The 140,835-nt window shown below is 50.3% G+C and overlaps 3 protein-coding genes across 6 annotated transcripts; 2 read left to right on the top strand and 1 right to left on the bottom strand.

Moving 5' to 3' along the window:
- The first annotated feature begins 25,944 nt into the window (after nt 1-25,944).
- On the top strand, nt 25,945-72,082 carry AHCYL1 (adenosylhomocysteinase like 1). 3 transcript variants are annotated; one of them, XM_073320235.1, is made up of 18 exons: nt 25,945-26,158; nt 55,059-55,170; nt 55,942-56,085; nt 57,104-57,204; nt 57,609-57,711; nt 58,354-58,448; nt 59,437-59,543; nt 60,073-60,189; nt 60,416-60,479; nt 61,962-62,050; nt 62,630-62,700; nt 63,548-63,642; nt 63,811-63,909; nt 64,740-64,808; nt 66,000-66,078; nt 69,015-69,135; nt 69,529-69,557; nt 72,071-72,082. In XM_073320235.1, exons 1-17 carry the CDS (start codon nt 26,051-26,053, stop codon nt 69,533-69,535), a joined length of 1,581 nt encoding a protein of 526 aa, XP_073176336.1. In that variant the 5' UTR covers nt 25,945-26,050; the 3' UTR covers nt 69,536-69,557; nt 72,071-72,082. The 3 variants fall into 3 exon arrangements, with proteins under 3 accessions (XP_073176336.1, XP_073176337.1, XP_073176335.1); XM_073320234.1 differs by lacking the exon at nt 72,071-72,082 and having other exon boundaries at nt 25,946-26,158; nt 69,529-71,954; XM_073320236.1 differs by lacking the exons at nt 69,529-69,557; nt 72,071-72,082 and having other exon boundaries at nt 69,015-69,139.
- A 3,123-nt stretch (nt 72,083-75,205) lies between these two features.
- Nucleotides 75,206-94,382, top strand: STRIP1 (striatin interacting protein 1). 2 transcript variants are annotated; one of them, XM_073320233.1, is made up of 21 exons: nt 75,206-75,383; nt 76,990-77,059; nt 78,648-78,722; nt 79,387-79,521; nt 80,610-80,730; nt 81,993-82,061; nt 83,173-83,279; nt 83,917-84,044; nt 86,035-86,217; nt 86,453-86,670; nt 87,202-87,267; nt 87,522-87,585; nt 88,104-88,175; nt 88,682-88,756; nt 89,231-89,328; nt 90,261-90,387; nt 90,495-90,595; nt 91,216-91,282; nt 91,716-91,820; nt 92,059-92,263; nt 93,071-94,382. In XM_073320233.1, the coding sequence occupies exons 1-21, from the start codon at nt 75,255-75,257 to the stop codon at nt 93,316-93,318; spliced, it is 2,463 nt and encodes an 820-aa protein (XP_073176334.1). In that variant the 5' UTR covers nt 75,206-75,254; the 3' UTR covers nt 93,319-94,382. The 2 variants fall into 2 exon arrangements, with proteins under 2 accessions (XP_073176334.1, XP_073176333.1); XM_073320232.1 differs by lacking the exon at nt 75,206-75,383 and adding an exon at nt 75,528-75,949.
- A 21,886-nt stretch (nt 94,383-116,268) lies between these two features.
- On the bottom strand, nt 116,269-139,914 carry ALX3 (ALX homeobox 3). The gene is made up of 4 exons (XM_073320418.1): nt 139,611-139,914; nt 125,391-125,704; nt 119,657-119,785; nt 116,269-116,607 (listed from the first exon to the last, which is right to left on the bottom strand). Exons 1-4 carry the CDS (start codon nt 139,912-139,914, stop codon nt 116,290-116,292), a joined length of 1,065 nt encoding a protein of 354 aa, XP_073176519.1. The 3' UTR covers nt 116,269-116,289.
- Between the last annotated feature and the right edge of the window lie 921 nt (nt 139,915-140,835).

The following is a 140,835-nucleotide window of genomic DNA, read 5'->3' as shown; positions in this document are numbered from 1 at the left end:
AATCAATCATTCCAAGATATCTGAAAAGTGCAAGTGCAACCATGTACCATACACCAGGGCACTCTTGTCCTTTCCGCTATAGCCAATGGAAAGTGTATTCGGTAACATAGGCCAGAGCCTGCAGAAATAAAACCAGGTACTATAAAATAGTATCAGAAAAAAATGAATGATGGTAAATACCTGAATTAGGATGGAAGCTGTCAAGGTTCCTTCCCCACTCTGAACTCTAGGGTACAGATGTGGGGACCTGCATGAAAGACCCCCTAAGCTTATTCTTACCAGCTTAGGTTAAAAACTTCCCCAAGGTACAAACTTTGCCTTGGCCTTGAACCGTATGCCGCCACCACCAAGTGTGTTAAACAAAGAACAGGGAAAGAGCCCACTTGGAGACGTCTGCCCCCAAAATATCCCCCCAAGCCCTACACCCCCTTTCCTGGGGAAGGCTTGATAAGAATCCTCACCAATTTGTACAGGTGAACGCAGACCCAAACCCTTGGATCTTAAGAACAATAAAAAATCAATCAGGTTCTTAAAAGAAGAATTTTAATTAAAGAAAAGGTAAAAGAATCACCTCTGTAAAATCAGGATGGTAAATATCTTACAGGGTAATCAGATTCAAAACATAAAGAATCCCTCTAGGCAAAACCTTAAGTTACAAAAAGACACAAAAACAGGAATATACATTCCCTCCAGCACAGCTTATTTTAGCAGCCATTAAACAAAAGGAAATCTAACGCATTTCTAGCTAGATTACTTACTAACTAACAAAAAAAGAAAAGGAGTACTTGTGGCACCTTAGAGACTAACAAATTTATTTGAGCATAAGCTTTCGTGAGCTACAGCTCACTTCTAACTAACAGAAGTTCTGAGATTGCATTCCTGATCTGTTCCTGGCAAAAGCATCACACAGACAGATGAACCCTTTGTTTCCCCCACACCCTCCCTATTTGAAAGTATCTTGTCTCCTCATTGGTCATTTTGGTCAGGTGCCAGCGAGGTTACCTTAGCTTCTTAACCCTTTACAGGTGAAAAGGTTTTGCCTCTGGCCAGGAGGGATTTTATAGCACTGTATACAGAAAGGTGGTTACCCTTCCCTTTATATTTATGACAGAAGCAAATAATAAAAGCCCAATAAAACCAGGTTACCTTGGTTAAAAAAGGAAATTGAAATTTAGAATGAAAAGGAGGTAAACTCACCATAAATTTACAGTGAAAAAATGGTTGGTGGGGATTATATAATTTAAACCAAAATATATGCTGGCATCAAAAGGAAAAGGGTAATGTAACAATAAACAACCAAACCTGGTTCCTGGACCATGGGGTGTGGTGTACTCGTGGAAATATCAATGGCACCCTCAGATGACTAAAACCTTTATGGCTCACCCTAGATTAACATCGCCAAATTTAAGGGCAATAGCGTGGAATGATACAGATTGGAATATGAAGATACAGACGAATCAAGGCACACTAGACCAAATAGAACGGTCAACTAAACTAATAGTATCTGTAAAAAGCTCTGCTTGTTTGAAAGTATAAAATTGTGAAAAAAGCTATAGAAAAAATAAGGTCTCAAATGTGTGCTTGGTACAATGTTGTATGTCAAGTAACAACATGGAAAGGGGTTGAATGGCCAATGTTATTTTGGATTTCTGGAACTGCTGTATTATTCTGTGGATGTTTCTGTTGTGGATATCAGATGTGTAAGCAATATAAAAAAAACCCAAGCTTTGTGAAAAACTTATCAAATGGAGTTGTCGAATTATGTTACTAATAATCGTAAAAGACTGCTTGACATTTTATAGAAACCAGAAAAGGAGATACAAGATCTAATAATTAGCGTACAAATTGTGGGTATGATTGATGCAATATTACAATTAACTTTGGTAATTAAATATTGAATGGGAGACTGTTGGGATGGTGCCAAATTGCTGTGGCCGTACTCAATGAATGGGGTGAACATCACTTGACATGACTTAAACATGGCTGACGGGCTGCAGAGGATCAGGGGAGCAGGTTCCCTTTAAGCAGAAGCAAATTTGATAAAGAATTGGCAAAGTCTGTTCATACAATCGATATTGAACCAATTGGTCAGCAAATATGGGCCCATGCAAAAGTAAATATCACATGTATAAAGTTCCAGCATGGAGCACAGGTCGACCTGGTTGTAGGGAGTCACCATGCAAAGAGCCAGAGTGAATGACTGATGAGTGAGTAAACATGGGGTGATCTTCATTTGGTGCCACCCCCCCCCCACCCCAGCCCCTTCTAAAATGCTAATTAGGTGAAATTAGTAACCACACACCCACTGGGCATGCTTTTAAGACAGGTGACTCCTTTGCGAGGAAAAAAAGTATAAAAATCAAGCAAAGTACATTACTGTGGTTGGCATTCCTTAATTGATGCTTGAAGAAGCAATGCTGCTAGACACAGTAGCCAAAACTCTGCTCTGTGGGCTTGAGTAGGACTGTGACCCAGAGGGGTCTCAAGGCGCAAGACCTTGCCTCGAGGGAACCCAAGACAGACCAGAGGGCTGAGAAGAACAGACCAGGAGGAAAGAAGCCGTCTATAAAATTGGTAACCACCTTCTTTGTTTGCCAAGCAGGAACTGCGTGAGGCTAGCGCAGGGCCTGTTTGTGACAGAGAGACTCGTTAAGAGGAATGTATAGCTCTTAATGTTTAACATAGGAGCTATGTGCTAAATATGACCCCTTACGGCTTGTGTAATTCTTTCTCAATAAACTGCTGTGTATTGAAGATAAGTACTGTGGACCTTTTTCACTGGTATGACAGTAATCTGCTCCACTGGGAGCCAAAAAAGATCCATTTCAGGGGTAGTCGCACTCCCTGTTGTCAACAATCAACATCCATCTTGAACTGTGGACACCAGAACTGGACACAGGATTTCAGCAGTGGTCACACCAGTGCCAAATGGAGAGGTAACCTTGCTGTTCCTACTGGAGATTCCTGGTTATGCATCCCAGGGTCACATTAGCTCTTTTGGCCACCACGACCCCCAAATCTTTCAGACTCATGATGGGGGATGTTGGGAGGTCCGGTTGCTACTACATAGCTCAGCAGTGCCAGTAGAGACCACATGGGCTGGTGCTGCGGCCCCCATGAGACGCCAGCTTGTTGCAGTGGCCCCCACACTCAGAAGAAAGCTGGGGGAAATTCACTCCTATGCCAAGGGCTTGGGAATCATTTAAACCCCGGTTTAGGACTTACTTTGAGGGCTCAAGAGGGACTTGCATGTGGGACTGGTGCCAGACCTCTGCTCGGCTGTGAATTTCACTCTGAGAGCAAGCAAGGTAGAGACGTCACGCGAGGAGTGCTGAGAGACTTGATACAGAATGTCCCCTTAAGGCTAGTTGGGCCTAGGGGTCAACCCTACCCTGTCCTGGGGTGCGGCCCTTTAAGATTTTGGGAGGTCTTGTGAATGCAAAGATCTAGGAAATAAAAGATATGGGAAGAGAGGAAGCAGTCCTGGGAATTAAGTAGTGGGGGGAAGCCCATTACTGTTTCTTTAAGGGCCCAGAACCAAGAGACTTCAGAGTGAGCGGGACAAACTTCCCCTCTATCCCAGCCAATTGGGATGAGCTTTGGGAAGAGGACCACTATATATACTACCTCCTTCTCACATATGAGGAAAGACACCAGCAAGGGAAGGTGCTGATAGGCCCTGCCAAGCCCAAAGTTAAAGGAACTGGTTGGGGGAAAAGAAGCCAGCTGGAGGAGCTGACTGCGGACCCTGCAGCTGGCCTGAAGTGCAACCCAGTGCCAGGAGGAGGGCTGGGGGCTCCTGAGCTGGGGGAAGGCAAGCCATCAGGATTCTTCTGTGGACCTAGAGCAGGGATGAGCTGGAGAGACAAGAAGAAGTGGTGTGCACTCTGTAAAAAAAGGGTTAATACACCAGACCCTCTGAAGGGGGCATTTTGTTTGAAGCAATCTGGTCTGGGTAATTGAATGGAGAGCCCAAGCGGGTGCTGAGGGCAGTGCATCAACAGGACTGTGAAGGGGTGTTCTCAAGGGTGGCCCCCTGTTTCAGAGGCAGATGGGACTAGTCTCCAGTGATCTGGAGATCTTTGATGTGAGATGTCTCTGAAGGCGAGGGCAGATCAGTGCTCGTGATGCTGACATTCTGACATACTCGCCAAGGTTGATGGAGCCCGGAGAACACTTATCTGAAACTGACTAACTGGAATTTGCTCTGTGTGGTACATTGCTAATTGCTTTAATCTTCCTGCCCATCGGTACTGGGGATTCCTGAGCACGGAGGGAAGTCAGTAGCCCCAGGCTATTGTCCCAATAAAACACTTAGTTGTCACTCAAGATCTCTTTCGCCATGTGTTGCCAACTGGCATGATTCTTCGTGAGTCTCAGGATAATTATTGTCTCCTTAAAGCCCCAGCTCCTGGAGGAACAAGTGGATATGTGATGATTGAGGCCTTCATTCTTAAAGAAAAGGTCAGTTTCAACCCTTGTGGCCGCAGAGAAAGCGTCACAATGTGACACCCCCCCTCCCCCCGTGCACCCTAAAGGCTCAAAAAGCAGAAGGCAAATCCAAAGAACATGAAATCTATTGGTTTTACATCATCTCATGGATCTAAAGCCAATCTTGTGGGTTTTGGTGAGCCTGACTCATGATATTTGAACATTTGGGGTTGGCAAGACTGCATGTCCCTTCCCCAATGGTACAGTTGTGAAATCAAGGGGTCTGCTGCCCTGGGGAGGGCTAAGTGCCCCCTCACTCCCTCGGGGTGTAAATCAGGAGTAACTCCATTGAAGTCAATGGATTTATAATGCTATACAGCTGGTATGCTAACTGAATCAGGGCCTGAGCCTAATGCACAGTCAGATCAGGGAAGGAGCCATCTGCGGTCCCTCTTATCATGGGTATTTCATTCCTGTCTCCATCTCGGCTGTGGTGTGTTGTGTTGAAGCGGGACTGTTCTTAATGTTTCCTCTGAATAGTGTGGGGGTGCCTCAGTTTCCCCTATGCAGTTCTTAAGTATCTAGGTGGTGGGACAAGGGTGTATGATCATTGTAAAGGGCAGGTGTGTGCAGGGGTCTGGACACAGAGAATGGCTGACACCCTGTTTCCTGGCAACTGATGGCCTGGCCCTTCCCCCCTGCAAGGTGAGAGCTAAAGGGTTGGAGAACAAAGGAATCTGGTGACCTCCTGGCCCGGGAAAGGGACAAAGCCCAGAGGAGGAGGGGGTGGAGAGTGAGTCAGTTTGGGCTGGCTGGGGACATGTAGCGAAGGGCAGATGTGGTTGTCTGGCTCACTGCCCCCCAAAATGGACCCGGCTGAGGGGCCTGTTCTCTGCATCTGCAAGCTCTGTGTTAGACCATGTTCCTGTCGTCTAATAAACCTCTGTTTTACTGGCTGACTGAGAGTCATGTCTGACCATGGAGTTGAGGGGCAGGACCCTCTGGCTTCCCCAGGACCCCGCCTGGGCAGACTCGCTGTGGGGAGCGCACGGAGGGGCAGAGGATGCTGAATGCTCCGAGGTCAGACCCAGGAAGGTGGAAGCTGTGTGAGCTTTGTGTCCTGCAGACAGTCTGCTCACAGAAAGGAGACTTCCCCAGAGTCCTGACTGGCTTCGTAGGGAGCAGTTCCAGAGCATCGCCCGGGGACTCTGTGACATGTGTGTTTTATTTTAATGCTTTGGAGTTAAAAAAAAAGTTTTTAAAAAAAGCGGAGGGAGGGAACTGGAGAAGAGAGAATGGGTCAGGAGGAGGTAGGAATGGAGGGGAAGAGAAGGGAAGAGAGGAGGAGGAAAGAGCTAAGATGAGGAGGCGAGGATGAAAGAGACTGGAGGAAGAAAGGAAACGTAGAGGAGGAGAGGGGAATGGAGGAGACCTGGAAATGGAGCGGGGTTGGAGAAGGAAGGCGAGGGGACTGCACAGCAGGAAGGTGGGGAGGCCCTAAGGTCAGTGCAATTCTGTTGCAGTGGACCTAACTCCATCCTTCCTTTAAGGAGGGTTCTCATCGCTTTCTGTCCCCTCTCAGCACACCCACAGAGCTGCCTCATCTGCTTTTGTTTATGCTGCCCTGTGACTCACTGGTGGAGCTGTTCTTGGCAGCCATATGGATCAGCCAGGGACAGGCGCATGCAGATCCCTCCCTCGCTGGGCGCACTGGGTCAGTGTCTGGGATGGCTCCTCCGGAGGCTTGCTCTGGCTGTGAGTAAGCCAGGCACCCACCGCTATGCAAAGTCCTCAGGGCAGCTGGGCCTTATTGCTGATGGAGCATCAAACTTAAACCTGCCGGGATGGGGGCCCAGGGCAGTGCAAACAGGACCCCCACCGACTCGCCAGCCTGCAAACACAAGGATGCTTGAAACCCACTGGGAACAGGGCTGTGGAGTCTGTTGTGGGTTCAAGCCCAGCACAGTAGTGACTGGGAACTGTCACCTCTTCTGCCTTACAGGCAATGAGTTGATGTCTTTGTGTAATGCCCAGGGGATGTATCGACCTCACACCAAGCCTGGGGGCTGATCTTCCCACCCCTTTGTGCCAGAGGCGAAGGGAGTATTTCTAGCCCAATTTTACAGATGGGGAGCAGAGACATTAAGTGACCTGCCCAAGGTCACACAGTGTGAGAGGCAGCTAAGTGGTCCCTGGCTGCTTCTTCTGGTCAGTAGGGGGCGCTCTAGCGGGCTTGTGGGTTTCCTGGGCTATAGGAAGAGCAGCACCGGGGAACTGCTGCGGGAGGCCTGGATGAGACGGGGTGGGGGAGCCTTGGCTGCGGTAGGAGGCTAGCTAAGGGGGAGGGGACCGGGCACTATAGCGGCAGATGCAATTGAAGGACCATCGATGACACAGAGAATGGTGTCCAGTTGTAGCCGTCGCAGAAGCGGGTTTGGTATTTGACTATGCAACGAAGGGGAGGAGCTTAGAAACAGGTCCATTTGCTTGGCTGATATTGACCAGTGGCAGTTGGGCGTGTTTTACGATGAGCCGTACAATGCAGCATCTAATAGAGCCCAGACTTCCCAGGGCAAAAGCACCTGCCTGCTGCCATAGGACGGTGAGAGACGCTCAAGTCCTACACCCAACTCCTGATAAAGAACCCTGCTCCGGCTGACTCCAGACAGATACCGAATACCTTGGGCATGGGAAAAAGAGCCCAGATCAGATAGACTCAGCCCATCCTGGGAAATCTTTGCTCCGCGCTCTCCCACAAACACACCACAAGCCCACCAAGAAGGCTGACGGGGCAGAATCCTCCCGGAAAGGAGCTGGAGACAGGATTTCCCTTAGCCAGACTCTTTCACTTTCTCAACGGTGCCAACATCGCTGGTTCGAAACTGGCCAAGATCAGCAGGGGCTTTTGGGAGGCCCGTGTGAAATGATTTGGTGGTTTGGGGCCAGGTCCTGAGCTGGTGCAAACTGGCCCAATAATCCTATTGAAGTCTATGATGCTACCTTGCTTTAGACCAGCTGATGATCTGGCCGTTTAACTCCAGTTCCTAGAGAGCAGCGTTAATGGGGTGTGTGTGGGGGGGTGGGACATGGCTTTTTGAGCAAGCTGGATGTTTTAATTTGGGGCAAAAAATTTTTTAAAAAAGGAAACCACATTTTTGGGGGGAGGGAGAATTTTTCTGTTTGTGAAAAATGATTTTTTATTTTTACAGGGTTTTTTTTTTTTTTCCAAACACAGACATTGTTTCAGAGGAGCAGCCGTGTTAGTCTGTATCCGCAAAAAGAAAAGGAGGACTTGTGGCACCTTAGAGCCTAACATTTATTTGAGCATAAGCTTTCATGAACTGGCCGTAAGCCCCAGGCACTTCCATCTGAGACTCCCCAGAAGACTGCACCTTTGAGCAGCCTTTGATCCAGGCATTGGTGAACTCTTCACCTGATTATTACAACTCATAGCACCTTGCAATGAAGCTACGCACCCTGAAAAAGCAAAATGCAGCAGCAATTCTGCGTAGCAACCCAGGTAAGCATGCATGCATCAACTCAGGGCTCTGCATTCGCTCCCCTATGAACAGTGCAAGGTCTCTGCCCAATGATCTCTGTGAGATCAACCCTTGCTACTCAAGAGATACCTCTCCCTGCCTTACCAGGACAGCTGTGTTCCCTTGGCACCATCAGTGGGATGACATTGACCAAGAGGGGCAGGCTTGTGGGGGTGGGAGACAGAACTGTCCGAGCAGCTGAATCTAGAGACTGTGGAACTCACTGCCACAAGAGATCAGAGCCCACAAGCGTCGTTGCCATCAGAACTAAATGCAAAGCTCGCTGCTTAGATTTCCCTCAGTCCAATTTTCACACACACACATCTAGACAACACACGCTGTCTCACACATTCACTCTCTCTCACAAACACGCACAAATTAACGCCCTCCCTCCCCCAACCAAGCCAGCTGCTTTGCCTCCAGGCTGGGAAGGAAGGAAGGGGGAGAGTGAGATTAGTATTGTTGTTTCTATTTGAATAGTTGGATGGTGCTTAGATGCTGAAGTGCTGGGGGCCATAAAGCAGCTGGAGAGATGCCAGCAGTGCAGACCCTGGCATGGAGAACCCTGCCTGGCTAGAAAGCTCCCAGAGGTGGCAATGTGGCCATGTCAGCAGAGGAGACTGGGGAGAGTCTCAGCATGATTTCCCGGCTTGTGCCCAGTCACACAGCACCTTAGTTGTGACCTGGTTGTCACCTTCCGGTGCACTGTCAGAGCCGGAACTGGAACGGGAATCCTGCAGTGTGGGGTGGGAGGAGACAGCCCTGCCGACACTGTGTCGCGGCCCCCAGCCTGATCAGGGGCAAACCTACAATGCAGCAACTGTCCTCTCACCCTGATCCCAGGTCTGAGGCCTGAGATCTGTCCTGCTTACTCCACTCCTAGGTAGGATGACCACCGGTCGCTAATTGGGTGGGACAGTCCCAAAATGTACATTTCAAGTCCTGCTCCCGGGCTGAATGACTCTAGGGCCGCATTTGTCCCAGATTCCCTGCCGCTCCACACCACACCTGCCCGACACTCACGGGTGGCACCAGCCTCTTCCTGATGGGGGTAGGGGGCACTGAGATGGTAAGCGGCCGACCAGAGGGCCCGGGCTGCTGTGGGGAGCCCCAGAGTCCTGGACCCTCCACCTGCTCTGGGCGGCGTGCTCTGGACGGTGGGGACACAGGCTGGGAGCTGCTCTTGGGCCCCCCGACCCCCTGCCCAGGGCAGGTGGAGGGTTCCGTGGCTCCCCACAGCAGCCTGGGGTCCCCGGGCATCTCTTACCGTTACCCGACTCCAGTTTCTGGCCTGGCCAGGGGGAGGGGCCTCAGGGGAAAGAGGAGGAGCAGGAGGTGGGGCCACAGAGGGGGCGGGACTCCTGCATGTCCCATTTTTGCATTTTGAAGAGGTGGTCACACTACTCCTAGGGAGGACCAGGCCTCCTACCTACAGCCCATCCCTGCATCCAGCCCCTTCCCCCTCGCGCCTGCCCCCCACCACTCTACTCCTTGCCACCTTAATCCCAGTGCTTCATCTGTGCCAGGGCCACGTCAGTTATGAAAGTAAAAAAAATTGCTTGAGCCCTGGCGCCTAATTACTTACAAGTTAAGCACTGCTTCCTTCCACCTGCTCCTCCCAGATCCCTGGCAGATATACATCCCTCAGCTCCGAGGAGGCCAGGCCCCCCCCACGGAGGCTGGGATTTTGCTGAGTCGCCCCACTGATCCAGATGAAGTGTTGCTTGGATCTAGCAGCAATGGGCGGACAGGACCAAGGTGCCAGGCCCAACACAAAGGTCAAGGAGCTTTCTCCTGGCTGTCCGTACGGCTCCGTTGCCTAGCCAGACAGTTTCCTAATCAAAGCCGTTCCCAGGCCCAGTGGCCACTCCCTTCTATGCCTTCAGTCTGTGCAAACCCAGCCCACTACCTCCCTTCCCCGTGTTGCTAAACAGCATTAAGACACGCTCACGCCTTATTGGCTGCTTGGAAAGCAGCCGCGTCCATGCTCCCTGGGCGATTATAAACTGGAATTCCAGGCTGCAAGCACAGCGTGTGTGTGCGCACCACACAACCACCCTCACAAACAGTCACACGCCTAGACAGACACAGGGCGAATGATCTGAAAACCCGACAGGTCTGTTCTGCTCAGCCGGGCTCCGCCTGCCCGGCTTGCCACCTTTGCAGCTGGAGCCAACGGCTCAGACCACGGCGTCAGCCTGTCACGGCGTGGAAGGCCATGACTTTACCCTGAAGCGCCACTGCGATGTGTCCTCGCCACGACGCAGGACACGATATCGTCGGGTCACGAGATGTCACGCCGGAGCCACGTCACAGGGCAGCGGTGTCACGGTGCACCACAGCGTAGGGCCAGCATGCTGCAGAATGCAAATGGCCCACACATACCATAAATAAACTTTAAAATCCCTACTGAAAGGACCCCCCTACAGATGACTCAAGAAATTTCATGATTGTTACTGTGATTTCTGAAAACACCTGAGCGGGGCCACAAAGGTGTCTATATCGAACACTGAAGTGAAGACCAGACTGAATAGTGTCTACAGAGCAATAAACCAACACCCAGGGCTGTGTATCTAATCGCTTATGGCACCCAGGTGTCGGTGACGCAACCCAGCACCCACAAGCAGCCTTGTGCGTCACCAAGCAGGACGCAGTGACTAGGTGTTACTTCCTCCCTTGTGTATGGTAAAAGACGGCCGGTGGTTGTCATGACACAGTGTATCGAAAGGGTCGGTTCTCAGTTGAGTACAGGGGGCTGGATCTTCAATAAAGCTCAGTGCGGAGGGTGCTGAGCAGTTTGGAAAAGCTGGCCCTCATTGAGGGGCCTCACACCTAATCCACCATGTTTGTACAGGCAGAGCCAGGGCAGTGAGAGCTGATTTTTCCCCGAAATGGTTATGCCGATCGGCCCCCTAGTGCGGCTGTATTTATACCAGTACAGAAGTGGTCCAGTCTGTCTGTGATGGGCTCCTTTAAGGAGAATTAGCCCAGCTCGGCCCACCTGTCGTCATTAAAGCCCAGATCCACAACGGTACTTCAGCTCCTAACTCAGCTGGGGCTAACTGCTCAGGTGGCCGCTGGGCAGCTAATTGACTGTGGGGGCACCTGGGCCTGAGAAAAGGCTACCAGAGCCCAGTGCCGGGGGGGGGGCACCTAAGGAGATGATGCTCCCAAACAGCAGGCGGCCACAACTGCTGTTGCCACCACGACCTACTTAGCTTTCCAAGCCGAGGGGGAAAGGCCTGAGCAGGAGAAAGGGATCAGCTGGGAAGAAGCTGGCTGAGGCTGGCCGCCAGCCCTGAGTCACTCCCCAGCCCCAGGAGGAGAGCTGTGGACTCCTGCATGCAAGGAGGGTAAGGCTGCCTGCCCAGGGGTAGATCTGTGGGACTCCTGGCTTTAGGCGAGGAGGCCTGTCAGAATTAGTGCCCAGGCTCCCAAGAGAAAGGTGGATTTAAGGGGCTCCTTAAAAAAAGAGCTAATCAATATCCTCCCCCCCCCACCTTGGGAAGGATCTTGATTTAAATACTTTGTTCTGGGAGTAAATCACTGCAAGACCGGGAGAGGAGCCCAGTGGGCCTGCAGAGCCCTCTTGTGCCACACTGGCTTGCCCCTACCAGTACAGCTTATTCCCCATCCTGGAGCTATCTGAGCACCTAGGATAACAATAGCTTCTTCTCTGGCACTTTTCATCAGTAGGCCTCAAAGCACTTTACAAAGGAGGTCTGTATCATTTCCCCTGTTTTACATGTGGGGAGACTGAGGTCGAGGGAGGTGTGAATTGCCCAAGCCATCCCAGCCGGCCCATAACAGAGCAGGTCTCCTGAATCCTAGTCCAGTGCTTTATGCACTCAGCCACTCTGCCTCTTTATGCTGTTATAACTGTATCCACACCAGGGGAGGCAGGGGGACAGAGCCTGTATGGTTAATTAGTGTAGACAGGGCCTAAAGGGGTGCTGAGCTTTTGAAAATCCAACTCCAATGGTAGGTGCTGAGCCCTCAAAAACCTGACCCTGAGCTTGTTGGACCTGTCACGCAGGTGGTCAGGGCCGATGATCACAACGCAGGGCTGGATGGAAATCTGACCCTCTGTACCTGCGTTTCTCCCTGTTACTCATGCAAAGTAGCACCTTACTCCATGAGGAGCCCTGGAATCCAGGCTTATGAGAAAAGGTCCCATGAACAGAAGGTCTCCTCACAATTAAACAGGGTCATGGGACTTGCTGCTAAAGACCCCTCTCCCACCTAGAGAGAAATAGGGGTGGGGGCGTGGAGTCACCCTGTCCTGAAAGGAAGAAGTTTCCTCCTTTAAACTGACTTCCTTTCTGCTCCTCTGGCATTAAACGGGCTCTGCCAGGGTTAAAAATGTGGATAAATTGGAGAGAGTCCAGCGAAGGGCAACAAAAATGATTAGGGGTCTAGAACACATGACTTATGAGGAGAGGCTGAGGGAGCTGGGATTGTTTAGCCTGCAGAAGAGAAGAATGAGGGGGGATTTGATAGCTGCTTTCAACTACCTGAAAGGGGGTTCCAAAGAGAATGGCTCTAGACTGTTCTCAATGGTAGCAGATGACAGAACGAGGAGTAATGGTCTCAAGTTGCAGTGGGGGAGGTTTAGATTGGATATTAGGAAAAACTTTTTCACTAAGAGGGTGGTGAAACACTGGAATGCGTTACCTAGGGAGGTGGTAGAATCTCCTTCCTTAGAGGTTTTTAAGGTCAGGCTTGACAAAGCCCTGGCTGGGATGATTTAACTGGGAATTGGTCCTGCTTCGAGCAGGGGGTTGGACTAGATGACCTTCTGGGGTCCCTTCCAACCCTGAGATTCTATGATTCTATGATTCTATGTCCACACGCTGCAGGTTAGGATCATCATCTGATGCTGAGCTCTGCCTCTCTGTTGGACTTTGACTGCAGGCTCCGGTCCAGACTGGATCCTTTGCTCAGCCTTCACTTCCTCTTGCTGTTCCCAAGCAGACACCGCACCGGCTCACTGCTGCTCTCTTCTGGCCCAGATGCTCCGTTCGCCCAGCTTGGCCAAAGGTGGCAGGACGCGGACTGTAGGCAGCTCTGCTCGGGGGCCAGAGTTCACCCCTGAGGGGTGTGATGGGGGGCGGTCTGGGGAGGGGCAGTGGGCTGTGCTCTGGGGAGGGATGGCAGTGGGGTGGAGCATGCTCTTGAGGGAATGGGATGGTGTTGGAGAGGGATGTTGCTGGAGCGGGGAATGACAGGGAGTCTTATCCTCAGTGAAGGGGCCAGGAAGGGTAAGGATGGGTGAGAATCTGACCTGCACTTGCTCTCCAGAGGAACACAAGCATCGTGCAGTAGGGCCCATCTTAGCCTGTCTCTGACAGTGGGCTGTGTTCCTGTAATGCTACCCGCAACACCCCTGCTGGGAGAGGCCAGGACTTGGAGCATCTGCAAATTCCCCCAGTGTCAACTCTGGCGCCCCATTTCCTCTAAGCACCTCATGTTGCAGGAGGCTAGCCTGGGCTCCTGGGATATCTATGAGCTCTCGCAAGCAAGCTCTTGCTCAGCCTGTTAATGTTTAGTGAAAGCTAGGGAATATCTAAGGGATCTTGCAACCACTCTGGGCAGAGGGCAAAGCTTCTGTGGTTTGTGCTCCAGCTAGTAATCTGGAAGTTACATAATTCTGCTCCGTGAACTGCCTTGCATGGAGAGGGATCAGCTCAGCAACCCACTTGGCACCAGGGCCTGAGGCCAGGCCCATGCTGAGATCCAAAGCTTAGAGCTGGGGGAGGAGGGCTTGCCACATGCCCCTCCCTGGTGAAACCGATCACAGGGAAAAAGGACTTTGGCGTCTCCCTCTGAAACTCATCCAGTCCCCATGGCCTCCTGCCAGCCAGCCCCAAGGCATTCCGGTTTCCTGCTTAGCTATGCCTGGGTGGAAGGAGATACATTGCCTACCCAATGCTCTAGCCAGGGGGAAGTAGAAGGCCCATTGCTGGACTGAGGTGTTTAGCTGGCAAGGTGCCCCTGGAGGGTACCAGTGTTTGGGGCAAGGGTGGGAAGCACCAGGAGCATCCCATTGGTTAGCAGGGTAGATGCTATCACCCCCATTCAGCCTCTCTTTTCTGCCCACTCAGGCTCCCTCTGCCCCAGCCATAAGAGGATCTAAACAAAACCCAGGACGCAGCTGGCTGCCTGGGTCAGGGCCTCAGGTGGTGTAAACCAGCAGATGCTCAGTGGGGCTTGCACCAGTCTACACCGCACCAATTTACACCAGCTGAGGGTCTGGCCCAGAGGCTGTATTTCTGGTGCCCCAGGCAGGATTCCACTCCCTCCGAATTCTCTGCCATGCAATTGGGTGCTAGGAATATTGGCAGCTGCCTCCCCCAGCTCTCCGCCTGGTCCCTTCCAAGGGGAGGGATTCAGGCAGCTTCATTTGCTCCGCTTTTCTTCTGATACTTCATAAGGGTGTAGCACAAACTGGCCTACTTTTAACCCTTGCTTATCATGACAAGGTCAATACTCATGTGTCATGGCAGGGGTCAGTATATCGGATGTCCTGAATCTGGTGGCTACTGCTTCGGAATCCACTTCCCCCCGTCCGCCCTTACATCCACAGCTCCTCAACATGCATCCCAGCCCCTCTCTGCTTTCCACCTCCCTGTCCTTGCTTTCACTCTCAAAGAAGTCACAGTGGAGACAGGGGGGCATCTAGAGAAGGCAACAGGTTTAGAACTAGATCGCACTTTGTTTTTATGCTACCCATAATTTATCCTCTAGAACTCGCTGCTACAAGATATCAGGCCAGATCCTCAGCCGGTGTAAATTGGTGTAGCGCCATTGACATCCACACAGCAACAATGATGTATGCCAGCTGAGGGTCTGGCCCATTGAATCCAAGGGCTTGGTGAGGCTCACTCAAGGAGATACCCACGTATGGGAGAGATTTTCAAAAAGTGTGTACAGGATTAAGAAGTGCGGGTGTCAGATCTCCCCCTAAATTGGTAATGGAAACATGCACAGTTAATAAAGATCAGATAAAAATGATAAGGGGTTATAAATCCTCATGCTTCAGGGCATAAGCCAACCATTAGCGGACAGGGGAGAGGAAGAAACATCCCCAATTGCTGGTTATTCTATAATTGTCCACTCAGGGGTATGTCGCATCATCCTCTGAAGTAGCTGGCACTGATCCTCGTCAAGGTTAAATGGAACCTTTCCGATGGGCTACGGTGATCCCTGTGCTCTCATGTTTTGATGCATGCTGCTCTCTTCCCCCAAGGGACTCCAGGAAGGATGTCGTTGCTTCATCTGCAAAGGGACTTTCCAGTGTGCAGCCCTGCCAACCACAGACATTCACAAAGGATGAGTCAGGCCTGCAAGCCTCACTGCTTGAAAACTCCCGACATTTTTTTTCTTCAGAGAATAGATGTGAGACTCTTCTGGCTTTGAGCCTTTCGGGGTCTGATTTTTCTAGCACTTCCCTGCAATCACAAGGGAAAACAGGCGATTTTAAAAAGAAAAAAGCAAGCTCAGATTCTCACCGAATCACCTGACTTCAGGAGCTGGGGCTTTAAGGAAAACACCAGAGAGCATACAAATCTTGATGACAACACCAAAGCTGGCGATGCTGAGAGCACCGGGCTCTGGGACCGTACGAGGCCCTGGAGATTGCAACCCCAGGGAACCAGATCAGGCCAGGTACAGAGCCAGACAGAGAGTCTTGCAGCTTGTCTTTGTGCTGATGCTTCTGTGATAACAATCTCCGCGGCTTGCGGGCTGCTGCTGTGGTTCTAAGAACAGAGCTCGGCCACCTTCCTCCAAAGCGCTCCAGTGGCTTTACGCCGACTTATTTGCATAGAGGAGAAAATACAAGTGCTTTTGAATGGAAGCTGTTCAAGAGACACACAGGTTACTTGAGATTGATCCTGCAAAATCCGGGGGTTGCCTGAAACGGAGCCTGGCTCTGGCTCTGGCTTTTTGCAGAATCAAAGCTGAGCGGATGTGAACAAAACCAAGCTCTCACCCAGCTCCTTCGAGCGCCGCTGGGAAGCTGCCAGTGTCAAGAGAGAAGCTGAGGACTGAACAGGCTGAGGGATCCTGAACTGTCCGCTCTGGGTCAGGGTGGAGGGATGCGGAAGAAATGTCCAGCCTGATTCCTCAGAGCCTAAAGTTTGGATGAACTCTGGACGCAGCCTTTGAATTCTCCAGGGGCTTCTCCAAAGAGATGGGACATGCTGCAGGACTGGCGGACAGCCCCTTCTTCTGTGGTATCAGCAGGATGGGATGTAATGGGGTTACCCCTAGCCTGTTTCAAAGCGCTCTCCCCAAGTCAGGTTCTGGGCCTCTTTATCTGGGTCCTAAGGTGGGCCCCAGCCTACTGGCTGGATTTGCATTTCACTCTCCAGGGGTTAATCTGATGCCTCCAGGGGCAGAAATAAATATCGTGGGTGGTATTTCAGCTCCTGGGCGGCGGCCATATTAAACTCCCAAACCAGGGGTGGTAGTAAAACTGGGGTTTTATTAAAGTTAATATCCAACAGCAAACCCAGCTTCCATAACCCCCACCCATCAACTCAGTCTGACCACAACACCCTACCCATTCTACTGGGTCCTCTTCCCACTTCCCCGCTATGTTCTCTCTGACCTTTTCTGCAGAACCTCAACTTCCTAAAGCAGAAGATGCAGATAAATATCACCCAGAGAGTAAATATAACCCTGACTTTTCTCAAGAGTGCTACGCTCCCCACTCATAAATGTAATGTCCTCCCAATGTTTCTGTTAAAATATAAAACATTCAGTCTATCCATTTGACTTATTAACAGTCGTCCCCAAGTTCCAGCTCTTAAACAGTTGTTCTCAGCTGAGTCACCAGTTCTGGTACCTAGAATGGAAACTTCTGCACCTCTCCACATTAAACAGGAAATTTCTATGATAAGTGTAAATTCCCTAAAGATACTCATCTCTTACGAAGGTTTCAGAGTAGCAGCCGTGTTAGTCTGTATTCGCAAAAAGAAAAGGAAGACTTGTGGCACCTTAGAGACTAACCAATTTATTTGAGCATAAGCTTTCGTGAGCTACAGCTCACTTCATCGGATGCATTCAGTGGAAAATACAGTGAGGAGATTTATATACACACAGAACATGAAAAAATGGGTGTTACCATACACACTGTAAGGAGAGTGATCACTTAAGATGAGCTAATACCAGCAGGAGAGCAGGGGGCGGGGAAGAAAACCTTTTGTAGTGATAATCAAGATGGGCCATTTCCAGCAGTTAACAAGAACGTCTGAGGAACAGTGGGAGGAGCGGGAATAAACATGGGGAAATAGTTTTACTTTGTGTAATGACCCATCCACTCCCAGTCTCTCTTTAAGCCTAAATTAATTGTATCCAGTTTGCAAATTAATTCCAATTCAGCAAATTAATTCCAATTAATTCCTACTCTACTTGCAGTCTCTCGTTGGAGTCTGTTTTTGAAGTCTTTTTGTTGTAATATGTGACTTTTAGGTCTGTAATCGAGTGACCAGAGAGGTTGAAGTGTTCTCCAACTGGTTTTTGAATGTTATAATTCTTGACATCTGATTTGTGTCCATTTATTCTTTTACGTAGAGACAGTCCAGTTTGGCCAATGTACATTGCAGAGGGGCACTGCTGGCACATGATGGCATATATCACATTGGTAGATGTGCAGGTGAACGAGCCTCTGATAGTGTGGCTGATGTGATTAGGCCCTAACAGCTCCTATGTGATCCCTGGTATAACCATGTCTCTCCAAGTCACTGGGCAAATGGCAAGCTATTTAGAAAAAAAAATCTACTAAATTAACATCATAAACTGTTCAGAACTATAAAGCATGTTATTTAGAGCAACATCCATACTTTAAATCAATATCACTTCGTTTGCCGATATTCCATCAGGCTTGGATATAATGCAGAATAAGGTGCCGGAATAGGTATTTTGCACGGCCTATGACAAACATGAGGATAACCCCAGGGTTCATTCACCAGTCCAGGAGTTGGATTTAGACACAGATAAGTACATGTCTCTAATGTTCATATGTCAATGTCTTCTCTTGTGAGTCAGATGACCATGCATGTTGGGTCCCTCGCTAGTTTAAACGAGAGTAATTGGTGGATTCTCCATAAGTCTTTAAATGAAGATTTGAGGATTTCAGTAACTCAGCCAGAGGCTATGGGCCTACTGCAGCAGTGGGTGAGTGAGGTCCTGTGTTGCGCGATGTGCGAGAGGTCAGACTATTAGATGATCATGATTGTCCCTTCTGGCCTTAAAGTCTACGAATCAGTGGAAAGCTCTCATGATCTGTCCTCTTGTGTGCTCCTGGTTTCAGGTTCCACGGGCTTGTTTTGGCATTCACGTCTTTCACTAGCGGGTGTGAACGTCACATCAATCTGATCAGCAGTTTCCATGTTTACAGGATCAATGACATCCTCATTTCTCAGACATGGATTGAATGTTTCTGCCTCTGGATGCAGGCAGAGTCACTGTTTCAGGGGTAGTATCTGCTCCATCACACAATGTAGTTCATCTTTGCTCTCGCTATCAGAATCACTGGAGTCCAAATTCCTGTCCTGATTTTGATCTCTTGTGGCGCTAGCTTGTCTTGTTCTCTGTGTCTTCCGCTGGGTAGTTTGGAGGGCAGCATTATACCAAGCGTAAGAAGTCACAGGGAAGTAAAGAGACATCTTTCTTTATGCAAACTTTACTTTTCTGTCGGCAGCTTTTCCTGGCAAAAACCATAGCCTGCTACAGCCGCACTCCCGGGAAACCCAGGCCCAAATGCTTGCAAAAGTAAAACATCTGCTAGGACCTGCCTACACCCCAAAGTCCACAGGCACAGAGGTCACATCCAACCTGCCAGCCAAGCAAAGACGTTATTTCAGAAAAATTGGGGGGGTGGAGAGGAGAGAGCATTGTGTCAGCATATGGAACATATGTAACTATAATTCCGGAGTGGAGGGGTAGTGGAAGATATTATGGTCCCGATAGGCCTATGAAAATCACCTAGTACCAGCTGTGCAGAGAGGTGCAACTGCGCCACCTGGGGGCCTTGCCCAGCAAGTGAGCCCTAAGCCTGCACTGTGTGTGACCACACACAGTGCCAGCTTGCTGCGGGCTGATAGTGCCCGTCCCCATAGCTGGGTGCCTGCGGGGGGCTGGGCATTTGGGTGCCTTGGTGTTTATCTGCAGTTGCATGTTTCACAGGGTTTTTTATGCCGCAAGGAACTGTCCGGGCAGCAATCTGGTCTTCTCAGGCTATTTCGGTTGCTGGACTGTCTGTGAATCTGGGAAATCCTTTCCTTGCCCTTAGATGTTGCTTATTTCTACATAAGAAAGGCCATATTGGGTCAGACCCATGGCCCATCTAGCCCAGTATCCTGTCTTCCGACAGTGGCCAGTGCCAGGTTCCCCAGATGGAATGAACAGAACAGGTAATGATCAAGTGATCCATCCCTTGTCGCCCACTTCCAGCTTATGGTAAACGGAGGCTAGGGACACCATCCCTGTCCATCCTGGCTAAAAGCCATTGATGGGCCTATCCTCCAGGAACTTATCTAGTTCTTTTTTGAACCCTGTTATAGTCTTGGCCTTCACAACATCCTCTGGCAAGGAGTTCCACAGGTTGACCGTGCGTTGTGTAAAGAACTACTTCCTTTTGTTTGTTTTTAAACCTGCTGCCTATTAATTTCATTGGGTGACCCCTAGTTCTTGTGTTACGAGGAGAAAATAACACTTCCTTATTTACTTTCTCCAGACCAGTCATGACTTTATAGACCTCTATCATATCCCCCCTTAGTCATCTCTTTTCCAAGCTAAAGGCACAGTCTTACTAATCCATCCTCATATGGAAGCTGGTCCATAGCCCTAATCATTGTCATTGCCCTTTGCTGTATCTTTTCCAATTCCAACATATCTTTTTTGAGATGGGCGACCACATCTGCACCAAGTATTCAAGATAGGTTTTAGAGTAACAGCTGTGTTAGTCTGTATTCGCAAAAAGAAAAGGAGTACTTGTGGCACCTTAGAGACTAACCAATTTATTTGAGCATAAGCTTTCGTGAGCTACAGCTCACTTCATCGGATGCATACTGTGGAGAATACAGAAGATGTTTTTATACACACAAACCATGAAAAAATGGGTGTTTATCACTACAAAAGGTTTTCTCTCCCCCTACCCCACTCTCCTGCTGGTAATAGCTTATCTAAAGTGATCACTCTCCTTATGTGTATGATAATCAAGGTGGGCCATTTCCAGCACAAATCCAGGGTTTAACAAGAACGTCTGAGGAACGGGCGGAGCGGGGAGGAAAAAACAAGGGGAAATAGGTTATCTTGCATAATGACTTAGCCACTCCCCGTCTCTATTCAAGCCTAAGTTAATTGTATCCAATTTGCAAATGAATTCCAGTTCAGCCGTCTCTCGCTGGAGTCTGGTTTTGAAGTTTTTCTGTTGTAATATCGCAACTTTCTTGTCTGTAATTGCGTGACCAGAGAGATTGAAGTGTTCTCCGACTGGTTTATGGATGTTATAATTCTTGACATCTGATTTGTGTTCATTTATTCTTTTACGTAGAGACTGTCCAGTTTGACCAATGTACATGGCAGAGGGGCATTGCTGGCACATGATGGCATATATCACATTGGTAGATGTGCAGGTGAATGAGTCCCTGATAGTGTGGCTGATGTTATTAGGCCCTGTGATGGAGTCCCCTGAATAGATATGTGGGCATAGTTGGTAACGGATCTTTGTTGCAAAGATAGGTTCCTGGGTTAGTGGTTCTGTTGTGTGGTATGTGGTTGCTGGTGAGTATTCGCTTCAGGTTGGGGGGCTGTCTGTAGGCAAGGACTGGCCTGTCTCCCAAGATTTGTGAGAGTGTTGGGTCATCCTTCAGGATAGGTTGTAGATCCTTGATAATGCGTTGGAGGGGTTTTAGTTGGGGGCTGAAGGTGACGGCTAGTGGCGTTCTGTTATTTTCTTTGTTAGGCCTGTCCTGTAGTAGGTGACTTCTGGAACTCTTCTGGCTCTATCAATCTGTTTCTTCACTTCCACAGGTGGGTATTGTAGTTGTAAGAATGTACTCTTAGCCCTGCAGAAGCAGCTGTCCTATCTCGGGGCCGCTCCTTCTGCCCCTCCACCCCCATGAACATGATACAGTTCTGTGGTGACCTAGAATCCTATTTTCGACGTCTCCGACTCAAGGAATATTTCCAACACACCTCTGAACAACATACTTATCCACAGAGACCTTCCTACCAACACTACATAAAGAAGGATTCTAGGTGGACTCCTCCTGAAGGTCGAGACAGCAGACTGGACTTCTACTTAGAGTGCTTCCGCTGACGTGCATGGGCTGAAATTGTGGAAAAGCAGCATCTCTTGCCCCACAACCTCAGCCGTGCAGAACACAATGCCATCCACAGCCTCAGAAACAACTCTGACATCATAATCAAAAAGGCTGAGAAAGGAGGTGCGGTTGTCATCATGAATAGGTTGGAATATGAACAAGAGGCTGCTCGGCAGCTCTCCAACACCACTTTCTACAAGTCATTACCCTCTGATCCCACTGAGAGTTACCAAAAGAAACTACAGCATTTGCTCAAGAAACTCCCTGAAAAAGCACAAGATCAAATCCGCACAGACACACCCCTGGAACCCCGATGTGGGGTATTCTATCTGCTACCCAAGATCCATAAACCTGGAAATCCTGGGCGCCCCATCATCTCAGACATTGGCACCCTGACAGCAGGATTGTTTGGCTATGTAGACTTTCTCCTCAGGCCCTACGCTACCAACACTCCCAGCTACCTTCGAGACACCACTGACTTCCTGAGGAAACTACAATCCATCGGTGATCTTCCTGATAACACCATCCTGGCCACTATCGATGTAGAAGCCCTCTACACCAACATTCCACACAAAGATGGACTACAAGCCGTCAAGAACACTATCCCCAATAATGTCACGGCTTACCTGGTGGCTGAACTTTGTGACTTTGTCCTTACCCATAACTATTTTACATTTGGGGACAATGTATACCTTCAGATCAGCGGCACTGCTATGGGTACCCGCATGGCCCCACAGTATGCCAACATTTTTATGGCTGACTTAGAACAACGCTTCCTCAGCTCTCGTCCCCTAATGCCCCTACTCTACTTGCGCTATATTGATGACATCTTCATCATCTGGACCCTTGAAAAAGAAGCCCTTGAGGAATTCCACCATGATTTCAACAATTTTCGTCCCACCTTCAACCTCAGCCTGGTCCAGTCCACACAAGAGATCCACTTCCTGGACACTACAGTGCTAATAAACAATGGTCACATAAACACCACCCTATACTGGAAACCTACTGACAGATATTCCTACCTACATGCCTCCAGCTTTCACCCTGACCACACCACACAATCCATTGTCTACAGCCAAGCTCTGCGATACAACCGCATTTGCTCCAACCCCTCAGACAGAGACAAACACCTACAAGATCTCTATCAAGCATTCTTACAACTACAATACCCACCTGCGGAAGTGAAGAAACAGATTGATAGAGCCAGAAGTCACCTACTACAGGACAGGCCTAACAAAGAAAATAACAGAATGCCACTAGCCATCACCTTCAGCCCCCAACTAAAACCCCTCCAACGCATTATCAAGGATCTACAACCTATTCTGAAGGATGACCCAACACTCTCACAAATCTTGGGAGACAGGCCAGTCCTTGCCTACAGACAGCCCCCGAACCTGAAGCGAATACTCACCAGCAACCACATACCACACAACAGAACCACTAACCCAGGAACCTATCCTTGCAACAAAGCCCGTTGCCAACTGTGCCCATGTATCTATTCAGGGGACACCATCACAGGGCCTAATAGCATCAGCCACACTATCAGAGGCTCGTTCACCTGCACATCTACCAATGTGATATGTGCCATCATGTGCCAGCAATGCCCCTCTGCCATGTACATTGGTCAAACTGGACAGTCTTTACGTAAAAGAATGAATAGACACAAATCAGATGTCAAGAAGTATAACATTCATAAACCAGCCGGAGAACACTTCAATCTCTCTGGTCACGCAATTACAGACAAGAAAGTTGCGATATTACAACAGAAAAACTTCAAAACCAGACTCCAGCGAGAGACGGCTGAATTGGAATTCATTTGCAAATTGGATACAATTAACTTAGGCTTGAATAGAGACGGGGAGTGGCTAAGTCATTATGCAAGGTAACCTATTTCCCCTTGTTTTTTCCTCCCCGCTCCGCCCGTTCCTCAGACGTTCTTGTTAAACCCTGGATTTGTGCTGGAAATGGCCCACCTTGATTATCATACACATAAGGAGAGTGATCACTTTAGATAAGCTATTACCAGCAGGAGAGTGGGGTAGGGGGAGAGAAAACCTTTTGTAGTGATAAACACCCATTTTTTCATGGTTTGTGTGTATAAAAACATCTTCTGTATTCTCCACAGTACACATCCGATGAAGTGAGCTGTAGCTCACGAAAGCTTATGCTCAAATAAATTGGTTAGTCTCTAAGGTGCCACAAGTTCTCCTTTTCTTTTTAGTATTCAAGATGTGGGCGTACTATGGATTTGTATAGAGGTAGTATGATATTTTTTGTCTTATTATCTATCCCTTTGCTAATGATTCCCAGCATTCTGTTACCTTTTTGACTGCCACTGCCTGTTGAGCAGATGTTTTCAGAGAACTCTCCACAATGACTCCAAGATCTTTCTTGTGCGGTAACAGCTAATTTGGACCCCATCATTTTATGTGTATAGTTGCGATGATGTTTTCCAGTGTGCATTGCTTTGCATTGATCAACATTGAACTTCATCTGCCATTTTGTTGCCTAGTCACCCGGTTTTGTGAGATCCCTTCGTAGCTCTTCGCAGTCTGCTTTGGACTTAACTATCTTGTGTAGTTTTGTATTATCTGCAAATTTTGCCACCTCACTGTTTACCCCTTTTTCCAGATCATTTATGAATATCTTGAACAGTTCAGGTCCCAGTACAGACCCCTGTGAGACACATCTATTTAATTCTCTCCATTCTGAAAACTGACCATTTATTCCTACCCTCTGTTCCCTGTTTTTTAACCAGTTACTGATCCGTGAGAGGACCTTCCCTGTTATCCCATGACTCTTTACTTTGCTTAAGAGTCTTTGGTGAGGGAACTTGTCAAAGGTTTTCTGAAAATCTAAGTATACTATATCCACTCGATCACTCTTGTTCACGTTTATTGACCAACTCAAAGAATTCTAGTAGATTGGTGAGGCACGGATTTCCCTTTACAAAAACCATGTTGACTCTTCCCCAACAAATCATGTTCATCTATGTGTCTGATCATTCCTTTCTTTACTACAGTTTCAACAATTTGCCTGGTACTGAAGTTAGGCTTACCGGCCTGTAATTGCCAGGATTGCCTCTGGAGCCTTTTACAAAAATTGGCATCACATTAGCTATCCTCCAGTCATCTGGTCCAGAAGCTCATTTAAATAATAGGTTACATATCACAGTTATTCTCAATTTCACATTTGAGTTCCTTCAGAACCCTTGGGTGAATACCCTCTGGTCCTGGTGACTTATTAGTGTTTAATTTATCAATTTGTTCCAAAACCTCCTCTAATGCCATCTCAATCTGAGACAGTGCCTCAGATTTGTCACTGAAAAGAATAGCTCATGTTTGGGAATCTCCCTCACATCCTCAGCCATGAAGATGGACACAAAGAATTCATTTAGTTTCTCCACAATGGTCTTATCTTCCTTGAGTGCTGTTTTAGCATCTCAATTGTTCATACTCCATAAAGCAACCAAAAGACCCTAGGTAAGAGACAAACTCCAAATCCTGAGTCATGTGGGTGCTTCCTGATTCTCCCCAAGGGCTGAGGGATTCAGACCTGTTCCCAGATATCTCCCCCAGCCCAGTGGCAGAACTAATAGGGGGAAAGGAGGGTGACTGCCACCCTTGTGGCCTTTCAGTGTATGGGTAGTGCGTTATACATCATACTATGGAACTGACAAAAGGAGGTGTATGCCACGACTTTTCGCATGGGGCTGGAGAGTAAGCCCATCCTGCACTCACTCAGCAGTGGCGGCTCCTGTCCTGGCTCTGTGACACGGCACACAGGGTCGTGTGATGCTGTGACCCCGTGTTCCAGGTCAGGATGTCACTCAGGTAGATTTGGCCTAGCCACCCCTCCGTCATGACCAAACCAGAGGGATGCTGTAACCCTGTGTGCCAGATTGACGGGGGGCTGTCCATAAATTACATAACACACTATGGGGGTGGCGTATCCTTCCTTTTGCACCTTTGTTTCACTGTTACAAGTGGTGGGGGGAGGCTTGAAAAATCACTCAAAAAATTGTTATGCAATTTATGGACAGTCCCCGACACCCAGAGCAGGAAGCCAGGACCAGCTGAGCAGGGGCCACCCTGCCACTGCCCCGGCACTGAGATCCCACCCACCCTTTGGGCTGGCCCAGATTTCTCTGGGTGCCAAGTTTACCCAGTGTGTCCCCCCCCCAACCCTGCAACCCCCCCCCACCAGCAGCAGGTCCCCCAAGCTGAGCAGCACCACCCCAACCTTGCAACCCCCCCAAACCACGCAGTGCCCCCCCATACGCAGCACCCCAAACCCAGCAGTGCCCCCTAGCAATGGGAAGCCCCCCCCAGCTCAGCCCCCCCCCAGTTGCTCCCCGGCCCCAGTCACACACCCCAGGCCCAAACGAGGGGCCCCTGCAGCCTCAGGTGTGGACAATGGGACCCCCCCATGCCAGACCCACGGCCTGTCCCGAGCTCGCTCGCTTCCGTTCCTTTCCGCCAGGGGGCGCCGCTCGACCTGCCCGCTCTGCGCGCACGGCGTCGCCTGCCCGGTCCCTGCGTACGGAGCGACGCTCGGCACCGCCCCGTGCGTGTGACGTCGGCCGGTGGCGAGCCCCGCCCCCCTGCCGGTGCGCGCGGCGGCCGCAGTCCCCCCCCCCCGCTGCAGAGCGCTCGGAGCCGGAGTCTCCCCGCTGAGCCCCCCCCCGCGCCGGGCCCGCCCGGATCCCCCGGTTCGCGCCCCCGCCCCGCCGCCCCCCTCCCCAGGATGTCGGTGCCGGAGTCCGCCGTCGGGGACGAAATGAAGCAGGCCAAGGAGATCGAGGACGCCGAGAAGTATTCCTTCATGGCCACGGTCACCAAGGCCCCCAAGAAGGTACCGGCGGGGGGCGGGTCCGGTCCGGTCCAGTCCGGTCGGGGGGGGGGTCCGGTCCCGGGGCAGAGGGGGGGTCGGAGTGGGGAGGTGGGAGAGGCCTGTCCCGGGTAGGAGGCTCTGGTTGGGGGGGGGGAGGCCGGTCCGGGGCAGAGGGGGGGTCTGGGAGTGGAGGGGGGGAGGCCGGGCCCAGGTAGGAGGCTCTGGTTGGGGGGGGAGAGGTCCGGTCCCAGTGGGGTCTGGCTGGGGAGGGCCGGTCCCGGGGCAGAGGTCTGGTCTGGGATGGGGGAGAGGCCTGTCCTGCGTAGGAGGCTCTGGTTTGGGGGGGAGAGGCCGGTCCCGGGGCAGAGAGGGGTCTGGGAATGGGGGGGGGGGAGGCCTGTCCCGGGTAGCAGGCTCTGGTTGGGGGGGGGGGGAGGCCGGTCCCGGGGCAGAGAGGGGTCTGGGAATGGGGGGGGGGGAGGCCTGTCCTGGGTAAGAGGCTCTAGTTGCGGGGGAGGCCGGTCCCGGGGCAGAGAGGGGGTCTGGGAGTGGAGGGGGGGAGGCCTGTCCTGGGTAAGAGGCTCTGGTTGGGGGGGGGGGAGGCTGGTCCCGGGGCAGAGAGGGGTCTGGGAATGGAGGGGGGGAGGCCTGTCCTGGGTAAGAGGCTCTGGTTGGGGGGGGGGGAGGCTGGTCCCGGGGCAGAGAGGGGTCTGGGAGTGGAGGGGGGGAAGGCCTGTCCCAGGTAGCAGGCTCTGGTTGGGGGGGGGGGGGGGGAGGCCGGTCCCGGGGCAGAGAGGGGTCTGGGAATGGAGGGGGGGAGGCCTGTCCTGGGTAAGAGGCTCTGGTTGGGGGGGGGGGGGGAGGCTGGTCCCGGGGCAGAGAGGGGTCTGGGAATGGAGGGGGGGAGGCCTGTCCTGGGTAAGAGGCTCTGGTTGGGGGGGGGCCGGTCCCGGGGCAGAGAGGGGTCTGGGAGTGGAGGGGGGGGGATGCCTGTCCTGGGTACGAGGCTCTAGTTGCGGGGGAGGCCGGTCCCGGGGCAGAGAGGGGTCTGGGAGTGGAGGGGGGGAAGGCCTGTCCCGGGTAGCAGGCTCTGGTTGGGGGGGGGAGGCGGGTCCCTGGGCAGAGGGGGCTCTGGTTCGGGGCGGGGGGGTACGGATTGTGGTGAGCACACAGTTCTGCTCTGCAAGAGACCCTGTTGGCAGCTGATCCAAGGCTCGGTTTGGGAGGGCCCAGAGATGGGAGTGGGTAACTGTCAAGGCCTGGGAAGGGGAAGCGTGTGCCCTAGGAGTGGGGACTACAGATCTTGGGGGAGCTGGCCACCTGCTGTGCCTCCCAGGGGTTGCACTAGGGGGTGGGGGGAGCGTGGGAGCCCGCCGGATGTGGATGGGGGAGCCGTTTGCGGGATGGGGTGCCCCGCTGTTGTCGGGAGGATGCCAGGTACAATGCACAAGGCTTTGTGGGGGAGTTGTGCTGCCCTGGTACAGATATCTGTCAGGAGGCAGGTGGGCAGATTTGGGGGTTGGTTCGAACTGGGTAGGTTAGGCTGTGACCCTGAACTCAGGGTCAGTGCAGTGGCTTGGAAGGGTGGAGGCTGAGGAGAAAGTAGCTTATGAACTAGGGCATGATAGCAAGGTGCTGGGTGGCCCAAGAGATGTGATGGAATATTCAAGGGGTATTTAAGAGACTACAGCAAGCCAGGCATTTTGGGGAGCAGGGGTGGTATGTACATTTGTGGGTGCAGTGGACACGTTTGGGCAGCCAATGAGAGGAGGGATTTGATGACAGCTTTGAGAGAGAGACCAATCTGAAGGCAGGTTTGTGGGAATGTAACTCAAGCTTCCTGGAGTGCTTGCTGCACTCAGCATTCCCCTCTTGTCCCTTCACCCTTAAAGTGAGTGAAATTCTCCCATCTGCTCCTCAGTGCTAGCAAAGATGAGAGCCCTAATAGAAACTGGTCACTGTGCTTTTACCGCTCCGTCCTCTAAATTCTGTCTGAGTAGGATTAGACAAGGGGGTGGTCAACTACAGCCACCGTTGGTAGGGTTGCACTAATGGTGACTTAACTTTGCGTGTGTAGATGCAGCTGAGACTCTAGGATTTAGACTTGCTGTGGGCGGTCCCTGCTGTGTTGAATATCATGTTCTCCCCTAAGCTGCTGCGGCTGCCACATGCCTCAGTGTTTGGTGTTTTTCCCATTTACCCTGTTCAAGTCCTGAGACCCTGGAAATGCAGAGCCTTCCTGCTGGGAATTCTTTGATTGTTGACATAGGTGCTGGAATTTTAGAGGGTGGGGGTAACTGGTTTCATCTACATGCCACTTAAAATCATTTGCATTTGAGATATCCCCTCTTGCCTAATCTCCTCAAATAACTAGCATTCAGCGGCCAGTGACAGAGAAACTCAATAGATCTGTTTATGCAGACTGTGGATACAGCCCGGAGGAAGAAGCAGAAGAATGCAGAGGCTAAGAGCTGCTTCTTTCTAGAGGTGGTTCTGCAGCTGTAGCCCGGCTTTAGAGAGAGCTAAAGCAAACTATTTCCTTCTGATTGTTGTTACCTCCTTCCAATCATGCAGGATGGATATGAAAGTAACAATCTGAGGCTTGTGACCACATAAGCCAGACTGGCAGTGATCTGACAGACACATGTACTGTAACACTTAAGCAGCCTGTGGGGCGGGGGGAGCTGCTGTGGTGGTGGTGTGGGAAACCCCTTTAATGTGCGGATGAGGGTACCTAGGGTTTAGCTCAATCCAGTGTTCTTGTGGGAGAGGCTCTGGGAGGGGTGATATACTTGGGTATATGTGAGGTAATAGTCGCCCCTTGAAACTACTGCTGTAGTTCTAGGCCTCTTTCATAGCTTGATGTGCAGTCACCAGGTTGCAATGCTGCCAAGGCCTTGTCGGGAGCACTTCAGGACATGCAATGAATGGCCTTTGGGGCGGATAACTTCCGTAGCCAGTGAAATCTTGGGTGGCATTGCCATCAGTAAGAATGAATGCTTCAAGCCACCGCTTTCCCAGCCCACCCGGTGATTGTGAATAGCACTGATAGCAGAGGCGTTGGCAAAGACTCCAAAGTGTACAGTGCTAAGTGCCTGCAGCTTATCTCAGAGCTCAAGGCATTTTCAAATTGCCTCATAACAAAATCCTAACCATTAACAGGCCTCTTTCCTTCTTGAGACTTGTATTTTTTTCTATTAATGCAAAGCTGATGTGACTTCTATGTCCCTTTTTTGAGCTTTGAAACTCCCTCCTTTCACACAGGCCCCCCCCCCCCCCCAACCTTAGCTCCACATCTCAGGCAAACAGCTGAGAGTGACTCCCTGGAGAGAGAGTCCAACAGCAGGTTTGCTTTGAACATATCATTCTCTAAAGGCTGGTGGGCATGAAGATCAGACGTAGGGGAAGGATGGGAACATCTCCAGGATTTGAGAATGCTGGTACTGGCTCCGTCTCCTTTGTACTAACCATTCTAGAATAGCTTTTCCAAGAGCAGTCTTGTGTCACTTGCTGAGAAGTGCAGTGAAAGTGCTGACAGGAATAAGCATCTCTCAGCGTTCATTTGGATGGGGGCAAATGTGTTCAGTTTCCCAGGCTAAGTGCCGCACTCGAGAAGCTGGAGGGATCGTTAGCGAGAAGCGACTCTGATAGGAACTGGGCTGTGGGAAGATCCCCATCAGTGGATTTTCTGCAGAAGCAGATGTGTTCCTCATGTTTGATCAGCCTGAAAGAGCTGGATGGTGAGATCCCGGTTAGCTACATATCCTGGCCTTGAGGAGCTCCTATTTCTTCTCTTGTCATTGAGTTGGTAAAGGTTAAAAAGTGAAGCAGCAGGAGGTAAGTGATTAAGAGATTAAATGTATCAACTCTGGGTTTAAATTCAAGGCCAAAGAAGGCGAGGTCGACCCTGCATAGAAACATGTGGTCTTTTTCCCCCCGAGTAGGTTGGGGAAGCTAGTTTAGCTGAGGCTCCCTCTTGACTGCAGTCTACTTAATGGAACTCCTCTTGCCTTGTCTTTTCTGTTAGCAAAATAATTCCAGCTTTGTTCTCCAGTGCAGTGGGCAGTTGAAGAAAGGCAGAGAGGTATACTTAGTCTAGGACGTTAACCAGTGTGTTCTGTACTGTAGGGCCTAGATGGTTGTAGGAACTTTAGAAAAAGATGGATTGCCACCAACAGGTTTCCCTCCAGTGGTGAATTGTGTTGAGGGTTTTATAGATTTAAGAATTTTATTAAGATGTTAAAATAAAAAAACGGTACAGAGTTTAAGCGTAGAAGTTTCTGGTTATCTGGGAATAAGGTACAAATTATTAAGGGGTGCGAAGTTTGGTTTAGGTTCGGATGGCATAAGGAATACAATCTGCAATATCTCCAATTGGGGGTAAAAGGTTGACAGGTCAAAGTACAGACATTGAGATATGAGGGTATGTTGTTCTTGTAATGGCTATGTTCAGGTGTGGAGTATAATGGAGTGGATATGATAAGGATGGATTTACCCTCATTTGGTGAGATTTAATGTTCAGTGAGTTTATGGTTCCAGTTCATATGGTCCAATGGAAAAAGTCTCTTGGTCCCTTTCTCGTAGTTGATGCACAATGTCGTTCCAGCTCCCGTCTCCTGGTACTGTTGGTGGCCGGTGGTGTGTTCGATGTAGATGTCCCCGGACCATCGGATGGTGTCCGAGACCGTGAGGCACCGCATGAGCCGTGCATAGTGTCGACCGATCCCACAGGTCCGCAGCACATGCTCGTTGCAGGGGTCCCAGGCACCCAGGGCTCCCACGATCAGGGCTTCCATCTGCACCTCGTAGCTCTTCGCTCTCAGGGTGTCGGCCAGGGGGGCAGAGCTACGCCCAGGATCATATTCTTGTAATGGCTCAGGAATCTTACCCTGTTAGCAAAGAACCGAAATAATCTCTTCCCCACATTTCACTGTCAAACCAGGGGCTGTTCAGTATAGGGTGCGTAATGGTTTGAGCTGTTTTCATTAGGAATACCAGTTTCCTCAAGTCCCTCCTGTTCAGTGAGCAGGGCTTTCTGAGGCTTTGGATCTTATTTCACTGACAAATGATTGTATATTCAGGCGGGAGTGATATCTGCTGTTTGATCTAAGGTGGGACGAATTCTAAGTGGGGAAAACGCGCTGAGATAGTAGTGAATGGTAGAACCTCAGGATCAGGGAGCCCTGACCCTAACTAAGGGCTGACTACAAAGCATAGTATCTACCCAGGGTTTCTATCATGGACTGAAACAGCATCAGCTTAGTGACATATCTCTGCAGCATCCTCTTGCCATGCCACCGATGAATAGGGCCCTACCAAATTCATGGCCCATTGTGGTCAATTTCAGTCATAGGATTTTAAAAATAATAAATTTCATGATTTCAACTCTTTAAATCTGAAATTTCACAGCGTTTGTAGGAATCCTGACCCAAAAAAGGAGCGTGTGGGGGGTGGGGAGGGGATCGCAAGGTTACTGTAGGGCGGGGGTTGCAATACTGCTGCCCTTACTTCTGTGCTGTTGCTGCCGGCGGTGCTGCCTTCAGAGCCGGAGCACGGCGGCTGCTGGCCGGGAGCCCAGCTCTGAAGGCAGAGCCGCCACTGCCAGCAGCTGTGCAGACGTAAGGACGGCCTGGTCTGGTATCGCCACCCTTCTGCGCGGCCGCCTGCAGAGCTGTCAGCAGCCACCGTTCTCCAGCCGCCCAGCTCTGAAGATGGCAGTGCAGAAGTAAGAGTGGTAATACTGCGACTCCCCCGCCCCCCCAAATAACCTTGTGACTCCCCCCCACACACACACAACTCCCTTTTGGGTCAGGACCCCCAGTTTGAGAAACGCTGGCCTCCCCTGTGAAATCTAGATAGTAGAGAGTAGACACAAAAGACCAGCTTTCACAGTCCATGAATTTAGTAGGGCCCTACCTATGAAGCTTAACAGCCCAGCTCGCACCTTGATCTACTTGCCAGGTGTGAGCTACTTTTCATCAGGTTGACCTGTAGTCAATTATGCTTATTCATGCAACAGAACTGAAATGTTTTCACATTTCACAAGGGCCAAAAGCTGTCTCATGCTCCCTGCTCTGTCAGGCAGACTGGAGCTCGCAGCACCTGCCCAAGGCTCTGTCCTCCTTGGCCTGAGAACCAGGTAAGCGTGGTGTATTCCTGCCCCTCCCGCCGCATGAAACCAGCTGCCCTGGCTCTGTGCTTTTTTTGCTTCTGAACCTGTGTATGATGGCATCAGTGGAATCCCGCTGAGGCTGTGTTCTAGAGGTGCCAAGGAGAATGCTAATGTACTGCTGCAGCTTTGCAGTGGTACAGATTCAGAGCTATTCTGTGCGTGGTGGGGGAAGGACAGAGCCAGGGAGGACTGGGGGGTGGGGGGAAGTGAGACCCTGGGAGGACTGAATTTGGGGTGGCGGGGGGTATAGGTGCATATGGGATCCATCAATTAGAGATACGATTTAAATCTCTCCGGATTGCACTCGGTGAATTCCCTAGAGTTTTTGTGTCTGTTGCTAATTTTTTTGAAGTCACTTGCACAAGCTGCTCTGGTGCTGGCTAGCCTTGATAAATGGGGCCTGTTTGCTCCTGGCACATCAATCAGTCCTTCTGTGGATGAGGTTCATAGAATATCAGGGGGTGGAAGGGACCTCAGGAGATCATCTAGTCCAACCCCCTGCTCAAAGCAGGACCAATCCCCAGTTTTTGCCCCAGAGCCCTAAATGGCCCCCTCAAGGATTGAACTCATAACCTTGGGTTTAGCAGGCCAATGCTCAAACCATTGAGCTATCCCTCCCCCCAACAGAGCATTCTAGCAGAGGATGGCTAGTTGTGTCCTTCCCAGGGCAGAATTGCCACATGCTTCACGGCCTCTTTCTGTAAATACAAGATTACTCCCAAGAGGTATGTTGTACTCCATTAAGCCCCTGCTGGATTGCTGGCTGTCTGCAGGATACCAGTGAATGAAGCTGCTCTGACAGTCTGGGAAGGAAATGTGTTCTGGACTGCATTTCTCAGCATCTCTCGATTGAACAAGAAATTAGAGATGGAAAAGACCACTTAGCTCTCCTGTCCCCTGCTAACAATAAGATGTTTCCATCTAGGATCAGTACACTTTGGGGCTTCCTCCATTAATCCCCGGAGGCTGTCACAATCTATCCAATAGATTTCCTTATCAAAGCTTTTCTTAGTCATTCTGAATTTCTTTCTGACATAGATTTGCTGGGATTAAATTATCACCCATAAATCCTTCTCCACCCTTCAGATACTAGGAGATGGTTATATCTCCACCATGTCACTTCCACAGGCTATGTCTACAGTGTACAGTTAACCCGGGTTATTGGCCTCCAGTCTGAGGAGCTGGGTTAGCCTAGCCCGGATGTGAGCATCCCCACTTGCAAAGCCCTATCTGTCCACTGGTTGCACACTTGCCTGTGTGTGAGTGGGAGCATATCCCGTGGTTCTTTGTGCTGAGATGCTCTAGGATTCTTTCCTGATCAGTTGTGTCAATTGCGGGAGAATTTCTGTCCTTCTGGGGGAATTGTGGGAAGCCATTGGAGGACTATCAGCACTTGAGTGATTTAGCCCGTTTTCTCAATGCAAAGTGGGCAAGTTTCAGCCTGACTTAAAGCAGAGCTTGCCTTCTACTCCACGTTTCCAGCTGAGTAAGCAAGCCTGGGTTTAAAGTACTTCCAGACCTGGGTCAGAGGTGTTTCTTTGGATGGTAGGAGAGTTAAGGCTAAAACCCAGGTAAGAGCCCAGGATTAACTCTGCAGTGGAGACGTACCGTTAGACACTGATGAGCCAGACCCCGCACATTTTAACTGTCAGTCTTTCTTAACTGTGTGTGGCTCTGTTGTAGCTGTTGGTCCCAGGATACAAGACTCGCAAGATGGGTGAGGTAATATCTTTTACCAGACCAACTACTTTTGGTCCCATAAAAGATATTACCTCACTCACCTTGTCACTCTTCCTTAAAAAGAAAAGGAGGACTTGTGGCACCTTAGAGACTAACCAATTTATTTGAGCATGAGCTTTCGTGAGCTACAGCTCACTTCATCAGATGTTTACCGTGAACATCTGATGAAGTGAGCTGTAGCTCACGAAAGCTCATGCTCAAATAAATTGGTTAGTCTCTAAGGTGCCACAAGTCCTCCTTTTCTTTTTGCGAATACAGACTAACACGGCTGTTCCTCTGAAACTCTTCCTTAAGTAATTCTTTGCTGCCTCCTGACTTTCTTTCTGATCTTCCTGAAGTTTGTTTGTTTGTTTTTTGTTTGTCTGGTGCCAAGGCGCCCAAGCCTGGATGCAGTATTCCAGGTGCTCTTCCATCAGAGCCACAGAGAGAGGGGTTGTCACCTCCCCAGTTCTGTACTGAGATGCTTTCATATGCACAGCCCGGCGTTAGTGGCCTTTCTTCTAATTGCTGTCTGCTGTAAGTTGCTCTCAGCATTACAGCTTTCTAGGTTATTCCCGTTACTGCGCAGCTGTATTTTTTGTATAATTTTTCTATAAGTATTAACAGCACTCTTCCAAATTGAATTTCATTCTGTTACCTTCCGTATTTCTGATATTGCTAGAACCCTTTATATTTCTGCCAGCACTGGTATTCGCTTCTCCTGCTGGTGTAGTATTGTCCGTCCATTTCATTAGCACACTCTTTACCTCCTTTCCAAATCTGTAATGTAGAATTAAAATTGAACTGGACCTTGCTTTGATCGCCATAGGACCCTACTGTACGTTCCCACAGGGGGGCTGAGCAGATCCTTCTGTGCATCTTTGCTGCAGTTGGACTGGGGTGAGGAGTGTGCACATAGCAACAACCTGTGATTCTTTCCAAGGGGAATTCTCCTTGCGTCTCTCCAATGATACGAGGGGGAAGTGATCTGACTCTTTCGATTCACCAACATAGATTTTAAAATAATTCTGCATAAGTTTAGGGGAGGAGGACCATAGCTGATGTGGAGAACCGGAAGGGGGCCCATTCTTGCACACCAAGATGGGGGTGACCTTTGGGGTCCACTTGAATGGCACATGCATCCTTTCTGCGTTGTCCTTTGGACTGACATTCCAGGGATCAAGTCCATTCATTCTCCATATATTTGCTGCTGTGGCCATTGGAAATAGGCTGAGTTTCCAACTTTATGACACTTTGGACATTAGAAGGGTGATTAAAATCCTCCCTGTATTCCCTGTCCTCCTGTACAGCTGCTCTGGCAGGCTTCTCAAGAGTCTCATTATAAAAATGCCAGTTCTAGATGATTAGGGATCACAGATCATGCAGGTACAACCCTTTTTGAATAGTGCAAATTTCCCTGTCTGCTCCATCAAACTGTTATCTAGTCCTGTTAAGAGGTCCTGAGGCTTTTCCTGATGGGAACCTGGTTCTGGTACAAGCAGTGCCCGTTCTCGAGTATAGGAGATCTAGTGGTGATAGTTTTTTAAAACTCTTCCTGAAATGGAAGGTTGTTTTGCAGTATGGAACAGGCTATAACAATACTTTCTTTGGGATCCTGACAATTCTTTCCACAGTTGGATTCCAGCTTGGACAGTGTTTGCGTCCATTTGTTCCCAATTGTTAAGGGTTTCTCAATCTTGCTACGTGAATCTGTTCTCCAGAGCCAGGTTTGAGCTGACTGTTGGAGATAAACATTTGACATTTTTAGCAGCGCATTGTGTATTCATCTGTTTTTACATACAGAGGATCCTGTTTTTGATGGCTACCCAGTGGAGTGGCAAATTAGTTGCTTAATGGAAGGGATTAGTAAAGGGGGGAACAGAATTGTGCAAATAGAACTATGCTTAGTATGTTTGCCTGGTTTTAAGAACAGGACGTTGTCTAATAAAGGAGGTCCCTTTGTTGTACGGGTTTCAGTGCATTATAATATATTTATATGGTCTCCAGTGCAGGAGATGTTACATTTTGTGGTAAGGTTCTTGAATTTCCTGTTAAGCTCTCTGATCAGTTGAGGTGTTTTGTAATTGAGAGAATCAAACCCTAATGCAAAATGTGCTCCAAAGTGAGGGGGCAACCATATGTAAATAGGACATTGAAAAGGTACTCCCCTCATTTGAGACCAGCAGTGGACTGGAACTTAGCAGGTTTGAACAATGCCATCAGTGTCGACTTAATGGCTTTATCAAGTCCATCAGCCATAAAGCTAAGCAGCCCTTTATGAATGGTTATTTATGGTCCGACTGTGTCTATTTGTCATTAAAAATTATTTGAAATATGCCCCTTTTTCCGAAGGCTAAATGTAGCTCAATGTTCTCCACCCAAGCCAAGAACGGTTGTTGACCTGGACCCCATGGGATGCTGGCAACGTGGCAGCAGACATTGTGGGGCGAATGTGTAAGGCAGAATGTGGAGGCTCCAGGCAGAGAGGTGGTTTTCAGCCTTGCAGAGCATATAGAGTGAATTCTGAGCAGCAGTCGTGGCAAATTTGTTCTTGAAATCGAGGCTGCCTCTGCACTAGGAAAATAGCTTCTGCTGCACCCGGAGTCTTGTGGGAATTGTGCCTTTGAGAAGGCACGACACGGACGTTGCAGCCGTTCATGCCGCTCGTGGGGCTACCCAGCTGCCCTGTCACATCGGGCCAGTTGAACTGTGAATTTTAATTACACTGTCTGATCAATACCGTGACCTTGGTAACGGGCTCATTGCTGCTGTAGAATCTGTTTACTTCAGGTTTGTAGCAGAGAAAGGACTTCGCTGGCCAGAGACACAATGTTCCGATTAGTCAAACAGGCAGCATTGTAATGCAGGGTGGGAAGCCTGCTGCTGTAGGGGAAGTGTGTATTGCCTCAGTCTGCCTACTGTTATCCTGAGAGAACCATCAGATCCTGGTGCCATCCTGGCTCTCACAAGGGGGTGGCTGAGTTCATAAATACCAGAGTGAGGCAGCAGGTGCCTGAACCAATGGGGGATCAGGCTTCTCAGGGTGGGGGCGGTGGCTGGAGCCTGCCTCAGAGCAGCTTCCTCCTGCAAAGATTCTCTTTGCTTTCCTTTCATTGAGTGACTTGGGCCTTGGTGCTTTGGAAGCTCTGCCACTTGTGCCTGCTGTTTTCAGGATGTTGATGTTCTCCCCCTCCCCGTCCTTCATCAAAAGTCAGGATCAGAATATTGCACATTTTTCCCTGGTACCACAGGGAGAAGACTAATTCCAAGCTGGGCATGTGTGGAATGAGAGCATTTTGCCAATTCCTATTGAACTTGGATCAAGAGACTGCATACATATAGTGTGGCCGCAATCTTCCCATGTAAAACAACCTATTTGCCAATAATCTCCTAGATGCAGTTCCATGGGCTATTGTATTTCATCCTGTCATCAGGTGGAGGCAAGATAAAAATTGACTCCTAATGACCCCTTTTACTTAACTGACAGGAAAGTGGGCGGATTCATTCCCCAGCTGGTGGAGGAATTGCAGTGCATGGTTGGTGGTTCTTCAAGTATATGTCCCTATGGGTGCTCCCTTGTAGCATGTACGTGCGCCTGTGAGCTCTTGACTGGAGAATACAAAGCAGTGGCCATGGGCCTTCCCAGAGCAGCATCTTGTGCTCCCAAATGAATCATGAAATCATAGAAGATTAGGGTTGGAAGAGACCTCAGGAGGCCATCTAGTCCCACCCCCTGCTCAAAGCAGGACCAACACCAACTAAATCATCCCAGCCAAGGCTTTGTCAAGCCGGGTCTTAAAAACCTCTAAGGATGGAGATTCCACCACCTCCCTAGGGAACCCATTCCAGTGCTTCACCACCCTCCTAGTGAAATAGTGTTTCCTAATACCCAACCTAGATCTCCCCCATTGCAACTAGAGACCATGGCTCCTTGTTCTGTCATCTACCACCACTGAGAACAGCCGAGCTCCATCCTCTTTGGAAGGCTTCTATCAAATCCCCCCCACTCTTCACTTCTGCAGACTAAATAACCCCAGTTCCCTCAGCCTCTCCTCGTAAATCATGTGCCCCAGCCCTCTAATCATTTCTGTTGCCCTTCGCTGGACTCTCTCCAATTTGTCCACATCCCTTCTGTAATGGGGGGACCAAAACTGGACGCAGTACTCCAGGTGTGGCCTCACCAGTGTTGAATAGAGGGGAATAATCACTTCCCTCTATCTTCTGGCAATGCTCCTATTAATACAGTTCAATATGCCGAGAACACACTGTTGACTCCTGTCCAGCTTCTCATCCACTGTAATCCCCAGGTCCTTTTCTGCAGAACTGCTACTTAGCCAGTCAGTCCCCAGCCTGTAGCAGTGCATGGGATTCTTTCTTCCTATGTGCAGGACTCTGCATATAAGGAAGCATGGATCCACCACCACTCGGGTCCTTCTCAATCGCCTGCTTAAGCGGTTTATTTAGATCACTTAGGTCGGCTGCAGCAAGGAGCTTTGTTGCTGAAATTCTGTCTTGTGTGTAAAAAGAAAAGGAGTACTTGTGGCACCTTAGAGACTAACCAATTTATTTGAGCATAAGCTTTCGTGAGCTACAGCTCACTTCATCGAATGCGTGGTATCCCACTGACCTAAACAGGTACAAGAGCTGGTTCTGGGCGTGAGAGTCACAAACCAGAGGCGATTTGATCTGCTGAATTAAGTAGGTAAAGATGCTGATTTGTTCCTGTAAAGAGTGGATGCAGCCTTAAGAGATGGAAGATCTATTCTTCGTCCCATAGACAGAGGTGAATGGTGGGGAAACCTGCACATTGGATCCCAATGATGGAACTAGCTGGAGACTCTAGCCCTCCTGAGTGAGGAATAGCTGAATGAAGGGTAAGTCTAGTGTTTCAGAGCGGGTGTCTATCACAGTGTGGCCATGGGTTGCAGTCTGTCTGGAATAGTTTTATGACCAGTCAGGCTCATGCTCCTGGAGTTAAATGTAATTTTCCAGTCCCGATGAGTTGCACACAGATTGCACTGGGTATAAATGAGACCTCAGCTCTAGAACATACCCTCACCTTTGCCTGAACTCTGCACTGATGGTCTGCCAGCCAAGATGCAGTTTCAGCTTTCTCACCAGAGCAGTGCTCAAATGGTTAGGCCTGTCTGGATTTTAATCTCAGTGTAACACACACATTGAGGTTACGCTGCTTATCCCGATGCTGACAGGCTGCTGTGGAAGAGCCGCTTGCTTTTAAACTGGCACTTTGCTTGTCAGTGAACTTGTCTTTCTGCTGGTACCAATCACAGCAAATTGGCCAAAATCATGTCAGTTGTATGTTCTTCTTCGTCTTGGTCCCATTTCAGGCTGTTGATGTTGCAGAGTTTTGTTCTCCGTTTTTACGTTTGTTTTACAATTTTTACAGTTTTCGTGAGACAGGAAAAAGTACAAGGATATCATAACGCTCAATGTCCTTTATATCCTATAGGCTAAATAGTCATGTGAGGGCCATTGAAGTCTGCTTGGTATTGAAGCTCATACAGCTTTTTGTTCTGTTTATATACCCCAGGTACCATAGGGTCCTGGTCCATGACCTTATCACAATACATATAAGGCCTGAAAGGTTATGGTAAATAACTTGTACTTGTGTTTACCCTGTAAGACTCTCTGAAGAACTGGAGAACTAATAAGCTTATAACATCATGGATACCAGGGAAGTCCAGTCCCATTACTTAGGAAAGGAAGTGACTTAAATTGCACTGTTTAAAACTTTTTTTGTGTATGGTTCTGCGTATATAACTCAAACACCGAACCCAGCTGGGAGAAAAGTTATTTTGCTAAAGATTCAGCACATCTCCTCCCATCATCTAACTTTCTAGCCCATTCCTGGGTCTTCAAAAGAGAGACCTCCAGTTGATATGTTTGAAATCTCTAAAGAGTAATAAAAAATAATCAAGTGGAAAAGATCTCTTTGCAAATTCAAAGCGGCTTTTCAGCCTCATAACCAAAAAGGGCCCAGACTCTACGTATTTTTTTCCCTTTGCAGGTCACCTTTAAACACACTTCCTGCTCTGCTGCTGATCAGCATTACATTGCAGGTACCTTCCATGCTGCTGTCACCATTCAGCCTGTATAAGAAATATAGCAAACTTGGTGTGCAGCTGGTTTGGCAGCCTGAAGTAAATGATCCCCAAACAGTTCTAAATTAAATACTTAAAATTGCATTAATGCAACACTGATAAGACTTTACTGCCTCAAGGTAAAGATTCAACTATGATTGCTACAGAAAACTCAGCCCAACCCCCTGGGGTAATTGCAGGGCTCTGTATTGAGCCCTGGGGGCTGGGAGTCAGGAGACCAGACTGCTGCTCACCAGCGGTGTGACTTTGGCCTCCTAGCTTAACCTTGTGTTGACTCAGTATGCCCACTTGTGAAGTGTGTCCTGATGCGGTTGTATGCATGTGTGCAGTATTGTGTAAATGCTTTGGGGGAAACTAACACTGTGGTTGGAGAGCAAGTGTGAAATCTTCAGTTCAAAAGGCAGCTTTTATAAAAAGCTCTTAGCCCCTGACAGCTGGAGCTTAGCGTCAGCGCTTCCCTGGACCTCTCTGACAAGGGAGTTGCTACTGGAGTATGACACTAATGTAAGAATTGAGTAAAATTCCCAATTCTACAGTCCTCCTGGCTGTGTGTGTAGTATCCAAATACCATTATTTATTTAAAGTCACTTTGCTGTTAGTTTGTGGCATAATGGGTAACAGTTCCAAATGTGACTGTGTAAAGGTAGACATCTAAGGAGCTTCAGGATACTGAGCTCTCCTCACCCACTGACTTTGGTGGGTGGTGGTCTCTACTTCTGAAAAACGGACCCTTTATTTAGGGTTGGGCTCTTCCAAAGATCCAGAGGGAGGTAAGTGCCAAACTCACAAAATGCACACTTCACTCTCTTGGGTCTTGTTGACATTCAAAATTGCACTGGATTAACTTTAAATTCGTTTTAAAATGGATTTGGTTAGAAGTGGATGCTCTATAGGCCGAGTTTAAGTCAGATTAGGAGCTGGCCTACACAGCTGCACTAATTTAACTAAGGGCATGGCTACACTTGCAGATGTAGAGCGCTGGGCGTTAAACCAGCCTTTGGAGACCACAGCAGGGAAAACGCTGCCGTGTGTTTACACTGTCAGCTGCAAGCGCACTGGCGTGGCCACATTAGCAGCTCTTGCAACGCCACGAAGAGCAGTGCATTGTGGTAGCTATCCCAGTGTGCAAGTGGCTGCAATGTGCTTTTCAAATGGGCGGGAGGGTGGAGTGTGACAGGGAGTGTGTTGTGTATATATTGGGGGAGAGACTGTGTGTTTTGGGGGGTTGAGAGTGTGTCAGCAAGCTCTCTTGTAAGTTCAGACAGCAGCAGACCCTTCTCCCCTCTTCTCCTCCCCCACAACAGCAGCATTCCACAATCATGGTTTGCTTTGTCCCAGAGCAGATAAATAGCTGGCTCTCAGAAACGGAGCTTTGAAAGGGGATATCCTCATGCATGCAGCCGATTTTAAAACAATGAAGAGTGACCACCGGACTTCAGGGGATTATGGGACGTTTCCGGAGTCTGATCAGCACAGTAATGCAACACCTGGTCCACACTGATTCCCGGGCGTTTCAGTCGGGGCGCAGCAAGCTTTATGCTTCTCGTGGAGGTGGATTATCAGGAGCGCTCCAACTGCAGAGTCCGAGCGCTCTCTGTGCCTTGCCAATGTTGACACCTCAGGAATTAGGGCGCCTGGGGCTGCTTTAATACGCTCTAACTTGTAAGTGTAGCCAAACCCTAAATTGCTTTAAACTCTCACCTGCAGTTACAGCCTGTCTTTGAATATAGGCGAGGTCTCAGTCTCCTTTCACAATCCCAGCCTGGGCGTTTAACCTTCAGGCACGCTTTTAAAAATTGATCCCTATATGTATAATCTGTGCAATCTCCTGCTCTGAAATCCTTCCCAGAGTCCAAGGGCTGTATACTTTATCTCTCCTTTTGGTGGCAAAACTTTGCCTATGCTCCTTGAGAAATGAGTTACTTTGACCCTGAGGTTTTTATAAAACAGTAATTGTTATTGTTCCCAGTTACTATTTAACCATCAGACCCTTAAGATCACATTTATTTTATTTAATGTTGTGTTCCATTTATTATTCCCTTAACCACCTCTTCACACGTATCATTATATGATGATTGAAAACCAGAAGCTGTTTTTCACCCAATTAACCTTTGTAACTTGCCTGCTTCTTTCAAGAGCGTCTTAATCTCTGTTGGGTTTCAGATTCTTGTGAAAGCCTTTAACCCTCGTCTTGAAGCAGATGGAGACTTCTCTTTAATGCTCACTAGCACAGAAGCCCTTCCTTTCAATGAGGAACCCAGATAGACTTTAGGGTTTTATTTGCATTATCAGGAGCTTAGTACCCTTTAGTTCCTGGTTGGGTGTGGCTTGGATTCCCAAACTAGAGTCTGGCAGCTGGCCATAGAATCATAGAATATCAGGGTTGGAAGGGACCTCAGGAGGTCATCTAGTCCCACCCCCTGCTCAAAGCAGGACTGATCCCTAATTAAATTATCCCAGCCAGGGCTTTGTCAAGCCTGACCTTAAAAACTTCAAAGGAAGGAAATTCCACCACCTCCCTAGGTAATGCATTCCAGTGTTTCACCACCCTCCTAGTGAAAAAGTTTTTCCTAATATCCAACCTAAATCTCCCCCACTGCAACTTGAGACCATTACGCCTTGTTCTGTCATCTGCTACCACTGAGAACAGTCTAGATCCATCCTCTTTGGAACTCCCTTTCCGGTAGTTGAAAGCAGCTATCAAATCCCCCCTCCTTCTTCTCTTCCGTAGACTAAACATCCCCAGTTCCCTCAGCCTCTCCTCATAAGTCATGTGTTCCAGTACCCTAATCATTTTTGTTGCCCTTCGCTGGACTCGCTCCAATTTTTCCACATCCTTCTTGTAGTGTGGGGCCCAAAACTGGACACAGTACTCCAGATGAGGCCTCACCAGTGTAGAATAGAGGGGAAAGATCACGTCCCTCGATCTGCTGGCAATGCCCCTACTTATACATCCGAAAATGCCATTGGCCTTGGCAACAAGGGCACACTGTTGACTCATATCCAGCTTCTCGTCCACTGTAACCCCTAGGTCCTTTTCCGCAGAACTGCCAAGCTATTTGGTCCCTAGTCTGTAGCGGTGCATGGGATTCTTCCGTCCTAAGTGCAGGACTCTGCACTTGTCCTTGTTGAACCTCATCAGATTTCTATTGGCCCAATCCTCCAATTTGTCTAGGTCCCTCTGTATCCTATCCCTACCCTCCAGCGTATCTACCTCTCCTCCCAGTTTAGTGTCATCTGCAAACTTGCTGAGGGTGCAATCCACACGATCCTCCAGATCATTAATGAAGATATTGAACAAAACCGGCCCCAGGACTGACCCTTGGGGCACTCCGCTTGATACCGGCTGCCAACTAGACATGGAGCCATTGATCACTACCCACTGAGCCCGACAATCTAGCCAGTTTTCTGTCCACCTTATAGTCCATTCATCCAGCCCATACTTCTTTAACTTGCTGGCAAGAATACCATGGGAGACAGTGTCAACAGCTTTGCTAAAGTCAAGGAACAACACGTCCACTGCTTTCCCTTCATCCACAGAACCAGTTATCTTGTCATAGAAAGCAATTAGATTAGTCAGGCATGACTTGCCCTTGGTGAATCCATGCTGACTGTTCCTGATCACTTTCCTCTCCTCAAAGTGCTTCAGAATTGATTCCTTGAGGACCTGCTCCATGATTTTTCCAGGGACTGACGTGAGGCTGACTGGCCTGTAGTTCCCCAGATCCTCCTCCTTCCCTTTTTTAAAGATGGGCACTACATTAACCTTTTTCCAGTCGTCCGGGACTTCCCCCGATCGCCATGAGTTTTCAAAGATAATGGCCAATGGCTCTGCAATCACAGCCGCCAATTCCTTTAGCACTCTCGGATGCAACTCGTCCGGCCCCATGGACTTGTGCACGTCCAGCTTTTCTAAATAGTCCCGAACCACTTCTTTCTCCAGAGGGCTGGTCACCTCCTCCCCATGCTGTGCTGCCCAGTGCAGCAGTCTGGGAGCTGACCTTGGTTCATGAAGACAGAGGCAAAAAAAGCATTGAGTACATTAGCTTTTTCCACATCGTCTGTCACTAGGTTGCCTCCCTCATTCAGTAAGGGGCCCACACTTTCCTTGACTTTCTTCTTGTTGCTAACATACCTGTAGAAACCCTTCTTGTTACTCTTAACATCTCTTGCTAGCTGCAACTCCAGGTGTGATTTGGCCTTCCTGATATCACTCCTGCATGCCCGAGCAATATTTTTATACTCCTCCCTGGTCATTTGTCCAATCTTCCACTTCTTGTAAGCTTCTTTTTTGTATTTAAGATCAGCAAGGATTTCACTGTTAAGCCAAGCTGGTTGCCTGCCATATTTACTCTTCTTTCTACACATTGGGATGGTTTGTCCCTGTAACTTCAATAAGGATTCTTTAAAATACAGCCAGCTCTCCTGGACTCCTTTCCCCCTCATGATTCCTGCTCCTTAACCAATGCCATGTGTGCTACAGAAAGTAAGAAGGTCTCTGAGCAGCTTTTAGCTGCAGTGACACAAAATCAGAGCAAGGAGGCCTTGATGTTAAACACCTAGACCTACCAGTGTCTGAAATGGCAAGTGTGCCTCAGAATTAGCCCTGCTAGGGGTGGATCAGTAGAAGGCCCCAGACTGCAAAACTGCTAGGCAGAGTTGTCCTAGCTTTGGCTGTGATTTGTCTGAGCAGGGCATTCTCAGATACTTTTAAGGACTATCCAGATGAGCCCTTCAGGAGGTTGTGGGAAAACAGAACTGGGTAACCCCTAGCTCCACAACTAGGGCAGAGTGGGCCTAAGGGCACCGGCAAGCAGCTCAGTCTTTTGGCGAGAGAGGGAGAGTGGGTATGGCTCAGTGTGAACTGTCGGGAACGCTGCCCTGGCGCAGCACAAGCAATCTTTCATGTATTTGCCCCTTAACTTAACCAGCTTTGTGGTAGTTGGATGGCAGTGTCATCCATTCAGGGCTCCCGCTGAGACTGACAAAGGAGGGTCAGCTGCAGTTCCTGTTCCCAAGGCCCCAGAAAAGTCTGGAATAGGAAACTTACTAAATATCTGTGCCATGACGAGTTGCTGTTGAGGCTTCTCAGGGTGCTCCAGCCAGGTGAAGCTGCCAGCCCCCTCCATTCAGAGAACAGCAACTCTGAGGACTCTGTGACAAGTTATAGCTCTGTTTTTTCAGGATTGGGGAAGAAAGCAGTTGCTAAATTTTCATTGGTTTAAGCTAGCAATAGATACTTCCCAGCTGGCCCTACTCAGATGGTTTTTAATGAACTGCTTTCTGGAGAGAGAGAGAGAGAGAGAGAGTGTCCCCATTAGGATATGTAAGGGGTATTAGGACATGCCATAGGCAGGAATTACCTGAAGGACTAGACTCACCTGGGCAAGATGGATCAGTGGTAGGTGTGGGTCGTGAACATTACATAAGTAGAAAAGGACAGTAGGTGACTATGCACAGAGTGCCTGACGCATAGTATTTTAAGTGGACTCTCATTCGAAGTGGAGTTCGGATGATCTCAGATCTGCATCCTGAGAATTGGTTACTCTGGTATGCATAACGGTTTCATTGGAGGATGGAAGATGGCCACAAATTAACTTACTAGTCCGCTCCTGTTCTTGACCTAGAAAAAGAAGCTGCATGGCAGCCAAATTTCTGCCTGTCTGAGGATTCACCAGGCGCTTGTATGCCTGACATGAATAGTAACGTTCTTCCTTCGCTTCCTTTTTGTGGCTAGAGTTAATAAACATGATGATTTTCTTCTGAAAATACGTGAATTAAAACCATCACCGTTTAAAAGCTTCTGAACTCACAAGCACAGCGAGAGCCTGCTGCTTACGAGAAAACAATTCCAACCTCCCAGGAGGAAATAATCTTTCTGTAGAATAATTCATAACTGATGGTAGCAGTAGCATTTCAAGACAGTTTTCCAGGCCTCTTAAAATCAGTAACTGTAAATACGAATTACAGAATCAAAGCTGCAGTTTTCTAACCTTGCTGCTGGGCTTTGGGCCATAAAGAGGATGGATGCAGGTTGATACTGAGCTTTTTATTCTGATAAGTTTACAATCCTAGTCTCGGAATGAAAAAATAACCCGTAAAAGAACAGGTAGCATCAGGGCATCATGGACGTGACCTGCAGAGCAAAGCGTGCAACCAATAGTCCCCAGATCCACCAAGCTATTGCTAGGGCAAGTGGATTAAATCAAGGAACACAGTGCTCACAGTTGTGTCCTGATCTCTCTGTTGCTGGGTTTCTGCAGCCCCCTGGGGCAGCAGTTGCATTGTTCTCTCAAGCAAGTGGCGAAGGTGCCTAATTCACTGGCAATGCCAGAGTCCTGGAAGGACATGCACACCCATTTTCTCCTGGGTGGCGATGTCGATCTGCTGCTGCGTGTTGCGAGTCTGTGTGTGTGTACTCTTGGTGTGATTAGTCTGACAAACGATTACAGAGGAAGTTTTTGAGATTTTGAGATTGATGGCATTTTCTCAGCTGGCAAATAGAAAAAACACCCTTTTTTAAAATCTCCCAGCCACACTAAAGCAGCCTGGAATGTGACAGATGAGCAGGGTTCTTTCTGGTTAGCATATTATCACCAGTAATAAACCTACTGATAGCCAAATTTCTTCCATAGGCGTTGGCTTTACCAGGCAAATGCGCTTTTTATCACATGGTAACATCCTAATGTAGCCAAAGCAGTATTAGTTTTCCTGTGTTAGCAAGTCGAGGTTTGCCCTGGGGCCTCTCTAGAGTTTACCTCAGCCAGCCAACAGATGTAAAAACTAAAAACCCTTGTCCAAACACTGAATTCCCCTCTTGTTAAATTGTCATTGGACACTTGCTGGATATTTTCCCCCATTCCAGTCATTGAAATTGCTGTAGATGCACTTTTCCCCCAGTATGGAACTCACTCAAACTTGCTAGATACTAGTAATTGAAGGTACCTTTCCCTGCAATTGGTGCTTTGGGATTGGTTTGTATTTTCCCTTAAGCTCCAGTTCATTCTGGGAGACCGGGCACTGGGTCTGGTTTCTGGGGGCATTTATAAGAACCATATGTATAAAATTAGATTTGTACAGAAGTTACATGCAGCAGCTCAAATGTAGCCCACTGTTCCAGGAAAGGTCATTTAATTGCCTAAACACATTCATAATCTCAGAGAACTGTAGAACCCCCACTATGTTTCAGGGACAAAATCCAGATGGCTTGTCATCCCATGCAGAGTGACTATGTTGCTGGAAGAATTGGCGGGTGTAGGTCTGATGAGTTGCTGGTTGATTTGAGCAGCCAGGTAAAACTGCCAAAGAAACTTACCAGCCAGGTATAGAACCTACTTGCCTGCCTTTTGCCATGCTCATGAAAAACTAAGGACATTTTTACATATCTGTCTGATCAAGATTTGCCATGAGTGAATACAGCACTAGATTAGGCTGTGGCCTACCCGTGAAGACTGTGGGCTATCCATCAGTGAAGAAGCAGTTAACGCAGTAAGACTGTAGTGTGGCATTGAGGTTGGTCTGTAACACAGCTGCACAATGACCGAGAATGGAAGTATCTAATAGCATAGCTGACCTGCGTTTCCAGCATTAGTTTCAAATGGCTAGGTGAGAACGGGGGTCATTTTGACCTTTCAGTCTTTCTCAAGACACAGCACTATATCTGGAGAGGTCAGAATGTCTTTGTCTTCTGTCCTCCTGCCATAGACTGAAGAAAATTAAATACTGTTTGCATTGTTGCACTTAGGCATAGCTGGAAAGTATTGGAACTGCTTGAAATACAGTGGAACTGCACTACGTCTCGCTGATTGCAAGGAATTGTACCTTTCAGTTATTGACAAGTGTAATTAAAATCAAGGCCCCAATCCTGCACTTGAGGTGTACCTATGCTCGTCAGGGCCGATACACTTTGTTCAGTGCTTGATACTAGACTTCTAAATATATTGTGGCAGATTTAAAGGTTGACAGATGAGAATCTTTCTTGTTAGAAGCACCTCCCTGAAAGAACTGAGCTTGGTGCGGTCCAGTGGATCGATCACTGGAGTGGACCTGGGTTCTAATCCTGACTTGTCCAAGGTCACCCAGCAAGATAGTGGCCAAGTTGCTTCCCCTCTCTGTGCCTCAGTTTCTCAATTTGTAAAAAGAAGGCCTTGCTGACCTTCCTTTGTAAAGTCCTTTGAGCTGTAGTCACAGAAAGCTCTGTGTAAAAGCTAAGTATTGCGTTGTTCTGCCTACTTAGTATTGACGTGCTGGGATTAAAAATATTTTCCTTGCTATTAAATGCTGTGCTCCACCCAGTCGGAAAAGCCACTTCCAGCAGAGTGAGAAGTTTGGGTTCCAATAAAAGACATTTTAAAGATTGCTTTTGGCCTTGGGAGCCCAGAGCTGCCTGTATTCACAATGAAAAGGTGGGGAGCCGTACTTTCCAGGCCTCTCTGGGAAGAACCAGACTAGCTGGCTTGTGAGCCTTACCAGCAAACCTAGCCCATCCAAAGGAGACGGCTTGGGTGGCTGCATGCCACAGCAGTGCGGTGCAGGAGATACTCTGCACACTCAGTATGTAATTGGAGTTTGAGAGATTACAAAGAGGATTTTCCCCTTAATGCCAGCTAGAGATCCCGGCACATGAACAAGTAGGATGGCTGGAATTAACTGGAGGACATCACTGAGTGTGCAGTCAGACCTGGCTCTTACCCTGGCTTGGGTAAACTCGCCTCCCCAGCCCCCTTCTCAGCCAGTCAGGAAACTCCCTGTTAGTTTGTTGCAGACGGGGTTTGAAGAGGGTTTAAGGCTGGAATAATTCATTTGATTAGTAAGCTGCTTGCAATGTTTGATAATATTTTTAGACAGGGCAGATTTTGCTAAGCTGCAGAGTTCAGATGAGCTCCGTTAAAGCCGGCCCAGGGATTACTGTGGTTAATTCAGCACTTGGTTTCTTTAGCAACCGATTTCTCTGGATCCAAACTCGCCTTTTTAGAACTGAAAAATCTTGGTGCAAATGCCAAGACAGGAACCCTTTTGAGAATGAAAATGGCATTTGCCTACAACAGGGGTTGGCAACGTTTCAGAAGTGGTGTGCCGAGTCTTCATTTATTCACTCTAATTTAAGGTTTTGCGTGCCAGTAACACATTTTAACGTTTTTAGAAGGTCTCTTTCTATAAGTGTATACTATATAACTAAACTATTGTTGTATGCAAAGTACATAAGGTTTTAAAAATGTTTAAGAAACTTCATTTAAAATTAAATTAAAATGCAGAGTCCCCCGGACCGGTGGCCAGGACCCGGGCAGTGTGAGTGCCACGGAAAATCAGCTTGCATGCCACAGGCTGCCTACTCCTGGCCTACAACATGATGCAAAGGAACTGCCAGTGGAGGCAGCATTAGGATTGGGAAAAGGGGGTTGGGTGTACTGGTGGGGATTATCCATGCAGCATTGGTGACTGCAAAGAAGCTGTGTGGGTTAGTGATAGACCATCATGTAACCCAGGGGTCGGCAACCTATGGCACGTGAGCCAGTTTTTAATGGCACGCTGCTGTCTGCCAGACCTGGCAGACATACACAACATTACTGACATAATGGGCAGACCTGGGCAGACAGCAGCGTGCCACTAAAAATCCTGCCCGGCCCACTCTTTTCCGCCCACTGCTCTCTCCTTGCAGGGCAGGCAAGCTTCCCCCTTCCCCGCCTGTTCCCCCAGCGGGCTGGGTTCCTGCCCCTCCTTCTCTCCCTCCCTGCAGCTGATCAGCTGGTGACCCTTGCTGCAGAGGGGGAGAGGTAAAAGTGGAGCCGCAGCGTGCTCTCTGCTCCGGGGACCTTGGGGAAGGGGCTGGAATCAGGGCATATCCCCTCCAGCCCCCTGCCATGAGCCGCTCAGGTCAGGGGGCTGGGAGACCCCCACGATGCCAGCCCACACCCCCTGCCCTGACCCCTGCACCCCCCCCACACCCCAGGCCCATGCCCTGACCCCTGCACCCCCCCCACAACCCCAGCCCTGACTCCTGCACCCCCCACACATACCCACCCACCCCCGCCCTGACTCCTGCACCCCCCCACATACCCAGCTGCCCCACGCCTCATGCTCTGACTCTTACACCCTCCACATCCCCACCCCCACCCTGAACACCAAACGGGAGCTCCTGCACACACACACAGCCCCACCCATTCCCACCTGCACTCCTCGCACCAAATGGGAGCTGCCCAGGTAAGCGCTCCACACTCAAACCTCCTGCCCCAACCCTGAGCCCCCTCCCTCATTCTAGCTCCTGGCCAGACCCTGCACCCCAACCCCCAGCCCTCTTCTCAGCACACTCCCATCCTCATCTCAGCTCACTGTCGGTCTGGGGTTCTGGCTGCCTGCCCCTTGCCAGCCGGGGTCCTAGCCTCAGGCCCCGCTCAGCCCGCTGCCGGCCTAGGTGAATGGAACCCCGGGCCGGCAGTGGGCTGAGCGGGCCAGCGGCGTAAGATCAGCATTCTAATTTAATTTTAAATGAAGCTTCTTAAACATTTTGAAAACCTTGTTTACATACGACAATAGTTTAGTTATATAATGTATAGACTTACAGAGAGAGACTTTCTAAAAAACGTTAAAATGTATGACTGGCACGCAAAACCTTAAATTAAAGTGAATAAATGAAGACTCGGCACACCACTTCTGAAAGGTTGCCGACCCCTGATGTAACCTCTCCTGCTTCTGGTCAAATACTGAACAAGCTTTTTTCAAGAGAATATTCCTACAGAGGGGGGTTTAATTTGAAATCACCCTTGGATGAGAAAGAGGCTTTTCCCATGACTCTCTTGATGACCATGCCATAGTTACAGTGAACTTGGATGATTCTGGGGATAAGAGCTTTAGAAGCAATGGTCCAAGCATATGCCAGGCACTGACTGACAAAATTAAGCAGTTACCTCCTCTTCTCACAAAGTACATGTATATGCTTTTCTCCTCCCATGTTCCCAGCCCTGAAAGCCTCTCCTGCCTTTAACTCGGTCTAAGAAAATTCTCAAACTAACATTTTAAGCTGTTTTAATGTCTGCAGCTGCTTTGGGGGCACTCCCCTCCCATCTTGGTTTTAAATTCTTGGAGGAAGTGGGAGCTTGCATTTTTAAAGCTGCTAATCTTTCTCCGTAAAGTTATGTCAGTAATGTTGTGTATGAGTTTCCCCTCCAATCAGCTTGAAAAACCCCACACCTTCTTTGAGGAAGATTGTTGCAGGCAACAGGCCATGAACAGAGTCCAACAAACTGTTCCTGGATTGAAAATTTAGTGCATTCTTTAACATCTGATTGTCAGCCTGCCAACTCCTGATCTGCACACAGAGTACACTAATTCTACCTGTTTGTTCTTTATCTGTCAGTAACCAAATATTCTAGGACGTTGTTGTGATGGCCTCTTTATTATTTTCCACCTAAAATAAATCAGTGTAAAATAACTGCAATAGCAAACTGTGTAAACTATATTTAACCACTCCCGTAAACCAAATTCATCCTACTGCACGCAAGTCACATGATGTCTGCTGGGAAATCCAGACTCGAGGACATACCAAACTGCAACAATCCTGATAAGGAAGAGCAAGCTAAAAAGAGTTACTTTCTGCAATCACAGCTTTAAAACATACGGCCTTCTTGGTTGCGTCTAAGATTGTTTTAATCTGCTTTTAGTGCAAGTGGTTGTGCTCTGGTTTCTGGATGCCAGTACGACTGTTTCACTAGCCTGAGGGTTCCTTAAAAGTTAGCACTCATTATGAAGAGCAGTGTCAAGGTAACTTACAAGAACATGGCACAGAAGTTTGAAATGGCTATTATTAGAGCCCTGTATGGATACAAAATTTGTTTCTGCATCTGATCCGCAGATATCCGCAGATTTGCAGGGCTTTAGATATAAAATTTGGTTCCTCGTTCATCCATGATCTGCAAAAGTGGTCCACGGATTTGCAGGGCTCGAGCTATTACTTTGCCTTGAGCCCTTGTCCGTTATGAACAAATGGAGGTGGTACAGACTTCGTGTGGTAAATGTAAGCCCTATCTACTAGCCTGAAAGCCCTGGCTGTGAGAAAAACCACCATGCTGAATAGATGAAGTGAGCTGTAGCTCGCGAAAGCGTATGCTCTAATAAATTGGTTAGTCTCTAAGGTGCCACAAGTCCTCCTGTTCTTTTTACTGTAATGAGAGTGATCACTTAAGGTGAGCTATTACCAGCAGGAGAGCGGGGGGGGAGGGGGGAAACCTTTTTTAGTGATAATCACTCTTGTAACTGTGTATGGTAACGCCCATTGTTTCATGGTGGCACATAAATTGCTCAAGTGTCTCCTATATGACTGTGACAGTGCAGATTGGTCAATCTGAGGTACGTATCTGTCCCCCGTCACTGTACTGCCTCACACTTTTATTTATTTTATATCACTTAACCTCTCTGCCTCAGTTCCCCGTCTGTAAAGTAGTGATAATAGCAGTGCTGTGCTGCACAGAGGGTTGGGAGGGTAAATACATGAATGACTGAGAGGCATTTAGGTACTACTGTGATGGGGGCAGATAAATACATATTAGATATTTATCCTTACAACACCCCTCTGAGGTATGGCTGTGCGGTTATCCCATTTTGTACAGATGGGGGATCTGAGGCATATGGAGAGTGAGTGACTTGCCTAAGCGCACCCAGGAAATATGTGGCAGAGCAGGGAATTGCACACACATCTCCCAAGTTCCAGGGTAGCATCTTTCCCACTGGATCATCCTCCCTCTCTTGGCTGATGGGTTTCAGTCTGCGTTCTAGCTGCTATTAGGGGATTGAGACAGTGTTTGTTACAAATGATCTATAAGGTCGTTTAATTGTTCTGATCACATCTCTTAAGCCGGGAAAACAAAAGCCTTGCAGGTGTTTGTCCTTGTTATGCTCTTCTTGTATTCCCACTTACTGAGAGTGGGATGTTCAGATATATTGAGTCAGATTAAAACCTTTTCCAACCAGCCCTCCCCAGGGGAAGTCCCTTCGTGTTGGCCCTGGTACAAACACTTCAGCTGCAACTCCTCTCCACACAACTTTGCAACAACATGCACCCTTGCTACTATTTATCTTAGCTAATGCTGTTCTGTTCAGATTCTTATACCATGCCCATCACCGGGGTTTCTGAGCACCTAAGATGCTCATCCCCTTGGAATCTGGCTGCGAACAGGCCAAGATTGTTGCTCCGTTTTTAGCCGTGCTTCCTGCAGGACTTCTCTGGTTGCAGCAGTACAGCTGACTGACTGTGATAGTGTTACTCCCATTGTGTATTTGGGCTCAGTGGGTGGACAGGTTCTCCATGGGGTGGGTCACCTTGGATGAAGCATTTGTTCCTCCCCTCCCCTGAGGTCCATCGCAGTTTGTACCTCCCTGTTCTGAAAGCATCCAAGGAAGCTTTTGGTTTTAATGGTTTTGCAGGTCTAGTTTGCTGTGTAGAACCCCCCTGTTACTACCTGTCTCAACTTCTTAATTGTCTCTTCAGGACTGTCTTCTAACTGTGCTGCGCCCTGGCTCAGTGGGGGGCTCTGTTAATCTGCACTCCTCAGGATGATATTTCATCCCTGCTAAGAGGTACAATTAAGTCACATGCCTCATAATCAATGACGGGGTCAAACAGGACCAGGGGATGCTTTGGGGGGTTTATCATCATATATGGGATTCTGCTTTTGCACCCTATAAAAGTGGAGTATAAACCATATTTACTGGCTTTTCAAAGCCAGTTTTATTTCCCGTTTAAAGAGGTTCTGAGGAAGAGGTTTTCAAATACTGTGCCCAAAACTTGCACTTGTTTCCCTTTCACGTCTTTCTTGCTCTGTACCTTGAGGTGATAAAGATTTTCTCACTCTGATCATACAGTATGTTCAAAAAACTGAATTCTGAAGCAGCTTGGGACTAACCCTGGCACTTTCGTTCTCCTCTCAGGCCCTACATACTAGGATTTTGTGAGCTAGCGGGCGATACAGTCCTGAACTGAGTCTCGCTGCTGGATGAAGTGGAAGCAGAGGCCAGCTAAGAGCTCTGATTACAATTGAAACATCTGTAATAATAGCAGAGGAAACTGAACATTCATACGATGTCAACTGCTTTTTGTTGAAATGTTCTTACTTTTCAGCTTTTACCCTAGTGTGCCAGGTCCTCCTTCAATGTCATTTTTGGGATTGCAGTGTTTCTAGTCCACAGGATGCTTCTTCCCTTCTGGGGTCAATGTCTTTTGAGGCCCCGTTCACGCAGATCCAGCTAGTATCTCCCTACTACCCTGACTTTTTTGCCATTGCATCTTCACTTGCTACTCAGTCTAACCAAATCGGTGCTCAGTGTGAAGCTTCAGTTTCAATGCGTAATCTGCTGTAAGAGTGACACCTGTGCATTTGTTGCCGGCAGGTTTGCCGATAAGGGATGATCACCCAGTGTTCTGTGGTTTAAGGGTTACTCTAATCATTCTCGGCTTGTGTCTCAGGGAGCCTGGGAAGGGTTAAAGCAGATGTTTCAAGGTTTGCAGGGAAGTATGCTGGATCCTTGCTTAACCTGTTTCAGAGTGGCAGCCGTGTTAGTCTGTATCCGCAAAAAGAACAGGAGGACTTGTGGCGCCTTAGAGACTAACCAATTTATTTGAGCATCAGCTTTCGTGAGCTACAGCTCACTTCATTGGGTGTAACTTGGGGTGACTAATCTGCATTAACCTGCTGCTGACCGAGATGACTGAAGAGAGAATAGCCATTATTGAGCAAAGTGTAACTTCGGTTCCTAGGGAGGCAGAGCTGTTAGCTCTGGTAAGGGAACATTGTGTAATGCTCGCTTGTTACTGCAGCAGTAGGGACAGAGAAGGGAGCCCAGGGGCAGAGCAGAATGAGTCACTAGAGCGTTTCCTGCGAATTTCTGCTGTTAACTCTTACTCCTTTGCACTTCTCAGCAAATCCAGTTTGCGGATGACATGCAGGAGTTCAGCAAGTTCCCAACCAAGACTGGCCGCAGGTCCTTGTCTCGCTCCATCTCGCAATCTTCCACTGACAGCTACAGCTCTGGTAAGTGTGGGCCTAGCCCCACTCTGGTTTCCATGCTACAGTCCCTCCCATCTGGAATTGGAAGCACTCAGCAGAGCTGGGGATGTGGTGCAGTATGTGAATAATTGTGGGGATTGCCTCCAGCTTGCATACTGGTCAAATTCCTTCACTAAGCCAGAGAGGCTTTTGTCTTGCCGAGGCTCCTCTTCCCCAGGTGACTGCTGACTGCTGGTGCTCTAAAGCCTGTGCTAACGCCTGAAACTGACAGGTCTGTCCTTATTTTGTTACATCCTGAACACTTTGAGTGGCCCGTACCTTCGCTGTTGGAGTGGGCTTTGCAATGAAACCAGACATCCTGAAAACAAGAACATTTCTCTCGTCTAACATGCAATTAAAGCCAATCTGTTGCTGGGTGAGACACTTTATGGGCTTCCTTCTCACAACTCAGAACAACCCCTTTACAATTGTTTTGACCATTTTCAAGTAGTTTTGAAATTCTTAACAAAGCAGCTCCCCTTATAGAACATTTCATGTTCTGCTAAATCATAAAACCACCTTGTCCCCTTTGGCATTTACACTCCTGAATGATTAACTTCTTAACAGAGATGCCATTAAGAAATTACAGAATTTAAATGCAAAGTTCTTGTGAGACGTTTGTTTTCCCTTGCAGCTGATGATAGTTGTGCTAGCTCATGACAGACAGGAAGTGAAACTGATTAGAAACGCGGCTGGTAGAAGGTAATCGGGTTGCTGAGCCTCTGAGATTCTCATGTTGTTTCTTTCCTGGTTTAGCTGCATCCTACACAGACAGTTCTGATGATGAGGTCTCCCCACGAGAGAAACAGCAAACCAACTCCAAGGGCAGCAGCAACTTCTGTGTGAAGAACATCAAGCAGGCAGAGTTCGGGCGCCGGGAGATTGAGATCGCTGAACAAGGTAACGGGATGTCTTCTGAGCCAACTGGGCTGTATGCCTCCTTGGTACCATAAATCAAACCAGGGTATATCCTGATACCTTCAGTTATGGTCAGCAAATATCCTGATGTTCTCCTTGAGGCATCAGCAAGCCATGTAGGAAAGAATTGAACTCCTCCAACAGGTGGTGCATTAATGACAAGACATGCAGGGTTTTAAGTACCCAGTCTTGTGAGCAGCAGGAATGTTGATAGACTTGGATGGGGAAGTTCGACATGTGAAGAGCTCAAAGCACTTTCCAGAAAGTAAAACTGGTAGCACCAGGAGGCCCATTTCTTTAGATCTCATGAAAAGTGGTGATTCGTATTTTCAACTGGGATTTGATGGAGCTTGGCTGGTTCAGGGAATGATGGACATGCCTTCAAACTCCATCCACCCACACATTGTCCAAGCCATGGAAGGTGGAAAAATTCCCATTGTAAAGGTGCTTGCAGGATGACCGTCTTGGGAGGAAGTAATGCATTATAATCTCTTACCTTGAATGCTTCCTTTAAAATACCCCGCTCTGTTCCTGGGCTCTAAGTTACTACAGAGAATTCTTTCCTGGGTATCTGGCTGGTGAATCTTGCCCACATGCACAGGGTTCAGCTGATTGCCATATTTGGGGTCGGGAAGGAATTTTCCTCCAGGGCAGATTGGAAGAGGCCCTGGGGGTTTTTCGCCTTCCTCTGTAGCATGGGGCATAGGTCGCTTGCTGGAGGATTCTCTGCACCTTGAAGTCTTTAAACCATGATTTGACGACTTCAATAGCTCAGACATAGGTGAGCAGTTTATCGCAGGAGTGGGTGGGTGAGATTCTGTGGCCTGCATTGTGCAGGAGGTCAGACTAGATGATCATAATGGTCCCTTCTGACCTTAATATCTATGAGTGTAGTCTGACTAGATGGAGAGGTAGGGTGCAGGAGCTGGCCAGGTGTCCTGGCAAAGAGGCCTGTGTGGTGGACAGAGACCTCGTTAAAAACCCTCTGTTCCTTTCACAGACATGTCTGCTCTGATTTCACTCAGGAAACGGGCCCAGGGAGAGAAACCTTTGGCTGGAGCTAAAATAGTGGGCTGTACACACATTACAGCACAGACTGCGGTGAGTACTCCTTGGGCTCACGGCTTTGTGGGTGGAGGGGAGGAGGAAGAACAGAGACTGGCTTTTCCTGTGCTCTGTTATCTGTGCGGATAATCTTGGGAACTTTCGCAGCCCTGGGGAGGAAGTGCTTCAATATTTCAGAAACACACATGAGCAAATTGTCCCCATTTTCACACTTCCTAGGGGTGGGTGGGTGGATGTGGATGTGTGTGTGTGTAAGTGCTCTGCAGCTGCATTTTCCAATATGGCTGCTCCAGGATCCCAATCAGCAGATGTTTCCACTCTGCAAATAGTCTATGGTTGAATAACACTGTCCCCTTCCTGCTCTGTGCTGGAGTTCCCTGAATCCAGACGGGCATTACAGCTTCCTCTTGGGCTGACTGTCGGTTTGCTTCTGTCTCCAGGTGTTAATTGAGACACTGTGCGCGCTGGGGGCTCAGTGCCGCTGGTCTGCTTGCAACATCTATTCCACTCAGAACGAGGTGGCTGCTGCCTTAGCGGAGGCTGGTGAGTAGTGTGTGAGCAGCAGGAGGGGAGAGATGTAAAGCCAACTTTCCCTGGTTTTGAATTGCGCTGCGGTGTTTTTGGAAATACTATGCTTACCCAGACTCCTGACTGCCACTTTGCCCCCATGTCTGGAGAAACATTCCAGGGAGTCCACAGAGCTCCAGGACTAGATTACCCCTAAACAAAGGGAGAGTTTGGATACTCTGGACATCTTAGCCAGTGCCATTTCTGCTCCTGCGTATTCCAAATCAGTTGGCAAGCCAGAGGCGCTTGCTTTTACTTCATCATACATTTCTCCGGTGCCTTTCAAGGAATCCCAAGCCACTTTACAGACTGTGTGTAGGAATTGCTTCTTCCACCACGTCAGTGCAGTCATTTCTGGGGTGGGATACAACAGTTATTCAACAGCGCACTGCAACATGGTCCAAGAGGTCAGGGCAAGTTTATAACACTGGCTTGCCCTTGACTGAGCTTGCTGTTCACCTCTGTTCAGCTGCACTTGTTCTCAGCAATGTTAGTGTAGACTTGGGGAGCTGGGGGAAGTTCAGCACCACAGGGACAACCTCGCATGTGTTAGGCCCTGGCCGTGGTGTCTGTTGCCTCCCAGCAGAGCAGCAGCAAATGACTTTGTCTCCTCCCTAGGTGTTGCTGTGTTTGCCTGGAAGGGGGAGTCAGAGGATGATTTCTGGTGGTGCATTGACCGTTGTGTTAACATGGATGGTTGGCAGGCCAACATGGTAATGGGAGCATTTCACAGCCTTTTCTCTACTCCTCCCCCGCAGAGTATTCCACGTCCTGTCCTCCCCCCCCCCCCCCAGCACTACTTTGCTTTCCAAGAGCTGCTGGAAAATAGATTAGATTACCTGGTGGTTTTCATTGTCCAGTCGTCCTCTTGTACGACCGGTCCCTGGGTGTATCGGTGGAACGTTTTTCTCCCTCTGCATTGAATAGGGCTGAATGCTGGTCAGAAAGGGGAGTTCCCAGAGATTGTGTGCTTTTCATGCTGTGTTTTAGAGCCTGTGACTAGATAGCCAAGGTGAACTGGCTGTGGGGAGGAGAGGAGACTTTTGCCTAGTCATACATTCCTGCAAGTCTCAAGAGGCCTATAGATATTGTATGTATTGGGGTCTAAGCCATGCCCAAAATAGTCTGATTGAACTCAGTGACTGGAGTACAAAGCAGTCCCTATGCTCCCCGGCTCAGCAGTATGTCCTGGCAGAGCCCTGCTTGTGGGTCCTATAAAACTCGCATGCAGTTCATGGGGTGGCTTGTTCCCCCCCAGTCCAGTTTCTTGGGATCTGCTCCCTGACTGATATCAATCTTCCTCCCCCACCTAGGAAACAAGCCCTTTAGCAAAGCTGTGTCTAAGCCTGTCCCCGGGACGGTTACCTTTTGAGTGGGGCATAGATTTCTTGGCCCCTTTGTGAGCACGTGCAATGTTTAGGTACTAGTAATGCCTCTCAACCTAAAGATTGGAAGTGGTATACAAGCAACCCTTCCAGTCCCCCTGTGAGTCAGTAGTTATCCCATTTTACAGAGGGGAAACTGAGTCAAGTTATACGCCCAGAACCACACGACAAGTCTTTCACCTGGGAATAGAACCCAGGAGCAGAAATCCTCCTATCACCTCGTGTTTTAATGGGGCTTTTCTGTAGCTGACAGTGACCTGGCTTGCTGGCAGTGGAAGGACTGAATGTCCTTTGTGTTTCTCTGCATGTTCCCTAGATCCTGGATGATGGTGGAGATCTGACCCACTGGGTTTATAAGAAATATCCCAATGTTTTTAAGAAGATCCGTGGCATCGTAGAGGAGAGCGTGACTGGTGTGCACAGGTATTGGACCCAGGGGCAGCCAGAATTTAGGCCTTTCACTGCTCTTTTGCTCATGGCAGGCAGCTGCTGTTTCTATTCTCCATGGTATCTGCTCTTGCATGGTAGCTAGAAGAGACTAGCAGTCAATGTACTTTTTCTGGTCATGTGAGGTAAGGTCTGCAGGTTTCCCTGATCCTTGCTGTTTACACATGCACTATGATTGCCTCCAGGAAGTGACAGAAATTGTAAAGGGCCTTAGGCTCTGAGGGTCAAGGTGCATGCTTTAGCTCTGCATTCACTTCCTCTGCTGAAAATGTTTGGCCTTGGATTGCATCTGTCCTGAGAGCCTGAGCAGCTGGGGATCTACGTGTTCTGTGGCAGTTTGCATCCGGGACTGCCAGCTCCCCATTGCTAGTGCTAGGCTAGGAGGTTACAGTGGTCCTGTCTTTCTCTGGGGCATGGTGTTAATTTGGATTCCGTTTGCTTTGCTGTGTGCAGAGCTCTAGTGTGTCTAATGGAGCGGTATCTGAAGTGTCCTTTCTCCCCGCAGGCTGTACCAGCTGTCCAAGGCTGGGAAACTGTGTGTCCCAGCCATGAATGTCAATGACTCTGTCACCAAACAGAAATTCGATAACCTGTACTGTTGCAGAGAGTCCATCTTGGACGGGTGAGTCTAATCCTTCAGGATACACAGCCATTCCCTTCCTTTAACTCATGCCGATAGATTGGTCTTTCTCTGGCTTCTGTGGCATTTCAATCAGACTCCGTCGTGTCCAAGTTGAATGTTGCAGTGTCTGGTCACATGATCAGCTGTCGCTTCGGAGTATCACCCCATGCAGACTGCTCTGTCTGGAACTGACTAATCCCAACACAGGTCTGTTTCTGTCTTGTAGCCTAAAGAGGACCACAGATGTGATGTTTGGAGGGAAACAAGTGGTGGTGTGTGGCTATGGTGAGGTGAGTTCCATGAACGAACGTGAGGCAGCATCTCTCCGCGATGCATAGTCAAGATCCATCCTTTCCCCAGTGTTCCTTATCTGCCTTTGACGAGCAATGACCTCTTACCCTTGCTAAGAGTAGGAGCGTTACGAAGAGTTCATACGTAATAGAAGGAAACAGTGTCTCTCTAGACAGTTTTCCCTATGTCAGTGCATGGCTGACTGCTGATCCTGGAGAGAATTCTTTTCAAATCATGGGAAGATGGACGCCCACTCTGTCATGCTTGTGCAGGAAAGCCTTGCTAGAAGCTGCTGAGACATTATATACAAAGTCTCTGTTTCCCTGCTTGCTTGGAGATTTGTCTGAATTGCCATATTTCAGCGCAGTTGTTGCTGGTAACACTCTGAATTGCCACACCGTGCCTGCCACGGTGTCAGAGCCGTGGGGGTAATGGTGATTGGATTGGTGTGGAATGGAGCTCTGGACTGACTGCATCCCGCACTGCTGTATCCTTGGCTTTATAAAGCAGGCCTGTAATAATAAAATGATCCTCTTGTTGAGTGGTTTGAAACTCCCTGGTGTCTACAGAACTCCTGGATTTACGTTTATGGGGCGGGGGGGTCGTGCTTGTAAATCCTTCTAGAAGAGACGGCGCAAAGCAGGGATCTGACACCTAGCCCCATTCGCATGCTGTCTGTATGCGTGTTTACCTTACAAGCTGAGTCCACTGCAGTGGAGGGCCTGGCGGTAGCAGTAAATGCTCTTCTCCCCAGGAATATGCGTACTAATTTGTTTATACACCAAAGGAGCCCAAACTTTGCCCAACCGAAAGGCTGTGTTGGCAATCTGCCGGGGACTCGAGGGTTGCATGTAATTTGCCTGTCTGCTCGGAGCAAGCTGCAACATTGCATGCTGGGGGCTGTAGTCCCTCAGGGCTGCTTTGCCATATTAAATATGAGATGCCAGAAGCTGAACTATGGGGCCATACTGACTACCCCATGCACGTGCTAAATAAAATAGGGGGTCTGTTACAAAGCTATAAACATACCCATGTTCTCTTTTTTTAAAAAAAAGGCAGTTGGAGGTTAGTCCTGGCCCAGATCTGCATTTATTTATTTTAAAAAGAAAAGTTTAGCTGTGATCTCTCCTCTGTGCGGCGTTGATGGCTGTTTCGACAGCTTAGGACATTCATCTTAGAACCCTTGTACCTGCTGGATGCTATGCCCAGGCCGTGAATGCCAGCAGGTGATCTTGGAATGACACTTCTGGGAGGGGAAGACTGGGCTGAGAGGGGCCAAGTGCCTGTAGCCATGCCTACTGTAAAGCTGATGCAGCACATTCCTGCTCCTGAGCCAGGCTTTGAACTGAACCTTGGCATTAAGCAGGTGTCTGCGATGAGAATCTCGCTCCTAGCGCTGCCACCTGTATAAACAAACGGGTGCAGTTTGTCCATGGGGACCTCCTGGGTCCTGTGTCTGGAGGCTCTTCATTGCATTGCAGGTTGGGAAGGGATGTTGCGCAGCTCTGAAAGCCCTTGGAGCCATAGTCAACATCACCGAGATTGACCCCATCTGTGCTCTCCAAGCCTGGTAAGAGATGAAGAGTTAAATGCTGCTGAGTGAGCACCTGTTCCTTTACTGTCTGTCTGGTCTTTGAGCTTCATCAGAGGGCTGACTTGAAGTCAGGCTGCTCAGGAAGAGCCTTCATCCACCCGGAACCTCATAACCCATGGCTAGTCTCATGAGAAAGTATACGTCTCTTGGGGACCTTCCATCATTTGTGCACCCATTTGAGCTCCTGTGTCCTTGGCCCAGGGCAGCCAACTGGACTTAGAAACCTAGGTGCCTGAAAATTAACTAAAATAGAAGAATGGTGTGGGACTCCATAATGCTCTCCATGCCGTGTTGGGTGCACACTCCCAGGTCTCTCTCACTAGCCATGGCATTCACAACCACAAGCTCACACAGGTTCCTTTGCACATGGTCCACCTTGCACTTACTGCACTCAGGGTGTGGGTGGGAAGCCTGCTCCTCTGATGTTACTGATCAGAGTAGATTTTTAGCTATTCTGTTGCATTCCCTCCTGGCTTCACCTTTCCAGGTTGTGTTGTGCAGGCAGGCAGGGGTGTTACGGTTCATCTTCTCACTCTGCCCTTTTCCTTTCACCAGCATGGATGGCTTCCGGGTGGTGAAACTCAATGAAGTGATCCGCCAGGTGGATGTGGTCATAACCTGCACAGGTACGGAGATTTGGGGGGAAAGGTGGTGGGTGATGCTTGCTTCAAGCTCTGTGGAACCGTTCCTGGGCCCGTGTACTTGGAACAGGAATCTCTATAGGACTTCCCTGCTTCACGCACGTCAGAAAGTAGGTGATGGGCTCCAGTGACTATGCATGGAGGATGTACTGATTCCTGTGCTTAGATATCTCAGTCAACATATTGCACATGCAGCGTGGGGGGTAGAACTGTGAGCTTGGGCTCCCAAAACTCTGTGGAGGGGGCTAGAGCAGCTCCTCTGCTAGTTTAGCCTGTGGAGGGAGCTGACCATGCCCGAGCAGGTCCCCTCTGGCACTAAACGTAGCTAGGGGAGTAGTGAGCATACAAGGGAAGACACTGGAGGGCAGGGTGAGGGGAAAACCCAATCCACTTCTGTGCTGATGTCAAAATCTGAGCTCCACTTGCTGTCCTCAGTGCATCCAGATGAGTCAAAGGGACTCCCCCTTACCTTGGGAAGGGTGAGATTGTGACGTAGGGAGTGCACTTTTTTCTTGCCATTTTGGGCTCTCGTTGCTGCCTCGGTGACCTCCCCCTCCACAGCCACCAATGGGAGCTCACCCTGAGGAGAGGCACTAGGAACTGATCTTCCCAAGACCACAGCCAGCTCATGTGCAGAGACCACACCCATGGCCCTCTGGTCAGCAGAAAGTACAAGCGCTCCAGTACACCAGCCAGTCGTGTTCTGGCAGAGACTGAACCTTGCGCCTGGCTTTGGGGCAGAAATCTTCAGCACCAGCCATAGAGAGAGGGATCGGGAGGCACAAGTTACAGTTGTTTGGGCTCATATTAGCAGCATCCTCTTTCTCTATAGGAAATAAGAACGTGGTGACCAGGGAACACTTGGACCGAATGAAGAACAGCTGCATTGTGTGTAACATGGGCCATTCCAACACTGAAATTGATGTGGTGAGTCTCTGCCGCTTATCTGCCCCATCAACCTTTCCAGCAGCGAGCCCATGAGTGCCTATCAGTCTGCTCCTGACAGTCCCATGCTCCTGGGTTACCTCCTTCCCACTGGGATCCACTTGCCTTGGATGACAGGTAACTGACTCCTGCTTGTTTCTCTCCTCACAGACCAGTCTCCGTACCCCGGAGCTGACCTGGGAGCGTGTCCGCTCACAGGTGGACCATGTCATCTGGCCAGATGGCAAACGGGTGGTCCTGCTGGCTGAGGTATGTCCTGGAAGTCAGGCCAGAGAAGCTGCAGCAGAGCATCTGGGCTAAAGCATCACATTGCAGGGGGTCCTGTGTCTCTTCCTAGAGTTTCTGCATGCAGGAGATATTGTGGGCACTGGTTTGAGATTGGGATGTAACTCAGTACAAAGACTACAGAGTAACCTGTGTGGCTGGGAAGGTCTTTGAGCCTGTGGGGGACCCTGTAACCATGGACTACTGCAGCCAGAACTTTCTTGGTTTGATTATTCTCAAAGGGGTGCAGGGTTACCTATCATACACACGGGTCTCTCAGCAACACAGTTACTAGCTGGCTTGCTCTTGCCCATCCATGCAAGCCAGACCCAATATCTGTCTTGATTTGGGAAGGACCCAATGGCTACAAAACACTGCATTTCTCTTTCCTTCCAGCTGGTCACTCCAACCTTCCGGGCACCCCACAGGCCTTGCAGTTGGAGTGATTCTGTCTCTCCCTTTGTCAGGACCACACAGCTTCTCTGACCTTTAGCTAAGGACAGGAACTGCTCTCACCCATTTGGGTGGGAAGTTAGGGCCTCCAGAATAGCAGGATACTGCACCTTCTCAAATAGCTGGGCTGAGAGCATGACTTACCTCTGCCCCAGGGAGTGAGACTAGATATGGAGCGTGGACCCCTGGAGGTGGGGCAGTAATGAGGCTGTGCTCTTTGGCTCCATCAACTGGTGACCCGACTAAATGGGTGAATCTGAAGCATCGGGGGGAAAAAATTCCCCCCATTTTCAATACTCTAAGCTGCCCCAGTGTAATGAGTTCACTGTCCTTAACATGTCTTCATCCTGTTGACATTTTAGGGTCGTCTTCTCAATCTGAGCTGTTCAACAGTTCCCACCTTTGTTCTGTCCATCACAGCCACCACTCAGGTATGTAACTGGAACCATCAACACTGCCCACCTTGCCTAATGCTGTATTTCGAGGTGTGGGGGTTAGTGTTTCAGGGCCTCATGCGGTCTTGGGATTCGACATAACCACTAAGCAGCAGGAGACGCTTTCTGTAACATACAACATTTCAACCATTTGGGTTTGCATTTTAAGTTGTTAGAGCATTTATTTCTTTGAACTTCTCTTTGGGTAAAATAAATTCTCAAATCTGTTTTTTGGCTCTGAGGTTAAAATGATTTAAATCATTCTCGGTAGCAATATTACCTCGAATGGACAGCCATCACCACCACCCGTTGCGTTTCTTGGCACGAGGCTGTCTCTGTAAACAGGATTATAAATAAATACAGCTGTGTGTTCAGCTCTTTGCCATACACAAAATCAAGGCAGTCCCTGCCCCGATCTAAGAGAAATGAAGGGAATGCAATACACTGGGAAATCCAGAAGTGGCACATGGTTAAACTTGTTTTAAAGGAAACTCTCTACCTATGGGCATTGCAGAAGGGAATTTTGGGGGGATTGTTACAGACCATTAGCTGCACTTCTTTCCCTTGATGCTGAGTTATTTTCATGCCAGGTGGAACATGTACAATGCCAGCATTTTGGTCTAACTGCTGTAAATTGGTGGAGTTTCAGTGACTTCAAGGGAGCTTCTACCAGCTGGAGAGCTGGTCATTTGCCTTTCAAAGGGACACTGTCAGGTTAAAATGAATGTCCATTTAAAACGAATTTCCTTGCCTGTTACTGACAGCCTTAGATTTTTACAAAAGATAATTTTATCACTGATTTACTTTTCCACCACGTCCGAGGGCTGTGCTTTTACCTAGCATTCAGGTGGGGGCACTGCAAACTGGGACTTGCTGGTCAGTTTCTCTCTGGTTCTCCAGCACCAGGGACCCTGCAGTATTTGAGTCACCTGGCAAGGAGGTGAGGTTATCTTCCAAAGGGAAACATTTATCAGGGATGGTATTGTAAAGGGTTTTTACAAAAGCGAGACCTTGGACCCCACTCTCTTGCATTGCATGACATTGCATGCTGTTTTTGTGTGCCTACATGTCGTCAGTATCACAACATCCACACCTGTTATGGTCTGGCCTCTGGTCAGCTCTTCTCTGGCCCCGTGCTGTTGGTGAGCTCTGTACTGGTGACTGACTTGTCCTTTCTGATCTCCGCAGGCTCTAGCTCTGATTGAGCTCTACAATGCTCCCGAGGGACGTTACAAGCAAGACGTGTACTTGCTGCCTAAAAAGATGGGTGAGCAAAGGAAGCTACTTGAGTCCCGAGTTGAAGTTGTCCCCAGCCAACAGGGCTGTGAGGGATCTGATCAGGGCCCAGCAAAGCTGTTAGAGCAGTGGTTCTCAACCCGGGGTACACAGAGGTCTTCCAGTGGGTACATCAACTCATCTAGATATTTGCTTAGTTTTATAACAGGGTACATAACAAGCACTAGCAAAGTCAGTACAAACTAAAATTTCATACAGACAGTGACTTGTTTATACTGCTCTGTATACTGTACACTGAAATGTAAGTACAATATTTAGATTCCAACTGATTTATTTTATAATCATATGGTAAAAATAAGAAAGGAAGCAATTTTTCAGTAATCACGTGTTGTGACACTTCTGTTGTTTTTTGTCTGATTTTTGTAAGCAAGTAGATTTTAAGTGAGGTGTAACTTGTGGGTACACAAGACAAATCAGACTCCTGAAAGGGGTACAGTAGTCTGGAAAGGCTGATAGCCACTTTGTTAGAGAAGCCACAGTCTCACCAGACTCTACCGAGATCTCTGATCTATGTTTCCTGCTCCTATAAGGAGCAACTTATGTAAGCTAACTGTGCACGATTGTTCGGCAGAGATTGCAGGAGGCAAGAAGTTTGGGGTGATGCGTATGTACTGTAAGCGAATTGGCTGTTTTGTGCAACAGGCTGGATTGGACCTGTTGCCATTCACTCCCAAACCTTTTCCTGAAACCCTAAGAGCTAGTCACTGCTTGTCCTACCCAGCAGTGTTTTAAGCTAGATGCCCTGTCTGATTGTTCTTCTGACTGAAAGTGAGAGTCAACAAGATGCTTTTAAATATTGAGGCCGAGACACTTAGCAGGAAACTGTAGGCCAGTGGTCCCCAACGCGGTGCCTGCGGGTGCCATGGCAAGGAAGCGCTTCCGCCGGACAACCCGCAGCTGCCGGACAACCAGCCGCCGAAACGCTGCCCAGAAGTGACAACGCCAAGAAGCCGCTTCTTGGCGGCATTTCAGCGGCAACGCTTGTTGATGACGCCACTTCTCAGCGGCTGGTTGTCCAGCGCCCGCCACATTCTTCTGGAAACATGAATATGCTATAGCAAGAGAGAGGTTGGGGACCACTGCTGTAGGCGATTCCAAGGTCAGGCTGTCTTTCACATCAGCTCAAGGTGTGGTGGTGGAAGTGAGTGAGCTGCACAAGTGGGAAGTGCAAGAGAGGACTACTGAAGAAACATTTGCCAGTAAGTGGCCTTTCTTGGCACGCTTGAGGCTTGGCTAAATACATAATTTCCCCAGTGGCCTGTAACTGCCCTGATCAGTCATTTAAATACCCACTTATTCCTCTAATGCATTGTAATGGGGTCGGCACCCACCTCTCGTGAGCGCCCCCCTCTGGTTGGGTTTGTCCGTGGTCTTTAAATCAGTCCTAGCCCTGCTTTCGGGCTGTCCCCCCCACCCCTCCCGGGCTTCCTCGCTGGAGGCAATGGTTTTGCCCTTTAGTCTGTTTTGGCCCCAGTCAGTCAGGAGGCCCAGCTGAAGTTCAGTCCCCTTCTGGGGGTTTAGTGCTGTCCAATTGTAGGCCCTTCTCCAGTGGCCTATGGGGGGACCTGGGCCCGCCCACTACTCGGGGCCCTGGCCTTCACCAGCGTCTTAGCCTTAGCTCAGGGCTCTTCTAAGCTCAGGCCCAGTAGCCAGCCAGGAGCTCTCCCGTGCTCCCCCTGTCCCAACTAGCACTGGGCTGTCTGTCGTGTTGCAGTTCCTTCAGCCAGCAATATCATCTACGCTCCTCCAGCTCTAGTGAAGAACTGCCCTGTGTTTGGTTCTGGCCTCTGTAGCTGCTTTTTATATGGTCCTCCTGGCCGCTGACGGGCCATTCCAGCAGCCCCTCTGATTGATTGCTTCCTTGCAACCACTCTAGGCTGCTTGGAGGACCTGTCCACTGCTCCTTTCCTGGGATGAGTGTGGCAGGAACCTGAGACCTCCAGCAGGGGCTTTTGGGCCTAGTCCACCCCATCACATGCATATTAACTCTCTGAGTGGTGATACGGCTTTTCAGGGCTCTTAGTTTATTGTTACTTAGAGCACAGGGTCTGCCATGCTGGATTGATCAATCTAATCTGGCAGTGTCCATTGCCAGCCTTGTCAGAGGAAGGCATAAAACTCCTGTAGTTGAAGCACCACTCCATGGAGCAGTTACTTCCTGACCTTACAATGGTGATGCTTTTATCCTGAAAGATGAGGATCGAGAGCCCTTGTAGTTTTCAGAGCTCATTCTGCTTGTCTGCTTCTATCCCTCTCCTCTGCCTCTCCATCTATCATGTCTAGATAGTAAGCTCTGCAGGCAGGGATGGATTGTCTATTACTCTGTTTAGTGTCTAATACATTGGACAAGTACTACCATAATGAACATGGTTAATAATAATATAGTTGCAGATGCTTTCCGTATGACATGTGCAATCCTTTTTTCAATTCAAGTCTGCACTGTTTACCCCATTGCGTTAATATTAGATATTTTTGCAGGTGGGGTAGAGTTTGCTCCATGCTAACACTGAAGATCCTGAAAAGTTAGATTCTAAAACGACTTGAGTTCTGGACACAATCTCTTGAATATGCTATTTTTTTACTGAACTCGTTACACTGGGAATCAGTGAACAAGTTGTTAAAATCTGTGCAGTTTTCTCCTAGCCTAAGATGTGCCCTGCTAAGATGTACCTTGGCCTGAAATTTGATCGCACCTCTGAACTCCTCATTAGATTTTACATTGGCCTTATCCTGAAGTCTCTAGAGTCTTATACCTTGCCCATCATTGTAGTATTTGAGTGCCTTCCAGTCGTGCATTAAGTGACATGACTTAACATCTGTTGTGTGTTTGTTGGTACTGTTGAATGTGTTCCCGTGTGCCTGGCCATCAAACTCAATTGCCCATGGCTTCATATTTACTCTTCTCAGATGAATACGTTGCCAGCTTGCACCTGCCTTCATTTGATGCCCATCTGACAGAACTAACAGATGATCAAGCGAAATACCTGGGACTCAACAAAAACGGGCCTTTCAAACCCAACTATTACAGGTAAGACCTGTGTGAGGGGGATAAAGAATCTATCCTCTGGTACCTTCTGAGGCCTCTTCCAGCAGTAGCGGCATGGATTGTGCCTCTTTATTGCAGTGGCATGTGGGTGTGGAGATATCCTGCTGCTTGTTGGGGCAGGGTAATGCCATCTGGGGGTTGGGATATGGACCAGCTGTCTGCTTAGCTAGTTCTGCGTTGGATGATAGTCACCCAGACTGTGAGTACAGCTGGTGTTTGGCAGGGTTGGGGAAGAACTGCACTGGAGAGGAACAAGTACTTCCGGATACATGGAGGTGATGGCTGCTCTCTGAAGGTGCCAGATGTCGCACCGATGGTGTGGCTTCTAATATGGTACCTGTTGCCTGACTCTGGTCTCCTTTCCTTGTGTTTCAGATACTGATGGACCATAACATCTAAGGACCGGACCAGACCACACAAGACAACTTTAGAGAAATTATTTTTAAAGATCATTTTATTTTGTTTTACTCTTTTCTTTTTTTAAAAGCTGTTGGTTTTTTTCTTTTATCTGTCTGATTTTAATGTCACTTTGTTTTACATTTTCACATGATCGCGTCTCTCTGTACGTCTGATCTTGGCAGACAACCTGGGATTTGCTTACTGCTTTATGACTGAAACCTGGCTGTGTGGTTTCAGACTTTCACTCATGGGAAGGGTTTCCTTTCCTGAGTATGAAGGGCAATTCATTCCCACAGTGGGTTTTTATCTTTCCAGTGCACCTTAGTCAGGATATTTGCAAACACTGAGATACTGTACTGTTTGTTTTTTTTTTCCTGTGTGGAGTTATCTGCAACTTCTAAATTGCCTTAATGAGCCCAGTTTTTAGCTGCTAGAGCAATGCTCCTATCCCTGTGTTGGAGCAGAGTGGCACCTAGTGGCCAGTTAGGGTAAAGGTGTGTGACCCCAGACCGGGTTTCCTATGTGAACTTGGGAAGGTGGTATGGTGCCTGGTACGGATAAGCCCAGGTGGGTGTTAACTTGTCTATTTCAGGGTGCTAGTCTGAATCTGAATGGGGATCACCTACCCATCAGACTCCTTGTCTCTCCTAGGTTTTAAACTGCATCTTATTTGACTTCAGACCATTTTTCTTTTCTTTTCCAAGTCTAAAATGTTGTTTCAAAGGAGAAAGTGTTTCCAAGTGGGAACTCTGTGGAATAGTCGGGCAGCTGAGAGCATGCAGCAGCCCGTTCAGCCATGGGCAGGCCTGGCCAGAGAGGGGCCAGCATATGACACCTCCCGTGAACTCCTCCGTGTGTTGAACACAGATGACCCTTTCTGCTCCTGTCCCCTTAACGTGCAGAGTGCAGGGGATGTTCTGATGACATAGCAACTTTTCCATCAGCTTTACCGGCGAGCTGTCATGTTGAAATCAAAATCCTCCAGTCAGTGGACCATTCTGTAAAGCACTTGGCCCCACTCAGAGCCAATGACTGTGGGAGGTGGAATCCCTGGCCAGCTGCACTGCTGTCTTCTAAAGCGGTCAGCCAATCACCTCTTCCTTCCCCAGCCCAGAAGGTGGCAGGTTGTCTTATTTCATCTGGTTCACCACGTTACGGTCCCACTCTGGAAGGGCCTGATGCCCCGTGGTTTTCAGGCCTGTGTTCCAGGCTTAGCTCAACAAAGATCACAGCACAACAATCCAGATTCCAATTCTTTGCTCAGTGACATGTAAAAGGGAAGGAGTTTCAGCTGCAGTGGCCTAAAGGCCCAGCTCCAGCTAACGAGGGTGTTTCTGCTGAGTATATGGCGTCAGTCTAGCACTTCACGAATGTACAGGTACAAAGACAATCGAGACACTGCAGCTGGGTGTAGCAAACACCCTTGACCCAACCCTGTGCTCCCTTGTCACCCTCGCCCAAGTACACAAGATCCATTCCTAGCACCACCTCTGAGGAACCTCCCTGTGTGTGTTTATGGGCGACCCCGGCTGCTTTCCCTCTCTGGGAGCAAATAGCTCCTTTCTGATAACGGGCGGGATTAAGATTTCATCCTCCAAAACCTTCCAGCACTTCCAATAATTCCCCCTTATTCCTCCAGACTCTTCTTCACAAGCTTGCCCAGCTCCTTGATCATGTTCTTTCTTGCCCCCGCCCCCCTTGATAGATTCTTGGTTTCTCATTGACTCACTGCTGCATTGAGCTGACTCAGACTGCCAGGGCTGGTTCCCAATGACCTTACCGAGTCCGCCCATGTACTCCCCCCCTCTGCCCCCCATAACCTGAATTTCCATCAAGATGCAGCTGGGTTTGGAGTGTTGAGCCCAGGATCCTTTGGGGGCCCTGCTCTCCTTTCCTTGCTCAGGGAAGAGGACATGACCAGGAGCATAGGGAAGCTCCCGCTCAATCATTGCTCCAGTCCAGGGGGTTTGCCCCCATGCCACAACTCCCGGCTTTCTTTCTCCCTCTGCACTTCCTGCTCGCATAGAAGTTCTAGTATCCCAGAGCAGGCTTGGTTTTCCCACTCTAAGCCAAACAGAGGTTTATGTACCATCCTAAGTGTTCTCTGTCATGACTGTTGGGAGGGGCCCCTCTGTTCCATTTGTCTGTCTCAGTGTTACAGTGTCAATAGGAATCGTAGCTTAAGGGCTCCATCTCTGTATAAGCCATGTAACGAAAAAGACACAGGGGAACAATTGGTCTTATGCCTAGAGAAGCCTTGATTCTGTCAGAGGGAGCATGTTAGCACCAATCCGGGTGAGATAGGTTTATTTTGTATATGAATGATTTTTAATGGATGCAATATTAATCCTTGCAGATGAGCAATAAATCATTAAAGTCTAATTTAAAAATGATCAGAAAAACACTTCTCTTTCCTTGAGGTTTTGTTTCAAGGTCTAACATGGTAGCCTTCAGATCCGTGAATCAGTTGCTATTACTGAAGGCACAAGAACAGAGCTACTTGTCCACTTAAAATCACAGACCACACAAACAAATTGTGGTGTACCTCACTTATGACACCTTAGATGGTGGCATGTGACTGCAGTAATTAACTGGTCATGTCCTTGTAGATGCCAGCTCGTCACCCATAGACCTAAAAATCTCTCCCTCTACAGTTGCTAGAGTCATGAAAACACCATGGAACTCTTCTGTGTATGTAGATTAGCACCAGTGAGAGAGGATCTGTCATTGGGCTTTGTTATAATACCATATAAGAATTTTTAACATCCTGTGTATTGGGCTCATTACCATGGCTAGCAAATTAAAACCGGCCTCCTTTTGAGGTTATCATCTTCTCCTTCTCCCCCGGCCCCCAAGGGAATCTGCTGTTTAGCTCTGCCTTTGACCCACTGCCATCTAGTTTTGTATTTAACCTGAGTGTCCCTTTAAGATCTTTCTTGAGATGCCTAAAAGCCCTGTGCTTTGCAGTACTGTCACATGGGTGAGGATTGAGCTGTCACTTTCTATGAAACCATCGCTGATGACCAGCCTCCCTGAACTTCCCTGGGGTCCTTTCTGCTTGGCTGCTTTCAGTGGGTGCTGTATGGATTTGAGATGCCGAGGTGCTAATCAGTCCCTCATTTTGTTGTTCCCTGAAGACAATGGGTTCAAAATCTCAAAACTTTCTTTCTCCCTGGTCTTGTCTTACACAGAACGGTTCAAATTAATCTACAAATCTAACCAACTCCCTGGACCTCTTTTGCCTAAGAGCAATGTACAAAGGGGCAATGTGCTAGGGGAGAAAAAGTGGGATGGGTGATCTGGTTTGTATTCTTAGGTCTGGTACTTAATGTGCCTCAGTTTACCTGCTGTACAGCAGGGATAACTTTTACCCTCTGTAAAGCACTGAGATCTGTGCATAGACAATGCTAAAGTGTTAACAGGTTAAGACTGTACTGTCTCAAAGTATATACCTCACAATCTCTAATGAGATAATTCACTGCAGTCCTGTTTGAAATCTAAGGAGCCCCTCATGAACCTCTGTTGTGGTCACATGTCTGCACTGCCAGGCCTCCTCTCTGTCTGCTCTGTTCTTGTGAGGTTGTAGGGTATTGAAACTGACAAGAATCCTGTTCTGGTGATTTGGGAGAATAGCAATTTTGTCAGTTTCACCATCATGCCTCCTGCAGTGAATTTTGCTGTGTGGGGTCAGAGTGGGACGCTGAGAACCGTAGGGTCCTGCGTTAGTCTGGCTTGCTGGTACTAATAGCTCATTTTCCATGACGAAAACATGGGCACCCTAATGCAACCTTTTAAAAAGGGTAGGAGTTTAGGCGTTAAAATGTTAACTTCAGCAATGCGTGTGCCCTCTAAAGCTATATTGAACTACACCAGGGCTGCTTATAGATGGAGCACGTAAGGCAACTACTTAAAGCCCTGTCTGCACCTGAACCTTTTGCTGTTGCAACTGCTTGTTACGCTTGGAAACTGCCTTGCATTCGTGTGCAAAGCTGCTTGCTGTGGTGAGTAGACATTCCTACTCCCACGGCCACTGCTCCAAACCAGTGCGGTGCAATTGGAGTTCCCCTCTCCTAGGACTAAGTCACTGAGTTAATCAGACAGATGGTTGGCAGGAGTTAAAGGTTACACAGGAAATTACTTCCACAGGATGGGACTCGGGAGACCTTCTTTTTAATCTCAGCTCTGCCACTGGCCTGCTGGTGACCCTGGGCAAGTCACTTTCTGTATTTCAGTTGCCCCATCTGTAAAACAGGAATAATGATACGGACGGGTAGGAGTGAAGTAGCTGGGCTATATGGAGAGGCCCAGAGGAACATCCTTACTCTGAGCCTGGCTCAGGCCCCTTGCAGGAGCCTAGAGTGATCTCGAGCCAGAGGGGCACTTAATTCAACTACAGTCCATTAAATGAAATGGAGCTTATAGAAATGATTAAATAAATAAAGGGAAAAAAACTCCCTTCCCTTGAGTTCCCAACCCACCACTCCTCATAGCAGAGTCTCAGCCAAGCAGGCAACAGAGCACCTGACTGCCTGGACTTGTGCAGGCTAGTGTCAGTGTAGAGGCTGTTTGGTATGAAAGCCACCTCCAACTTCACTAGCATGAACAAATGTAGCTGATGTCTGGGAAAAGGGAGAGGGAGAGAAAATCGTGGTCATGTCAACCTTTTGGAGGGTGATCAAAGCTGTTTAAAAGCTAGGAGGGAAGGGTAGAACTGGTGTCAAGGAAGACAAATCCCACCGCAGCCACCTCCACCCTTAAGCTGTGTCTGTGAGATCCCTCAAAGGCAAGGGGTGTCAGCACCGACCAAGAGGAGGCTGTGGTCTGAAGTCAGTGGGTTTGATTCTCCCCTTGTGTACCTGGGTAGCTGTTGCTCTCTTGAGTGGACTCCAGGTCCCTCACGTGAAAGCACCCTTGTTCGAGTCTGCAGGGGCCTGGTGAAAGATACGAGCCGGCTGTAGGACTGAGTAGGTGGGTGGCCATCCCAGAGGATAAAAGATGCATTTCTCGCACCAGCTAAGGGCGTGTGATTTTTAGAGCTCGAGAAGTAGGATGCTGGGCCTGGCCTGGCTGGGGGTTGCGGCATTTATCCAGGACCTGGCTTGAGGCTGCCTCGTGGTTGCTCGGTGCCAGGGCGGGGCCGGCGGGCCCTGCGGCTGGGTGAGACGCCCAGGAGGCTGTGGCGGGCCGCGCGGAAGTGCGGGGTTGGCACAGCTCTGGTTTGAAGATCGGGCGGAGGGCACCCCAGCCGGAAGGGTGCTGGGCTGGAGGGCCCTGTCCCCCGTGGGCCTCGGCCTGGGAGCAGGACCCAGGCGGCCGGGGTTGATTTGCGGCTTTTGGAGGGGGAGGGGTTGGCTCTGCTGGATGCTGATGTGATGGCAGCTCTAGCCCCAGAGGTGCCCTAGGGCAAGACCATGGGGGGACAAGCACGCAGCCCCCCCCAGCAGCCAGCACAGGCCCTGAAAAGGCGGATTGATGCAGCTCCCGCCACTCCTAACATGGCTGCCTCAAGCGACCCACGCGTCGGCCGCCTCTTAGCTGAATGACACACCCGCCATGGCCGCCATGGCCGCCCCCCCCCCCCACTGCACGCCACACCGCACATGGCCGCCTCGACCCCTCGCCCTCCCGGGCCGCCGATCTCGCGAGAAGGGAGCGCGCGCGCGCCTCTCGCGAGAGAGCGGCGGGGCCCGGGGCGGGCGGCGATGGAGCCGGGCGGCGTCGGCGGGCCGGGGCCGCTGATCGTGAACAACAAGCAGCGGGGCGGGCTGCTGCTGCCGCCGCCGGCGGGGAAGGGCCGCGAGTTCAACCGCAACCAGCGCAAGGACTCGGAGGTGAGAGCGCGGCCGCGGCCCTGCTCCCACCTCGGTCCGCCGGGGTCGCTCCGGTTCCGGCTCCGAGTGGGCGGGGCCTTGTGGGCGGGGCCGTTGGGTACCGGGTCCAAATGGAGCAGACCCCTCCCCCTTCTGGGTGTCGGGGGGTGGGGGTCCCGGGGCCGGGTCCAGCCCCCTTCCCCTGCTATGCGGGTCCCTGGGGCCCCGGTCCCGCGGGGGGAGTCGGGTCCCTGCCTGGGGCCCGGCCGGGCTGGCTGTGGACGCACAGGCAAAGCGCCCCTCGGCGCGGTGTCTGGGCGCCGGGCCGGGCCGGGCCGGGCCGGGGGGGGGTTCCGTGTCGGCCCGCGCCTCGGCGCCCCTGCTCCCCGGCCAGAGCCGCTCCCCCGCCCGCGGGCGGCCCCGTCAGCACACCGGCCCCCCCCAGGTCACGTCCTCGGGGCCCCACGGGCAGGAGGCGCATTGCGTGGATGGTGACCCGGGCAGCCCGCCGCGGTAAACGGGTTGAGACTCTCGGCCTTAAGATGAGTACATGGATGCTGCTGTTTCATTTGATCCCAGTCCCGAAGGTGAATCCGAAGAAGTGTGTCGTCCCCGTCCCCGTCCCCCGCGAAAGCTTATGCCCAAATACATCTGTTGGTCTCTAAGGTGCCACCGGACTCCTGGTTGCTTTTCCAAAGGTGGTGCATCCTGTCCTCTGATAGCAGATGGCCCAAGATTCGCCTAAAGCTTAGCCAAGGGAGCCTGTTGATGACTTATGTTCATTTCTTTAAAAGCGACTGCATCTTGTTGCAGTCTTGATCTTTTTCCAGTGTCAGTAATATTGCCTCTACTCTGTATTTACTTACTTACCTACTTAGTTATTCTTTGTATTCTGTTAGTACTTAAAGGTGAGGGTGAGGATTTGGACTGTGGTAGCATCCCAGACTTCAGAGTGGTTCACATTTATTCTAAATTGACTAGATCTGAGAGCTCCCTGGTCCAGACTAGTCTGCTCCAGTTTTAGGATTAAATAAGCCTGTGGATAGATAAAATTTTACACAGTGCCTTTCCCTTCAAAGGCTCCCAGAATGCTTTATAGGCTGTATACAAACAGGGGTCACTCACTGCTGAAATACAACTTAATGGAACATGATTTTTCAACAGCACAGAGCAACATTACACAATTGGGTAGGAATAAGAAATGTTGAATATTACACCCATTTAAAATACAGAAGGCATTTTAGTAGGTTACCTTGATACTGTTGATGCACTGGTAAATATCATATCTGTTAGACTGAAAATACTGTACCGAACTTGCAACTGGATGAATTTTGAAAGCTACAGAGAGTGAATTTGTTTTACTGACTAGGTTTCAGAGTAACAGCCGTGTTAGTCTGTATTCGCAAAAAGAAAAGGAGGACTTGTGGCACCTTAGAGACTAACACATTTATTTGCGCATAAGCTTTCGTGAGCTACAGCTCACTTCATCGGATGCATCCAGTGAAGTGAGCTGTAGCTCACGAAAGCTTATGCGCAAATAAATTTGTTAGTCTCTAAGGTGCCACAAGTCCTCCTTTTCTTTTTACTGAATAGTGACTCATTAAAACTGTTTTTCTTCTGCCATCAGGGCTATTCCGAATCCCCAGACTTGGAGTTTGAATATGCAGACACAGATAGATGGTCTGCAGAGCTGTCGGGTAAGGAAATAATTTAACCATTAGGTTTAAATGTATTGTTTTTTGCTCACTGGTCAGTAAAAGAACACTATTGACTCAAAAAATAATATATTTTTCATATAGCTGTTTTTAGCTTAATAACACTTTGTTAAAATTCTGTTCGTTTTAATTAACTAATTTTTGCCATATACCCTGCTTTTTTTTTTTTTTTTTATTTCCCATGTTGGACAACCACGCTAATCAGTTTCACTTGACTTTCTTGTCAGTTTCAGCTTTCAGTTTTCAGGCTAGTGGATGCAGTGTTTGGATCCCAAATACTTGAGAAATTTACATCCAGATAAACTCTTTTCACTAGTAATAATATTTTAAATACCAAAAATAATTTCTATTTAATTTCACTTATGTAAAACATTGTTCTGAGATCTTTTATGTTTTGAGCGTTTGAGTATACATAAGCCACTTCGTTTTCAGTTTAAACCGATTTTTATTGAAAAATGTCCAGGTTTTACAAAAAGTATTATTCATTTTTTTCTGATTTTCACCCTACTTTTGTATCGTTCAAATATCTAAAAAATAACTTTTTATTCGGCAAATACAATACATTGCATGAGATATATGTATTATGATAATACATTAGTTTGTGTGTATATGCAAAACTGCCTGTTGAAGTAAGACTATGTATTAGTCTAGAAGATGCACACAATAAACAAACAGGCAGGCATGCATGCAAACTCTGAAGTGTATGCGCATCGGTATGTACTGAGGAATCTCACACCCGCCACGTACACATTTCAAGTTGTTAGCAGATAGCAGTTTAAAGTTTTGACACGCTAAAATAGGAAGAAAATGAAAATCTGTATCAGGATACGTTTCAGAACCCAAGGAAGTATTCGAAAGTTTAAAAAAAAAAAAAAAACAGGGAAAGGATGAAGTTGAGTGTAGGCACTGCAAATAGTGTGGCCCAAGTATTAAATGTAAATATTTATAGGCGAATAGTTCTAAGTCTACAACAGTAAACCATTTATTCAAATGAAAAGTTTTATTTCGGGATTAGAGGTGTATTGTTTTCTTACTCAGCGGTGGCACTGTGTTTTGAGTTCTGTTTTAGTTTTACAGCAAACTACATTGATGAACGGAATTCAAAGCATTAATCTAGTGAATAGCTTTCCCCCGTCTTTCTGTCCGCCAAAATATACCCCGATATTTACCCAGAAAAATTACTAATATTTTTTGCACTGATTTTTCACCTGTTTTTGTTGCTGTGGTAATAAACACTGATAAATTGCCTGGAAAAATTAAATAAAATAAAAACTGAAAACAATGGGCCCTAAGTGTAGAAAACTTCAGTGATGAGAGATCTTTTTAAAAAAAATTAATATAATTAGTATGTGTAGAAATAACCCATAGCAGCAATTCCCAGGTGACAAGTAAAACCATGCAGATTCTAATGACCACAGATTCCAATAAACATTAAGTGTGATATGACTGAAGTGAAGTCCGTGCTCCTTAGTTTCACAGCTGAGAACTGTGTAGTTTTTGGTAGGTGTTTTCTGGTTGGATGCAGAAATGAAATTGGCAACCAGCAGACACCAGTGTGCTCTCTTGGCAGAACTATACAGCTACACGGAGGGTCCGGAGTTCCAGCTGAATCGAAAATGCTTTGAGGAAGATTTTAGGGTCCACGGTAAGAGATGTTGTCACCTGTAGAACATAGACAATAGGAGACAGAAGTATTGATGTGCGCCTATCCCTGTGTCAGAAGGAAGGAACCAGCCATGTACATTGATTCCTTGTTTACCTTTGCTAACAGATGTTGTCAGTGTTCACAGGACACCTAATGTGTCTCACTGTGAACTGAAGGGGAAAGAGTAGATTAGTGTCCATGGCCCAATCAGCACTTAGTCTATCAAAATGTGCTAGGTGGTTAATTGGTGCCAACTGTGACTGTGCTGTAAGATGTGGAAGTCTGTCCATTAAGAACAACCATCTCGTTTTATGAAGGTCATTGACAGTACTGGCTTCTGATCACTGCTGATGTGGAATCAGACCGATGAGTCTGATTAATTCTGTGCTGTACTAGAAGGCAGACAGTTCCTGCCACCTGGCCCCTTGATGATCAGACATACCTATGCCTTGTCCCATGGCTGTGATGAACACCCCGTCCAAATTGATGCTCCATTTAGGCTGAATGCTCTGAATTTTCCTCTATTTGTTTTACATCCTATGAAAGAATTGCAGCTGTAACTGCTTCATAGTTTCCTGGCTTTTGGAGAGGGGAAGAAATATACATCCCCTTCCAGCTGCGGGGAGCAACCTCTGACAAAACTAGCTGTGTTTTGGCTTTTCAGTGCTGGATAAAAAATGGACCGAGCTGGACAGCAGCCAGCATCGAACCCATGCCATGCGGCTCCTCGATGGGCTGGAGGTCACTGCCAGGGAGAAGAGGCTCAAGGTGGCCCGAGCCATCCTCTACGTTGCACAAGGTACATTGCAATGTCGGCAGAAGAATTGGTCCTGTTCTGAAATCCCTGTTAACTTTTCTATGTAGAATTTTTATTACACGGGCACGCAGGTTAGAAACCAGCTTCCCTCCTCATGTCCCTGGTCACACCTGCAGCTGTTCGATCTGAATTAACTTGGTACGATTGTTGCCATCTTACCTGTTGTGCGTTTCACTCGGCTCAGGCAGCGAAATCGATGAGTCATTTTCACCTTTATTTCTAGTTGGGTTCCTGTTTAGGGGCTCGATTCTTAAGTACAGCACATAAGGGGTAGCCCAGGAGGGTCTGGGGTGAAGGTTGATTTAAGCTGCAGAGTTGCATTTTCCAAAGGTGCCTCTAATAATAATAATAATTAATAAATAAAAAATTATGTTGTTTAAACCGCCTTTGCAATACCCACGTTCTTCCTGCACTGAGGGCTGATGTGGCCCCAGTCAAATTAACAGCAGCTAGGGGGCCTGGAGCAGTCTCCCTTTGTCTGCCAGTGGAATGCTCCACAGGCCAGAATGGCCATGGTGCTGAGCACTATCCCTACTCCCTCTCCTACCCCCAGGCCTGTCCCCTATGCTGTGGGCATCATGGGGCCATGCACCTGAGCCTTACAGAGCTGCCACAGCAAGGGGAATCCTCCCTCTGGCGGTTGTGTCCATTTTACAGTCCCTATATCAGATCAGCGCATATGGGCTGGGGCCAGAATCTGGCCCCTGCTTCCCCTGCACTAGCTCAATGTGGCAACGTTTGGGTTGCAAATGCTTCAGGGGAAATCTTTAAATCCAAGTGGATCATTTCAACGGAAAAATATTTCTCTTAAATGCTTTTGTCCAACTTCTAACCCAGTAGATGGGGCACTGGAACGGGAGTTGGGTGATCTGGATTCTTCGCCCAGCTCAGCCACTAATTTTTCTTTTTATCCTGAGACCTGGAGCAAGTCTCTTCCCCTCTCAGTGCCTGTCTTCCTGTCTGTAATCCATGGATCAGATTTGCCTGGGCTCTCTGAGGCTTGCTTCGATGTCTGTGAAGTGCGCTGAGATTCTTGGTGGAAAGGTGACCCAATAATACCGTTCTTACAGGCACCTTTGGAGAGTGCGGCTCCGAGGCTGAAGTTCAAGCCTGGATGCGATATAACATTTTCTTGCTACTGGAAGTTGGGACCTTCAACGCTTTGGTGGAGCTTCTGAACATGGAGATTGAGTAAGTACCATGGGGCTGGGGATATGAAAAGCTCTGCCAAAGGAGTTTTGATAACATGAGTGTGAACTGCTCCCCCTGGATCTTTTTCCAGTTTATGAAAGATGTGCACTTCCCAGCAGCTCTCTGCTCCCAATCCAGTTTCCGTCAGAGTCAGCGGGAAGGCTCCTGTTGACGCCAGCGGGAGTCGGATTGGGCTTTGGCTCCAAGGACCGGGGCAATGTAGGCAGTAGTGAGTTTTGCAAGTTTCAGAGTGCTTCACGCGTGTCCTGGAGATACTGCCTCTAGCTCAGTCCGGTCAATCCTCGGTCTCTGTATTCAGGCTGCCAACAGTGGGGGTGGGTTTTGGCTACTAGGAACGGAATTCCCCCCCGCTTCCAACCAGTGGTTGGTTGGTGGCAGCTGGGCTGGATTTGAACTGGAGATCTGTAGTGGAAAGGCTCTTTGTCCCATTTCCAGTCCCTTGAGCTGTACTTCCCTTGCCATCCTAAGGAAGCGTGCTCACGCAATGATGAAAGGCATGTTTGCAAAGAGTCATCTCTTCCTGCATGCTCTCCAGAACACTTTTATTCTGCAATGGGAAGAGGGGCAGGGAGGTATACGCATGGTCAGACACCCGTTCTGGAGAGAATGGTTCTTCCCGGGGGTTAGTCCATTTACCCAGCGAGCATGTTAGATGTGGTGCAGCCTTAGGTCTGCCCTGAGCATAGACTGTGAGTCCATTGTTGATGGGCACCTGTGGGGGAGAATCCGCTAAGGACCAAGCCCTTTCACGTCAGCAGCGGGCTCCGGAGTGGAGAGCTTTGCACTTGAGGGAGGGGTTTCTGAGAGCAGGCCTGGGAGCCAGGAATTCCTGAATGCCAGTCCTGGCTCTGATGCTGACTCCCTTTGAGGCCTAGGGTAGATCACTGCATTGCTGTGTCTGTTTCCCCATCTGAGAAATGGGGCTAAGTTCTGGGGGAGGTTTAGTGAGATGTTTAAGAAGCACAGCTGCAGCAAGTACTAAATGTGATTTAGTTTTCCCCTAGGAGAGAGTCATATTCTTTCCCAGGGACTCTGAGCTTGCTCCCTGCGTCGCCAGTTTGATTTGAAGGCTTCCAGTCTTTGGCATCCGTAGATGCTAGTCATGTGTGAGAGTCCAGCAGCAGCGACCCTGTGTGGTTTAATGGGTTGTTTACGGCGGTGTTAAACCATCCAAACTGTGTTTTCCCAGGGGGAGGTGTGGGCAGCCTGATCTGAGGGTCTGAGTCTCTTTCCTCCCTCAGTAACAGCGCCGCCTGCAGCAGTGCCGTGAGGAAGCCCGCCATCTCCCTGGCCGACAGCACAGATTTGAGGTGAGTAAATGATGGGGACAGGCTGGTGAGGGTCTAAGCTGAGGGCCTGGAGGTTCAGAAAGGAGCTTTGGCAGGTGCATTATGGGATTTGTTTCCCTCTTTGAGAGATGTGCAGTCCCGCAGAGAGGGCTAGAGATCGGGCGCCATTTCCAGAGTGTTGACTCCCTGTGGTCTCTTTGTGCCTCATTTACTCCACCTATAAAATGGGTCTAATGGCACCCACCTTTGTTAAAGTGTGTTGAGCTCTGGGCTCGAAAAGCACTGTAGACATGCTAAGCTCGGTAGCATCTCTGCAGGATCAAGTACAGGCTGCTGCCGGAGGCTGGATACTGGACTGATGGACCAGTAGGGCTTGCCATACAGGGTCAGACCATCTCCTAATCCATGTACACAGCGAATTACTGCTACGGGGTCAAAAGACGGGGGGGCAAAGGGATGAGGAGTGGAGCACACTTTCTCAGTCTTTTCAGGTTGGTGACCCGTTATCTGAAGTTAAAAATGTTCACGACCCACTTTTATTTACGAAGAGTAAAAAGTGTATCAGTGATGCCGATGCAGAGCCTAGATAATTGGTTAGTTTGTGTGTCACCAGAGAGGGGATCCTTGACCTGTTCTCTGCCTGTGCCACATGATAGTTTCGTCTTCTGAGGGCTGTAACGCTTTGGTCTAAATCTGGTTGTTGGCTTGGTGCGGGGCTGACTGGGGGATGTTCCGTGGCCTGTAATATACAGTTGGTCAGACTGATCATCATGGCGACCCTTCTGGCCTTAAACTCTATGACCTTGAAGGACCTGGGTTGGGGGAGGTGTGGGGGAGGGTTTCTTTGCTTTAGATTATAATAAGATGTTCAACATCTCGTGATTTCCGCCTCACCCCCACCCCCCCCGAGTTGGGTAACACTCCTCCAGAGGGTTTCTTACCCCCAACTCCGATATCTAACTCTAGTCCCCTTGAGTCTGATCTGTTCCTCCTGTGGGATGTTGACAAATGGGAGCAGAACATGACTGCCTTTCTAAGTGTTGTTGGAGCCAGCAGGTCATAGGCAGCTCCTCTGAGACCTGCTCCCCCCTTGGTCATCCCATGGTACTGTCTGACTCTCTATGATTTGCAGGGTGTTGCTGAACATCATGTACCTGATCGTAGAGACTGTCCGGCAGGAGGCTGAGGGAGACAAGATTGAGTGGAAGACCATTAGGCAGACTTTCCGAGCAGAGCTAGGTAGGATCCTCCCCTGGAATGTCCCGGGTGTGTAATGGTGGGGTGGGTAGATTACAGCAGTGTTCCCTGCAAGGTGATGAGCCAGGGCCTGGAATCTCTGTAGTGGTTCGAATCTGGCCCATTTGGTAGTGACCAGCAGTTCAGTGGCCTGTGTGAAGTGAATTACTGGGTCCCATTCCAATTCCCAGGCAACATGGGCCCACTCTGCAGAATCCATTCCCAATGCTCTTCTTGTCTGTCTTGGCAAATCAGCCAAAGCCTGAATGGGCCATGGAGACAGGATTCTTTTGCTGTTATTGGAGGATTCCTCTGGGGCACGGCTAAGCCACACTGGAGGTGGCAGAGCAAAGGAAGCCAGCATTCTCATTGCCTGTACTGTATCTCTGCTGTGGAGTCTGGTCTCTGGGGCCATCCTTGCCCAACATCAGAATTATTTATAAGCAGATAGGGTAGGTCCTGGGCTTCAGAAGGGAGGAGACGAGCTGGCTGGAGAGAGGATGAGGGTGGGGGTGAGCATGTAGGGGATTTAATGGTGAGGTTAGGAACATGCTGGAGCTCTGCCCTGAGAGTGAGGTGGTGATGGGAGGGTGGGCGCTCTTCAGGCGAGCCGGGCTGTCATGGGTGTGTTTGCTTCTAGGGGCCCCGCTGTATAACAACGAGCCATTTTCCGTCATGCTCTTCGGAATGGTGACCAAATTCTGCAGCGGCCATGCCCCGCACTTCCCTATGAAGAAGGTGCTGCTACTGCTCTGGAAAACGGCGCTGGTAAGAATCCCCTGGCCTGAGCCGGGGAGTTGGGACAAGGTTTCTAAAGCCATCATCCAAGTGATTCGTTCCTTGACATCTCATCTGGGGCCGACTTGGCTGGAAGCAAGTGATAGGGGCCCTGACTGTCTTGTCCTGTGATAAACTTGGTACATCCGCCCTGAGATGCAGCTGAGTAATTGTAAACAGGGGATCGTTGTGGAGTGGGTGTGTTTCCAGTGGGTCCTGCAGGGGTTGGTTCTGGCCCTACGCTATTTCACACTTCTATCCCTGGCCGGGAAGAAAACATAAAATCATCACTGATAAAGTTTGCAAGTGACACACAAATTGGGGGAGTGGTAAAGAGTGAAGAGAACGGGTCACCTGATTCAGAGCGATCTAGATATGCGTTTTAATACAGCTAAATGTAACTGTATTCCTCTAGAAACAAAGAACGTAGGTTATACTGACAGTATGGGGGACTCTGTCCCGGGAAGCAATGACCCTGAGAGAGACTGGGGGTTGAGATAGACAGTGAGGTAAACATGCAATGCTGTGGCCCAAAGGGCTAACATATCGTTGGATGCATAAACAGACTGGGAGCAGAGAAGTTATTTTACCTCTCTTTGTGATTTCTGGGATCTGGGTATTTGACACTGGTGCGACCGCTGCTGAAATACTGCATCCAGTTCTGGTGCCCATAATTCAGTCAGGATGTGGATAAATTGCAGAGGGTGCAGAGAAGAACCACGAGAATGATGAAAGCATTAGAAAACCTGTCCTCTAGTGATAGACTCAAGGACCTCAATCTGTTTAGCTTAACAAAGAGAAGGTTAATTGGTGACTTAATGACAGTCCGTAAGAACCCCGGGGAACAAATATTTAATAATGGGGTCTTTGATCTACCAGAGAAAGGTCTAATAGGATCCAATGGCTGGAAATTGAAGCTAGACAAATTCAGACTGAAAATAAGGCATACATTTTTAACAGTGAGAGTAATTAACCATTGGAACAAGTGTGTGACAGCTCTGCTCACGGTCAGGGTCATGTCCCTGTACCATCCTGGCAATGAGTAACTGCTTGATAACTGGCTAGACACAAACAGTATGTGAGATCAACACAGTGTCAGTCTGTAATGTAGACAGTCCCCAGTGAAAGTTGTGGCTTGGAGCAGGTGAAATTCCATAATCTGTTTACAGGGAGCTATTGACAGGGTCGATTTTCTGTTAAATTCCCCCTCCTTGTGTTGCTAAACACATTGCCAGCTGTCGAAGCTGAAAGCTCCTTCCGTGTATGAATAACAAGGGTTATGCTGACTTCCTGGAGCCTTTAACTCCCAGCTGCCCTTGTGCTGAATACTGCTGGGTTCCTGTAGCAGATCCTCCATTCCTTCAGAGGAGGTAGAATGGTAGGGCCCCCGGGGCAGAATCCCATTGCGCTTTTCACAGTCAGAGCGCACCATAGAGATCCTCTCACGGTGTGGTTAGGCCTGTCGCCAGTGTTATAGATGTTACAGATGGGAGACCTGAGGTGCCAAGTGTTTTGGATGCTCATGGTCATAGAGGGAAGATGGTGTGAGAAGTGGGATTAGAGCTTCTTATTATCAGCGCTGTGCTCCCACCTCTAGACCATACTCCTCTTTCCTGAATGGCCTCTTGACCAAAGGAAAGTGCGCCCTTCACTTCACTAGATCTGTGACGTCCTGTAGCTAGAACCCCAGCGGTGCCTTCTGTCCATTGGCTTCTGGGCTGTCTTCAGACTGAGCAGTCCAGTGTCTGACGTTCTAGGATCTAGCCTAGATAGACCCTAAATAACAGACCCCATACGTAAGGTTTATGGGCAGAGCTCTTTGCCTTGGGGATCTGTTCGCGTGGACTTTCTGCCAGGCAGCGTTGGGTGCTTGGACCTCTGACGCGTGAGCGAACCCTGTACGCTGTGGGTCCGGCGGGAGCTTGTCCATGCAGTCGCCTCAGTCACAATCCCGGGTGTGTGGGGGGCGTCTGTGTTGCAGTGCACTCTGGGAGGCTTCGAGGAGCTCCAAGCCATGAAAGCCGAGAAACGGGAGATACTGGGCCTCCCGTCACTTCCAGAGGACAGCATCAAAGTGATCCGCAACATGAGGGCTGCGTCCCCACCGGCGTCGGCCTCCGACCTGATCGAACAGCAGCAGAAACGGGGCCGGCGGGAACACAAGGTGAGGCTGAATCTGGGCAAGATCAGGGGCAGTCGTGGAGGGAACGTCACCTTTTCCTCAAGGGGACAGTGAAATTAACAAGGGTGACACAGGGCAGCCAGCTTCTTGCCCTTGGCATGCTGGGGAGTCAGGTGTGATCTTGGGGTGCCTTGCACCCCAGAGTTATTGTCTCCCCATGTCTCTCGATCTGACGTTCACCCGCTCCCCATTCAGCTGCCTTCTCCCTTGGTTCCAGGCTCTGATTAAGCAAGACAACCTCGATGCCTTCAATGAGCGGGACCCTTACAAAGCTGACGACTCCCGTGAGGAAGAGGAGGAGAATGACGATGACAGCAGCCTCGAGGGGGAGACATTCCCCCTGGAACGAGACGAGGTGATGCCTCCACCCATCCAGCACCCTCCCACTGACCGATTCGCCTGCCCAAAGGGGCTGCCCTGGGCTCCCAAGGTCAGGTGAGTTGTCACCTCAGGACCACTAGGACTGACCTTGTGTCAGGCCCCTGGCAGTGTTCTGCCATCGGCTTGTCTAATGAACACTGAGGGGTGATGGTTAAAGTGCGAGACAGATTTCCGCTCCCCAGATGGAGACCACTATCCTTCAGGATACAGACAGGACCCTCGCAGAACTGTCCAGCAGTGAGGCTGTCGAGATCAACCACCCCAGTGTTATGAGCCTCCAGGGTGGTGGCATTGTCTTGGAGCAACAATGGGTTATCGTGTTCCACACTGGAGCCCAGCTTGGCTGTTGTCTTAGAGACAAGATGGGCTGCAGTGCTGTTCTTTGGAGCTCACCTAGGGGTGGGAACCCTCCTGGGGTGGGACTTTGGAGTGGAGGCAGGAGGTCTGCTGTCTCTGAATCTCACTTGACCCAGGAGAGCTCTGTTGGGCTGATTCGTTTTTTCTGCTTGTAATTAGCTCTCCACCACGGTAGTGGTGGAAGGCCTGGGCCTGACTGCGTGGTAAGTGGTCTCCTCCTTCCCGCAGAGAGAAGGACATCGAGATGTTCCTGGAATCCAGCCGCAGCAAGTTCATTGGCTACACGCTGGGGAAGTGAGTTAAAGCAGAGCCAGGCTGTGGGGGTATAAACTTTGGGTCCTGGGCAGAGCCAGTTCGTGGTTCGTCCGACTTTGGCCTCATGCTGATGCACTGGCAAGGCGACAGCTGATGGACAAGACCCCACTGGGCTCTTTCCCCAGCTCGATGGCTGCTCTCTGCCCTCTAGGAGAAATGGATCCTCTCCTTTCTGACCAGGAGGAGAGGGTGTTTTCAGCCTCCATGTCAGTCTGGCTCTTTCCTCTCTCTAGTGACACGAACACGGTGGTGGGGCTGCCCAGGCCCATCCACGAGAGCATCCGAACCCTGAAACTGGTGAGTGCCCCCCTCACGGGCTCCCCTCGACGCTGCCTGTGTGTGCGGGTGCCTCTAACCCCTCCTGCCAGTTGAGGGCCAGCTGTACCTTTGATCCTCCCAGACTGTGCAACCCATCCAGGTGCCAGGCCTCCAGCCTGCCCTCTCTCCTGTTCTCCCAGGACTGCCCTCTTCTCCCCTGCAAAGTTCCCTAGTCTGCCCTGGGTCTCCTGAACCAGGTCAGCCCCTTCCCCTGCTGTGACAACCATCCAGTGGTGGTCAGTGGAGGGTTACCAGAAAGGTCCATTCGCTTTCCTGTTGGAATGAACCCCTTGAGAGCAGGTAGCAAACATCATAACAGTCAGGTGGACAGAACATGTAATAGTCATAAAATGTTACAGGCACCTGCCTTCACAAGCATGGCTGTGGCTTCCCTTCTGGGTGGGCTGCAGCTGGTGGCATGTATGCTGTCAGCGAAGGGACTGCGGGAGTCTCCCCGCGCCGGTGGCATTAACCTCCCCTGCTCTGTCTCTGCGCAGCACAAGTACACGTCGATCGCGGAGGTTCAGGTTCAGATGGAAGAGGAGTACGTGCGCTCCCCGCTCTCCGGGGTGAGTGCCACAGGGGTGCTCCCCTCTCTGGAGAGTCCACATGTTGCAGGGAGGCAGATCCGTAAAGTGGCTCTTCGGGGAGGGTGAGGAGGAGGCCAGGGGGCTGGTTGTGGGGCCTGCAGAGCTGCCGATTGGGGTTCCTTTGGGTGGCTGGATGTCCTCGGGGACCCTGCCAATCCTGTATCCCCTGAGGAGGTGACTGCATGCAGGAGCCTGTCACTGCTGTGTCTTCAGTTAGCCAGAGAGGTTTGCTCAAGGGTAACCTGCGGGGGGAGGTTCCTCCCCCCTCACGAGCTCTGATCCCTATGTGGCAGCATGCTGTGTGACTGCTAGGCTGTCCTTTGGGGGAGGGGAGGGCTGGGCCCGTGTCCTGGGAGGCTGCGTTGTGCTCACGTCTGGTTCTGCAGAGCCACGAGCCAGGCAGGCCCCGGCACCCCAGTCCAAATCGGCCACCTGCCGAGGGCTGGAGACATTCTCAGGGTGAGGTTCTCTCATCTCTGTACTAGGGGGAAGAGGAAGTGGAGCAAGTTCCTACGGAAGCCCTGTACCAGGGCCTCCTTCCCAGCCTGCCCCAGTACATGGTGAGTTGTGGCCACACTACTGATCCTAGCCCGAGCCCCGTCCCTTCCCGCTCTCCCGTCTTGACCAGTACAGCTGGGCTCTCCTCACCAAACTTACACTGGGGTGGGCCCGATCCCATGATCTCAACCCCTTTCCACTGGTAGGTGCCAAGTCATACCGGATCACTCCTCCTTTCCCTGTCCATTGGCGTGTGCTTGATTGTGCCCTCTGCTGCTTCAGAACCGTCTCCTGACAAGTGCCTGATTGCCCCTGCTTGTGCGTATGTTCCCAGTCACATGACTTCAGCCCCCCCCGCCCGTTGGTATGTGCCCCCTCTGTGTTCACTGGCACACGCCTGGTGGCATCTTCTCGCCTTTCCCCACCGCATGCCGAATTGAGGGCCATTAAGCACCTTTGCGTCAGCACCCCCAGCCCTGTTCTCTGCCCTCGGAGGCCCTTCCTGCCCTCACCCAGCTCTTGGATGCCCTCCACAGATTGCCTTGCTGAAGATCCTGCTGGCCGCAGCCCCCACTTCCAAAGCCAAGACGGATTCCATTAACATCCTCGCGGACGTCTTGCCGGAGGAGATGCCGTGAGTGCCCTTCTCTGGTGGCCTGGAGAAGCCCACAACGGGGTGAACGGGGGGTGAGATAATGGGGGTGACTAGGTCTCCGGTAGGCAGAAGGCCCCTCCTGGCTTTGCATGGCAGCGCTTTAAGGCCTGGCTGGTTGTGCTGGAGCTGGGGAGTCTAAGCCAGCACCTGGGCTGTGGCCGGTGACTCAGTTTCCTGTGCTGAGGGCGAGTCTTAACTCTGAGCTAGGAAATGGCCTGGAGCTAGACTCCCTGGATCCTGTCAGTTCTCTCACGCTAAGCAGGGTTAGGCCTGACCCTCGCTTGGAGGGGGAGCTCTTTGGCTCATGCCCAAGATGGTGTAGGTTGCGGTGCTGGTGACTGGTGAGGCACCTTCCCTCTGAGTCACGACTTGCAGCACTGGGTGCATTGTGCTTGCAGAGGAGCTGTCTTTCTGCTGAGATGTTGGTACAGATTCCAGGGTGGGTTAGCCCAGCGTCCTGGCCTGATTCCAACTGGTGTGCCAGTCTGAATTGTGGTTTCAATCCGAGACGGGATTTGTCCTCCCCTGAACTGTTGCGGAACATTCCCATGTTCTGTTAGTCACTGCTGCCATCCGCCCCGGAGATGGCTGCATTTCAGCAGTGGGCTGGAGTGGCTCCAAACTAGGCACAGAGATGAGTTTGTTGGCTGGACACCTTGGGATCTTTGGGGTAAAACGTACCATGGAAACCTTATTCATTAATTGAAGGTAGCATGAGAGTTGGAGATGCAGGAAAGGCCTTCAGGGGACAACGGAGTGGTGGCTGTGGAGAGGGAGAGCAGGGGGAATTGGCGGTGGGCTGTATTCCCTTGGCGGGGTTATGGTCTGGCTGTCTCTGGCCATCCCCTCTCCTGGGGATTGGGTACCCCCTCCCTGAGACAGGGGGCTGAGGTTGGGGCTTTGTCCTCCAGGACCACGGTGCTGCAGAGCATGAAGCTGGGCGTGGACGTGAACCGGCACAAAGAGATCATCGTCAAGGCCATTTCCGCCGTGCTGCTCCTGCTGCTCAAACACTTCAAGCTGAATCACGTTTATCAGGTAAACCTGGGCGGGGGACCCCCCCACACACTGGGGGAGCATGCAGCACTGCGGGGGAGGGGGCTCAGATCTGCTCGCTTACCTGCCTCCCTTATCTTTGCTCTTAGTTTGAGTACATGGCCCAGCACCTGGTGTTTGCCAACTGCATCCCACTCATCCTGAAATTCTTCAATCAGAACATCATGTCCTACATCACTGCCAAGAACAGGTAACGGGGGGCCAGGGCCCTTCGCTGACCCTGCAGCTGCCATGGGGTGGGATCGCTGCACAGTGGGGTGCCCCCTAGCATCACTAACCCTGCAGTGAGCTACTCGAGTGGGTTGTGGGGCACCTTGAGGGCCCCCATCCCTGGCCCTGCAGTGGGGTACCCAAGTACCTTTTGGGGTACCTGATGAGGGTCCCTCACCATTACTGCCATGCGGTACCTGGTTTCCCCCCCCCATCAGCAGCCCAGCATGAGGTACTGAGTGGGTTGTGGGGTGCTTTGAGGGCTCCCAACACTGCACCCACAATGGGATACCCAGCACCTGCTCTCCCTCCCCAAACGCTGCTCCTGCTGTGGGGCCCATGGGAAGGGAGCTGTTCTCTAATCTCTCCTGTCAGGCTCCCTTCCATGCTGCCTGAATCCCCAGCAACGCCCCCCCTCGGTTGTGGCACAGGCAGCGGGACCCATTCTCAGTAAATGGATGTTGTCAGCTGTCCCCACCATGGGATTCTTTAGGAAGCTGCCCCAAGGGGTGCAGGGGACTCCACAGATATCCCCCCACGCAAGGCTGGGGCTGTGCATCAGCAAGTAGGAGAGGCTGAGGCCCTCTCTTCTCCTTCTAGCATCTCGGTCTTGGATTACCCTTACTGCGTGGTACACGAGCTTCCGGAGCTGACGGCAGAGAGTCTGGTGAGTGCCCTGCAGGGTACCCATGGGCCTGCCTCCCTCCTGGTTGTCAAGTCCTTTCCCTGCTGGGGCCAGAGCAGAGGGGGGCTGTAGAGCAAACCAGGAGAGCTCTCTGCAGCACTGGGAGGCCTAGCAGACGGGAGCAGGTGTGTAAGCACCCAGCAGGATCCGCTCCTCCCCCAGGGCAGGCTGCTGCTCAGAGGACTGGGGCAGTGCTGGGCTCCTTGCCTTGCTGTGACAACCCAGGCTTTCCGGAGATCAGCTCCCCGCACATGTGACTGGGCTCCAGTTAGCACTAGGGGAGGGTTGGGTGGAAAGGGAATCCTGTCCTTCAGGTTGGCCCTGTTCAGCGTGAGCCTCCTCCCACAGGCAGCCCTGTGCGGCACACCCCCAAGCTGGCTGCTCACCCTCCCACCCGGCTCTCCTCTCCCTGTAGGAAGCCGGGGACAACAATCAGTTTTGCTGGCGGAACCTGTTCTCCTGTATAAACCTCTTGAGGATATTGAACAAGCTGACAAAGTGGAAGCACTCCAGGACCATGGTGAGTGGGAGTCCACTGGGCGCCACGAGGTGCAGAGACCTGTGTGGGTGGGGGCTGTGTAAGGCTCTTAAAAACCTCCGCAAGTGGAGTGTGGGGTGAGTCGTTGATCCAGGCCTTGTCCCGGTGCCGGGGATGTGTGTGGATGGGCTCGGTGGACATGTGCCTGGCACAGCGTTAGCCACGTGCGTGCTGAGGGAGCAGGTGCCCCCTGGCGCGGTGTGACCGGTGTGCCTCCTAGATGCTGGTGGTGTTCAAGTCGGCTCCCATCCTGAAACGAGCCCTGAAGGTGAAGCAAGCCATGATGCAGCTCTACGTCCTGAAGCTGCTCAAGGTGCAGACCAAGTACCTGGGACGGCAGTGGAGGAAAAGCAACATGAAGACCATGTCCGCGATCTACCAGAAAGTGCGGCACCGGCTCAACGATGACTGGGCCTATGGAAATGGTACCCCTCGCCCCGTGGCCTCTCATGTGCCTGCTGCCTCAGGGTTGGGTCGAGCCCAGTGGGAGTGCTTATCCCAGGGGGCATCTGCTCACTTTGCCCAATAGCAGGCCAGGCTGGCACCTGGCCAGGAGCCCAAAGGGCATCGCTAATTGGCATAAAACAGAATAGGTCTTTAATACACCAGGGGGAGGCGAAGCATTGCATGCTGGGACCTGCAGTCTCCAGGAGGCTGTCCCTCCATATTACAGATGAGGGCAGCTGCCTGGACAAAGATGGAGCGTTGTATGCTGGGAGAATGGCGTGGGTGGGTGAAGATGGAGCACTGCAGGCTTCATCTCCACCCTGAAGATGTGGGCAGGGGCATTGGACCTAGCAGCTGTGGTTGAGCCGCTCCTGTTTCTGTCCCTCAGCTATCAGGAACCGGCAGCTGTAGAAACTCGCTCCCCAGGGCAGCTGTACCAACCTCCCCTTATGGGGAAGTGCCATCCCAACTGCAATATGGCAGCAGCTCAGTGGTGCGCTTAGCCCGGTATCCCCTCTTGGCAAAAGCCATAAAGCACCTAACTGCCCAGTTCCCTCCCTGACTCCCACTGGTGACAGCTCAAGCCCTGAAGCCTGGGCATTGGGAGCCCTGATCCTAGGGTTCCCAGTGAAAGGGGCTTTTCCTCTTTTGATACTCCTGACTCGCAGGTATGGACTGGGCAGGGGCATCTGCCTGTCCAAGGGAGGAGAGGGTAGGCAAGGTCTGACCAGGAGGCCACCTCTCCCTGGCTATCTAGGCCTAATGTCCTCTCCCTTCTGCCCTAGATCTGGATGCACGGCCCTGGGACTTCCAGGCGGAGGAGTGCGCCCTGCGAGCCAGCATCGAGCGCTTCAACTCCCGGCGCTACGACCGGGCGCACAGCAACCCTGACTTCCTGCCCGTGGATAACTGTTTACAGAGCGTGCTGGGCCAGAGGGTGGAGCTGCCGGAGGATTTCCAGATGAACTATGACCTGTGGCTAGAAAGGGAAGTCTTCTCCAGACCTATCTCCTGGGAAGAACTGCTACAATAATGCCTGTGTGACACTAGGGGGCCCGGCAGAGACTCAGAGCTGGGGCTAACTTGCCAAAGGGGTGGTGCCGGGAATGGCCGAGCTCCTCTTCCTCATCTGCTGAAGGCATGTTCCAGGTGTGGCTTAGGCTGCTTGGAACAGGTGTTCCTCCATCCTCCTCCAGCTGGCCACCTGGCTTCATCCCACCTGCCCAAGGACACAGCAGCACCAGCCACGGGCCTTTGTGGGGACCCGACAGTCGCTGCCGTTCCTGGGTCGCTTGGCTTCCATGCTGTTCAGTGAGAGGTCTGGGGGGAGGACAGAGCCCCTCCATCATCCCCAAGACACTAGAGTCCAATCCCATCCGAAGGAAGCACGTTCCTTGGCCCCTCTGCTTGGTTCAGACAGGGCTCTGGGCTCTATGCTCTGTCTCAGTGCCGGGGGTTGGATGTGGCTGCCCGTTATGGTCCCAAACCAGTCACTCCTGCCCACGCAATGTGGTGCTCTATCCCCCCTCTAGTGGTGGTTGAGCCTGCTACAGCTTTGGCCAACTGACCGGGGGTCTCTGCTCTGGCTGCAGAGGCTCCTGCTTTTAGAACCACAAGTCCCGGGTTCAGTCCCCACCGAGGATGATTCACCCAGGGGCCTGGCATCACTCTAGCCACCTGCCTTTTCTCACTGCCATTTCCTGCCCTCCTTCCCTGGACGGAGGAGGGGAAAGCAGCTCCAGTTAAGGCAGAGGTGTGGGGGGCAGAGGGGCTTGGGAAGAGGGTGTGGGGAGCAGCAGGCTCGGTGCTGCCACCTAGTGTGTAGAGGAGGTAGGTGGAGAGAGGGGTAGCAGCAGCCTGTGCTCTCGCCAGGGCTGGGCATAGCAGAAAAGACCCCTAGCAGCGAGGCGGCTGATGCTAGGACGCAGGGGACATGGTGGAAGTGGAGCTGGGCTGCTCTCCCGCCTCACCCCGCTGGGTGGCGCAGGGGAGCTGTACATATCTATAAATAGCCCTGTAACCATTTCTCCTGTGTAACTCCAAATGCCAGGTTTTTAATGTCTTTGTGACTCTGCATTAAACAATCTGTTGCGCTTGGACTTGACTTGAGCTAGGTTTGGGGCTCCTCCCTGTAGATATCCAGCAGGTCCCGATCCACCTTCCCCAACTGGGCCTTTTCTTCTCTTGAGGCCCAGTCTCCCCTTCTTCCATCGGGCCTTGTCCCAAGGTTCTGTTGGCCAGCCTATATTGGTAGCTGTGCCCGCAGTGGATGTCTGGCTGTTCAGCCAGCTGGACCAACCTGCTCCTTCCTAGCTTGCAGCTATGGCTGCTCCAGCCTTAGCCCCTCTTAGACACACAAGGTTTTTCTCCTTTGCCAATTACCCTGAGCCGGGCAGAGTTTCCAGTGTACTCGGCTCGCCCCTGGGTCTGTTCATACAGCCGATCCCCATGCACGCCAGCCACAGCCAGGTACTAGCAGAGCGGGTGAAGTGGGGACAAGGGCAGACGTTAGACGGTTCGGGTCACACAGAGTGGGGATGAGTTATTGATCCCTCTCTACATGGCTCTGGTGGGATGTGCCCTGTCTTGCTGGGTCCATGGCTGGATAAAATGGTAGTTCTGACCAGCATGGGTGATCAGGGGGCTGCAGAGATTGACAGACAAGGGAGGCAAGGAGCATCGCTGGGCTAAGTGACCACTGAAGCTGGGGTGGGGACTACATATCCCCAGTGATGAGGAGGGTGAGGTGACCAGTGGGCTGGTGTCTTAAAGGTGCTTAGCTAATGTCAAGGATCAGGGCCTGCAGCAGAGCCGGCTCTGGGGAACCTGCCGAACACAGCTGGCCTGCATTGGCTGCCCTGCCTGACTGGTGGCAAGAGTCAGCAGACCAGCTCTTAAACCCAGCAGCGTTCGCCCACAGCTGTGATAGCTTCTGGGCGCACTTGTGACCAGCCCTGCTCCTGCCTTGGACCCAGCCCTGCCCCTGCTTTGCCTTTTCCAGTTCTGACCCTGGGCTCCTATTCCTGGCTCCCAACTCCTGTACTAACAACTAGGTGTGACTCTCACTCCAGCCAGTAGGCATGACCGCCCACATCTGACAACGAAGAGGAATAGGGTGAAAGCAAGCGTGGGAAATCTGCTTACATGGGAAACCTATAAGCCCGTGGAGGGGCCTCCTAAGGGAAGCCGGGGAAGGCTTGTGTGGGCCATTTGTGGGCATGAGGGCCTGAGAGTGGCTAGACTGTGGGGCCCTCTCCCACCTTGTCAGGACCCACGGGCTAGCTCCCCTTGCAGGCCCGTGGTGCTGTGGCTGCCATTGACGCAAGTTTGCTGTTAGCCAGCAGTTTACGGTGTGAAACTCGTCTTCTGCTGTCAGTGCTGTGGGGGCTGGCAGGGCTGCCAATTGCCTGCCTCTGCCTCCTTGGTGTGCTTCCTGTACCAGCCGCATGACTGAGGTAGGCTAGAGCAAGGAACGAAACAGGGATTAAAAAGATGGGGAGGAGGGAAGCCGCGGTGCTCGTGAATGTGGCTGCTGGTGCTTTGAGGTTGGGGTTACACCTGAACCAGGCTCTGTCTTCAGAGCCCCTCTGATGCAGTCCCACTCCCTTTCCTGGCTCTTCCAGCATATGGCTGCTGCGGTCACGGACCAGCCCCTTCCTGCTCCCACTATCTCTGCTGCGGTTGGGGGCCGTGCGGGGAGACGTCGTTTCTGGCTCGAGCAGCGGCCGGGGAGGTGCCGGCCAGCGCAGGCTTCCCGAATGTTTTGCTGTTGGCGAAATGGACGGAATCAGTTTCGCAGCCCGGCTTGAGCTGCCAGTGAAAACGGAATTCTGCTTTGCCCTTGGGCCAGAGCCCTCTTGATGGGAGGGAGGAATGGATGTGGAAAGGTAGGGTTTTAAAGCAGGTGGGTAGTCTCTATACGGCATGATGGACCATGTCGGGTATCCTCTACACCCCCTGGCCAGAGAAATCACTGCAGACCCCACAGCTCCTCCCATGCTCAGCCTGCATGTCCCATGTGGTACAGTGGCACCTCCTGAGATCGGAGCCCCCCGTGTGCTAGGTGATGCACAAACATGTGCCAAGAGCTGGCCCGTGCCCCAAGCAGCTGATGGTCTGTGCAGACAAAGGGAGGGGTTCCTGTCCTTGACAGATGGGAACAGAAAGATGAAGGGACTTGCCCAAAGTCACTGGGGGAGTCAGACATGGTTACAGTTTGAACCCAGATCTCCTGGGAGCAGGAGATCTCATGGTTCAGGGTTTCAGCTGGCCACCAGCAAGGGAATTTCCCCCCCCCAATGCATTGTGGGAGGGCTTTTTTTAATCCTTCCTTGGCCACGGCTGGAGAAGGGACACTGGGTGGGGTGGGCCAGGGCTCTGTGGTGGCACTGAGCGGTCACTCTCCCAGGCACTTGGCTGGCTGCTTCTCGTCCACAGGCTCAGTGTCTAGCCGATCGCCCAGGTCAGAATGGCAGGGACCGTGGTGGTTTTTGCCTTGCTCTGCTGCTTGGGGTGCGGGTCGCTTGCTGAGATCATCTGGGTCTTTCTCACTCAATTCCTTGTCATTGCAGGGGTCTGGGGCACTGGTGCATCTCGGTTTTTCCTGTTCTGTCCCTGTGACGCAGCCTGTGGTCTCCAGCTGGTTGGTGGGGGTGGTGTGGGGATGCTGGTGGCCTTTGATGTACAGGGGGCCAGACTGGATGAGCTCATGGTGGCTTCGGGCCTTGAACTCTATGACTCTGACTCCTGCGGCCTGCTAGCCCTTCCTATCTGTACAAACAGTGCTAGTCCTCTTGGCCCATCCCGTACAATGCTGTGTGATAACCTCCCGCTACGCCTTCTCGTGGGATATGCTGGTTCACTGAGTGATCTTTGACCTACCACTCAGCCCTGCTACTGGGCCTTCAAGCCAAAGCTTGATTCCTGCCGCAGCCCTCAAACATTATCCCCATATTACAAAGGGGGGGGGGCAGAGACAGCTGGGGGCCGTGACCCCAGGCGAGTGTCTTTGGCACAGCTAAGAAGAAAGCCCAGTTGTAGACACGTGAATGCTAAGTGCATTAGATACACAGTGAGATCTGGCTCCCCTGCTAGGAATCTAACAACAAGATCAGGTCCCCTCCTTTTCCACCCCATCGATCTTATAGTCTGCAGTCTTGGTATGGTGCTGCCAAGATGGGGCCCTTTGCAACCCCCACCCCTTTGCCCCCCAACTCTGATCAAACTTCTAGTTCCAGCCTCTCCCTCCCTATGCCCCTGCATCTCCTGTCCCCTCTAACTCTCACTCTCCCAGTCCTCAGCCCACCTCAATGGCGCAGGCTGGCGGAGCAGAGGGGCATGGCCAGGCCTTGGCAACGGCTCTCTGGAATAAGTCAGCGGGCTGGCTCGGGTAGGGGCAGGGATGCCCTCTGTCCCCTTAGCACAGGGGTGTCCAACTGGTGGCTTGGGAGCCACATGCGGCTCTTCAGCAGTTACTGTGCGGCTCCTTGTCTAGGCACTGACTCCGGGGCTGGAGCTCCAGGCGCCAACTTTCCCATGTGCCGGGGGGGCTCGCTGCTCACTGCCCCCCACTCCACTCCACCCCTTCCCGCCCCTCCCCTGATCGATCGGGAGGTGCGGGGAGGGAGGGGGCGGGGCTGCCGGTGGGTGGGAGGCGCTGGAGGAGGGGGAGCGGATGGGGGGCTGCTGACGTATTCCTGTGGCTCTTTGGCAATGAACATTGGTAAATTCTGGCTCCTTCTCCAGCTGGGGTGGGCCACCCCTGCCTTGGCAGGTGAGGGAGGGGTTAGGAAAACAAGCCCTTAAATCTGCAGCTCGTGGCTGTGTTCAAAGCAAGGCTAGGCCAGGCTGGCATGAGCTCCTCGCACTCCAGCGCTGCTGGATCAGCGTGGGGGTTAGTTTGGGAGCTTTCCCCGTGGGCCGGCAGCTCCCAGCCTGACTCTCTGGGGCTGGCTTCCAGGAGCGGCTGCGTGCATGCTGCAGACACGCACCTGTTTTTCTTGTGGAGTTCAGGGCTCAGAAGAGGGGGATGCAGCGGTGCCTAGGATAAGGGCTGTGTGAGCAGGTTCTTCCCACAATGCCCCTCAATCCTGACCCCCCAGCTCTGCCAGCGCCCCTCAGGCCCAAGCGGCAGGCCCAGTGCCGGGCTCCTCGCAGGCTGCTGTGGATGCTCCTCAGTCATAACCTGCAGCTCCTCCGCTTCTGTTCCAGAACTGCTCCCTCCTCCTGCTCTGCTCATATGCCTCACTCCCATGTGCAGCACCTTGTGCTGATCCTGCCCGGCCCACTCGTGCTTTGCCAATGCACCTGAAGTCTGCACCGAGCGCCCATTCCGGGCCCGCCACAGCACCCGGGCGAGGGGCTACACGCCTGGCCTTCAGCTCTCTGCAATTCTGGCCGCGGTTTTCTCTGCTGAGATCACCAGTGGTGCCAAACTTGGGTTTGGGCAAGTGCCCAGCGGGGGACTTTTGTCTCTTGGGATCATGCTCCATGGCCCAAGGCAGGGCTATGAGCGCAGTGTCTGGCTCTCAGGCCTGGGATTTGTTTCTCACTGATGCTCTTCCAGCAGCTGGCTCCACTCTGTTAGTTGCCAAGATCCACGTGTGTCTAACAAGATCTCTGCACCCCCTTGCTGCCTCTTTCAAACTGCTGGCCGAACACGGAGCCTGGCACTTCATAAACTAAACAGAAGGATCGATGGTCTTTGCAACTCTCTGGACTAGGTATTTTCCAGCTCTGTCGTCGCTCGAGCTCTAATCCAGCCGGGCGATGGAAGAAATGGGAGTGGCTGGACGGGGAGCCACGGGCAGGCTTGCTGGAGAGAAATTGGCATTTTGGGGCAGCTGGAATGGAATTTCCCTCTCTCCCTGCCAAAGCGATACCCGGAGATGCTTGTTTTTCTCTTCTTTCCATTCAGCTTAATCTGATGCAGCAGGAGGGAAGCTGCCCCAGCCTCCACATGCCCTACGGGGTGTGTCCGTCTCATGCATGGCATTACCACTGTCCTAGCCTGCAGCACCCTGCAGGGGTGTATCCCCATCCCAGCTGCATCTTGCCTGGTCAGTGGCTGTCACTCCTGCCTGGGCCACCTCTTGCTTTGATCCCCTTCTTGTCTGGACCTGCTGCCAGGATCATGATCTCCCCCTTCTCCTTGGTGCACCCCTCACTGGCGCCACGGGGAGCTGCACCTTCAGGGCCAGCATTTCCACCCACTCCCTCCGGACCTGTCACCGTGACGCTGTCTGCTGCAAGGTGGGGCTCCCGGCATGGTACCCCCACGCCGTGCTCGTTGTGTGTCCATCATCGCCACGTCCCGTGTGCACTAGCGAAGGGCCCTGCCCTGGCTGCGGAGCTGCTGCACAATGATGGATGGTGACCAGTTTCTCGGGATCGGGACTCTGTAAATGTTGGTTTCGTTCAGCAGTTGCCTGTAGAGAAAATTAGCTGGAGGAGTAAAGAACGGCTCAAGACAGGCCCACCCCAAAACAAATGCTTGAAGGTTGAAGGCAGGGACATTGATTGCCAAGGGACAAGGGGGGCAGTTGCCCTCGGACCTTTGTTTGCCCCTTCCCCCGGTTTTCACCCAATTTTGCAGGATATAATCTAATCCCATGTAACATTCTATGTGCTGACATAACTTTGCCCCCCATTGCATTTTTCTGAGACCACGCCAGGGCAGGAGAGGCCTGGGACCCAGAGCTCAGAAGGATGCTAGCCATGTATAAAGGGGGGCGGAATTGGTGAGGACCTGTTGGAGGAGGAATCTGGCTGAGACACAGGTATCTGCGGGGGTGTCTGAAGAAGCTAGGCCTGCCTAGGGCACCACTGTGGGATGGTTACGCCTTGGGGAAGACAGATGTTTGTGGACTGTCTGTCGTTTTCTCTAAATGTCCCGTTCCTACTGATAAAATAGCCGAGACTGTTGCTTTCACAAGCTGGGGGTGCGGACGCTGCTCACCACTGGCCACAGACGCCGTCAGGGGGTTTATTCCAGCTGGGTAAGCGGGGTGCTGTGGCCCAGGCTGCGAGTGGGAGACTCTGGGGTTCTACCCCAGGGAAAGTCCCAGCACGAGGAGTGCACTCAGAGAGACTCGCTAGGGGACCGGGGGTGTGGGTGCAACAAGCCCTGTGGCCGGCACAGGCCCCACGCGCTTCCTCTGTTTACGTTCCTGGCTGGCTCGGCTCGGCTCGGCTCGGCTTCCTCCAGCTGCCGGGACAGGAAAGATCCTCTCGCTGGGTTCTGCCCCAGGCCGTGCCAGCCCAGACCCCCATCTGGGAGCTGCTGCCAGCCCCGGGGTATGCACCTTAGATGCCATGACAGAGCCTTGTGAATCCCTGGCTACGCTTGCCCGTCGGCCGGGCGTGCACCAGGGCAGGCTCCAGAGGAGGCCAAGGAGTTGTAATGGCTCTGAGCTGGTAATTCGACGAGGGCTCCAGTTCTCTAACAAGCAGCAGTTGGCTGCCTGGTGACGCCGCATGCGACTGGCCAGAGCGTGCCACGGCTCCTGGGATGCTGGGGACGTGACTATCCCTGCGCTGGAGGGAACTGGGGTCCAGAGTGCCTGGAAGAAACATCTGAGCTGAGCATTAAGCAGGGCTAGGCCAGGGAGTCAGAGGAGGCTCCTAGGGGAAGATCAGGGCTGCTTTGTTTTCCCCAAGGGGTGCTCCTAGATCAGCTGGGCCGGGGACCTTAGGACTAGGCATGGATGCTCAGGATAGGGTCGGAAGCAGGTTCCCAATGGATTTGGGTCCCGAAGAGGCTGGGTTGTGGTTGTGAAGTGCTTTGGATCCAGGTCTTGTTATATCAACGCTCTGAGGATTCCGGGTTTGGAGCCAACTCCAGTTTCCCAGCCACCAGAGCTGTGGGAAGCCAGGTGAGCTCTGTTGGTCTCTTGAAACCTGAGCAGCCTGATTCCCTGGCTCCAGGCAAATCCCCTGGGGCAATGCCTTCCTGGAGCTGTTTCCAGCCCCCAGATGGTAGGATGGCCTAGCTGAAGGTTTGAGGACCGGTCAGGTTCAGCAGCTGATCTGGGAGTAGGATTCTGAGCTGCCTCCGAAAGGGTCTGCACAGATGAACCTCCCCAGCCACAGACCCCACACCTTCCCTTTCCCCTCCCCTGGGCCTTGGAGGGAAAAGCAAGTGCGCCCAATTCCATCCCCATCTCCAGCTTCACAGCTGCTGCGGCGGGTATCCTGCTGCTTCCAGGGGCGCCATGAAAGACAATGCGGCTGTGAAGTACCGAGGGATGTCGGCCTCCAGGACGCACAGTGCTGTGGGTTGGAGACACCTTTGTGTGGGTTGGGGGTCTCTGGAGTTTGGGGGGGACACAGCCTGTCCCCTTTGTGTGGGTTGGGGGTCTCTGGAGTTTGGGGGGTACACAGCCTGTCCCTTTTGTGTGGGATGGGAGTCTCTGGAGTTTGGGGGTACACAGCCCCTCTCCTCTCAGTCTGGGTGGAGTGCTGCAGTCTTGGGGTGAGCTGTGCGGGGGGGCGGGCTGGGAGGAAGTCTAATGGGAAGCAGGTGGAGTCTGTGCAGCTAGCCAGCCCCTCCTAGGCTGGTTAGTGGGGGACAGTTCCAAGTGATGGGCATGCCCTGACGCGGGGGCGTCCTGTCAGGTTCCAGATAAGGCCGAGAAGCAGGTTCTGAGATTACCATTAATATTCATTAAGTGTGAACCGGGCGGTTGTAAAGTGAGCTCTCTGTTCATTTAGCTGTCACTGCGCAAAGAAATATGAGCTGTTCCAGAGCCTGGCTGGAGCTTGGCCAGGAGCAAGGCCTGGCCCCTCTCCTCCCTTCCATCACGGAGCCGGTGCCATGGAGATTCTGCTTAGCTGGAGACACGCGAGCTGCCTCGATTTCTTCTTCGCTGTCTTGTCATCTCTGCTCGCTAGAGACAGGGCCTGGCCTCCAGATTCACCCCACCACCCCCACAGTGCGGTGGTCCAGGTTAACAGCCGTCACGTCTCAGCTACTGTATGTGCATGCAGTGAGAGCGCACCCCTGCTCCCAAGAGCTTAGCTGAAATAGACCAGGCTGCGTCGTCATCCCCCTCTTCCAAAGGGGGAAACCGAGGCACAGAGTGATTCGGTGAGTTGCCCGAGGTCCCAGAGGGAGTCTGGGAGAGCTGGGAACTGAACCCCGGTTTCCTGAGCCCTTGCCTTAACCATGAGGCTACCCTCCTTCTCAGCCTAGATCCGTGGCCTGAGCTCATCTCTGCTGCCCGCCCAACACAATGACGCCCTCGCTTTCTGGCGGCTCCCGGACGATTCCCTGCGCCGAGGCTGCGGTCACCGATGGGCCCAGGGTGGCACCCGGCTGCCTGATGAGAGGGGGAGGGGAGGAGGTGGATGACTTTTCACGGACATTTGCACTCCTGTTCGCTGCGCTCGCACCTTCCCGACGGGGCGGCTGCGTGCGATTCCCACCGGGCCCGATAGCATTTGCATGTAGGTGGGCTCACCCGGTTCTGTGCTGCTGCCCGGCCCGAGGGGGCCGCTCTTCTATGCCCTGCGCATGGCCGGGTCAGGATGGGCGCACGTGCGAGGGGAAAAACTCCCCTCTAAGGATGGCAAGGGGCCGATGGGTCGCTGCTCTGCCTAAAACAGGAGGCGAAACTCCAAAAGCAGCTCTGCCCAAAGGGGCTGCCGCCTGCCAACTCTTGCGTGGCTCCGGACGGGGTCTGATCTCCCACCACGAGCTTGTGATGAGATGTGTTAAGCTGAAGTGCAGAAGGAGATTTCCTCCTTGGATTGAGAGTCCCCCAGCTCCGTTAGAGACACCCCCACCCCGAGGGCTGGCTTAGCCCATGGGCCTGGAAGCTGCGGCTTCTCTTCCACCCCCCCGGGTTGGAGCTAAGCTGCTGGTGCCGCCTGTCCACAGCTGCTTTGAGTTTCTGCAGCGTTCCAGTCAGAGCTTGTGTGTGCTGGCGGCTGGGATGTATAAACGGCTTTCTGGGAGATTGGAGATGATTCAGCCAGTTATTAATTCTTGGAGTCGGGCCTAAGGCACTCGGCCCGCTTCTCCCTGCTGAATTCCCTCGCCCGGCCGAGATGAAATATCCCCGCTCTCCAAATTATCCAGCTCTCGGCTGGTCAGGGAAGGTTAGGTGCTGTCCATCTGGTACAGATCATGAATCCATCCGGGCCTCCGGTAATGGGGAGGAGAGGGCCCCTTTGTCTTCCACGGGATGTGCAACCGGGATCCCAGGGAGTGTTTAACCCAGCGGTTCTCAAACTGTGGGTCGGGGCCTCAGAGTGGGTCGCGATATTTTAATGGGGTCGCCAGGGCTGGCGTTAGACTTCCTGGGGCTGAAATCGAAGCCTGAGGGCTTCAACTCTGGGCAGCGGGGCTTGGGCTTGGGCTTCAGCCCCGGGCAACAGAGCCCAGGTTACAGGGCCCCAGCCCGGGGCTGTAGTCCTTGGGCTTTGGCCCCTCCAGCCCGGGGCAGCAGGGCTCTGCCAGGCTCAGGCTTCAGTCCCTCCCCTGGGGTTGTGTAGTTACTTTTGTTGTCAGAAGAGGGTCACGGTGCAATAAAGTTTGAGAACCCGCGCTGCCCATACGTGACACCAAGGGCCAGGGTTAGCACACTGGAGAGGCTCCACCTATGACCACCGTGTACATCAAAGGCCTGATCCAAAGCCCCCTCATAGATTGTCACCTGGGGTTTTACCACCATCTTGTCTGTCCCTGGAGGTTAAAAGGCCCATCGACACCAGCATTTGCACCATGGCTAATACGCCAGGCCACTGGCTGAGTTGTTGGCAGAGGGGATTGAACCTGCGCCCTCCAGATCTAAAGCTACGAGCGCCTTCCGCCGGCTCTAAAACACTCCCCTCCGTCAACCAATGCTGTGGCAGCCAAAGCTGGGAGAATAGCTGGTTTCTCTCTTCGCTAGCTGAACAGCAAATGTTGAAACCATGTTTGGAGGAACAAATGTTTTGTTGCATGTAGTGGTTATTTTAAACCTTTTAAAATAATCGAATAAAGCTGAAGGAAAATTTGAAATGACGGGGCGTTTTGAACCAAAAAGTGTGTGTGTGTGTTTTCAACCAGGAAAAACCAGCACAAATTCACGGAACATTTCAGTCGACCTCAATCTGGATTTTTTTTTTTATGAAAAACATTTTAGCTGAAACATATTGCCCAGCCCTATTCAGGGGGTCTAGGTGGGCGTGTTCACACTGCATTGTAAACCTGGGTGTGTGGGACCTGGGCTTGCGGACTCTGTGTTTCCAAGTCGGCCCTTGAGCATCCACACTGCACTGTAAACCTGGGTGTACCATTGTGCACCCAGGTCTCGCAGCCATGCTAACCTGTCCGTACTGTGTTACACAGACCGACTGGCTTGGCCTGTGCCCACACTGCAAAAGGACAGGGCTTGGACCCAAGGCACAGCCAGACTTGAGATCTGACCCACCCCACTAGCAGGGTCCTCAAGCCCTCGTCTTGAGTGCTTGCTGACCCAAGTCAGACTGATTGCTGTGTGGAGGGAAGCTGGGGGTTTGGGCTCAAACCCGAGTCTGGGCTTAGTGTGCAGTGTAGACGTAACCTGTGTGGCCCCAGCTGCCTCTGCCGGGGACAGAGCGCTGCACTGAGTGGATGTGGATTACGCTGCCACCAATGAAGCTGCACCAGGAGTGAATTAAGCATCTGAATTTCCCTAGTGCAGATGTATGATAGTGTGTATTACCTGATCCATAAAGGAAGTGAGTCGGTTTACTGCTGCCATCAACAGCTTCTGGTCCTTTAGCTCCAGCTGGAGAGGCTCTGGTCCTTAATTTCTTAAAAGGCGCCAGTTTAATCCCTCTGCTGTGCAAGGGGGTGGTTGTCTCAGAAAAACAGTCCAGAAGTGGAGTGACAGTCCCATTGAAATGCAAGGACTTTCACTTGACTTCATGGTAGTCTGGGCTCCTCAGGACTGGAGTTCCCCACGAGTGGGTGCTTCTGTCTCTGGGTGGCATTTTTCTTTCTGAATTTATCTTTAGCTTTTAATCCAGCCAAGGTCCCTGCTCTGAAATGACGGCCCTCTCGCCAAGCCAAGGTATGGAACAGAATCTTCTTGACTTGAGCTCTGTTCTCCTGGCCTGGAAACCCAGACCAGCTTACAGAGTGAAGCAGAACATTTTGGGGTAGGAGGGTGGATTTCGGGTTAAGGGTCTGGCCTGGGACTCAGGGGATCTGAGTATAATTCCCAGTTCTGCCACAGACACACTGTGTGACCATAGGCAAATCACTGAATCTCTCTGGGCCTCGGTCCCCACTGATAAAGTTGTTGTTGTTTCGGGTGTGTTGCTGCCTTCTTTTTGTGCCTCAGTTTCCCCCATCTCCATGCTACAGATGGGCAGAGGTTAGGGATTTACTGCCTGTGTTTCTCCTTGCCACACAAAGTGATTGGCCAGGCCTTGGCCAGTGGTGCCGGAAGAGTTTCAGTTTCTTTAGTGATCTTGTATTTCCCCCAAAAGGGAGAGTTTGCGGGGTGGGGGGGCTGCTGATCTTGGAGCAATGTGGTTGTGTTTATTGGGAACTGGAGCCCTGTGCAGCTTGAATTTATTCCCCTTGTAAAGCCTGCCGGGGTCCTGGCGAGATAAGGTAGGATTGAGTAGTTAATGCTGCAGAAACCACAAGAAAGAGCTCTGGCTTTCATCTCAGCCCAGAGGCTCAGGTAGCGGCAAAGGGAAGCAGACAGGCTACTGGGAGCATTTCTGACACCCACATCCGTCAGGGGGCTATGTGCTTGGGAACTGCAGCTGCAGATGGCCAACCCCAGCCCAGGCCCACTGCACTTCCTTGCGGCATTTCAGTCAGTGGGCCGGGGTCCTTCCCCGTCTCCTCCCCTTTCCTGTCCGGCTCCCGCCAAATTTCCTTTGTCAGTCGAACTCCTGGCCTGGCTCTGCTGACTCTGGATCCCGAGGTCCTTTGGAGAGGCGAGCAAAATGGAAGGGGTGGCTGTATGCCTCTCGCCTCGCTGGCCTGACTCCCAGGCCTCTGTTCTGTCCACTGCTTTCCAGGTCCTGAAATAGCTCCCAGGAGTCCTAGGGTTAGAGCAGGGGGCTGGGAGCTCAGATTCCTGGACTCCACAGAAGCCAGCAGTCCTCAACCCAGTGCTGACCCCTGGACCACAGTCAGGACTCCTGGGGTCTGTTCCTAAGGTGGTTGCAGATTTTGGTGTGTGATGCTGAGCAAGTCACGTTCCCCCTCTCTGAGTCAGTTTCCCTGTCAATAAAATGGGGACAGTGATATTGTCCTACCTCCTAAGGGGCTGTGAGTCATTAATTAATATTTGCTAAGTGCTTTGAGAGCCTCAATTCCTCATCTGTATGTGGATAGCAGCAATGCCTTTGTCTGTTTAGATTGCAAGCAGGGACAGGGACTGTCACTGTGTGTGCTATGACAGCATATGTATGTACAGCGCCTAGCGCAATGGAGCCCTGATTGCACTCGAGTACTCTAGGTGCTACCGTAATACAGGTAACGGCCGGGTAAAAAGCAGCAGGGGATGGAGCTGTATTTTATCGGGGTTGCCATGGATTGAAAGGGTTGGATGTGCCCCACTGGGCAGGGACGGGGCGGAGCTGTTTTATGGTGGGATTTGGTTCTGTGGAGAGGTGCTGGATGGGAACAGGGACACTCTAACGAGCATGAAGTTTAAAGGGAAAGGCTCCTCTGGTGTGTGTCCTGAGGGGCAGGATGATGGGGGAGCCTGGTGCAGCGTGAGGTGTTATCCGCCTTCCAAATAATATTCTGGGAGCTAGATCAGAGTTCACCAGTTCCTCTCCGCTGTAACTGATCCCCCTGGTGCTTTGCGTGGCAACTCCATTCAACACAACCTGTGCGCCTCTCTCTAGCTAAGGGTCAGGCTGCCCTGTGGGATGCGGTCAGAGGACCCCTGATGAGCTGGGCTGCCATAGATGGGGACCCTAAAGCAGGGAAAGGGACTGAAGGCCAGACCCTCAGCTGGTGGGACTCAATGGAGCCCCACTGTAGCCCCGTGGGTTTCATGAGACAGTGCCCCCTCCCCATCTCTGCTCCTACAGTCTCTTCTAGATCCAAAGCGGATCCAGCATTTGTGTGGAGCACACGATGCTCTGAAACAAGTCAGCCAGGATCAGAGCTGGGTGGGTGGCTCAGAGCAGCCCCCAGGAACATTCCCTCAGTTAAAACAGCCTCGTTTGCGTCAGTTCCTTTGCTTTACTTTCCCTGCGTGTGTTCACAGATGGCTGCCCCAGGGGGGACGCTGGGGGGGGGGGGGCGCGACATAAATTGGAGCCGTATGCAGGGCGGGGAAGGAATTTTCAGATTGGCGGTGACCTTGGGCTGGGGAGAGGTCTCGCCTTCCTCTGCAGCATGTGGCAGCGGGTCACACACTGGGATTATCTGGGTGTCTCTCACTTCATCAATTCCCTGCCATTGCCGGGGGGGGGGGGCACTGGTGCACCTTGGGCCCTCCTATGCTCTCCCTGCGGCACGGAACAGGTTAGTCTCCTGCGGGCTGTGACATTTCTGGTCTAGTTTCGGTTGTTGGGTTTAGTGTGTGGGCACTGGGCGGTGATGGTGGCTGCGATTTACAGGAGATCAGACTAGGTGATCTGGTGGGCCCTTTGGCCTGCAACGCTATGACGGGGTGATCCACGAAGGGCTATACGCAATGGGACAGACGCTCTCAAGCTGCGTCTAGGCAGACAGGGCTGTGGCAGAAACCCCACGTCCTCTACAAACGCCTGCCCCGTCGACACCTCCGCCACCGTCTGCAGAGCTGCGCGGCTGGAGACTCGCGGGGCCCGTTTTTCACCGGCGACGACAAGGCCGGCCTGGCTGAGCGTGCGCCCGCAAAGGGAGCCGGGCGCCGGGAGTGGCTGAGTGTGAACGCAGAGGCCTCCTCTAGATGAGGTGTCAGGAGAAGCCGAGCACTTCATCATGCCCTGGAAACCCTGCACCCTGATCTCTGTCTCGCTCAGAAACGTTCCCCAGCTGTGGGGCGATCGAGCGCTGCTGGCTGCCTTTATAGCACCGCGGGAGCCATAAAGATCTCATTGGAAATGTGTTTTATCGTTTACAAATGAATCGCAAAATCTTTGCAGATGTATCGGTCCAAAACGGGCATGCAGTGGACCAGCCAGTGCCGGGGGGGGGATTTGGATTCCAGGCCCCACCTCTGGGGGGGTGGGGTTGCTGCCATCGATTGTCTAAAACTTTGGGCAAGTGCTAGGATGCACCAGCCTTGAGGTTACCAGAGGCTTTTAATACCCTTGCTGTGGGGAGAGGGGATTTCTGTGCTTGCTTTGGTGCTGCTAGGCCTGTTTCCATGGTGAGAGACTTCCAGTTTGCAAAGTAGGGGATCTCCTGTAAGGAGAACACAGCCATCTCCAGTTTGGGTCTCCGATATGGGAGAGTGTCTAGAGTGCATGGCAGTCTCCCTCATACAAAGCATGGCTGTAGCCGCACTGGGGTGCCCTATGGGGGAGGTGTTCTGTTGTAGGGTGCAGGAATAGGGCAGCGTTTCTCGGAATAATTTGTATGCCTGGTTAGTGGTGCTCACCATGTTCTGTGTTGAGAAGCCTGCAGAAGCCAGCCAGAGCAGTGGTGTGGCCGGAGCCAGGCCTTGCCTATGTGCATACAATTAGTAAACCTGGTTATTTGGGACCCAGCTGGGCTTGTGCTCTGTCTTCGTATTATGTTTGTTGTCTGAAGAGTAAAAGACACAGACCTGTATAGACGGTAAAGCCAGCAGCTCCCATCTGAGGTTTCCTTTATGGGATCTGTTGTATTTACCAAACTGAATCTCCAGTATTGAGATTTTTGGCTGTCTTCTTTGCAGAATATGACCATCTCCAGCATAGTCTTTCTTATGTGGGCTCTCCGACATGGATGTCCAGCACAGACAGTATGCCTATCCATAGTTGGGGGACTCCTGTATTGGTCTCCCCTATAGAAACTGGAACTGTCATAGAATATCAGGGTCGGAAGGGACCTCAGGAGGTCATCTAGTCCAACCCTCTGCTCAAAATAGGATCAATCCCCAATTTCCCCCCCCCCCATCCCTAAATGGCCTCCTCAAGGATTGAACTCACAACCTTGGGTTTAGCAGGCCAATGCTCAAACCACTGAGCTATCCCCCAATATAGGACACATACAGTTTCTATAAGAGGGCTCCTGTTTAGAGAATTTTGCTGCCTTCTGTAAGGAGCGTTCTATAGACCAGTATATAGGAGGACTCTGTGTCGTTGAGAGCTCTCCTTCTGGCTTGTGTCCTGAGATTCCTCAGAGGCCTGGTCTACACCTAAAACTTAAGTTGACCTAACTACATTGCTCAGGGGTGTGAAAAATCCACACATATCCTGAGAGATGCAGTTAAGCCAATGTACGCCCCCACTCAGACTGCGCTAGGTGAATGGAAGAATCTGGCGTCTGCCTCTGAGAGAGGTGGATTTACTACAGCGGCAGGAGACCTCTTCCGTTCCTGTAGCGTCTGCACTCCCGCAGCGCTGCTGTAGCATTTCTAGTGTCGACACGCTTCCGGCATGGCACGCCCACATATGATATAATCTCACAGAGACCGCTCTGTCGAGCTGGAAGGGTCTCTCTTTGGTCAGTACCCTGGTGCTCCCAGGTGGAGGTGAACTCCCACCAAACATCTGGGCCCGAGCACCCCCAAACTTCTGGGGTTGGAAATCGGGAGCTGGAATCCAGGGCCATGTGTCATGGCCTGGATCCTTCTCAGTTTCTGGATCTGACAACCAGCAGGGAATGGGAAATCAATAAATCCAGAAGACCAAGGGTTTTTTTCAGAGCAAGAATGGGCTCAGAAGGTTCCCAAGCTCAGCATGATTCAGGCAGGTTACACAGAGGGGCTGGCAAACTGATTTGGATGCAATGATAATATTAGACACTTATTGGCAAAATAACCCTCCCAGCTCCCCAGTGGAGGTAGGACATTGTCATGATCCCCCTGGCCAAGTGGGGAAAACGAGGCACAGAGCAGTGACCAGGCCACACAACAAGACAGTGGCAGAACCCAGGAGTCCTGATTCCCATTCCTGAACACTGGTCTGCGCTTTCCCGCCGAAGATCTGCCGGAACCTTTGCCCCAAATCCAAACCAAATCTCTCCAGAAGTTCCAAAGAGTTTGACTGACTATCTCCTCCACTGCTTTTTGTCAGTTTCATGCAGCCTGGAAGAGCGGGGCTGGACTGTGGCCACAAAGGCTGTTCATGCTGTGATTCCTGATCTGACCGGAAGCAGAGGAAGCAGTAAAAATGGCGTAAGGATGCCTCCTCTGAGGAGACTCCCAGACCGAGACTCCAGTCTTGCAATGAGATGCTCCCAGGCAGCAGGTCCTTGCACCTACGCAGGGTCTGCCTGCGTGCATCTCCGTGCAGGGTCTGTGCCGCCTTCTGCCGCCTCAAGGATTTGGAGGGGACAGAATTGGTTGAGATGCTTTTCTTCGTCTTCTGCTGCTTGGGAGCTCGAGCTCCCACATCCATGAGGCAGGCCTGAGCCAGCTCTGAATTTTCCAGCACAGGTAATAAGCCTCTGAGAGTTCAGCTGTTCCTCCCAGCTCCCCAGATGTCTCTGCGCTCAGAATCTATTAGCGTCGGGTGTTCTCACAAGTTCTTTAGTGCTCTCTGGTTTGGGATGGGCTGGAAGTGCCACGAGAATGGCTTCCCAGGGGATGTTTCAATCCTGTCAAGAACACACAGGCACCAACAATTACAAAACCCACCGCAGGATAATAGTGTGACTTGCACCAGCCTGTTCCATCGGAGGATCTCAAAGCACTTTCTGGAAAGGCAGCTTGGGTTTGTGGATAGTGCCCGGGGTCTGTACGCAAGAGGGCTGGGTTTACATCCCAGACTCCCTAAGTGGCCTTGGGTAAGTCATTTAGGATGGGCTTTTCAAAGGGATTTAAAGAAAAAAAGCAGTCCCACTCCCACTGAAAATCAATGGTGTTTAGGTCCCTAACTCCCTTAGGTCCCACTGAAAATTCCCCAACCATAAGGTCTCGGTACCACAACATGGCAACAATAAAACTTCCTTTAGGGGGCAAGAGGGTGTCTCTCACTATGGGCAGTGCCTAGCACAATTGGGCCTTGATCTTATCCTGAGCCTTGAGGTGCTACTGTAATATAAACCATTATTATTAATGATAACTTTACCAATATTTATTAACCCTTGTGACAGCTTTGTTTTACCTATTTTATAGATTGGGGAACTGAGGTATGTTGAGGTTAAAGGAGAAATACATTAGGTTTGTGCCTGCTTTTTGCTTCTTTATAAAGAAGCCTGGAAGGCTCCCTAAAAAGGGGAGAGCGGTTGCTTTGTTTACATTTCCCTGTTTTTCCTGGAAGTCTCCCTGGATGATTAGAGAACTGGTGGTGACATGTCATCACGGGTAACAAGGGAGAGAAATCTGATTATCAGAAAAGACAGAAGTGTTTAATAAATATTTCTGTTCTGTATTTGAGGGAAAAAAAGAGATGATAACACTTTTTCCATTCCACTCGTATCTCATAAGGCTGCTAAACAACAGCTATTAAAATTAGATATTTTTAAATCCGCAGGCCCAGATAACTTGCATCCAAGAATTTTAAAAGAGCTGGCTGAGGAGCTTGCAGGACTGTTAGTGTTGATTTTCAATAAGTTTTGGGGAAGTTCCAGAAGATGGGACGAAAGCTTTAATGTTGTGCCAATTTTTTTAAAGGGTAAACGGGATGACCTGGATAATTATAGGCATATTAGCATGACATAGATCCTGGGCAAAATAATGAAGTCACTGAAATGGGACTTGATTAATAAAAAATTAAAGCAGGGTAATATAATTAATGCAAATATCTCCTTTGGATGAGATTACAAGTTTGGTTGATAAAGGTAATAGTGTTGATCTCATATATGAGAATTCTGTAAGGCATTTTGACTTGGTACCACAAAACAACTAAAAAGATATAAAATTAATATGAGACAAGGTGGTTGAGGTAATATCTCTTATTGGACCAACTTCAGTTGGTCTCACCAATAAAAGATATAATCTCACCCACCTTGTCTTTCTAATATCCTGGGACCAACATGACAACAACAACACAGCATGCATAAAATTAACATGGCACACTTTAAACAGGTTAAAAACTGGCTAACTGATAGGTCTCAAAATGTAACCCCAAACGGTGAATGATTGTTGAACAGATGTGTTTGTAGTGGGGCCCCGCAGGGATCAATTGTTTTCCCGATGCGATTTAACACTTCTTATGTTTTCTTCCAGGTCATCGATAAATCATCACTGATCGTGTTTGCAGATGACACAAAAATTGGGGGAGTGGTAAATAAGGAAGTGGAAAGGTCACTGATACAGAGAGACCTGGATCATTTGGTAAGCTGGTAACAAACAAGCAAACAATATGAGTTTTAATGTGGCTAATGTCATGTAAATGTATCCATCTAGGAACAAAGAATGTAGGCCATAGATATAGGATGTGAGGGGGGGGGGGTCTACCCTCGGAAGCAGTGACTCTGAAAAAGATTTGGGGGTCGTGGTGAACATGAGCGCCCAGTGTGATGCTGTGGCCAAAACGGTGAATGCCATCCTGGGATGCATAAAGAGGGGAATCTTGAGCAGGAGCAGAGAGGTGATTTTACTTCCGTATTTGGCACTGATGTGACCACTGCTGGAATCCTGTGTCCAGTTCTGGTGCCCACAATTCAAGAAGGATGTTGATAAATTGGAGACGGTTCAGAGAAGAGCCATGAGAATTATTAAAGGATTAGAAAACCTGCCTAACAGTGATAGACTCAAAGATCTCCATCTGTTTAGCTTAACGAAGAGAAGGTTAAGGGCTGACTTGATGACAGTTTATAAGCACCTACATGGAGGTGGGGGGAGGGGGCGGATATTTAATAATGGGCTCTTCAATCAAGCAGAGAAAGGTCTAACATGATCCAATGCCTGGAAGTTGAAGGTAGACAAATTCAGGCTGGAGATAAGGCATTCCTTTCTCTCAGTGTTAAAAATGTATCATTGGAATAACTTACCAAGGGTCATGGTGGATTCTTCATCAGACAATTTTTAAATAAAGACTGGATATTTTTCTAGAAGATCTGCTCTGGGCATTATTCTGAGGAAGTTCTCTAGCCTCTAGTTATATAGGAGGTCAAACTAGATTATCTGTCCTTGGAACCTATGAATTCTAAGTGAGCGAAGGAGTGATGAACATTGTTTGTGTTTTTAGTGATACATGTTTACCCCAAACATCTAAGAAACAATTGGGAGAAAACTCTTGTGAAAGATTCAGAATTAAGGGCTGAGAGAGCTTCCAGCCTAATCTCTGAGTATTCCAAGGAGACCCCCAGTAAAACTTGGCATTTCTGATACTTCTCATGTAAAGAATTGGGCTGGAAATGAATTTTTTCCCCATGAAAATTTTTGACTAAAACATTTGTTGTCACATATTTTTGGAATTGTTTTCAGTTTCAATAAAAAAGCCATTTTCCTGTGAAACAATTGTTGTAAACTAATTTTTTTTTTATGAGCTCTAGTAAACCAAAAAAAAGTAGAGACTGAGGGGGGGGGATAATTTAAACCCCTCACAAAAAGCATAAAAGGCTGAAACTCATTTTGCCTTTTTGAAGGTTACCTTTAAGTGACTTACTCAAGATCACATAGTGAGTCACTGGCTGTGCCAGGAGTCGATGACTGCGTTATTCAGGAGGTCAAACCAAATGATCTAGAATAGATAATGGACCCTTCTGGGCTTGTAATCTAGAACTAAACCTTGCCCTGTCCCCATCACTGTGCTAGAACCTCGAACCCAGTTCTTCTCTCTGTAAAGGAACCAGACTTTTGTGAACTTCTGGAGTTCGGGTCTGTGCTTTGACAGGCTGTCTCTGCAGTTGTTCCTCTGGGCCTGCTTCAAAGCTGTTGGCTCCCCCTGCGGACGGATGATTAGCTGGGGATGGTTTCTGGGAAGTCCCTTCCGAGGGTGGTGGCTGCAAACGGCTCCAGCCATGAAAACGGCTCCTGCTCTGATAACACAGTGAAGTGTCCCCAGCGGGGTGAATCTTACTGGCATTGCAGGAACCGCCTAGAAGGCACTTGCAGTAACCAATGCACCATGCTAGCATTTCCCCTCCCGGTGGGTTGTTTTAGGCCTTGGCTACACATAAAACTTAGGTCGACCTAGCTGCGTCTCTCAGGGTAGCGACACGGTTCATGCCCTGATGTCGTGAAGTTCCCCTAAACCCCCAGTGTCGACACAGCTAGGTCGAGGGAAGGATTCTGCTGTCAACCTAGCTACTGCCTCGCAGGCCGGTAGATTGACTACATCAGCCGGATGGAGGAAGTGTCTACGTTCTGGTGCTACCATATCTCTGCCATCGGAGCGGCTGTGTAGTGTCGGCATTTTTATTATTGTTGCGTCGGTGGCTGCCTCCTCGAAGCCGAGGGGCGTGCAGCTACCTTTTGTTCAGACTAACAGAGGGAGCAATTAAATACCCTTTGTTTAGTGGGAGTTGAAGCAATAGAAGCCACTGCTTAAGGCACTGACCAGCGTGGCGAGGCCTGAGCTAAGTCACACGGCAGAGGGGTGTTCCTGAAGCCTGGTTGCAAGCACGGGGGCTGGGACATTGATGTTGGTGATCGCTGTACGTGAGTGAAAGGAATGAGAAAGCAGGGAGCAGGTGAGCAGACCGCGAGAGGCGCCATAGGAGTGTGGCCCTGGGAGGAAGCCAAGAGAGAGGACAGCTTTTGGGCAGAGTGCTGGCTGGAGGGGCAGGTGTGGAAATTCTGAGCCAGGAACATTGCTTGTTCCTGCAGTGTTCAGGAGAAGAGGGCTCTGTGCATTCTTAGTAAACCACCAGGATTGCACCAAAGAATATACCTGGCTCGTAGCATCAATTTTTCCTCCTACTGGAAACGACCCTTACCCAGCAAGGCCTCAGGTGCTGGCTAATGGCTCAGACCAAAGGGAAACCATTCTACTAAGAAATCTCCATCTAAAGCAGCTGCAGTTTGGGAGCAAATCCCCCATCCAGCCCCTGCACACAGGACGAGGCTCGGCTCCCCTCCTCTCCTTCCTGGGCTGGATGTATTTTTGTGGGGGCTTTCGGTGAGGTTATACTTGGGACCCCCCCCCTCCCCTCTCGCTAAGACCAGGGGCAGGTAGCAGAGCACAGCTCAGTAAAAGTGAATAGCAGCAGACTCCAGCGTTCCATGGTAAATGGGGGATCATCACCACCCCCACCCCATCAGCTCCTGCCTCTTTCCTTCCCCACCCTGTCCCTGCCCATGGAAGTGCTTGCCGGAGGGGAGTCAGGGCTTTGAAGAAGCGTCTTGGTGCAGTGGATTATGGGAGGAGAATCTCCAGTGGCTTCTCCCACTCAGGAGAAGGGGACATTGGGTTGGGTGGGAACTAAGGGGACAGCTGACTGTGCCATTCCTGGTCCCTTTTCCCTGAAGAAGCGTGTGTGGGTCTGCACTGGATGTTTCCACCCCCTACAATGTCTCAACCCCACCAGTGATGGCCACAGCACAGGTAGGACTCTCCGGCCCACTGGCATTTTACCCTAACAGAGACTGTCTACACAACACGGTGATAAGGTCTTGTCTACACTAGGGTTCCTGCAGTTGCTACCACTGCTTTTGGCTCCCCCTGGAGGCAGCCTGAGTGGGAAGCGTGGGGCAAAAAGGTCCCATTGCAGAGCAAGCCTGAGGGATTCTGGAAGGAGGGAATCAGAGTTGGAATAAGAGCTTTCCAGCCTCTGTAGAAATCTCCTGGGGGCTGACTCCAACACCTCAACGCCAAGACAAGGAGAAAGATGGCCGCTGCGCTCCTCAGTTCGCATTAGCCCTGGGATCCTGTCTGAGGTGCCAGCTGCTTGGCCTGGAGTGCAGGGAGGCTGAAGGGAAGGGAAGAGCACAGACTGGGAGCTCTCTCTACCCCGTGTGGAAAGTTGGCTTCAAAGAGCTGCCTACCACCTGCTGGGTGGGTTGTGTCCTCAGCCGAGCTCCTTCCAGGGTGATCACGTGGTCCAGTTAAGCAGGCTGGCGGGCTCTTTGGATTTCACTCTCAGCGTGACCAGGCCCGGGGACTTGTAGTCGTTGTCCGGCGGGGGCTGAAAGCCGTGGCTGCCGAGGGAAGGGGGGAAGCCGTGGATGGAGTACAGGTTGTTGATCCCGGGGTGTTGGTTGGGAGAACCAGGGATGCCCGTGAATCCGGCAATGTTCCCATGGGCATGCGGGTATGGAGACACGCAGGGGGAAGGGATGCTCTCGGGGGGCATGAGGCAGGGTCCTGCAGGGCTCCCCGATCCGGCGCTCGGCCACAGGTTATTCTGCAGCTGAAACAAGGGAAAACAGACAGACAAGGCTGGGTTAGCTGCTGACTGGTCTGGAGGGCGTGCTGTCCCTCCTGCATGCCTGCTGCGGGGGATGGAGTGCAGCTGAGTGCAAGTCAGAATTTCCATCCCAGGGGGAATTCCACTGGTTCAACATCCCAGTTTAATCTTGAACTGACCCCAAACGAAATGTTCTGTTTCCGTTTTCCTAACAACCATCGAAATTTCGAGTCACAAGTGTTAAAATGAGTCCATTCAACATTAAACTATATTCCCATGTGGGGCACGCTGCCTCTTGGGCGTTGCCGTTTGGGTCTGAGAAGGACCTCGGTCTCTCCTGGACGCCTTGGATGGACTACATTTCACATGATACCCCTCCACCAGTGGGGAGATAGTGTGGTATCATGGGAGATTGTGCAGGGGTGTGTACCCCCTCAGAGGCCAATTAACCCATCTGGCTGCACCTGCAGGGTGGGCCAGGCATTATTTAAGATGAAGCCCAGCTGGGGATGGAGCTAAGTGGTAACTAAAGAGAGGAAGCCCAGATCAGAAGGGGCTGCATTGTGAGAGGGAAGAACTGTGCGGTCACTCCCTGGGATTCGAGCGTGGAGAGACTGGAGAGTCAAGAAGGAAGCCCAGAGCGGAAGAGTTGGCCCTGGGATCCCCTCCTGAGTAGAGAAGTCTACTAGGAGGCCGAGAGAGATATGGAGCAGGCACAGGGGTGTAACAGGCTCTGGTGATGAGCCCTGATAAAGGGGCAGAAAATCTGGACTTCCAGGGGTCGAGCCCAGGGAGGAGTTCCTCTGAGGAACTGAGCAAGAGAAACTTAGGAGGGATGAAAGGTCAAGCCCGAGAAGTTGGTTTAAGTTTGGGATATGTTGGGGGATTCCCGAGGAGAATCCTGCCCTGAACGAAGGGTGAATTTAGAGAGGCTGTGGGAGAGGCTACAGTAGGATGAAAGTCCAGGAGACAGCAGTTTGAAGGAGCAGACCTTGGCTGCAGGGATAGGGTCCCTGGACTGGAACCCAGCATAGAAAGTGGGTCTGGGCTTCCCCCACCAGTCACTGGGGAAGGTGGGGAAGCCCCTGAGAAGGGGATATAGACTGCTGGAAGCCCTGAGAAAAGGGTGTATACACCATGTCACCCAGAGCTGGGGGCCAAAGGCCTTTTGTAATGACACTGGACTGTTCTGTGTTGAACTTTCTGTTCCCCTGGAAAGGGTGGAATTAAAACATGATCTGGCTGGAGGCCAGCGTCACGAGAAGACAGACCCTGCAGGACCAAAGCGAATGTCGGCAGCGGTGCTAGAGGGAAAAGCATTACTACACCATGCCCAGCCACGAGGGGGCGCTCCAGCAGTGAGTTGACCCTTCTACAAAGATGTCATCTAGCCAGGAAAACTGGCCCATAGGAGAGCATGGGGGCATCAGGCCTTCTACCTACAACTCCCGTGAGGCAATGCCCCACAATAGGGAAATGCTGTTTCAAGTTGAATTGGCCCCAAATAGTTTGTTTCAGTTTTGCTTAACCAAAAATCAGAAAATTTCAGAAAAAAACAAAATTTCCCCGTCGAAAATGTCAAATGTTGTGGAAACGGTATTCTCCATCGATAAATTGTTGGGAGGGAAAAGGGGCTGTCCATAAATTACATCGCACAGTAAGGAGTGGCTGGGTCCTTAACTCTGCTCGTTTGTTTCAGTTTTGCAAAATGTTTACAAGGGCTGGGCGGGTCTTGAAAATCAGCAAAAAAGGGTGTTACGTAATTTAAGGACGCAATTTAGGTCTGGTGTTCCCAGGGCATAGGAGAGCCCCGGGGATAACACTGCGAGGAGCGGTGGGTTCCTTGCTACATAACTCCCAATGCCGGAGCTGCACGTTCTTCTGCCCTGGAACATTTGACCCGAACCTGTGAGTGCCCTTAAATCCCACCAACTTTGTGTGATCGGGCACCTAATGAGAGGGCAGAGAGCAGAAATCTTAGAGGGGTCCACTAATTACTGGGTGACATTCAATGGTAGAAATGGTCTTAAGTACTCAGTCAACACTGTCTTTCCAGTGCCCCAGAGTTCTGGTGTGTTTGGATACACGCATTTGGCACTCGAAAACTAGGGGGTCACTCATGAAATTGATCATGCCCACGCTGTATGGGGCTCCAGAGAGAAATGATCACGCTCCCAAAGTCCTATTCCAGCATGTGCAGGGGGTGGTGTAAAATCTGGGATGGAGTTTCTGAGAGGGGCCAGACTTGTCTTTAGTTGACTCTGGCCAGGAGCACTGGGGGACAAGAGAAGTGTCTCCAGGGCATTAGAAAATAGAGCTTAGCCAGTAACTATGATTTTTGTTTGTTTGTTCCTGGTGATTTGGCTGAACTGAAGAACAAAAATAAAATAATGTTTTGGGGTCAAATGAACCAGTTTGTTTCATTTTGAAGATGTGGGGGGGGGTTGGTTTTTTACCTGTTAAAATAATTCATAAAAGTAAAATTGGAAACAAAAAGTCATTTTGCATCAAAACGTTTCATTTCAAAAATGTTGAAATGAAATGTTTTGACTTTTTCTGAAGGGTTTGTTTGTTTCTGACTGAAACAATTTGGTGAATTCGATGCGAAATGTTTTGGTCGACCCAAATCTGCATTTTTCAGGGGGAAAAAAATGTTTAATCTGGAAAAATTTCTCCCAGCTGTCTTAGAAATATGAAGGGTGAATGTGAAGGCAGCACCAGTCGGGCTATTCTGCTGTGTTTATCCCTGGTCTGCGGGGCCAAGGGCTTAGGGGGATACTGGGGAAGTGTGAGATTCCCCAGTGAAGCGATTCAAAAGGCTTGGAAATGGGGCGTAATATGGTGTCACTCTGATCTGCTGCATTATTCTCCCTTTATGAGGGAGATTAGGGCCCCCTTGTCTTCTCATTTACATGGTGTCAATCTGAAGTAACTGCATTGATTTGAGTGGAGCTAATCTAGATTTACGCTCATGGACGTGAAATCCTAATTTGGCGCAGCACGTTCTGATGAGGGTGAGGTCTGGCCACTGTTCCTGATTCTGTCTCAGTACCTGAGGGTAGTTTTCAGCCCTGGGCAGGGCAGAGATGTCATAGGTGGCCACGAAGGGATTTCTCGCCTCCTGGATTTTCCCATAACGTTCTCGTTTCCGCCACTTTGCTCTCCGGTTCTGGAACCAAACCTGGGGGAACAGTGCAAATCCCAGGTGAGCTGAGACTGTCAATCAACACAGAGACACTGAAACAGCCAAGGGTCAGACCCAGCAGGGACCCAACTGAAAGTGATCAACTTTAGACCTATCATGACCTTACGGGGGGGCAGGAGACTGGAGACACCCAAGGAATACAGGGTTTATGTTGGTATCTGTCTGGGCCTTAGGGGGCAGTGCAGTGTCCGGGGTTCCACTGGCATATGGGGTATGGTGTAGCGGACTCTGCCACTTTATTAGCACAAAACTTATTTTGTCTGGTAAGTGGGTTTAGGGGACCCTGCAGTGGAATGTGGGGTACTTGCATGCATTGGTTCCTATCTGAGCTATAAATGGGTCCATATGGTGCATGTGATTTTGGCGAGGGGATGGAGGCACTGGCAGGGTGAGCACTGGGCAAGCTTCCATCTTCCAGTGCACCTCGGTCCTCACCTGGCACCGCGACTGCACCATCCCTATTGCTCTCATTTATGGAGACCATTCGGAGCGCTAGATTCCGTGGTGGTCTCCTGGGTTCATTTCTGGTCCCATTCGGGGTTGGTACAAGACCACCAAACACATTTCCACCCATGGCCTGACAAAAGGATTGAGCCCAAGTCTTACCTTAGCCCAGATGAAACCAGCTAGCCCCAGAAAGTTACCTTCCATTGTGATGTTGGTGATGGGCTGTACAAGCCCCACACCAGGCAAGAAGGGGTTGAAGGAACAGCTTTGGGGTCAGGCATGTCAACCATGGAGGAGAGGAGCCTTAAAAGGGAAAAGCCCAGTTGAAGAGGGCCAAGCCTAGGGAGGTGGACAGATCTCTCCCAACTAACTCCCAGCAAGAAGCACCACGGAGCCAAAGCTGGCAGAGGGTTACTGCAAATGCTACCCGGAGGATGCTGAGCAGGGCCATGGCTTATCCAGTGTCCCCCCAGAGGAGGGAGACCAGGGATGTGTCTGGGCTATTTTTGCATTGTGTCTGTCTTATGTTACCATTCCCCGAGGGCTGGGGGAAAAGGCCTAGAGGCGGGCCACAGTAGGAAGAAGACTGGGGAAGAAGGAAGAGGTCAGAAGAAGCAGATCTTAGAAGCAGATCTGCTCCAGGGTCCTGGGCTGGAACCCAGACTAGAGGTAGGGAATCCAGTCTCTATAGGCCACCATGGAAAGGCCTGGTGAAGGTCCTGGGCAAGAGCCATAGTTGGCCTAGAGTCGGGCTGGAGCCCTGGCAGAAGGCTGCTGGACTGTTATTGGACTCGTCTCCCCCTTAACTCAGAAGGGGTGAGATTAGAAATTGACCTGGCTGGAGGGCTGAGTCACGGGACCAAGGGCCACCGGCAGACCTGAGGGCTGGTCAGTGCGGCAATGGAGAGGGAAAAACCAACAGCATCATACCCAGCCACAAGGCAACGCACTGGCTGGTGAGTCACTTCGTCAAACTGATCCTTTAAGAGCATGGGCTGTGAGCGGTGGGTTGATACCGAGGCATGGAGCCCTTCGTCTTGTGGCCAGCAGATCCGATGCTGTGCAGATCGGCAGCGTCTGAAAGCCTTTGCCACGATGTGTCTGGTGGCTGTCGGTCCGGTTCCTAGCTGACAGGCATCTACAGCACACAAGGAGCCCTAGTGATACCATCGCTATCTCGCCCCCTTGTTGGCAGTCTCAGAGGTGCCAAGGGTTGAATGGACCATGGAGAGATGACAGCAGTAGGGCTGGTCCCTCCAGTTCATGGCTGAGGCTCATCTGTCAGATGGAGTTTGGAGCAAGCTTATGCTGCTTTCCCTTGCTGTACCTGCTCTCTGGATAACAAAAGGACTTCAGTCTCCAGGGCTGTCTGCCTTTTAACTGGCACTGAATTCAACAGCAGAAAGGAGGAAGACGTCCTTTCTCTCCCATAACATACAGAGCACAGGTTCCTGGGGTGACTACTTATTTTTATATCCTCGTTATGGCCTTGTCTACGCCCACAAATTAAGTTGGCCTAGCTCCATCACTCAGGGCTGTGAAAAAATTCGCCCCGGTACGACATAGTTAGCTTGATCTTACCCTCACTGTAGGCGCAACGAGGTTGATGGAAGAAGTCTTCCGTCCACCTAGCTACTGCCTTGCAGAGAGGTGAATTAATTACAGTGATGGGGAAACTCTTCCGTTGATGTAGGAAGCACCCACAACGCTGTAGCTGTTCTACTGTAAAATGGACCCACCCTCTGGAAGTAGTCAGATGCTTCCTATGAATAGCTGCAGCCTACAGGCGGTTACCACACACACAACCTCTATTCATGCGTTCCTGGGTCTCAGATTTCCCCAAGCTGCTTCTATTCTGATGTACTCCAGTCCATTAACAGTGAGTATATTCACAGGGGTCTAGCCTCGGCCTGGAGGAACTAGCTGCGGGTTCTCCGTCTGATGGTACAGGCATCACTGTCCTGGGATGCAGTGATGGTGCAAGCCTCGGATGATGACGGCAGTTTGGTGCTATCTAGCAAGATGCTGGTAACGGTGTCTCTGGCAGGCGCTAGAGATGCTGAGGTTTCAGTGGGGCTGTCTCAGGAAGTGCCAGTCTGAGGTTGCTAGCACTTCAGTTACCACCTCAAATAACTGCATTCAGGGGAATTTCCCAAGATAGCATTGCAGGTATCTTCCTATGGGCTTGATGCAGGGAATCACTGGGGGAGGGTCTCTGGCTTTTGCTGTGCAGAAGGTCAGACTAGATGGGCACCTTCTGGGCTTAAAATCTGAGTCTATAGCTAGGAGGGCCTCTCCTTGGCTGACCTCTTTCTGACTCTTCGCTTATTCCACTAGCTGCAGCACTGACTGTTAGAGATGAACCCAAGCCTCAGTCTGAGATCCAGGTGTCCCTGAACCATTCAGATCCAGATTAGAACTTTCTGACCGGCCCCTAACTGTGTAACAGGCCAAACCAAAACCCTGGGACCAAACTCTGGGCCCTTTCAGATCTGGCTCTCCACACCCATCTCACAACGTCCCGTTCCTTTAAACTCTACATCCATTTCTGCCCTGAGCTGGTAAGTCACTTCACCTCCCTGTGCCTCAGTTTACCCACCTGTAAAATGGGAAGAATGCTACTGACCTCCTCTGTAAAGTGCTTTGAGGTCTCTAAATGAAAAGTGCTGTATAAAAACTAGGAATTATTATTATTCTGTCCCCAAAGCAAACAACCGCAGCCTCCTTTCCATCACACTTGCTTCAACTCTCCTTAGTCTCCTCCGACGGCTGCCACCAGGGGACACCACTAGCTTCTCCCCAGAACCCATCCTGCCTCAGAATGTGCTTCCCAGCTAACTCTGTAGCTGTGGCAGGCTGGGTGACAAAGCATATCCTGGTGGAGTCCCCGCATATGAGCGCGGGCTCAGACACACTGGCCTGTTACATCCCCCTCTCCGCTGACGGGACATTCTCCCTCACCCAGCATTACATTTGCAGACTGGCTCGTCCTCTACAGTGATATTTAATAACCAGAGTGGCGAGGCTGCGCGGATTCCTGTCCAGATGTGTGTTTGTAGCTCTGAGCGCCAGTTTCTCCTGTTGCTTTCGATCATCACTCGCACTCACTTCATTTTGCACATTCCTAGAGGCATTCCTGCAAGCCAACTTTTCTGGCTTTCCAGTGTGAGACTGAAACCACATGCCAATGCCTGTGGGGAGAGTTAACCCTGCTGATGTGAAGGGGGTGCCAGAGGAAAAGCTGGGCTGCTCCAAGCTGTATGCCCAGGTCTCCTTGGCGTGGCCTCTCCATTCAGCGAAGGGATAAGTTATCCACTCCAGTCCAGTCCCTATGCATGTCCTGGGGATGCCAGTGGTAGAAACCCTTTAGCTGGGTTGAAAGGTGCTGTATAAATGCAAGATGGTGCTGTTATTAAAAGAAAGACATTGAACAAGAGTTTAAACTTTGTTTGCAGAGTTGTTGTAGCCATGTTGGTCCCAGGATATGAGAGACACAAGGTGGGTGAGGTGTAGTATCCTTTATTGGACGAACTGTTGTTGTTGAAAGAGACAAACTTTGGAGCTACACAGAGCTCCTCTTCAGGTCTGGGAAATTTAAGTATCACAGCTAAATACAAGATGGAACAGCTTGGTAAGCATAAGAATTTAACACATGTTGCAAGAGACCATTCAAGATGAAGAGGGCAATTAACACCTCTACAGTCACAGAACAAAGGAGGGATAGTGAGTTACAGATTTTTGTTATGAGAAGTAAATCCAGTGTCCATGGCTTTTAGCATCTTGCAAAGTTCTGAATTTAAGCTCCCAGGCCTGTCTTTAGAAGGTATTGTGCAGGTGTCCTTTGAGGACTAGGACTGAGAGGTCACCTATAGAGTGGTCGTTTTGTGAAAAGTTTTCACCCGCAGGTGACAGGGAGTGTTTCTTTTATGATTTTTCTATGTGAGTTCATTTGAGAGCATAGGTTTCAGAGTAGCAGCCGTGTTAGTCTGTATTCGCAAAAAGAAAAGGAGGACTTGTGGCACCTTAGAGACTAACAAATTGGTTAGTCTCTAAGGTGCCACAAGTCCTCCTTTTCTTTTTGAGAGCATAGTGATTGTCTGGTTTCAAGTTGTTGAGGCATTTGATGCAATGGATGAGGTATGCCCCATGTTGTGATAGGCATATGTAGGACCCAGGGACCTTGAAAAGTGTGGTGTGTGTGTGTGTGGGGGGGATTTATCATTGTAGCAGTAGAGATATGTCTGCAGGTTTTGCATCTGTTGTTATGACAGGGTCTAGTGCTGCTTTGACTTGGTGTGTCTTGGTCTGTGAGAAGCTTGCTTCGGATAGTGAGCTTGGTGAGTCTGGGGGGTTGTTTGAAGCCAGAGGAGCGGTTTTAGAGAAGGTTCATGGGTTCAGAGTGGGTTCAGGATGTGGTCCCTGTCGATTATGGGCTTGAAGTTGTTTGACGATACCCTGTGTGGGTTCCAGAAATTGGTCCAATAAAAGATATTACGGAGGGTGGAATGTGGCAGAAGTTTAACAGCAGACCCTACAGGAATGCTTCTTGGCCTTTTAGGAAAAGAGGTAAAGATGGCTTTCATAGCCATCTGAGAATACAGGCGGACTTCAGGGAGACAGGCTTGTGCCTAGGTCCAGTACAATGCCGAGCACTTTAGAACATGAGACGATTGCTAGAGAAAGATCGGTTACAATGTAATTATTCCGACTGGAATTTGCCCTGGACGCTGGGATTAACCAGCCTTCTCTAGGCCAAAATACCACAATGGGATATTTAATGGGCCCAAATGGCCGTGGCTCCCTCCATTTTACAAAGCTGGTACTCCAGCAGACAGCGCCCTATAGCACCAGGCTGTGTTCGTTTCAGAGACAGAAGAAGGAACACTGACACTATGTAAGCATCTCTTGGCAATCTTCCAATCCAAGTACCAACCTGGCCTGCCCCTGCTTGGCTTGTACAATCCCAGGTGAAGTGATTAGTAGGGTGGCAAAGGCCACTTTACTTTGTGGAAAGGAGCAGGGGGCCTTGCAGAAATCATAGAAGATCAGGGTTGGAAGGGACCTCAGGAGGTCATCTCGTCCAACCCCCTGCTCAAAGCAGGACCAATCCCCTGCCTGCCCCTCGTTCTCTTACCTGGACCCTGGCTTCTGTTAGGTCTGTCCTCAGTGCCAGCTGCTCCCTGGCATACACATCGGGGTAATGGGTTTTCTGGAAGACCTTCTCCAGCTCTTCCAGTTGGAAGGTGCTGAAGGTCGTCCTGTTCCTTCTCTTCTTGTTCTTGTTCTTGGTTAGCTCCATGGCGTCAGTGAGCTCGGGGGAGATGTGCTCCCTCAAGCTGCCCAGAGAAGCAGCCGGGGAGCAGCTGAGATCAGGGGCTTCTTCCAGCTGGGCTCTGCAGTCTGTGGGCACGGGGTGGTACCCCTGCCCTTTGGCGCTTTTCGTTCCAGCTGCAGTGGGAACACACAGAGCAGTGGGTTAAGGAATCACAGAGCCATGATGTTGCTTGCTTCCCCTACCCCTCAAACGTTGCTCTCTGTGGATGTTCTAAACTATTCCGGACCCAGGAGCTTGGCTGCTGGCTCTGAATAAATTCATGGAGCACACATTCCAAGTTCCCCCTTAAACACTGAAACAGCACCACGGGTCTGGGGCGGGTGCAGAGAGATTAGGGCCTGTATTTCTGGGGGGAAATCTCCTCCGTGCCCCATCAGGCAAGAATTAAGGACTCCTGTAACTGAATGGCTCAGCCTTGGGGTGGGGGAAGGCAGGGCTGGTGGGATTTGTGGATGAAATCATTAAAAGGGGGAAGACACACCAGGACAGATAGTGGGTCCAAATCCATCTTGCCGACGACTGCAATATACCCAGAGGGGAAAGACTACTCCTCTGTTGGGGAATAGGTGAAAGCTCAGAGCCAGCGAGTGAGGCCCAGGTTTTCTCCTGGGGGAAGCCAATGAAGGGCTAGGGTTACAACACCTTTTTGGGTAGTAGACAGCGACTCAGGAGACCAGAGTTCAGTTCTCTGCTCTGCCACTGAGCTCTGTGTGACCTTGGGCAAGTCAAGCAACCCTGTGTCTCAGTTCCCCTTCTGTCAAATAGAGGTAATAGCCCTTCCTAGCTCCTTCCTTAAAGAGTGAGAGTCACTTGGGTACTAATGTGATGGAGGCCACATAGGAATTCCATCATGATTTCAACAATTTCCATCCCACCGTCAACCTCAGCCTGGACCAGTCCACACAAGAGATCCACTTCCTAGACACTACGGTGCTAATAAGCGACTGTCACATAAACACCACCCTATACTGGAAACCTACTGACCGCTATACTTACGTACATGCCTCCAGCTTCCATCCAGGACAAACCACATGATCCATTGTCTATAGCCAAGCTCCACGATACAATTGCATTTGCTCCAACCCCTCAGACAGAGACAAACACCTACAAGATCTCTATCAAGCGTTCTTACAACTACAATACCCACTGGCTGAAGTGAAAAAACAGATTGACAGAGCCAGAAGAGTACCCAGAAGTCACCTACTGCAGGACAGGCCCAACAAAGAAAACAACAGAACGCCACTAGCCATCACCTTCAGCCCCAACTAAAACCTCTCCAACGCATCATCACAGATTTAGAACCTATCCTGAAAAATGATCCCTCACTCTCACAGATCTTGAAAGACAGACCAGTCCTCACTTACAGACAGCCCCCCAACCTGAAGCAAATACTCTCCAGCAACCACACACCACACAACAAAAACACTAACCCAGGAACCTATCCTTGCAACGAAGCCCTATGCCAACTCTGTCCACATATTTATTCAAGTGACACCATCATAGGACCTAATCACATTAGCCACACCAGCAGGGGCTTGTTCACCTGCACATCTACCAATGTGATATATGCCATCATGTGCCAGCAATGCCCCTCTGCCATGTACATTGGCCAAACTGGACAGTCTCTATGCAAAAGAATCAATGGACACAAATCTGAGATCAGGAATCATAACATTCAAAAACCGATAGGAGAACACTTCAACCTCTCTGGCCACTCAGTAAAAGACTTAAGGGTGGCAATTTTGCAACAGAAAAGCTTCAAAAACAGACTCCAAGGAGAAACTGCTGAGCTTGAATTAATATGCAAACTAGATACCATTAACTTGGGTTTGAAGTTAATAAAACTTGGAGTGGCTGGCTCTTTACACATATTCAATCTAATTCCCCATGTTAAGTATCCTCACACCTTCTTGTCAACTGTCTAAATGGACCATCTTGATTATCACTATGAAAGTTTTTTTTCTCCTGCTGATAATAGCTCATCTTAACTAATTAGCCTCTCACAGTTTGTATGGCAACTTCCAACTTATCTGTATGTATATACATCTTCTTACTCTATGTTCCATTCTATGCATCCGATGAAGTGGGCTGTAGCCCGTGAAAGCTTTTGCTCTAATAAATTTATTAGTCTCTAAGGTGTCACAAGTGCTCCTGTTCTTTTATTAAAACAGAGAGAGATTCTGTTATCTGCATTGGCCTAGAGCATGGTACATGTGTGTCTCCTGTCAATTTAACAGATGGGATTAGAATTGGAAAGAGTACAGAGAGAGGCAACAGAAATTATTAGGGGAAGGAAAAAGCTTCCACATGAGGAGAGATTAAAAGGAGTGGCACTGTTCAGCTTAGAAAAGGAACGACTCGGGAGGATATGAGAGAGGTCTATAAAATCAGGAATGGTGTGAAGAGAGTGAATGGGGAAGTGTTATTTACCCCATCACATAACACATGAACCAGGGGTCACCCAATGAAATTAATAGGCAGCAGGTTTAAAAGAAAGTGTACTTCTTCACACAACACACAGCCAGTCTGTGAAAGTTGTTGCCAGGGGACGTTGTAAAGGCCAAAAGTATAACTGGTTTTAAAAAAGAATTAGATCAGTTCATGAAGGATAGGTCCATCAATGGCTATTAGCCAGGATGGGCAGGGATGCAACCCTATGCTCTGAATGGCCCTAGCTTCTTTTTTGCCAGAAGCTGCGAGTGGAGCACAGGGGATGGATCACTATAATTGCCCTGTTCTGTTCGTTTGGGGAGGGATAGCTCAGTGGTTGGAGCACTGGCCTGCTTAAACCCAGGGTTGTGCGTTCAATCCTTGAGGGGTCCTTTTAGGATCTGTGGGGAAAATTGGGGATTGGTCCTGCTTTGAGCAGGGGGGTTGGACTAGATGACCTCCTGAGGTCCCTTCCAACCCTGATATTCTATGATTCCCTCTGAAGCACCTCATGATGGCCACTGTTGGAAGACAGGATACTGGGCTAGATGGACCATTGGACTGACCCAGTGCGGCCATTCTTATGATTATAGGACAATTATTGATGATGTTTTGATCCCCTTGCCTCCAACTGGAATTGAGGGCATGCAGAACCATTCATTCTAGGGCTTGCCCAGCTGCCTGCTGCTTCAGGGATCTCTGAGTCTTTAGCAATGGGATGGGTGAGGTATAATGAAGCAGGAGGCCAGGGGTGTGAAATGAAGAGTAAGGAGGGGAGCAGCTGAGCAGTGGAGGTTGGTGAGATGAATGGAGGCTAGTGAGCGGGATGAGTTAGGCGGAGTGCCCTTGCAGGGGCAGAGCCTCGGCTGGTGTAAATCAGCAACGGCTTCAATGGCGTTGCACTTATTTACACCCATTGAGGATCTGTCCCGAAGCACAGCCAAGATGAGATTGTCCCAGCCTGCCTAATGTGCTTCCCCCCACTCTTTCTCCATCTCCAGACGAGATGGACACAATATCTGTCTCGCCACCGACGGAGCAACATCTTGCCTGGTGTGGCAGCAAACAGACGCAATGCACAACCCTGACGCGTGGAGACGACTCCCTTCTTGCACGCCCTGGGTTTGCAGCCACTCAGCTACCACCTTTGCAAATGTGCAGGAGGCCAGGGGCTCCCCAAAGATCTCAATCTTTCTCCAGAAACTATTTGGAAAGAACTTCCCCATGCAAGCGATCCCAGCGCCTTTGAACGGCACTGCCTAGGGAATCTATTTCCCAGCCCGCATCAATTGTTTGAGGAATTGCTTTATACAAAACAGCCCGTTGGGGTCTGTGGCAATATATTTATGTTGCATTTTTCTCCCCCCGCCCCGTGTCTGGAATTTGTACTGAAATGTGTTGGAGGGAATAAATCAGAGCCACATACTGAAAGAGGAACTCAGGCTGTCTTTTCCAGCCGCAAGCCAGGAGCATTCTCTTTAGCACACGCTTGGCTGCGATGGTGACAAGCAGAACACAAGAGGGAACTGCACCAGTGGGGAAGGTCTTCTGGGGCCAGCCCCTTGGCTGGTGGAAATTGGCATCGTTGTCACCAGTGGAATGTTGTTGATTTTTGCCAGCCAAGGACCTGGCTCTTGGTCAGAAGCCAAAGTCTAAAATACCAGCGTGAGGGAGGCTGCAAAGGGGGCAGCAACCCGGCCTGCCCGTTCCAGGGAACGGCTGGTGTGTTGACGGGTCAGGCCTGGAATGTTCTGGGCCCTGAATCTTGATGACTGTTCCCTGCACTCTTACCAACGTGGGCAGGCAAAACTTTCCCAGGTTATCCGGGGCTCTCGGTGGGGCCCACCCTGAAGCTGCCGTGCCAGCCCCTTTAACCTGCTCGGTGCCCTATTTCTGCATTGCCTGGGACATTTTACCCCCTCAGTCCCTCAGGGGAAAGGGGTTGCTAGGAAACTGCTTTCCTCACACCTGGTTCAACTCACCTGCAGGCTATTACTCTCAGCAGGTGCAAATGGGGCAAAGGGGCCCAGGGGAGGAAGAGGACTTGGTCTCAGCAGATGTGGACACCATGGAAGTTGGGGTTGGGGATGCCCAGAGGAAGCCCTGGGGCTGAAGTTCCGGTCCTGGTTTCAGTCTAGGGAATGCTTTCTTTCCTAATGGCATCCAGCCTTCTGGGGTTTCCTCTCCCCATCACGGTCTCTTTCTCCAGCAGAAAGGGCCCCAGGGCACAGAGCTTTAACTTGCTTTCTTGATATTGGGCCTGATCCTGCATGACTGGGGGCAAATGGGGATTTTGGTCGTGGGCTTCAGTGAGGGCAGGATTGGGCCCAATATTCTTTGCTTATCAGGGTCTCGTATAGGTTGAATGGGATGGACCCTGGCTCCTGTATAGACTGGATCCAGTCTGGATTGAATGGGAGGGGCCCTGGATCCTGTATAGACTCTATGCAGTGACCTGCCAGTCTGTGTAGACTGTGTGGGATGGATCCGATATGGATTAAATGGGACAGGCCCTGGATCCTGTATAGACTGTATGGGATGGATCCGGTACGGGTTGAATGGGAGGGGCCCTGGATCCTGTATAGACTCTATGCAGTGACCTGCCAGTCTGTGTAGACTGTGTGGGATGGATCCAGTATGGATTAAATGGGACAGACCCTGGATCCTGTATGGGATGGATCCGGTACGGATTGAATGGGTGGGGCCCTGGATCCTGTATAGACTGTGTGGGATGGATCCAGTGCGGATTGCATGGGACAGGCCCTGGATCCTGTATAAACTGTCTGGGGTGACCCGCTATCCTGTAGCGACTGTATGGGATGGATCCGGTACGGATTGAATGGGTGGGGCCCTGGATTCTGTATAGACTGTATGGGATGGATCCGGTACGGACTGAATGAGAGGGTCCCTGGATTCTGGACAGACTGTATGGGACGGGTCCTCTACCCGGGGTATGGCCTGGTGCCTTCCTTGTGGGCTATTCCTGTTCCGTCCCAGGGTTTGTTTTGCAGCTGGGCTCACAGAGCAGCCCCAGAGCTTCTGCCCCTCCCTCCCTCCCCCCCAAGAATTTCTGCGTCAGCCAAGGCGAGGTGCCGCAGGGTGGCTGCTGGCGCTGGGGTGAGCCGCAGACCGGCCTGTCTGAAGGTGCTGGAGAGAAAGTTCCTTTCAGATGTCTGCTGGAAAGTGACTGACCCCAGGCCGCCGAGGGCCTGCAGCTAAGCAGAGCGTTTACCTTGAAATATTGCATGAGATTCATTTGAATGGATCCATTGTAGCCTCTTTCTGTCTTGTCTTTCCCCTCCTCCCTCCTTTCTTCTCCTCCCCCCCCCCCCATCGCTTCTCTCTTCCTTTCTTCGCTTGTCAGCCGGCTCGTCTGTCCCTTCCGTTCTCCGCACCCGCCCCGAAGTCCCATTTCATTCCTCCACCTCATTTAACAAAACAAGAACAACCGCGAGGCTCTGGAGAACTAGAATGGCCGTCCAGGATCCGAATTTACACCGGATCTAAAGTCGGGATCTTGCACCTAGACCTAAACCTGAAAAAGGAAGGTCGACTCTTTCTTGTGTTCACTGGATGCCTTGAATCAATTTACAGAACTCAATCAATCGGAATTCGTGCACGTAACCCTAATAGGAACCCAGCGCCTCCCCTTTCTCTTAAACCGTTTCTAATTCGAATCGGCTCCTTCTCTCCCCAGACGAGGAAGTGGGTTTATTTAAGGAATTTCTCTTAATTAAACCAATTTGGGGTTTATCCGAACAGCCGAGACTGAGTTAGTTGTTTTGACTAATTCCCACCGGGGGCAATGTTTTCTCTGGAGGTAGACAACAGGACACTTTAGAGAGCTTTCTCTCTTTTCCACAGCTATGTTTATCGAGCTATTTCAAATACATAGCGACCGATATAGCAATTAAATTAGATAGTTGGGATGGATAAAAATACAAAGTCCTGGGTTTTCCCAATTTTATTTCCCCAGGTCTCAACAGAGGCAAACATTCAGGATTGAAGGGCGATCAATGGGACAAAATTTAGCAATGCCCTTAGCTGAGATTATATTTTTAAATTTGCAACGAGGGGGGTGACCCCAACTGTTATGTAAAGAGATGGGAGATTGTTCTGTTGAGCATGGAAAGATCCTTGGGCTGAATTGATCCCCCAAATTAGGGTGATGCCCCCCCCCCAAATCTGATCAACAAAATGATCCTGCCGTTTTTCTCCAGCTGCTTCTCTTTAACACACACTCCATTTCTATGGAGTCTGCGGATTTATACACAGCAACACGGGGACCTAAATCAATCAGGCAGGGTAATAAAGAAAATCAGAGACGAGAGAAGAAGTGGCTCCGCGGTGCTAGAGAGTTTCCCGTGTGTATTTTGATGGGCTCTTTCGACTCAGAGAAGACAGACGGGTTATGAAGCTGGCAGGGTGAGCCGCTGGGGAACAGCTCCACAATTCTCGGGTAAAGGGGAAAAACGCGGAGACCATTATTCGAGGGATGGGGGCAAGAGAGAAACTCTCCCGCCGTGGGGAGGAAATGGATACAGGCCTGTATACTCAGCCATCACCGCGGTATCTGGGCGCGCTAAGAAGTCAAGGGAGACCTGGCCCTGCTCCGGTTAGCCTGTGGACTAACCAGGCATCAAACCTAGTCAATTTCACCTCGTCAATGTCTCTTGGCTTAAGCAATTCCTCCCTTGCCAATTTCTTTCCTTGGCCAAAGCAAAAATCGGAGAGGGTTTTTTGTTTGTTGTTTTGTTTTTAATTGTACGTCCCACGCAATCTCATGGGGCGCTGGGGAAATAAACGGAGCAGAAAAGTCATCAGGGAATGAATGATTTCTGCCCAGGACCCTTATGGGCGGGGGAGCTTTGTGTCTGTCCTTGCTCAATCCTAGGGACAGCTGTGATTCCCCGCTCTGCTTTTGTACCAAAGACAAGCAAGGAAGCCACCCCCCGCATGAGAGAGATCGGCTTCGGGAGACGAAAGCAGGAAAAAGTGAGAGTCAAACTTTCCCTCTCACACTTTAAATCGCTCCCTTGTCCCTCTGCACTGGCGGGCCCGTTTCTCCTCCGCCCGTGCCCCTGTTTAGCGGCGAACCCCAGCGAGCCTGGTCAGAAGATTCGCCGCTCCCAGAATCTTCCCCCGTTTTCTTTTCAAAGGGGGAGCTGAGAACATGATTTGGGGGGGGGGGGGCAGCGCTGGGGCTGCTGGGTAAACCTCTGACTACAACTGTCTCCTGATAGCGGGGTGGGGGCTGCCATTTTTCTTCCACCCAGACCTTTTCTCTTTCTCTCCCCCCCAGCCTTTCTCTCTCCTCTCCTTTGTTTGCGGTACCTGCTTCCCCTTTCTCAGGGGCAGAGTTGTTTACACAGCCTGCTGCCTGCCAGTCTACAAGGGTCCGTCCATTCCAACTGCTTCTAATTAAGCTCAAACTGTGTTTTTTATCAGGAGGGCTAGATTCAAAGGGCGCAGACATGAAGGGCCACGTAGTAAATAGTTTCCTACAGCTGACCCTGTCTGGCAGGGAAGGAAATCAAGGGCTAGGGATTGCCCCGAATTTGGCTTTAAATATTTCAAGACCGTCCAGCGGAGACTCGCAGAAAGATTCGTCCCAGAATTTATGTTGTGCTTAGAGAAGCAGGGGGGCCTTTCATTTCAGCCCTGAGTTTCTAGTAATCCTCACCTCGGCTCATTTAGGAGGAAAGTGCCAGGGTGTTAAGTGAATCTGATGAAAGAGAAGAGGGGGAAAGGATAGTAAAATGGAACAGATTTAGTGCGCACTTGGGTTCAATATGAAACGCACAGACAGAGAGCTGCCTTTCTCAGAGAAGGGCGCGCCTCTATAAATCACCGCGGGTTGAAATGTTTCCACTGATCCAATTTTTCCCACGAAAATGGATTTTTTGCTATTGTGGACAAACTAAACTGGCCATGGAAGAGGTTAGTTTGTGTTACAAGAAATCTTCTTGGGCTTCCCCCCGAATGAGAAACCAAAACCTGAAACTTCTGTTTTCAAATCACTTTTTTTCTTTTGGTTTTTTGCTTGATCAAAAACAGGAAAAATCCCCCCCCCCGCCCCATGAGCAAATGAAATTAAAATATTTTGTTTGATTTTTTTTGGGGGGGGTGTGTGAAAAAATACCGCATTTCTGACCAGCACTATCTAATCTCTCTATCCTGTGTGATGGATCGCCAGGTGTGTATATGTATAGATAAATGCAAGTGGATATGCGCGTGTGTGTACACAATAAAAGATCAAATCCAATTCGGCAGCATTTTGGACTCTATAAACATGAACGAACTTCTGCCTAGAATACAGAGAAATGTCTGACTTTGCATGAGACCTACATTATTTTCATCTGAAGAATTGTTTACCCCTTTACACATATTTGTGTGGCTCGAGACCGAGAGAGACTGGGGATTAACAGACTGAGAATGATCGAGAATTATGAATAATTAGCATGAGAGAATTATTATTCTTGAGAATTAACATGTGATATAAATATGGACAGACGTTCCTACGAGGAAATACATCATCGAGAGAGGTACATAGAGGTTTGAAATTAATTCAGCAACTGGAACATGGTAACAGAGACGCAGAACCGTTTAGGGTTTTAGCCAAAATATGGGTACTGCTCTTCCAAATGGGATGGGAATGTTCTCGGATTTGCGCGGGTATATTTTAGACGCACAAATGCTAGATCCTCTGATGAAGGGAGCGGTAGCTCAGGAAAGCTGATGCTCAAATAAATGGGTTGGTCTCTAAGGTGCCACGAGTCCCCCTGTTCTCTTTGGGCTACAGACTAACAGGGCTGCTCCTCTGAAACCTACAGCCAGTAGCTGCGCCAGGAGAGAGTGTTGATTTGTGAAGTACTGTAGCCCCTAGGTGAGCATACAAAGCAAGGAGAAAGCGAAGGATGAATGCTTGCTTCTCTGGCCCAAAGAAGGGGGCTCTCCTCCCCAGCTTTACGGAGCAGCGCGGGGACAATAAGCCCGAGCTGCGTTTGCGTTTTGCAGGCTCTGGGGCTGCGGGGAGCGGCTCCTGCTCCCCCCCCCCCTTCGGGCCTGCGCTTTAATGGAAGATTCAACAAATGCCCCGTTTTCTGCCTTTGATTTCAGCAGCGGGGCCAGGGTCTATGACTGGGCTGCTGGGATGGGAAACGGGGCTTAAGCTCATCTGAAGGGAAAAGGATTTACATCTGGGGGGGGGGGGGTAGGAATTGCAGGTCGGGCAGGCTGGGTATCCATGTGTGGGAACCCCAACAGCACGGAGACACCTGATGCAATTGCAGGGCATTCCTTTCGGTAAGATGTAGTGTCATTATTTTAGTTTATTATGCGACTGCATTGTCACCCTGAGCTCACCCTTGGAACTCAGGGCCACTTTAACAAGAACAGTAACTGATCATTAACCGTTGGAACTCACAGCCACTTTTTAACCATAACAGTAATTAATAAGTGGCAGTGAAGTCTAGAGGTTATTTAATGGTGAAAAATGGAGTGAAAGAAGAACAATAACATTGGCCAATCTGGATATTCTCTACGCGAAAGAATAAATGGACACAAATCTGACACTAGGAGAACACTTCAACTTTTCTGGCCACTCAGTAAAAGACTTAAGGGTGGCAATTCTGCAACAGAAAAGCTTCAAAAACAGATACCAGCGAGAAACTGCTGAGCCTGAATTAAGATGCAAACTAGATACCATTAACTTGGGTTTGAATGGAGACTGGGAGTGGCTGGGTCATTACACATATTCAAGCTATTTCCCCATGTTAGGTATCCTCACGCCTTCTTGTCAACTGTCTAAATGGGTCATCTTGATTATCACTAGGAAAGTTTTTTCTCTTGCTGATAATAGCTCATCTTAATTAATTGGCCTCTTACTCCACCTTTTCATGTTTTCTGTATGTATGTGTATATATAAATGGGTTAGTCTCTAAGGTGCCACAAATCCTCCTTTTCTTTTTGGAAATACAGACTAACAGGGCTGCTCCTCTGAAACCTGTACATCTATCTTCTTACTGTATGTTCCATTCTATGCATCCCATGAAGTGAGCTGTAGCCTACGAAAACTTACCATAGAATATCAGGGTTGGAAGGGACCCCAGAAGGTCATCTAGTCCAACCCCCAAGAGCATTTATTATGCTCTAATAAATTTGTTAGCCTCTAAGGTGCCACAAGTCCTCCTGTTCTTTTTTTAATAACTGTATTGTTATGGCTGAAAGTCATTGTTGATGTTCTGTTATTCAGTTATTTTAACATCAATGCAACCGTCATTGTTATAATTAATTGGCATTTGATTATTATTATACTGGATGATTATTTTAGCTGTGTAATATTTTGTGTGTTGTGTTGTTTTCCTGCTGTCATCAGCATCATCAAAGTTTGTTGTATCGGTAGGTATCATTATGTTGTCTGTTAGTGTGTGTTGTTATTTGCCTTTTATTAGGTTGCATTAATGTCCGTAGAGTATTATCCTTCAGGTATATATTGTTTGTGTTTTATCATTTTCAAGTCTGGTTATTTTTAAGAGCTAGGTATTATGAAATAATAATACGTTAAAAACAATCCTATTCTAGATTAGATTATTATCCCCCAGCGTTGTGTTTTGGCTTGCAGACTGGTAGGTTTGGATTCATCATTATCTAACGCTATAGATCACCCGGCATTAATATCCAGGATGGTTTTCGGGCCAAAGGATCTAAGGGGCTTTGCAGATTTTCAAAGCATTAGGACGGCATTCACAGTCAATGTAATGCCCTCGCCTTCCGTGTTTTAACCCCTCTCTGTCCGAATCCTCTTGGGCAGTAATCTGAGTGTATAAATAAGGGGATTTTAAATAGCGCCCCAAATGCCAATTATCCGGGGCAAAGACAAGGAGACAAACGTGAGCAGCGAATTGTCAAGACAGGAAAGTAGCTTCTCTTCTCTCGAAAGCTTTGTGCGATTGCCAAGGAGCCCAGAACTTTTACAACCTCCCTCGCACCTCGCCTCGGCTTTTTCCATTCTTTATTTTCTGCACTGATTTCCCCCATCTCCTTTTGCGCTGCTCAGCTTCTGAAACTGCCCTCTTCGCTGGTGGAGAAAATCACTGTGGTATGCTCGCTTTGCATGGGAAAAAAAGCAAAGCCCAGGTCCACACCGGCTGCGGTGAAATCCCGGCTGCATCGAAGCCAACGGCAAAAATCCCATTGACTCCGGGGGAGCCCGGATTTGACCCCACAGTCCTGTGCTCCTCGTTCCCATAGACTTCAATAACAGCTTGCTTGCCTGAGCGAGGAAGATACAAGGGGGTTATTACACGGGATCCCCCAGTCTGCATCAGCAAAGGATGGAGCGGTGGGAGCAATCTCCATCCAGTTCCTTCCCACAGTTTTCAGTAGAAATTACAGGCACTCTAATTTCTATGTATGTATAATATTCCTTTCTTATTTCTCCAGGTAGAGCCCGCACCAACACGGCTGGATTCTCAAAGTCCGAATGCCCACACGCTTAACTTTGCCCACTGGTTCCTTGACTAAATCTGACTCTGCGCCACTGAAGTCAAGGGGAACTTTGGGAATAACTTACAAGGGGCAGGGTCTGCCCTACAGGGGAGACATTCTGCCCTCGCTGAAGTCAATGGCAAAACTCTCGGTTGATTTTACTGGGCTCAGGATTTCCCCCGTTGCCTGTAAAATTAAGCCCGTGCGTAAATCTTTGCGCGCAGGAGGCTGGCAAGAGCGCAATTCTTAATGAATTTCGATAATATTTGTCTGCACGATTTATGCAGCGTTGCACATCGCAGATGATTATTATGGTGATAATAAACCCCAGTATGTTCACATCTATTGTTAAGCACAATGTTGATCGTGGTAATACTTAACAATGGAATAGCAAATAATTTAAGCTAACCTGGGGTCCATAAAACGAAAACTGACCTCTTGATATATTGGTCTATCATAGGCAACATTCATTCACCAATAGACGTTTCTCTCTGCTTTCCTTTGTTTCCTAATATACCTTTCCCCAATTTTAATATTGCAGCACGTGGGGGGGACAGACGACGACCTTTTGTATCTATGACCAATTATTGTTAAAATCCAACAAATATGGAAATAGTTAGATCGATAGATGAAAAGGAAAGAAAACCACCACCCAGAGTTAAATATAAATACGAAGGAAATAACTGTTCCAGCATTTCAGGAAGGGCTTTTTTTTATTATTATTATTAGTTTAGACATTTTAGAAAGTGAATTTAAAAACACACACAAATAGAAACAGATGCGGGAAGGAGGGATAAGATGTGGAGTCAGAACAAGATTGAGAGGGAAAAAAATACTTTCCCTTCAAAGTTCCTTCGATTTCTGATCTAGCTGATCACAGAATAAATGTGTAGAAGCCAAACAGAAAGAGAGGAGAGAAAAGAAAGAAGAATGACCGAGAAGGACTATGTAAAATATCTTTCTTTGCTCTATGCGGTGCTTTGTCTATCTTTGAAAAAATGCAGGGAGTTTGATCCCGTGAGGATTATTACAATTTGGTGCTTGTCAATGCTAAGGAGAACCGGCAGAGAAAACAACTCGTTTGATTTTCCTGGAGTATTAGCGGGGATTTCTGTGAATTGCCAAACAAAGTTTATTTTTCAGTTTTAAGTTCAAATAAATTCCCTGGTCCTCTGTCCCACGTTCCCCCCTCCCCTTTGCAAGCGAGAGGTGGGAAATTTGCAATTTGCTCGGAGATCCCTCTGAAACCCCCCGACCTTGCAGGTTTGGCTTCAACGGGAGCTTTGCCGGAGGATTGCAGGGTCGACCCTGGAATCGAATGAAATGAGGGAGAAAACGGGACAGTTCTACCATGCAGGGGGGAGGGATGGGGGCGGATTGCACAGGTTCATTTGAGCTGCTTATTGCTCTGGAAAACAATGAGAGAAAAGCCCAGAACCGCTGTATAGTGTCTGAAATACAATCACTGGGCTCGGAGGGAAAATGCGAAGAGAAAGAAATAAGTATACAAGGAAGGAGAGAGAGATGAAAGAAAGGAACATACGAGGAAATAAAAAAGAAAGAAGGAGACGTACACTAAAGAAGGAAAGAAACAAACAAACAAGGAAGGAAGGAGGGAGAGACAAGAAAGAAAGCAAGAAAGAAAGAAAGCGAAGAAAGACAAGGAAGAGGACAAGCAAGACAAGGAGATAGAGATAAGAAAGAAACACACATACAAGAAAGAAAACACGAGAGGAAGAAACGTAAGGAAGGAGAGACAAGAAAGAAGGAAACAGAAGGAAGGAAAGAAAGAAACAGACAGACAAGAAGGAAAGACAGAGAGACAAGGGAAGCGCTATCCCAGGAAGGAAGGGGGAGAGGAGAAACAGATGGCAATGCGTTTCATAAACGGCTCTTCCTCCCCAGCAGTGGTTCTGTAACGCTTTTCAGAGAGATTGGCTAAAGTCACACAGTCCCCCCCTCGCCGGGTCCGGCTGCCCCAGCCCTGGCCGTCGGTGCCTGTGTGCAAGGCCACCTTCGCTCCCAGCACGGCCCCTTCTTACCCACCCCTGGCTATTCCTGCCCCCGGGAGGCCAGTGCAGGGCCCAGACCCCCCTTTACCTTCGGCCACGGCCTGGTAGAAAGCCTTCCCGTTGACAGACAGCGCCTGGTGGCTCGGGCTGGGGGACTCCAGGTATTTGTGGGCCGCTTTCTCCTGGGCTGGAGGGTCCGTGTCCGGGTAGCGGCCCGGCCTGGGGCTGAGCCGCAAGGGCTGCGGGGGAAGCGGGTGATGCTGAGGGGGGGTCGGTAGCTTCTGGGTGCCCTGGAAGGTGCGCCGCTGCAGGCCTGGAGCTGGGGGGGCTTTGCCTGCGGGCGGTGGCGGGGGTGCGCTGGGGCAGAAGGAGAGGCAGCCCTGCGCCTCCATGGCCGGCAGATAACGGGGCTGCGGGGACCCAGCCGCGGCGCAGACTTTGAGCCGAGCGGGGAGGGATCGCAAACCCCCTCCCCCCTCAGAAAACCGGGCTCAGCCTGACTTAAACCACTAGGGATCCAGTCACGTGCGTCCCTCATCAGGTTTATTAACTCTCTAATCCCAGCCCAGCCCCCTGGGCTAAAACAGAGGGACCAGGACTCCCCCTGGGCCTATCCTGCCTTCCCTCTACAGCCCGGTGGTCCTTATTGCCGCCCGCAGGCCTGAAGCGCTCCAGGGCTCCCCACTCCCCCTCAGCTTTCCTGGGACTGGCTGGAAATGCACCGCCCAGTCACCCACGCCAGGTCTGTCCTTGTTTAAACCTTCATCCCAGCACAGGAAAGCACCCAGAGCTCCCAACGGGGAGGGAAGGATCTGGCAGCTCTCCCTTTGGCAAGGATCTGCTGGATTTGGCTGGAAGAGCTGGGGTGAGGGTCCCCTTATGGCTTTCCCTGGGCTTGCGTTTTAATTCCACGATCTTTTTTGGTTTAATTACCAGAAGCCAAATAACCGAGCCAGCTTCTGCTCTGTGTCTCAGCGGCCGGGCTCCACCGGATCTTGGAGACAAGGAAGATGAGATTTTTGGCTTTTCTTCCCCAGGTCTCCCCTGGTCCTTTTCGTCAGTCAGGCTATTTTTTCTTCCGATCACCTGCACGTAATTAGCCTCCCGGTTTAGCTAATCTACACAGTTGATATTAGAATAGGCTGTCTCGTCCCCAGGCATACGTCCCACCCAAGCTGGAGGTCTGTGCTCGGTTACAGTCTCTGCCTCCTTCTCACAGTATATGAAGTCGATGCGCCTGGGAAGCGCTTGCATTGTTCCATATTGTATATGACAGGCACAGAGAGGATTGCGGGTCAAAAGGAGAACATGTC

Source organism: Lepidochelys kempii, chromosome 21 (genome assembly GCF_965140265.1).
Source record: "Lepidochelys kempii isolate rLepKem1 chromosome 21, rLepKem1.hap2, whole genome shotgun sequence".
NCBI lineage: Eukaryota > Metazoa > Chordata > Testudines > Cheloniidae > Lepidochelys > Lepidochelys kempii.
This window is presented reverse-complemented; position numbering and strand designations above follow the sequence as displayed.

Coding starts and splice junctions, on each gene's coding strand:
- AHCYL1 (XM_073320235.1), top strand. CDS start 26,051: ATGTCGGTGCCGGAGTCCGCCGTCGGGGACGAAATGAAGCAGGCCAAG. Junction 57,712..58,353: donor TGCTGCCTTAGCGGAGGCTG/GTGAGTAGTGTG, acceptor TCTCCTCCCTAG/GTGTTGCTGTGTTTGCCTGG. Junction 60,480..61,961: donor TGGTGTGTGGCTATGGTGAG/GTGAGTTCCATG, acceptor ATTGCATTGCAG/GTTGGGAAGGGATGTTGCGC.
- STRIP1 (XM_073320233.1), top strand. CDS start 75,255: ATGGAGCCGGGCGGCGTCGGCGGGCCGGGGCCGCTGATCGTGAACAAC. Junction 86,671..87,201: donor CCCTGGGCTCCCAAGGTCAG/GTGAGTTGTCAC, acceptor TCCTTCCCGCAG/AGAGAAGGACATCGAGATGT. Junction 90,388..90,494: donor AGCTGAATCACGTTTATCAG/GTAAACCTGGGC, acceptor CTTTGCTCTTAG/TTTGAGTACATGGCCCAGCA.
- ALX3 (XM_073320418.1), bottom strand. CDS start 139,914: ATGGAGGCGCAGGGCTGCCTCTCCTTCTGCCCCAGCGCACCCCCGCCA. Junction 125,705..139,610: donor CTACCAGGCCGTGGCCGAAG/GTAAAGGGGGGT, acceptor TTCCCACTGCAG/CTGGAACGAAAAGCGCCAAA. Junction 116,608..119,656: donor GGGCTGAAAACTACCCTCAG/GTACTGAGACAG, acceptor CCCTTGTTTCAG/CTGCAGAATAACCTGTGGCC.